The following is a 144,179-nucleotide window of genomic DNA, read 5'->3' as shown; positions in this document are numbered from 1 at the left end:
ATTCTCCGGCTGTGATCGAGGGGTCTAGGGCATCATAGGAACCCCCCACGGCTACTGCTAGTTGTGTTGATAGGTTCAGGGGTCTGCAATCTGATAGCTGCCAACTTCTCTGGTTTTCTGGACTTAGCTAGCATTTCTGTTTTTGCCTCCTACGGTGACTCAATCATAACAGTTGTCCTTACAAAGGCATTTCTGTTGCTTGCGACTTCGTCTGATTCTGTGTCCAGCTCGCTTTTGGCTGAGGACAAAAAAAAATCACTAGAAACGTTGTCCTCCACTCATGATTGGTTATGTGTCTCTATTTATTGGTACCGCAGGCGAGTCCCTTATCGTTGTTTTCCATGGAGTCTCCATTTGAACACCTGTTTGTTGTCAAAATCCCTTTGATCCATTAAGTATTTGGCGCTTTTCCTCTGAGTAGTGTCATATTTGTCCAGAATATCCTTCAGTTTCTGGATCTGCCTGTGGACAGCTGGCTTATTTTGGTCCTTTTTACACCTGCATGCTTTCTTAATGAACCATCTGCATGGTTTACTCTATGCATGTTATACCCTTTACTCTGGCGTACATGGGCTTATATTTACAGCCTCCATGCATGCGTTTTTTTGCTATTGACCGTTTTTTCTTTTCCTTACGGTCCCCATTGGCATGTACAGAAAAAATTATTTGGTTTCGGCACTACTCTGTTCTTATACAGTGAAGTTACACCACAACCGGTTAACAGCATGTTCGAAGTTCAATGGTCTGGCTTAGTATATGCCTCATCTACCTGTAGGAAGTATCTAATCATGCCTCATTTCACCTTATATGGGTTATATTTATTCTTGGCCTTTCTCCATCTCCTGCACTTTATCAACTATCTTTTATGGACACTAATAGCGGTTGACATTTATTGGTTTTACTGCCCCCACTATATACCGTATATACTCGAGTATAAGACGACCCGAGTGTAAGCAGAGGCACCTAATTTTGCCACGAAAAACTGGGTAAGCTTATTAACTTGAGTGTAAGCCGGGTATGCATTGTCCCCTCATCCCTGTCCTGGTATGCATGGCTCTCCTGTCCCTGTAGTTGTATGCATGGCTCTCCTGTCCCTGTAGTTGTATGCATGGCTCCCCGTCCCTGTTGTTGTATGCATGGCTCCCCCGTCCATGTTGTTGTATGCATGGCTCCCCCGTCCATGTTGTTATATGCATGTTTCATATTAAAAAAACAAACATCCTAGTCACCTTACTGCGTGCCCTGATGCATCTTGTTCTGGCGCCGGCAGCTCTTCCTGTCAAGCGATCACGTGGCCCCGCTCATTAAGGTAATATTCACTCCACGCCTATGGAAGTGGAGATTACGGTACCTTAATGAGCGGTGCCACGTGATCGCTCAGCACAGGAAGAGCTGCCGGCGCCAGGACCAACCAGATGCTGCGAGGGCACGTGGAGGAGGATGAGTAGGATGTCTTCTGGAACATTCATTTCTCTTTAGCAGTGGGCACAGTGACACCCTCCAGCTCCTGTCTCTCTGACACACCGCTCCACCAACCCTGCCAGCCCTCTGGGACAATTGACTCGTGTATAAGCCAATGGGGGGCATTTTCAACATAAAAAAATGTGCTAAAAACTTAGGCTTATGCATGAGTATATACGGTATACAAAATAATTTTTGTTTGCCTTATTTTGGCATCATATCCAGACTGTGCTGCTGGATATTTTGTATGTGCGCTTTTCTCTTTCCTGTGCATCGTATACCTGCATCCTGGCCATTAGCAGCTGTCTGTATAGTTTGCATTTGTTTCTATTTTTCATCATTTACACATCAGTAGCACGTCTACCCATCCTGCGATTTCCATAATTCACAACTTTTCCTTCTTGGTGTTGTAATTTCAATATTGAGGAGTGTATTTAAAGTCTTTACTAATTTCTACATGGCGACAGTGAATAGATAAAATTCCAATTCCATCCAGAATCTGATAACCTACTTTGATGTTACCCAAGAGATATGGGAGCAATCGATCTATGAATCTATATGAGCCAATCCTGGGAATCATAACCACAAATGTGAAAGCGTTGTATAATGATATCTTCAAACTTGATATTTTGCCACTGATTTATTCCAACATCCTATTCAAAAACAACTTCAAAACCGATTTAAAATTCTTTTTATTAATTCTTGTTCAGAGATATGGAAAAATTCCTGACAGTAAAAAATAAAAAGATCCTGGGTGTACCGGTAATCTGCTCAAACTAGGCACTATACAAATAAAAGGCTGCAAGAAAAAAATTCAGGAAAAAAACTCTTCAAAACCTCTCTAGGAAAAAGAAAAAGGTTGTTTTTTCTCGGGTTTTATGCTTGAATGATCATAGTTTTTGAACACTTTAAAAAAACTCAGTGTGAACAAAGCCTGAGGCCATGTACACACGATGCAGATATCTAGAGGATCCGCAGCGGATTTTACCACGCAGAAACGTTACATATCCACATTGTGATGTACAGTAGCATGTTAGTCAATTGAAAAAAAAACGCTGTGCAGACGCTGCGGATTTTTCCGCGCGGTTTTCTTGCGGTTCAAAATATGCAGCATGTTACTTCTTTTGTGCGGTTTTCCACCTGCTCCATTATCCAAATCCGCAGGGGAAGACCGCACAAAAACCGCAAGAAAAAAGGAAGAAATCCGCAGGAAAAATGCAGGTCATTTGACCTGCGGATTTCTTCAATTCTGCGCGGAAAAATCCGCAGGGCTAAAAAGTACGTCTGCACTTAGCCTGACACATTAAATACTTTGGAAACTTTCATTAGGTACAGTCATATCGAACCCAAGGAGTCTTGTACGGGTCTAATTTTAAAGGGAACCTGTCAGCAGGGTTGCTACATTTGGAAGTATTGGCTGCATAAGTATTTGGGGAGTGTCAAAGTCACCTAGAAGAAGAAACCCAAGTGCACTGACATGACCCTAATGCACTTACATCCTGATTTGCATATAGATTTTTCATGACTGGTATATTGGATTTCTATAAAAAAAAATAGTATCCTTTTTATTGATGGACAACCATTTATACAGCCATACCACTACTTCTATATGGAAAATGTATTTAGTAAGTCCCATGCAAGAGATTCTTGGACCATCATACTGTTGCCTGGGCAACTGTCCTGTCCAATTCCTACCTGCATCTCTTCACATTTGCATTTACAACTGGAAATCAGCATAACAGGCCGAGCTTAGTTTTCCCAAAAGCCGTCTGTTTTTTTGACCTCCTAACCTGCACATTTATCAGCTCCATCAGAAACATTCACCTGGGTCCTTCCATAGACTCCTGATTAAATGCATCTGTGCTCCATTAGCTAAAACCCAAGAAAAAACAAAATGAGTATATACCCTATAGTAAGTAAATAGTAATAGTACATGTAAATAACATATGGTAATTGGTTAACACTATTTTGACCAAAAAAGTGTAAAAGTCATCCCACCGTGACAAGGTGTACCTTCTGTTTTCTCTGTGAAATGGCTACAGTGTGAACATGGTCTTACACATTGCACATTACTAACTTAAGCTTCGGCTCATTTCTTTGGTTTTGCTGTAGTTTTTTTGTACTTTCTGAGCTAGATATTTCATCTATTCAGGTGTAGGGCCTGTATCCCGCTCTGCTCTTAAATACACTGAGGTCGGCTGACACATGGTAAGGTTTTACTACTAGAGACAAGATAGGACAGTCCCGATGGGTAAACCTTGTCGCGGTGGGATGGCTTTTAATCAAAATAGTGTTAGTCAAGTACCCTACGTTATTTACATGTACTATTATTATTTACTTTCTATAGGGTATATGCTCATTTTGTTTTTTTCTTGGGCTTTGTCTGTGAAATGACCACAGTGTGAACGTGCTCTTACACACTGCACATATCCCAACTGTGCTCCATTAGGCACAATTCATTATGTTTGTGGTTATTATTTAGCTGCTGTGCATCACGATGGCATCATTCCTTTTAGCACTTTATAGAGGCATAATGCGAGCATCGTATGGGTGTATTTTCGCACAATGTTGCAGGAATGGCCCCCTGTATAGTAGTATTTTGGCACTTTGTGGCACAGGCGCGGTATTTGGCCACATTTTGTAGGACCTGTAAATCTGCCATAGAGAGATGAAGCTTTTGCTACCATAAAGGGTGAGGTCGGAGTTGTACAGAGTTAAACGCTTTGCAGGTTCTGGAATCGCTTATGATTTAAGATTTCCTTTGCCTGAATACATTATTTAATGGCATCCGTTGTAAAACCTGGAGAAGTCAATTTCTCGGTCATTTTCATTCTCTTGGCAAATGATCTAAAAACGACTTTGTGTGCTAGTAAATTGTTTGCTAGATCATGATGTCCTGGGAGAAAAAGATATCCATAATAGAGTGATCCATTTATTTCTACTATTGCTGGGAGTATACCTGGGAGATGTTCAGTTTTCTGGACCGACTCATTTTATAGACAGCAATAACAGTAGTGCCATCTATAGGTGAGGGGAAGGTATAACACATAGCATAAACTTACCTGCCCTGCTGCCCTCCTAATCTGAAGAATTAGGGCACAGTCAGACGGAGGTATAACACGGCCGACGATGGCATCGCAATGCACGGACTGGCCGGCAGCTCTCCTGACCTGAACCTGATAGTGTCATGTATTCCTATGCAGCTGTCAGGCTCAGGTGAGGACAGCAGTCGGCCAGTCCGTGCTCTGCGATCAATCGTCGTCGTTGACCTTTTTCTGCCGAGGCCAATTTTCATTTTTTTCTTCCTATTACTTTTTTTCCTTCCATTGACATAGCCGTATGACGGCTTATTTTTTTCCGGAAGAATTGTAGTCTTTAATGACAGCATTCATTTTAGCATTCAGTGTGTTGAAAAATAGAAAAAATTCCAAATGTGGACAAGTGATGAAAAAATGAAGTTGCGATATTGATGTTTGAGTTTTGTCATAACAGCGTTCACTGTGCGGTAAAAATGACCAGACATCATGATTTACCAGGTCAGTACGATTACAGTGAACCCAAATATGCTTATGTTTTAGATTTAAAGAAGTTGATTAAAAATTTTATAACTTTTTTAATCCCTCTTGTGACTGGGCCTGTGCCCACTCCATACATGCAGACCCGATGTATAATGTTCTAAGTCAGGAAGGCTTGAAAATCAGGATCATGCCATATATTCAATGCAGTATTCCTCTTTAACATTGCATCCTATGGCAGGCACATCCTACTGTAAGGCCGGGGTCACACAACCAATTTCATCCAATAAAAATCTGTCCGATTCTGCTCATCACACTCTGATCATAGTGGGACCATAGTGTGATCTGATTTCCTCACATGTAGAGAAAAAAATTTCTCCATCTTTAACATGCAGTGTGTCCGTGGATATCGGACTGCACTTGGATGTCATCCGAGTGCGGTCCGATGTGTTCCACAGACCCACAGACATGAATGGCCGTATGCCATCCAATTATGGCATGCATGCTGCAACTGTTTCCTCGGACCAAATCACTCCAAGGAAAAAAATCGGACATGTGCCTGGCCCCATAAAACAACATGGGGACAAGAGCTATCCATCAAAAAGATGATTATTACGATTGTATGCACGAGCCCTGCCTGGCTCATACAGAGGTATATATCAGTCTTCTGTTGGAAAAGGCTCAAATGTGATATAAGCAGAGCGTAATGTAGTTCTACAGCATTCAGTCTCTGCCCAGTAACCCAAAGGAACATATGGTTAGCCATACAAGCGGGCAAGGTGCAGATGAAAGTGGAAGCTGAAACACCACACACGACCTGTGGGTACGACTAATGCAGTTTTCGGAAGCAAAGAAGCATGGTCTTTCTTATGCAACCCCTTTAATTTCTTTTTACCTTCATATACAAATTGCAGTCATCAACTTGGCCACTAGATGTCAGTAGGACCAGTTGTGATGCAGACTGGTAAAACTTGCTTTACAGCTTGATGCCAAAATTAATGTGATCTGTTTGTAATAATTTATTTGGGGACAGGTGACATCATCACGCTTGATTTATACAATCAGATTTTACACTGACAATTACTGATGGACAAGTGTACTAGGGAAATAGTGCACATAAAGCTGGCCTCATACACAGAGATTTCACCTAAGACGCTCATTACTGGGGAATCTACTGCCAAAGACGTCACACACACACATATATATATATATATATATATATATACCCAGTGTTCAGCCCAAAAGTCATCATATGGATGAAAATTATTGCAATTCATATTTAGAAAACAAAAGGCTAAGCAGGAAAGCAATCCCATATAACATCACCCCACTAATGACAGGAACTGTCTACCGCCACCGCAAGCTCCAATGAGAAGCCAGTGCACGAGGGTCACCCTCCCGCTGAGGTCCCGTCTTGCATTCGTGACTTTTACTTGGCCCTGTGCTTCTTAATTATGATGAATGTTTCTTGAAATGAGCTTAATTCCAAATGCTGACAAATACAATTTGCGCCATTTAACTGTTTGGTACAGATGCCGGGGGCGGCACGGGAAGGCTCACGATTAATTCATCAGTCTCAATTGAGACATTTTGCTGTCCGGGAGAGTTAATTACTTAGAAATATAGAAAAGGAAAGGGGTTAACCCTGCGTGTGCTGTAAGATTGAAGACCCATCTGCAATAAGAGGAGTACGTTATGCACTTTTTGGGGGAGATCATTGCTTATTAACACCGCATGTAGTCTGACATGGAGCCCACTGAGCAACTATACCATACACTGGTGCGGTCCACTCCGGGTGAGGTCCTGAGTGGGGTCCTCCTCTATAAAGTGCACTTGACCCTTTTCCTAAAAGGTGTTTTCCATTTTCAAAAAGGCTTGACCTCCCTGAAAAAAAAGGAAAATTATTAATTACTCCCTGCCACTCTGGAACTGCGCATAGCCAGCCTTTGCTGACATGGCTGCAGCAGTGACACAACTAAAGCACGTGACCGCTGCAGTCAATCAGTGGGTTCAGAGCTCATGCTGATCTGCTGCAGTGGTCACGTGCAGTAGAACATGATATACACACGCTGCACACATGTCTACAAAGACTGGTGGGGAGCAGCGGAGAAGCAGCGCTGGGGTATCAGAAAGTCATGATGATTTTATTTTATTATCATATCAGTCAATTTTTTGGGTATTCAATATGGGAAACAACAAGCAAACCCCTGTAACAGGGCCTTCAGTGAAGAGCAGCACATTTGTACCGCCAACACTTCTGCTTTTTGTCCTATTTTCGGTCTCGGATATCCATATTGGGCAGCATAATATGGGGTTTGCATTCTGTCAATAAGTAAAACCCTTTTAAAGGGCAAATATCATCAGAAAATTAATTATTGTTTATACCAGGTTTTGTTTATTCAGTTTTTAGTAATGTTTTTTTCCAAACTATTTTTATTGGTTTATGTTTTATATTATTAAGCATAAACTGCTGAGTAAAACAGCATTTTATAATGATTGGGAAGAGAAAGGGAGGGTAAGAAAAAGGCAGCGGGGGGGTTAATAACAAGGTAAGGTGGGAGGATATATTTTTCAATAAAGCAATCTGAATAGAAAAAAATATATCAATCTTGTAATTTTCACACTTGGTAATTTGGTGCTTTTCTAGACACATACTTACTGTTGTTTCAGGAAACAATACATGTACATTGACTACAATGGTCAGACCCTGAGCCTATGTTTTGTGATCAAGCATCTAATGTGCAGGTGCAAAACTCATGGTGAAATGAGGGGGACCAAGAGAGCCAAGACATCAGCTATTGTGATTGGTGGCTCATGTGTTATCAGCTGTATATAGAGGTGTTATCAATCATTGTAATCCTGCCTCTGATGATATGGAGCCTGGTAAAAACTCTTCCTGAAAGGACAGGAAGTATCTGTCTAAAAAAGCCCCGGTGGCCAGTGTGAAAATTGCAAGATTACTAATTTAGTTTTTCATAAAAGATCATAACATGAAAAAAAAAACCATTGCCAAAAAATGTTAAAATATACAAAAACCTTATATAATAAGTCATTTTCTGATGATCGCTTCTGTTTAAATAGTACTACTACTTTCTCACTAGTGAGCTACATGTTCTTAGCCACAGGAAAAAAATATATAATTTTACGGACTCTTAGATGGAATGAAGAAACACCAGACATTTTTGATAACTAACTACAACTTTGCTCAGCTAAATCAGACCATACTCTACAGGCGCAGGCTCGGACAGGAGCCTCGCTGTGATTGTCTGCCAGGGAGGACTAAGTGAGGAAAGGGAAGAGCTGCTCCACGACACCGAGAAGCAGCGGAGCACAGTAATAGGAGCCATAACTGGCTTAGTAATCGGACCCAAAGAGTGGTCGTAAATGGCTGCACATCCAGTTGGAAAAATGTCTCAAGTGGGGTACCACATTGCTCTGTCCTGGGCCCTGTATTTTTCAACATCTTTATCAACGATTTAGATGAAGGAATTGAGGGTAAACTGATTAAATTTGCTGATGACACAAAGCTAGGAGGGATAGCTAACACTAGAGAAGAGAGAGAGAGGATTCAAAAAGATATAAATAAACTGGAGAAGTGGGCAGCAACTAACAGAATGGTTTTTAACAGGGAAAAATGCAAAGTACTACATCTGGGCAATAAAAATGAAAAAAGCATATACAGAATGGGAGGAATAGGGCTAAGTGACAGCACATGTGAAAAAGACTTGGGTATACTAATAGATCACAGACTGAATATGAGTCAACAGTGTGATGCAGCAGCAAAAAAGGCAAATGCAATTCTAGGATGTATTAACAGAAGCATGCAGTCTAGATCACGTGAAGTCATTATTTCCCTCTACTCTTCTTTGGTCAGACCTCATCTGGAATATTGTGTCCTGTTTTGGGCACCACATTTTAAAAAAGACATCAACAAACTGGAGCAAGTTCAGAAAAGAGTGACCAGAATGGTGACCGGTCTGCAAACCCTGTCTTATGAGGAAAGGTTGCAGGATTTGGGAATGTTTAGTTTGCAAAAGAGAAGACTGAGAGGAGACTTAGTAGCTGTCTACAAATATCTAAAAGGGCTGTCACATTGTAGAAGGATCAACTTTATTCTCATTTGCACAAGGAAAGACTAGAAGCAATGGGATGAAACTGAATGGGAGGAGACACAGATTAGATATTAGAAAAAACTTTTTGACAGAGTGATCAATGAGTGGAACAAGCTGCCACGAGAAGTGGTGAGTTCTCCTTCAATGGAAGTCTTCAAACAGAGGCTAGACAGACATCTGACTGGGATGATTTAGCAAATCCTGCTTTGAGCAGGGGGTTGGACCAGATGGCCCAGGAGGTCCCTTCCAACTCTATGATTCTATGATCTATGCATTTCCTCACATTTCTTATTATGGGATTGCCAGGCGTACAGACATTTCCTTTTAAGGGGATTTAAAAATCCACTGAACAGGGAGCGTGGCCTGACCGCGGATGGCGATGGGCGTGTGGACTTACTAGCGCCGGTATATCTCCTCCTCTGTAAGTGGCTCACATCGGCTACTAAAGCTAAAATTGTCCCAATTTGTACCTGAGCATCCGGTGAGGAGAATGCCGAGGGGTCGGTCGCAGAAACGGTGGTCTCCCAACAAACTGACAGACTTTTTTGCCTGGGAAGCAGACCCAGCTCAGTCAGGCAAAATGGCGCTGTCCCCTTCAGATTCCTCCTCACACTCCCCTTGCAGAATGCTGGGCGCTGCAGCATTGAGAGACGTTTCAGAAGCTGCAGATGTTCCTCTAAAACTATGCAAAAGCTCCTCAGTTCTCTTAGAGCTTCACTGCGGGAGGATCTTATAGGTATACTGGCTGTACTAAAAAAAAGATGGCTGCACTAGGTGAGCGCACAGCGCATATTGAATATAAAACGGCAGAATATGCCAGCTCACATTACAATTTAATTGATGGCAACTCTGCTCTGGAAGATGAAATTTCCTTCCTGAAAGCTAAAGTCTATGACCTGGAAGACAGGTCGAGGCACAATAATGTGAGATTGAGAGGCATTCCCGAGTCAATGAAAGATGGGGACTTACAAAACTATTTTCATGATCTGTTCGAGGCGATTCCTGGCGCTGACCCTGGAGACCTCTTGGAGGACAGAATCCTTAGAGTCCCTAAGCCTAAGAATCTTAACCCTTTGATATCTTGGGATACTCTGGCCCGTATCCACTTCTGTAAGACGAACGAGATTTTTCTTCACAACTGGAGGGGGAAACCTGCTCTTTCAACCCATTTTCAAAATCTTGCAGTGTTTCCAGACTTATCTGCTGTGACTTTGGCTAAATGAAGAGAATTTGCAGGAGTAGCCAAGATTCTAAGAGACAATAACATCCCTTTATGGATGGGGATTCCCTGTGAAAACGATTATTCATCATCCATGATCCGCTCATGTTTGCCTGTCTCTCAAGTGGAAAAGCTGCTGCACTTATGGGGCCTGCAGTCTACCCCACGGGATCGGGATGCTGCAGGAAGTACATGGAGTGGTCTGTGACTTGACTTGTCTCCTTTGTATGGTCTTTCTCTCCTCCTTGCCGTTTGCCCTGGTTAATCACAGCAAGTTTCTCATGGTCGGCTTAGTACTTTAAGATTTGAGCAGGGGATTTCCGTGTTCTCTGCCTACGAACTCTGATACCCCCAGCTCACGTTTAGTGAGCCTTGTTTCTTCTCTTGTCACAAATGCCTTTTTAGGCAGGTTTTCTGCTTATTGTTGTTAATTTTTATTTATTTTTTTTGTAATTGGTCTGTACCCTTCCCCTTCCTAGTTCCGACTGGTACATTTCCAGATCTTCCATTTATCTACTATAAGAATTCAAATACTGTCATTGAATGTTAGAGGATTGAACTCCCCTTTTAAGAGGTCATTACTGTGGAAAGAATTGATTAAAAGTCACTGTGATATAGCTTGTATTCAAGAAACCCATCTCCACAGGGAGGATAAATTCCGGCTCCACCACAAAAAGTTCCCCATTTCCTACTTTACCAATGGGGAGGGGAAGAAAGTTGGGGTTTGCATTTTCGTAAAGGGTTCGGTGTTCTTTGAGCTAATGAACACTGTTATTGACCCGGGTGGGAGATATATAATTCTCACGTGCAGTCTTAATGGAGTGGTCTATACTATTGGCTCGATCTATGCTTCAAACTCGGCTCATATCACATCTGCTAGGACGTTTTTTCAGAAAGTGATGGCTGCCTTTCGGAGTTTTCTTTTTAAATATTTTTATTATTAATTTTTAGATTAATGCGGGAAGAGGGGGGAAACAAGGGAAAAAAGGGAAACATAAAATATAGAGAACTCCGCTCTAATACACAGTCCTTTACAAGTGATAACATTTCAATCCAGACTTAGCACCTAAGAATAACATTAAACATAGCCCCTGGGTAGTAACAAGATTTACATAAATTTGGAGTTCCATACTCCCCACTTAAGATGGTATTTGGGTAATGAATTATTGTTAAAAGCTATTCTTTCCTCCATCAGGCTGTGTGAACACGGAATCTCAAGGATATCTATGAACACAGGCAAATTTGGTGGTTTCCACCGGAAAGAGATGAAATTCTTAACAACTAGAAAAATGTGGATTATTATATGCTTTATAGAGAGACTAATGATTTCAAGGTCCAGAGACAAGATTGCCATCCTGGGAGTAACATCTATTTTAATTGAAGATAAAAAATTTATGTGGTTTTTCACCTCAGTCCATAGAGTTCTCAGACTCGGACAACCCCAGAACATATGATAGAGGTTTCCCCGTGAATTACAGTTCCTCCAGCATAAAGGAGACATGTCTTTGTCAATATGAGAACGTCTAGATGGTGTATAATACCACCGTGTCATAACTTTGAAGAAAGCCTCATGGAAAGCCATAGATGTAGTGGAGCCATGAGTTTTTTAGCGCCATTTCCCATTCATCATCTTGAAATGTCGTTTTTAGGTCTGCTTCCCATCTAGCCATGTAACAACTTTTAGTAAATATAGTATCGCCGTTAATTTGTAAGTAAATACTTTTAAGGCTCCATTTATTCTTATGTGTAGGATTGCTCACTAAAGAAGAAATATTCTCCAAATTTAAAGATCTACTATTTAGAAATAGTTGAAGATGGTCTTTCAAGATCATGTATGACATAAACTCCGTTGATGGCATATAAACTTCTCTCTGATCCCGGAAAAGTAATACAAGTACTGTCCCATATATCCCCAACCCTTTTAATATTAGACTCGAACCATACATTAGGTAGAAAAAACATATATTACTGTAAGTAATTTCAGAGGAAAGTTTTGCATAATAGAGAGTTTATCTTTCTTTTTCTTTAGCTTGGCAAATTTTTTCCAAGCCTCAAGAATAGCATGAAATATTGGGTTTGTATGGTTTTTTAATGATGGTTTTAAGATATGAAAAAAAAAAAAATCTTGCAACGAATCATAAGTGTTGGAAGCCAATTCTAGGTCGATCCACGCTGGGAGGTCCCCCTCCTTAAACCACCACTGGCTGTGTTAATACGCCCAGATGTTTGGTAAAGCTAAGCCCCCATTTCTTTTCCTTTTACACAAGATATTAGTTGCAACCCTCGGTTTCTTATTACCCCATACGAATACGTTTATCAGATTTTGAATTTTGGTTATTAATTTTGCATTAATTTGCAGGGGAATGGTTCGGAAAATATATAGGATCTTGGGTAGTATAAAAGACCTTACCGCTAGGACTTTACCAATTAAAGTAAGATCCAGTAGATTAAAGTGCACAAAGTCTTTGGTGATAGTGTCAACAAGAGAAGCAATGTTAGTAGACACAATTGATTGGAAGTTACCAGAGATTTGAATGCCCAGATCTACCAGGTTTTCCGTTGCTAGTTGAAATTTAGTCCTGTCCAAAATTTCCCCAATATCCCTATGTGCTATATTAAAGGGCAGAATTTTAGATTTGTGTATTGATTTTAAAAAAGGAGATTTTAAAAAATTGCTCCAAGATCGTCATCAGGGCCTCAATTGATTTAGTTGGGTCTGTGATAGAAATGAAAAGGTCATCCTCAAATAATGTGAGTTTATGGGAACGTAATTTGGTGTTTATACCTGTAATAATCGTATTCGTCCTGATTGCTTCTGCAAGGGGTTCGATTGCCAATGCAAACAGCAGGGGAGAAAGGGGACACCCCTGCCTGGTGCCATTGGAAATGGCAAAGGGTTTAGAAAAATTATTATTTATGTAAATTTTAGCCTTTGGTTCAGCGTATAGGGAAAAAATGGTAGATACAAATTTATTATCAAATCCGAATTTAGTCAAAACGTTTTTAAGGTACAACCAATTTAATCTGCCGAATGCCTTCTCCGCATCCAGTGACATGAACAGAGAAGGCACATTTGAAGTCTTGACCAAGTGGAGTAGGTCTAGTATTCGCCTGGTTCCGTCAGGTGCTTGTCGGCCAGCAATAAACCCGACTTGATCATTTGTTATCATTTGCGGCAATATATCTTTGAGGCGATCTGCCATAATTTTAGAGTAAATTTTTACGTCCCCATTAATAAGGGAAATGGGCCTTTAATTATGAACGTTTTCTGACTCATTCTGTTTTTTGGGTAGCATTTCTATGGTGGCCTCCAACATGTCTTCAGGGAAGGAACCAGAAGTGGACACATGATCGAATAATTTTTTTTTAATTGCGGGGAAATGAGTTTAGAGAACGTTTTGAAATATTCATTAGTGAAAGGTCCCGGGGATTTTAGCAGTTTCAGCTTATTGATTGCATGATTTCCTCAGTACTAATAGGATTGTTTAATAGTTCTAAATCTGACTGATCTATTTGTGGAAGATTTAAACCAGCCAAAAAGGAATCAATCACTGATTGGTCTGGAATTGGAGTTGAGGAGTCTTTTTTTAAGTTATACAACTCGCTAAAATATGCCGCAAAAACATCCGCGATATCTTGCGGGTGAGACTTGATAATCCCTGAAGGGGATTTTATCTTATTTGTCTGATTGCGCGTTCACGTTTTAACTTGTCCATCATGTGTCTCGTTGGTTTATTTGACGACGAATACGGAACAAATTTAGAAGCTCTAATGGCTGAGTCATATTCTGTCAGAATCTGTGAGCTAAGCTCCTGACGTAATTTTAATATTTCTAGACGTAGGGCGTGGGAAGGGGTAGTTGATTTGCTCTGCTGCTCCTCTTTTGATTTTATTTGTAGTTGTAGCGTGGTTATCTTCTCTCTCCTTTCCTTTTTATATCTGGAGGAGAGCTGCATAAAACATCCCCTAACAGCCTTGTGAGCCTGCCATAACGTAAATGGATTTGTGCCTTCTAAAGAGTTTTCAGTAAAATAGTTACTGATAGTTTTTTTAATAATTTGCTTATATTTGGGAATCTTGAGCAAAGTCTGATTTACTTTCCAGAGGAAAGTGCTCTGAGTTGAGGGACCTACATTGAATTTTGCCATAAGTGGGGTATGATCTGAAAAGGACTTGTTCAGGATCTCAACTTTCCTGAATCTGGGTAGAGAAAAAATATTTGTAAGAAAAAGGTCGATTCTTGATGCCGAACTATGGACGTCAGAAAAATGTGTATACTCTCGAGATGACGAATTGAGGCATCTGAAGACGTCGAACAGTTCATGTTTAATTAGCCAATCACTCAAAAAGGAGGAAGAGAGTCGCGCCGGGGAGGATGAGTCCATACATCTATCAGGCACAATATTAAAAGTCACCAACCAGCACCAGTTCCCCTTTCTTAACTTTATCAATTTTTTTAATTAATTTATTAAAGAATGGGAATTGTTTTTTGTTAGGGGCGTAAATGTTAACGATTGTAAACAGCTTGCCATTAATTGTACAAATAAGAATGTGGTATCGACCACTGATATCAGCTTCCTCACTAATCAATTGAAATGATACTTTGTTGCTGATAATGGTTATGACACCAGCTCTTTTTTTGTCACTTAGTGCTTTGAAAATATGAGATTGTTTATGCCTGAAAACGGGGTGGTTGTCTCTCGCCAATCTCGCTTCTTGTAGACAAGCGACGTCGGCTTGATACAACTTGATTTCTTTCCATCTTGTGTATCTTTTATAGGGGCTATTAAGGCCTCTGACGTTATAAGAGAGGATATTGATATCCATCTTTCCCTACCCTAGGGCTCGAACAAAAGGTACGTAGTCTGGAGGAAATATATGAAAAAGAAAACAATAAAGAAAGACAAAAAGTAACAAAGGAATGCCAATAAATGTAGATCTCCTGAAGGAAACCAAACTATGGTTTCTCTTCTGAGTTCGGGGGTAAAACAAATGTGGCAAAGGTCCCACATGACCAGCCAATGTCTATATAAAATATGCTGTAAAATTACAATAAATTAGAACTATTAATTCCAAGGAAGGAACCTCAAAAGGTAACACTAGTTTGTAAGTTTCAACCTTTGTCTCCAAGGTCTTTGTGAAGGAAGGCAATGAAATCCCGACCTTCATCGACATTAAGTAGGGGGATGTTTTTACCCTTATACCATACAATTTATTTGGTCGGAAAACCCCACCTATATGATACCTCCATGTCTCTCAACTTAGTAGTCACTTCTCTGAAAGACTTCCTTGCCTCCATTGTGTTTTTGGGGAAGTCGGAAAACACTTTAATGTGCTCATAAGGAGCCGGAAAGGCACCACGTTCTGTTAGCCTCTCGGAATTTTCTACTTTTATGTGGAGGTTTTAATGCTCCCTGCTCCACACTGCATGACTGCTCCTCTCACAAGGTAGGCAGGAGGGAGATGGGCCCTTTGGCTGATGAACTCCATTCTCCATGATATATGGCATTACCTACATGCGAATGAAAGGGACTATACCTTTTCTAATAGACATCGTACTTATAGCAGAATCGACTATTTTTTAGTAGATAGTAAAGCAATACCCAAATGTATACATGCCGGTATAGGGCTGATTTCTTGGTCTGACCATGCCCCTGTCTATTTGAGCTTGCAGTCCCTGACTGTCAATAGTAATCCCCCCTCTTGGCGGTTAAATACGCATCTGCTAGTTAAAGATAGTGTCACTCATGCTCTCTCTGAGGAAATGGAGAACTACTTTAAGTTTAACAATGGCGAAACTTCTGATTAAACTTTGTGGTTAGTGCATAAGGCATTCATAAGGGGTATCCTTATTACAATTGCTTCCTTTGAAAAAAAAAACAAAAAGCAAAGACCCTCGCTGACTTATTGGGGAAGATCAGGGATTTGGAGGAACTGAATAAGGCCTGTTTCACACATCAGTTTTTTTTGTCAGTTAAAATGGCGGACAACGGATCCGTTCCTGTACTGACCACAACGTTTGGCACCGGACCGTTGAAACGTATCCGGCGAAGGAGGAATTTTAAAGGACCCGCTGCCCGGGGGGGGGGGAGAGAGAATTTTTTTCAGACGCCAGAACTGAGTTTAGGGTTAAATTTCTGACACAGGCATTTCTCCCGGGCATGCGCAATAGAAAATGCGGATCCGGCCGGGGAAAAAAGTTTCATTGTCCATCCTGTCCGCTCAGCGGACGGCAAGATCTTGGCGGATCCGTAAAAAAACAGATCGAACGGATGACCATCCGTCAACATCCGCCGTTAATACAAGTCGATAGGAAAAAAAACGGATCCGCCAAGAAAAATGGCGGATCCTTTTTTTCTGCAAAACGGCGGATTTTGACTGATGGGGAAAAACGGATGTGTGAAACAGGCCTAAGACTTCTCCTTTGGCTGCCACATATCAGTAGATCTTGACCTGCAGACTGCAGCTTTACTCTCTTCTTTTATGAGAAAACTCTAAGGAAACCAGATTCTAGTTTTATGAGATAGAGCAGGGAAAATTCTCGCAACAAGAGTTAAAAAATAAGAATTAAAAAACAAAACTGAATATCTTGAAGGTCCCCATGACCCTGGCCCCATACTTGCTTACATCTTTTAATTTCTGGCAGAGATCTGAGGCCACTGAACCTGCAGGCCTGGAGGCCTTAATTACTACTATCCTGAAACCAGGGAAACCCCTTTCTTGTCCGGTCAACTTTAGGCCCATCTCTTTACTTAATTGTGCTGTTAAAATATTTTCCAAACCCATTGCTTCCAGAACATATAAAATCTTGCCTTCTCTGGTCGCCCCTGATCAAGTGGGTTTCATTGTGGGGCGACAATCTAAAGCTGGAACAAAGAGATTCATAGATTTGACTAGAATTGCTGAGCTGTCTGGAAACCCTAGTGCTCGCTTGACGTTAGATGCTAAAAAGGTCTTTGACAGGATGCACTGAGGTTATTTAGGTGACATTTTATCTAAATTCAGGATTATTGGTCCTATTAAGTCTGCTATTCTGTCTTTATATTCTAACCCTAATGCATCAGTGGTGGCTTCGGGTTTCAGATCGCAAATTTTCTCTATTACTAACGGCACCTGTCAAGTCAGTCCAGTCCACTCTCCCCAATTATTAGTTATGGAGCCCATTTCGGAGCACATTCGTATAAATAGTAACATTTCGGGTTTTCAAGTTGGAGAGATTAACCATGTTATCGATAGGACTATATGCTGATGACGTCATTATGTGCATAAATATTGAGAGATCCCTTTCTGCAGTTATGAGTGAACTTGGAGATTTTGCTAAAGTTTCCTATTATAAATTGAATGCCTCCAAATCCATGATTCTTTCAATTTTAGTTCCCTTTTCTCTAAAAAATGTCTTGGAAAAACTATTTCCCTTTAAGTGGCAAGAAGAGAGCATCCCCTATCTAGGAATTTTGTTAACTTCTTCTGATCTAATTTTAAAGAAAAATTTTGACAAGTTATATACTTCTTTAAACGCTGAATTGGATCGGTATAAGGGGCTTCATATGTCCTGGATGGCCAGAGTACAATCTTTCAAGATGACCTTTCTACCAAATATTTTACATTTCTTTTGTTGTATTCCTTTAAGATTGTCTAAGTCACCGATTTCAAAGTTCCAGTCTCTCATAGGGAAATTCATATGGGCAAAAAGGAAAGCCAGAGTTGCTTACAACTCTATGTTTCATAGTTATAAGCAGGGAGGGCTGGGAACTCCTAACGTCCTAGCCTATCATAAGGCAGCAATTTTGGAGGGTACTAAAGACTGGTGGTCTCAAACATCTCCTCAGATGGTTTCAAATTGAAAACTGCTAGCTGGGATCTACTAGGAGTCTCTTGGAAGTTGAGCTACTCTCCTCCACTCAGTTTGCCCCATTTCTCACAATTATGATGTCGTCCTTGACTCTTTGGAGGAATTGGGTGAAGACGAGAGATGTTCCCTCCCTCTTTAGTATCGCTATTAGAGCTTTGGAGGCACATGTTCCTTTTCTCAATCTTCGCAGTTGGGTGGATCTGGGGGTTACCTCCCTAGCAGATTTATTCCAAAACAAAAGCCTAAAGCCCTTCGAGTTCCTAGTCAATTTATATAAGTTAAAATGGATCTTTTTTATCAATACTTTTAGATCAGGCATTTCCTCGGTCCTCTGCATTTACCGTATTTTTCAGATTATAAGACACTCCGGATTATAAAACACACCCCAAATTTTGAGGAGAAAAACAAGAAACAATTTTTTTTAATAAAATGGTGGTGCTTCTTATAATCCATGCGTCTTATTGTTTACTGGGGTGGTGGCTGCGGTGAAGCGGGGTCCCAGGGTCGCTGCTGGAGGAAGCAGGAGTGGGGTGATGCTGCAGGCCGCAGCCTGGGATGAGGGGGTGTTCCGCTGTGCGGCACGCTGCAGTGGGTGTCTCCGGTGCTTGTGTTCGGTGCTGCGGGGGCTCTACCAACATTTTGTAAAAGGCCAGAGCCCCCGCAGTTCCATGGTTTCCTTTGCAGTGGACTCCGGGAAAATGGCTGCCGGGGGGGGGGGGGGGGGGGCAGATGTAGATCTCAGCACAAAGATCTCAGGTGATGAGATCTCAGCGCTGAGACATCCACAGCACCGCCGGACACCCCCTCATCCCAGCCTTTTATGGAGAGATGGGAACAGGATTTTGACCTCTCTTTCTCGGCTTTATAATGGCAGGAGGCTTCTAGCTAGTTACTTAAATCGACGCGATACATAAACCACTTAGAGCAATTGAATAAAAACCATATGAGATGGTACTTGACACCTGATAGATTGGCACATGGGGTTCCAAATATGTCTCCCTTATGTTGGAAGAGTTGCGGTTCTGTAGGTTCAATAGCTCATAACTGGTGGTTTTGTTCTCGCTAAAGTTAAAGTTCGGCCTACTCCTGCCTTAGTGGTCCTGAACATTGTTGTTGAGTCCATACCCATGGATCACAGAGGAGTAATTGTTCACATTCTCATTGCTGCTAGGCAGTGTATTGCAGCTGTGTGGAAGTCGCCCTCTCCCTGTCCTTTAGTCAATTATGCAAGAAAATAAATAAGCATTTCCACCATTATTATCTCGCATCAGACTGCTACTCCAGATCACGAATTAGTAAATCAAGGAAGTTGTGGGCTTCCTCTAGTTTTCACCCCTCTCCCTGCTGGCTAATGATCTTTCTTCCTTTCTTGGTGGTGACCATGGGATTTTGTGCTCTTTTTGCTTTGGAGAGTTTTTATTGGTATTTCTTTATTTGCTTTTCTTTATTTGGGCCTTTTAATTGTACTTATGATTATATGACTGTAATTTTCTGATATCGGTCAGGAGCTTCCCCCCTCCCTTTTTTCTTCCGTATTTGTTATTGTTTTGATTTTTAGCTCTCGTTTTACACATTATGTAACTGTCTTGTTGGTTCTTGAAAAATCTGGAAAATTTAAATAAAGATTGGATAAAAAAAAAAAAGGAAAAAAATCCACTGTACAAATGTACATCAACCTTGTCTTGGCGCATAAAAAATGCTTATAATAATTATAATCTCATAATTAAATCCCTCCTCGTCCAAAGTTTTTATCCTCTTAATATACTGTAATATTATATAGCACTGTGTGTTTACAATTGCTCATTTTTCCCTTCTACCCAGCTAATGCTTCTCTTTTCTCTGCTGTATGTAGAAACAGGAAGTCTATTGTCCCTGCATTTATCATTCCCCTCTTCAACTCCTGACCCAGCTGCTCCCTCCTCCCGCTGCCCGGGACTTTTGCAGTGACTTATTACTATTACGGGAAAGTTGACCTCCTGTTTCTACATAGAGCTTAGGATTCAGCTTCTCAGTTTTTGATCACGTGATGTCATAGATACATGGATTTTTGTGAGTACTCACCGTAAAATCCTTTTCTCCGAGACGCTCATTGGGGGACACAGAGACTGTGGGGTGTATGCTACTGCCGTCTGGAGGCTGACACTAGGTATACAAAAAAACAAGTTAGCTCCTCCTCCGCCACATACACCCTCGCCCCAGTACCGGGCGGAAACCAGTTTAGAGCAAAAAGCAGTAGGAGGACATAAACATAATTTTAACCTTATGCCAAACATATGTCTGAAAAAGGACCACCCTACCTTAAACAAGGAATTATATTAATTAAAGGAAAGCCACCTGGCTATTAGGGTGGGTGCTGTGTCCCCCAATGAGCGTCTCGGAGAAAAGGATTTTACGGTGAGTACTCACAAAAATCCATGTTTCTCCTTCGTCTCATTGGGGGACACAGAGACTGTGGGACGTCCTAAAGCAGTCCCTGGGTGGGAAGACAACTCACCGCTCCAAGCCGCATGCCCTCCTGTCTAGAGGTGTGCCACTGCTGCCTGCAGAATTTTCCTACCCAGGCTCGCATCAGACGAAGCCTGAGTATGCACATTGTAGTGCTTACAAAAAGTGTGCAGGCTGGACCAGGTTGCTGCCTTGCATACCTGCTCTGCCGAAGCCTGGTGCCGAAGCGCCCAAGAGGCGCCCACTGCCCGAGTAGAGTGCGCCCCTATTCCTGTAGGAACCGGCGTGCCTCTAAGACGGTAAGCCTCCTGAATAGTTAGGCGAATCCATCTGGCTATGGTTGACCGTGAGGCTGCGAGCCCCTTCCTGCGCCCTTCAGGGATCACAAACAGCGAGTCTGTCTGGCGGAAAGGTGCTGTCCTTGACACATACCTCCTGAGAGCTCTTACCAGGTCCAACGTGTGGAGCACTCTCTCCACTCTGTGAACTGGTGCCGGACAAAACGAAGGCAGAACAATGTCCTCATTAATATGGAAAGAGGACACGACCTTCGGCAAAAAAGGAGGCGGCGGTCTAAGGACTACCTTATCCTTAAAAAAAGTCAAAAATGGAGCCCTACAAGACAATGCCCCCAACTCCGAGACCCGCCTAATGGAAGTTATGGCTACAGGAATACCACCTTCCTGGAGAGATATGCCAACGAAACCTCCTCTAACGGCCAAACGGGGCCTCCTGCAGGACACTCAGTACCAGATTCAGGTCTCAGGCCTCCAAAGGTGCCCTAAAGGGGGGTACCAAATGAGAAACCCCTTGAATGAACGTCCTGACCTGCATGATGGTAGCGATCTTCCGCTGAAAAAGGACCGACAAGGCCGATATCTGCCTCTTAAGGGAACTCGGAGCCAGCCCTGCGTCTAGGCCGGACTGGAGAAAGGCCAGGATGTTGGGGACCGAGAAGGATAATGGCGCCACTCCGCGTTCTCAACACCACTGAAAGAAAACCTTCCAAGTGTTATGATAGATTCTCGCCGAGGCCGGTTTCCGGGCGCTAACCATTGTAGCCACCACATCACGCCCGAACCCCGCCTGGGTCAGAACCCAAGATTCAACGGCCACGCCGTCAAACACAGGGCCCCTAAGTTCGGGTGGCAGATCGGCCCCTGAGACAGCAAGTCTGGACGTTCTGGTAGCCGCCAGGGTACGTCTGCGAGGAGCTGCACCAGATCCGCATACCATGCCCGACGGGGCCAGTCTGGGGCCAGCAGAATAGCCGGAACCCCCTCGGTCTTGATCTTTCTGATGACCCTCGGGAGAAGCTGCAGCGGGGGAAACAGTACGGGAGCCGGAACTGGTTCCATGGCAGGACCAGCGCATCTACTGCGATCGCTCGCGGGTCCCGAGACCGGGCGACAAACAGGCCCACCTTGGCGTTTTCCCTGGAGGCCATCAGGTCCACGTCCGGAGTCCCCCACCGCTGGCAAATTTGCTGAAAGACATCGGGGTGCAGAGACCATTCCCCGGCCGCGATCCCCTGCCGGCTTAGGAAATCTGCTGCCCAATTTTCCACTCCTGGTATGTGAACTGCTGAGATCATCGAGTGGTTCCTCTCGGCCCAGCGGAGTACATGCTCTATTTCGCGCATGGTTGCCCTGCTGCGCGTGCCTCCCTGGTGATTCACGTATGCTACTGCCGTTGTCTGACTGAATCCGGACCGGGCTCCCTGCCAGCAAGTGCTGAAACTGCTGCAGTGCCAACCGCACTGCTCGAATCTCCAACAAGTTGATAGGGAGACGCGCCTCTTGAGGCGACCATTGCCCCTGGGCCGTGTGATGGCGGAAGATTGCCCCCCAACCGAAAAGACTCGCATCGGTCGTGATCACTAACCATTGATCCGGGGGAAAGGGCCTCCCCTGACGGAGAGAGGAGTCGCGCGTCCACCACTGAAGCGCCCTTCGGACCTGAGAGGACAACCTGCACTGATGATCGAGCGAGAACGGACTTTTGTCCCATGACGCTAAGAGAGCATGCTGCAGGGGACGGAGATAAAATTGCGCAAACGGAATTGCTTCCATCGCCACCACCATTTTTCCTAGAACCCTCATCCCAAACCGGATAGTGTGGGGCCCCGGCTGTTGAAGGGTTCGAACTCCCTGCCGAAGTGCCCGAGCCTTGTCCTGAGGGAGAATCACCAACCCTCAGGAAGTATCGAAAATCATCCCTAGAAACAGAATCCTCTGGGCCGGAGTAAGGGATGATTTCTTCCCGTTGACCAACCATCCTAGACGAGCTAGGGTATCCAGAGTGATGCCGACATTCTCCTCGCAAGCTCGAAAAGACGGACCCTTTACCAGGAGGTCGTCCAGGTACGGCAAAACCACTATGCCCCGAGAATGCAGAGTGGCCATAACGACCGCCATCACTTTCGTGAATATCCTGGGGGCCGTGGCCAACCCGAAAGGTAGGGCCACAAACTGGAAATGTCGCCCATTGATTGCGAACCGCAGGAACTTTTGATGCGGGGGAAAAATAGGGATGTGCAGGTAGGCATCCTGGATATCGATGGAGGCCAAATATTCTCCCTGCTCCATGGACGATATGACCGACCGGAGAGATTCCATGCGGAAATGCCTGACCCTGATGAACCTGTTCAGGAGCTTTAAGTCCAGAACCGGCCTTACTGTTCAATCCTTCTTGGGTACCGCGAACAGGTTGGAATAAAAACCCCGGGTTTTTTCGCCCTCTGGTACGGGGACAATGACCTCGTTGAGCTGCAGCACCTCGATGGCCTCTAGCAAAGCCTGTGCCCGAACTTCTGTCTTGGGAAGCCGCGAAAGAAAAAATCGTTTTGGGGGATCCCTGATGAATTCTATTTTGTACCCGGAGGACACCAATTCTGCCACCCATGCGTTGCGCGCCACTGCGACCCAGACGTGGCAGAACCTGAGCAGGCGTCCGCCTACCCTGCTGTCCACGGGTACTGGATGTTTCGAGTCATTTTGTTGAGGTCCTCTGAGACCTGGCCCCCCTTGATCTGGGCGGCCGGCCCCGCATCCTGCCCAAGGGATTGGCCTTGTACGTAACCTGACGCTCTTTGTCTTGGCCATAGCGAGCTGGGACGGAGGTACCGGCCGCTGCCATCCACCCTGGGGCACGAAATGCTCGAAAACGCGCCTGCGGTTGACGAAACGGCACTTTACTCCTCTGTTGTGGAAGAAAGCTGCTCTTTCCCCCCCGTGGCGTCTGAAATAAGCTTATCCAGTTTCTCCCCAAATAACCGATCCCCCTGAAAGGGCAGAGAAGTCAACGATTTTTTAGAGATTGAATCAGCCCGCCAGAGCCTTAACCTTAAGGCTCTCCTAATGGCGATTGCGTTTGCCGCCGCTAGTGCTGCGCCATTAGCCGCATCTAAAGATGCACTAATTAAATAGTCCCCTGCCATTGCGATCTGACTTGCTATCTCGCCTACTTCTGTTGGCAATTCTCTATCCTGTAGGATCTTGTTTAAAGAATCCGACCATGACATCATGGCCTTGGCTACCCATGTCGCTGCAAAAGAAGGAAAGAGTGCTGATCCTGATGCCTCATACACCGAGCGGGCTAACCCCTCTATGAGCCGATCCGTGGGGTCCTTAATGGCGGAACCACTGGGAACTGACAACAGGGATCTTGAGGCTAGGCGAGACACTGGGGGATCCACTACCGGGGATTCCGCCCATTTTTTACAGAGTTCTGATGCGAACGGATACCTTGCTTCTAGCGTTTTTTGTCCCGAAAAACGCTTATCTGGACGTTCCCTGTGCCGCTGCACAATGTCCTCGAACTCAGGATGAGTGCTAAACACTCTATGTGGTCTCCTGGCCTTTTTAAAAGACACCTTATGACCTGCAGCTGGGGAGACATCATCCTCAATCCCCAGAGTCTGATTGACAGCTTCAATAAGACTGTCTACCGTCTCCCGACACCCCGGTATATCCAGGTTCAAGGATTCTTCTACGTCGTCACCTGAACTCTGCTCGCTCCCGGGAAAAGGTGACGGTGAGCGTGATGCCACACTCGCGGATGCTGACGCACCGGAGGGGCCTGGAGACGCAGTATGGGTTCTTTTCCTGTGCGCCTGCCTAGGGAGTGTGCGACCCCTGCAGGCCGGAGGCTCCTGTGAGGTGGACGACCCCTCCCACACAAGCGAGCCGTCGTCTCTACCCCTATCCGGGGCCTGAAGGGTCTCAATCGCCTTCGTAAGTGAAACCATGGACTGAGACAGTGATAACGCCCATTCCGGGGGATCCAGACCCCTGGGCTCTGTCGCAGGGGAGGGCTCCTGGGCGCGTTCGGAGTCGCAGGCTTCACACAATTTGATAGTCTGTGCTCGTGGGAACATCACCCCACAGGAAACGCATGCGGCATAAAGGAACGTGTGCGTTTTCCCTTTTCCAGACATAATGCCGCTTACTCCTATCACCAGTTAAAGGGGAAAGGAGGAGGGTAACCCTTAAATGTACCCGCGCAGCTCCAGGACGGGGTCGCACTTACCCTGCTTCTGTGTGCCCCCCTTCCAGCGTGACTCCTCGCCTCTGGGTAGGTCGCCCGCGTCTGTTTTCAGATGCGGCCTACCCTGCTTTGAAGCCGGGGCCTTGATTTAAACCAGCGCCCGCCCTAGGCTGGGGGGCGGCGCCGGATACGATGTCACGCCGGGGGCGTCGCCGGCCGTGACGCTGCGCCGGGGGCGGCGCCGGCCGTGATGTCGCGCCGGGGGCGGCGCCAGATAGGACGCCGCGTCCGAGGCCGGGACCCACCGGCGCCCAGGCCGAAAACCGCGGCCTACCAAGTCGCCCCTATCCTGCTCAACACTCACCCCCCCGACGGTGACACCTACTACCCCGGCTGCAGGTACTCTGAGGCGAGGAGCGAAGGCGGGAGGCGGGAGCGATGGTTGAGGGGATCCCTGGCTCCTACTCGCTGCCCAGAGCCCTCCCCAGCTGCATACTTACCGGTATTTGCTCTCTGGACGGTGCAGGCACCCTATCTCCGTCTGCCCTGCAAGGGCGAGGAGAGGGACCGTCCGCCGCCTTGCAGCACCGCCGTCTAGCGTTGGTGGAGCAGTGGGGGCGCACAGACTAGTCTTGTGCCACTGTGCAAGCCCATGGTTTCCATACCTAGGGGTGGACAGGGCTAAGTCTGGCATAATGTCCCACGTCGCGGGAGAGGGAACGTGGAGGAACACTCGCACGTGGTCGCCCGTTGCTGGTTTGGGGAAATCGGATCCTTTCAATAGGATGCGTTGCCCCTGTCTTATCTTCATAAAATAACAAACACGGAAAAAATAGATGTCTGGGGAAAGGATACACGGAGCGATGCTCAACGCGTGCTCGCCCGTTGTTGGTTTGGGGAGATCGGACCCTTTCTATAGGATCCGTCGCCCCTGTCTCCTCTTCATAGCGAGAGAACCGAAAAGAAATTAAAAAAAAAAAAAAATAGTCTGGAGAACTCCAGACTGCGTGTGCCTCCAAAGACACTAAGCAAAAAACTGGTTTCCGCCCGGTACTGGGGCGAGGGTGTATGTGGCGGAGGAGGAGCTAACTTGTTTTTTTGTATACCTAGTGTCAGCCTCCAGATGGCAGTAGCATACACCCCACAGTCTCTGTGTGTCCCCCAATGAGACGAAGGAGAAATAATGGAAAAGGAAAGAATTAGCTGGGTAGAATGGAAAAATGAGCAATTGTAAGTACATAGCACTATATAATATCATGACTGATCTATATTAAGAGGATACAAATTTTGATAGGAGGAATGCTTCTTTAACAGCAAGGAAAGCAAAAATGTCTAAAACATTGTAATTTTACATGTCCTAAATGGTTTTTGCAAAAATGCTACTATTTTGAAAATTGCAGCAAATACGACGTCTCACCTTGCTCACATCTGCACACAGTGGTTTATTTATGTATTGCAGTAAAGATGTAGATGAAATCGGGCATGGAATACAATTCTCCTATATTTCAGGAAGAAAAGGACTAAGCCATTATAACATAACTCAGTAAATTAGACTGGATGAAGACACAACAGACATGGCCAATCCATCCCGGAGGCAAGTAAAAGCCCAGGTCCACCTGTAGCCAAGGCCCACATCAGGCACATTTGTTACACAGGTCTTCACCAGCCCCTGTAAGACTCATCTCTCTTTCCTTCTGGCTTGTGCCCATCATACAACTCTCGTAGATGAAGTATAAGCTCTTCAGCATTTTCCCCAGTCAAGGCGGACACTGCAACGATCCTGCCTTTTACCTTCCCCCGCAGAACCTCCAGGGTCTTTCTGGCACTAGGAAGGTCCAATTTGTTGGCTACAATGACATGGGGACGGAGTAGAAGACTCTCGTCAAATTGGCCCAGTTCATACTGTAATGAGATCAGCTGAGTCCATGGCTCCGGGTGTGTGAGGTCCAGCACGTACAGTAGAATCCGACACCTCTCAATGTGCCTGAGAAAAGCTAGTCCCAGACCCCGATTCTGATGGGCTCCTTCTATGATGCCTGGAACGTCAGCTACTAAGATGCCAAAAAGAAAGAATAGTTACATATTTAGTAGTGAGGGCAATTTTTTCTTTTAACACCTCAAATCTTGTTAGGTTTTATGGCCTAAAACATTATAGACAATGATAATCTCTCTACCTGTAATAATCTAAGCAAAAAAAAAAAAGGGAGAAATTAGCACCAGAGTCCATATACAAAGAAAACACAGACAGCATTATAGCGCCACCAAGTGGCTGATTTTGGAGTTACAAAAGGATAATATTTTATATGTGGCAGGAATCTTGATACATTTTGTACAGATATACTACTTGTTTTATTAAATGGGCAGGTTTGATAGCAAAAATTGTACACAGTAAGTGGAGCATCTGGTACCCTTATCTCAGCAAAGGAGGGATGATCAAAGATCAGCAGACATTACCAGCTCCTTATTTTATCACAATTCAAACCCAAAAGCTGCTCTATTAAGGTCACTCACCCGCTAGCTGCTCATAATCTTGGTAATTGATCACCCCGACATGAGGATTGAGGGTGGTGAATGGATAGGCTGCCACTGCGGGACGGGCATTTGTAAGGAGGCGTAACAAAGACGACTTGCCGGCATTAGGAAATCCCACCTAAAAGCAGGAAAATGTGTAACATGTAACTTTACTTCTGACTGACGGAACAAAAATGTCATTGGCTCATAGGAAGGAATGCTGAGAAATTAAAGGGACCAGGTCACATCCAAATTTGGTACAAAATAGTCCTTTCTCCATATAGCAGTGACACGGAAAGTTAAAGCGTATCTATCATTTTAATTTTAATATTATAAATCACTAGTACGAAAAGCTAAAGCGTATCTATCATTTTAATATTATAAATCACTAGTACGAAAAGCTAAAGCGTATCTATCATTTTAATTTTAATATTATAAATCACTAGTACACATGAAAATAAACTGTGTAATATATCTGTCATGGGGTTACCGCAACAGAGAGGAGCCGGAAGATCACAGCATCTGATTGCTCCTACTCCTGTGCTGAGAAGAAGCACTTCTCCTTCGTTTTAATGGTGTTTATTTCTTTTGGCAGAACAGGGGTTAATCGGCTATGTTGGAAACTCTGAGCTCTCAGCTGAGCTCAGTTAGCCCTTTTTTATTCTGGGTCCTAATTCAAACCCATGTCAGAGCTAGCCTTTGCAGCATGGCTTATGAGGAAGGGTGTTCATATGAGAAGGAGATTTGGAGGAGTTACCTGTGGGTTTGTAAGTGTGGTAATTCCCTTCCCTCCTCTACTCTGTTTTTTTCCCCATCCTCCACGATTCATTCCTCTGTTACATGTGAGTGTATATATGTATGCCTGGTGTTTTTAGTTAACCCTTCTTTTATAGCCTTGTTTGTCAACTTGGTGTACTGCAGTGCACAGTAGCGCCCTTCTTCCCTGGGTGGGGGAAGAGAACAGACTGTGGGCTAGCTCAGGAGATAAGGCACGGTTGGCGGCCCCGGCATCTTCACCTTCAGAAGTATCCCAGGGAGTAGGGTAAACTAGGGCGCACCCTAGTGTTAGGGACAGGGAAGGAGCGATGGGGCACTGTGAATTCCAATGTAATAGGGATAGGGCACTGTGAATTCCGCTGTAATAGCGATGGTGGCACTGTGAATGCCCCTGTAATAGCAATGGGGCACTGTGAATTCCGCTGTAATAGCGCTGGGGCACTGTGAATGTCCCTGTAACAACAATGGGGCACTGTGAATGCCACTGTAGTAGCGCTGGGGCACTGTGAATGCCACTGTAGTAGCGCTGGGGCACTGTGAATGCCACTGTAGTAGCGCTGGGGCACTGTGAATGTCCCTGTAACAGCAATGGGGCACTGTGAATTCTGCTGTAATAGCGATGGTGGCACTGTGAATGTCCCTGTAACAACAATGGGGCACTGTGAATGCCACTGTAGTAGCGCTGGGGCACTGTGAATGCCACTGTAGTAGCGCTGGGGCACTGTGAATGCCGCTGTAGTAGCGCTGGGGCACTGTGAATGCCACTGTAGTAGCGATGGTGGCACTGTGAATGCCCCTGTAATAGCAATGGGGCACTGTGAATTCCGCTGTAATAGCGCTGGGGCACTGTGAATGTCCCTGTAACAACAATGGGGCACTGTGAATGCCACTGTAGTAGCGCTGGGGCACTGTGAATGCCACTGTAGTAGCGCTGGGGCACTGTGAATGCCACTGTAGTAGCGCTGGGGCACTGTGAATGCCACTGTAGTAGCGCTGGGGCACTGTGAATGTCCCTGTAACAGCAATGGGGCACTGTGAATTCTGCTGTAATAGCGATGGTGGCACTGTGAATGTCCCTGTAACAACAATGGGGCACTGTGAATGCCACTGTAGTAGCGCTGGGGCACTGTGAATGCCACTGTAGTAGCGCTGGGGCACTGTGAATGCCGCTGTAGTAGCGCTGGGGCACTGTGAATGTCCCTGTAACAGCAATGGGGCACTGTGAATTCTGCTGTAATAGCGCTGGGGCACTGTGAATGTCCCTGTAACAACAATGGGGCACTGTGAATGCCACTGTAGTAGCGCTGGGGCACTGTGAATGCCACTGTAGTAGCGTTGGGGCACTGTGAATGCCACTGTAGTAGCGCTGGGGCACTGTGAATGTCCCTGTAACAGCAATGGGGCACTGTGAATTCTGCTGTAATAGCGATGGTGGCACTGTGAATGTCCCTGTAACAACAATGGGGCACTGTGAATGCCACTGTAGTAGCGCTGGGGCACTGTGAATGCCACTGTAGTAGCGCTGGGGCACTGTGAATGCCGCTGTAGTAGCGCTGGGGCACTGTGAATGTCCCTGTAACAGCAATGGGGCACTGTGAATTCTGCTGTAATAGCGCTGGGGCACTGTGAATGCCACTGTAGTAGGGCTGGGGCACTGTGAATGCCACTGTAGTAATGCTGGGGTACTGTGAATGCCGCTGCAATAGCGATGGGGGTACTGTGAAATCCAATGTAATAGCGATGGGGCCCTGTGAATTCTGCTGTAATAGCGATGGGGGCACTGGGAATGTCGCTGTAGTAGCAATGGGGAACTGTGAATTCCGCTGTAATAGCGCTGGGGCACTGTGAATGTCCCTGTAACAACAATGGGGCACTGTGAATGCCACTGTAGTAGCGCTGGGGCACTGTGAATGCCACTGTAGTAGCGCTGGGGCACTGTGAATGCCACTGTAGTAGCGCTGGGGCACTGTGAATGCCACTGTAGTAGCGCTGGGGCACTGTGAATGCCGCTGTAACAGCAATGGGGCACTGTGAATTCTGCTGTAATAGCGCTGGGGCACTGTGAATGCCACTGTAGTAGGGCTGGGGCACTGTGAATGCCACTGTAGTAATGCTGGGGTACTGTGAATGCCGCTGCAATAGCGATGGGGGTACTGTGAAATCCAATGTAATAGCGATGGGGCCCTGTGAATTCTGCTGTAATAGCGATGGGGGCACTGGGAATGTCGCTGTAGTAGCAATGGGGAACTGTAAATTCCAATGTAATAGCGATGGAGCACCATGAATTCCGATGTAATAGTGATGGGACACTGTGCCGCTGTTACATCTGCACAGGTCTTTGTCGAAGTGACAAATATCTGTTACAGTTATGTGGGGCACTGTAGTGGTCTCTCTTATCTACTATGGAGGAACAATGGCTTGCGCTGTTTATGGGGACACTGAAACTGCCTCTAGAATGGATAAATTATGTTGCTCACACCGGTCTTGGCAAGGACATTTGCTGGAGTCAGCCTCTCCTGACTCATGAATCCGGAATTCCAGACAAGCGTCATGCACCTCTGTATTCAGATAGTCACAAATACTACTCCAGTCCCTGCTGCCGTAACATGTGGTGTAGCGAAAGAAGCCCATTATCATAAATTTGAAGAGTGGCCGTCACCACGCCCCTCTCCCACCCACTTGATCAGAGGTGTGCACAAACGGAGTGAGACCGTTAAAAGTCTCATAATTTTAGTACAGTGGACAGTTGCGCCAGTAATTATGAGACTTATCAATGCTTTTTATGCCAGAATACGGTCGGAAAAGCTTTGATGAATCAGGTCCTTGAAGTCACATTTCAATTCATGTTTTGTATTTGCAGACTTTTTTTTTTGTGCCAAATTCATCAAAATAACACACCAAGTTCACGAATTTTGCGCAAAATCAAAATGCTCTTCCTTTTTGTTTCTAACCTGTTTTAGCGCAAAATGTCACTCATTCCACTAAAATGTTGAAAAACTTGTGCCAAAATTTTGAAAGTACATAAACGACAAAAGCCATATTTTAGACCATGTATAGGTATGCACAATAGAATCCTGTACTGTTATATACATGATCTCAGTAGAGGTCCTTTTGGATATAAATACCATAAGTGTAACTATGGTGGGTGCAGCACTTGCAGTCAAACTAGGGCCATGGAGCTTTAGGTGGCCCAACAGATCCCTTTGGCCTAAATGAGAAGACCAATACTACTAGAGACCAGAGACAGTCGGGATCCTGTTGGAAGCTGCATTGGGTCTCTGAAAACTTTAAAGTTACGTCACTGAGCAAAGAAAAACACCCTGGAGACTGCTCCGGAAAAAAAGAAAGCTGGACAGACTGTATTAAACCTCACCATGCCAGCATGAGCCATGGTTTTCAGTTCCAGATGCAGGCACCGTTCTTCTCCTGGTTCACCTGGTGTGGCCATCACTGGAGCTCGGTTCTCATTGCTGAGGAAGAATCTATTACCTTTTCCTCCGGCTCCTCCATAAGCAGCAACAAACTCCTCTCCATGTGTGGAGAGATCAGCGAGGGTCACCCCATCCTCTTTCACCAGGGTTCCAACAGGGACCTGACAATGTACAGAGATACCAACTAGGTGACTATGCAAGAAGATATAACATGTCCCAATGATTGGCGTCCTTACTTCTATCCAGTATAGAAAGAACACCGTGAGCACAACTCAAGATGGTGCTAAGGTTAGGTTCCCAAACCGTTAAAGCAACAAATATGAACCGAGCACTCAACTTAAAGGTATTTGTAAGGCGGTTTATTGTAGTACACGAAAAAAGACGTTTCGGTCAATGTGACCTTCAGTTACGTGTGGTATATAGATTGTGTAGAGCTTATAGGCATCTATCAGAAAGGACGGTGGACACCGCATCTGGAGGCACGTTTGCCCCTCTCCTATATACTGACAAGCTCATTACCTTAGAGAGATCATTCTCCTCAATGCATAAAGCACCATCGTCCTTTCTGATAGATGCCTATAAGCGCTACACAATCTATATACCACACGTAACTGAAGAAGGTCACATTGACCGAAACGTCTTTTTTCGTGTACTACAATAAACCGCCTTATAAATACCTTTAAGTTGAGTGCTAAGTTCATATTTGTTGCCTACTTCTATCCAGTCACAAGATATATTATGTAAGTTTCGAAGGGATCTGATGAAGATATGTTGTTTGTAAGGGAAGGAACCTGGGGATCAGTTAATGGTTAGCATGTAAGGGAATCGACAGGGTATTGTCTTCCCATCGCTACCTTCCTGTTGGCATACAGAGTATCCCTGGTGACTCCTGACCGTCTGCATAAATCGGTGAGATTGTTCCTTTTTTTGAAATCTCGTTTATGGAAGGCTATGAACCTGTGGTCTGGCCTTTGAAATATACATATGTATACATGTGCAATTGACTATAGCATTGTGCTAATTTTTGATTCATGCTGTATCCATTATATAGGTTGTCATCTGTTTTATCAGTTACATTCTATATCCCTTATGTGATGCCTTTGGGTGCTTGCATGTATCCTCTGAGGATCACCCATTTATCTTGCATCTTTTTTTAAACTCACTTGAGGGTAACATTATTTTTGGTACTTTTTAATTGGTATATTAAAAGTTATATTTTATCTCATTTGCTGCTTTATATTGTTTGTAAGAGTAATAAATAATAATAATTTTATTCTATAGCACCAACATATTCCGCAGCACTTTACATTTTAGAGAGGACTTGTACAGACAATAAAATACATTACAGCATAACAATAATCACATAAATCAACAGATACAAAGAGGAGTGAGGGCAAGCTTACAATCTAGGAGGAAATAAGGAAGACACGAGAGGTGGATGGTAACAACTGCTTTCGTTGTTCAGACCAGTCATAATGTAAGAAATCGGGTGTTCATGTAATGCTGCATGAACCGGTTATCAGCCTAAGTATGTAACAGTACAGACACAGAGGGCTATTAAATGCATAAGGCATATGAGAACATGATGCGAGGAACCTGGTTATGGTAAAACTTTTGAATGGGCTACACAGGGATAGTTAGGTTAATGCGTTGAGGCGATAGGCATGTCTGAACAAATGCGTTTTTAGGGCACGCTTAAAACCATGGGGATTGGGGATTATTCGTATTATCCTGGGTAGTGCATTCCAAAGAATTGGCGCAGCACGTGAAAAGTCTTGGAGACAGGAGTGGGAGGTTCTGATAATTGAGGATGTTAAACTCAGGTCAATAGTAGAACAGAGGGCAGGGGTAGGGTGGTAGGCTGAGACAAGGGAGGAGATGTAGGGTGGTGCTGAGCCATGGAGTGTTGTGTTGGTGAGAGTGATAAGTTTATATTGAATTCTGGATTGGATGGGTAGCCAGTGCAATGACTGGCACAAGGTAGAGGCATCGGTGTAACGGTTGGTGACAAATATGATCCTGGTTGCTGCATTCAAGACAGATTGGAAAGGGGAGAGTTTGGTAAGAGGGAGACCGATTAGTAGAGAGCTACAATAGTCCAGACGAGAATGAATAAGAGAAACAGGAAGAGTTTTCGCAGAGCAGAAAGTAAGAAAAGGTCGAATTCTAGAAATGTTTTTGAGGTGTGGATAACAAGAGCGTGCCAGTGATCGGATGTGGGGAGTAAATGAAAGCTCTGGATCAAGTATGACCCCAAGACAGAGGGTATGTTGCTGGGGAGTAATGGTGGAACCACACACAGAAATGGCAATGTCGGGTATAGGTAAGTTAATAAAAGGGGGAAACACAGGTTCAGTTTTTGACAGGTTCAGTTTCAGATAGAGGGAAGACATGATGTTGGAGACAGCGGTAAGACAATCACTGGTGTTTTATAATAATGCAGGCGTGATGTCAGGAGAGGAGGCGTATATTTGGGTGTCATCAGCATAGAGATGGTACTGGAAACCAAATCTACTGATTATCCAATAGGGGCAGTATACAAAGTGAAGAGGAGGGGGCCTAGGACTGATCCTTGAGGAACCCCAACAGTAAGGGGAAGATGAGAGGAGGAGGAGCCAGCAGATGATCCCACATTATCCAGCTCATATGTATGTATCCTCCCTGCTCACCTTAATATACAGGGTGTCACCACTCTTTCCATAACAATTTTTGCTACGCCCACGTTCCCCTTGATATCCTTGGTACACCGAAGCAATGGAGGACAGTGACTTTACACAATGGTCCACTAGGGAAAAAACAGGAGACAAGGTGACAATCTAGAAAATGAAACTGACAATTATTCTGCAGGTGCCCAGAATACATAGGAATTGATGAATTCATGTATGGGGGGGGTAACACACATGACTGAGACATCAGACCGCAAAATGCTTGTTTGTAGTCTGTTACCATGCAGACACATAGGTATGCAATGAAGCTGTATATAGAAAACAATAGATTTTTTATCGAGAATATTAGATTTATTTCTTGAATTTATCGTAAACCAAAAAGTTCACATATTGGTCAAATATGATCTACTGGTGATGGTACAATTAGTCCACAACATTGACGGTCAGTTACCTTTAAATATCACGTGTCCTCCGTTTCCACCATCTCCCCCATCTGGTCCTCCAAACTCCTTCCTTGGTTCACTGTGGAAGCAAGAAGCTCCGTCTCCACCAGTGCCTCCCAGCACACGGACTTTACGATGATCAACAAAATAACGGGTCTGGGATAAAAAACAGAAATCAAAAATAGTTCTATAGCAGAAAATCCACCAAATATGAACTTGTCAGGATATCTTGGCTTCAAAGTTGGATGGAGGACTCACCAGCTTCTTCTCAGACACATCTTTCTTGCGACTAATTAAGATCCGGGACTTAGAACAAACAGAGGATCCAGTAGATAGAAGACGGAGATGTGATGCTGAGGGGGCCAACAACAAATTGCGAAAATATATAGTATAGGAAGCAACAGCTCTGCACAATGGTAACGGATAATTCAGCCCAAAGAACCGGGCCAACTGCTGCATGTTCTGCATGGCTACCTGCAACATAAAATGACACAAAGAGCACCAGTCAGGATCAGAGAAGGGGGCTGGCTGAGCTAATGAACTGAGCCGGCCATCTTCACACTCTGATAAGTGGTGGCACAGAAAGAAGGATGGAAGCTCTCTCATGTCAAACCCAATGTGGAAGTGGAGCTGCCGGACCAGTCCTGATATTAGTAAAGTTGGGATAATGACATTGTATAAGTATATTTTTTATTTTTATTTTATTTTTTTAAACATATCTTGTCATCAGGATTATCCTAACGCTATGGCCATAATGGCGCTGTTATACTGATTTAATAGATCCTTTCAATGAAGAAATCCACAACCTGGTTGTTGTTTGATCATCATTACAAGTTTCGGTTTCCTAAGTTCTCCATACACTGGGGCGGTGCTGTGGGTGGGGTCTTCGGATCTGCCCCGGCCCCTCCGCTGCCTTTAGTGCCTGAATCTTCTGTTTTTAATTTTGCACCAGTATCGTCCTAGTCAAGCGTCATAATGAGCCGAGATATAAATCGGTACATGCGCTGCCATTTTACGAAAGGAAGCTGTGAGATCAATCCGAGCATGTGCCACTCATGCTTAGGATGGCACCAGCACAAATTTAAAACAGCAAGATGATACAGACACTAGAGGCCGCGGAGGGTCCAGGGCTGAGCCGAAGACCCTACCCACAGTACTGCCACAATGCACCAAAAGCTTAGGAAAGCGAAACTTCTAATGACGATTAAACAAAAATCAGGCTGTTTATTTCTTCACAAAAGGGATCTATTGAATCAGTGTCACTGTGACATTATGGCCATACCTTTATTTTTACATGAAAAATCCTGATGACAAATTCTCCTTAAACAAATATCAGGCCCGATTCATTATTTGCATTTTTTTAATCACTTTTTTCTGTCTTGTCGTATTCAATGAAGTCTCTTCTTTAAAAAAAAAAAAGTGCATAACATCTATACATTTTGTTCAAAAGGAAAAACACTTTAATTTTGTATTTAACCCTTTTACGATGGACCAATTTCTTCCCCTTCTTTCCATAACTTTTTTCTTTCCACGTAACCATTTGAGGGCTTGTTTTTTGTGGGACGAGTTGTACTTTTGAATGACACTATTCATTTTACCACATAGTGTACTGGAATATGGGGGAAAAAAAACGCAATTCTGACATTGTTCTTTTGGGAATTGTTTTTAAGGTGTACATTTTGTGGTAAAAAGGATTCTACGCATCAATACCATTTTGACGATAATAAACATAACCTTTTTTTTTATTATTTTAGTGGTGAAAAAAATCAGAAGCTTAAAAAAAAAAAATTGGGGGGGGGGGGGGGTTTGCGTGGCAATTTTCAGAGACCCATTTTTAATTTTCCCCGGATGGAGCTGTGTGAACACTAATTTTTTGTGAGGCGAGATAATGTTTTATGTTAATTTCATTTTAGGATAGATGTAACTTTTTGATCGTTTGTTACAGCCTTTTTTGTGGCATTTTAGCGGGAAAAAAAATAATAATTTTGGTGGTGTGACAGGCATGGAGGTCATCAGCTGACCCTCGGCTGTCACTGTCATGAAAAGAGATGAGCAAATTTGATTGGGTCTGGGCTTTTTTAGCAAGCTATAGCACTTACCGAATAAGCTGCATTGGGAACCCGGCTTCCTGGATCGCTCCGGCTGATCAGTTGTTTGGCTCCGCAGCTGCATGTGTCGCGGCTGTAGGACAGTCACAGCACATGCATGGAGATCCTGTTTGTTGAGCTCTCCATACATGTGCTGTGACTGTCACACAGCCGCGACACATGCAACTGCGGAGCTGAACAGCTGATTATCGGGAGCGCTCCAGGAAGCCGGGTTCCCTCTGCGGCTTATTCGCTAAGTGCTATAGGTTGCCAAATAAGCCCTGACCTGATCAAACTCGCTCATCTCTAGTCATGACAACCCATCGGTGAACCGCGATCACATCACATGTGTGCCGATGGGCTGAGAGAATAAAATCAGGGCGTTAAATGCCGCTGTCAGAGATTGACAGCAGCATTTAACAGGTTAAAAATTGCAGGCGAAGGACAGCTCCACCTGTGATTGTTAGAAGCAAGTCCTGGCTATAATACACCTGCTTCCAACTCTCGCCATACATGTACAGGGGATGTTGGGAAAGAGATAAAGAGTAAATAAACTTAATTTTTTTTTTTTATATATATAATTTTGTCCTGCATGGAAAGTTATGAAACTTTGCAAATAACTTTATTAGGGATTTGTCTTCAATCCTGTAAAAAACAAACATGTTAGTGACTTCCAAACACCTGCATTTCCCCAGTCTGTGTACCTGCCTTCAGCTGCAATGATGGATAGTACCATTAGAAAAAAAAAAAGTGACAGTTTAGTTACTCTTTAACCCTATTGGGGCCTTTGGTGCTTCTCGGTGGCTCAGTGGTTAGCACTGTTGGTTTCCAGCGCTGGGGTCCTGGTTTCACATCCCACCAAGCAGTTTGTATGTTCTCCCTGTGTTTGTGTGGGCTTCCTCCAGGGTCTCCGGGTTCCTCCCACATTCCAAAGACTAAAGGGGGTTTTACACATTGCGATATCGCTAAAGCGTCACCGATTTGGTGACGCAGCAGCGATATCGCTATGTGTGATACTTACCTCCGACCGGCTCCCCCGCTGTCTGTCGTTGATCGCGCAGCTCCATTTCTCGTCGGGCGCTTCCTGCTGGCACCGCGTGGACGCAGGCGGGAGGACGTCAGGATCGCCGTGTCTGAAAAGTAAGTAACGACCGCTGTATCGCTGGTGAGATCTGCCTGTTTGGCAGCTCACTAGCGATCATTTAGCGATGCACCAGAGATCCTGACCGGGTCGTATCGTGGTCGGGATCGCTGGTGCATCGCTAAATGTAAAAGGGCCTTAAGTGTGAGCCCCAATGGGGACGATGATGTCAGCAAAGCTCTGCAGCATATGATGGTGCCATTTATTATTACACTAACTTATATAACCTCAACAAGTCACGTGCTTCACTTCAACAAGGAGGTGGGAGCTACAGACTGGAGTACGTGCTGCGACTTTAAGAGTCACAATTTATGAATCGTCCACAAACAAATCCTTCGCCCACAATGAAATCGACTTATATAGAGGCACAGACCGGCAGAAGAATAAGGCCCAGATGAAAAAAGGCCAAACATGACTTGTTTTCCACATGGACACCCCCTTTAACACCAGATTTTCTCATGTTGGATCATAGAGAGTCAGCCATACTGTGCAATACAGCAAAGTGGGAATGTTTAGGGTAAACAAGAATGCTTCCACTCACTCCCAGCAAGCACAGGTCTTTCCTGTTATAATTACAGGACATACACTTATTTAGCGACATCCTCCTTTAAATAAATGTAGATAACACATGCACCACATAATATTGCAAGGAACTACAAGTACCAGCATGGCAGGATACGCTGGGACCACTGCAGGCGGACAGGCACTGGCTTTATAGGCATAACTATCACAGCCATGTTGGACTTGTTCCTCTTATTACGACTGCTATGCAGACATATTGCATCGACAGCGACCATTACAAGGACGCACTGAGTTTGTCGCACAGCTGCGCCGTTGCTGCTCACCTTCCTGCCCGTCCCATCCTCCACACACTTCCCTAATTTGCAACCTTGCTCGTCGCCGCCATTTTCGTGGAGCAAATTTGCACTTCGCAAACATGGCCGCGTCACCGAGTAGTGGAAGCAAATCTACCTCTAGCGGCTGTGGTGTAAACAGGAACAATTTCCCAGAATACCCTGTTCTGTAGTTTTTTTGTTTTGGTTTTGTATGCGCATGCACCGATAGTCGTGTAGCGGCTATAAAGATAAAATGGGCACAAATATTAAGCAACTTTGAGGGGTAATTTATTTTTTTTAAAGAAACAATGCCATTAAAATTGTTTATGGCCTAAACCTGTGTGAATGTCTATATAGTGTAGTGTATTTACAGAATCACCATTTGCCATCATCTTTGGAGTCCAGCGCCGCGCAGATACTCTTTTGGTCATGTGATGACTATTTTGACTTGTCAGCTCACCCTGGGGTGTTAGGCGTGAGCCGGTAGTCACTTGTACAATGTAAGCCTGTGCACCCTCCTTCTGACGCCCCATAGACTTACATTGTAAGGCCGGGGTCACACTAACCTGCGCAAAATACGGTCCGTAGATTACAGGCGTAATACGGATGAATGACCCCTAAATAGTGCTCCGTATGTCATCCGTAATCAAGGTGTGGTCGCGTATTTTGCGCATGTCAGCATCCGTATGTGATCCGTATGGCATCCGTATGGCGAGATTTTCTCGCAGGCTTGCAAAATGTACATATAATGGAGCCCTATGACAGGGTTTCTAACAGAAACCAAAGAATAGATATAGACACATAGAATGCATATATATATACATATATATATATATATATACACACACACACACACAAGTCATTGAGATAAACATATATATATATATATATATATATATATATATATATACTGTATATATGTGCATTCTATGTGTCTATATCTATTCTTTCGTTTCTTTATTAAACCTGTCAGTGTGAGTTTACTGTATAGCGCACTGAATTGCCGGCTTTGCTAAAAGACACCGGGTGCGTATTTCTCGCAAGTCACATGTGTGGTCCGTGTGTAATCCGTATTTTTTGCGCACCCATAGACTTGCATTGGCGTACTACGGGCGTAGTACGCTGACAATCGCAACATGCTGCGATTGGCATGGACCGTAGAATACGGATGAGAAATATACGGCTGGTGCGAGGGACCCCATAGAGAATCATTGGTCCGTGTCTAATGCGTGCTTTTAGCGCCTCTCACTCGGCCGTATTCCTCGCCAGTGTGACCCCGGCCTCAAAGCCACTTAAGTCTCACACATAAACTCCAGGGTGATCCAGAAAGTTGTAATAGCCGCGACATGGCCCAGAAGAAGACTGGAGCAGCGCTGGACCCAGGAGAAGACAGCGGTAGGTGAGTATAATAGTACACACACATTACACTACATATACACTCACAAAGGTGTAGACTCTAAGGCTAAGTGCACACGTTGCAGAAAATTTCTGCTCAAAAACCTGAATCCCTTCCCAGAAACCGCACCTATTTTTCTGCGGGGGTTTTTGCGCGTTTTTTGCGCAGTTTTGATGCGTTTTTGATGCGTTTTTTTCCGCAGCGGTTTCAAACCGCATGGAAGAAGCCAAAACCGCGGAAAAATCCGCAAAATTAATGAGCATGCTGCGTTTTTTACCGCGATGCGGTTTTTTCGCGGTAAAAAACGCATCAATGTGCACAAAAAGTGCAAAATGCATAGAAATGACTGGGAAGCTTATTTTTAGCGGTTTTATAGTGAAAACTGCGGTAAAAAACGTTAAAAAAACGCTGTGTGTGAACACAGCCTATTTCCTGCGTATTTAGTGCTTTCTTTGTGTGCGGTTTTTATGCAGTTTTCCACTGCGGTTTTCTAGAATGGAGCAGGTGGAAAACTGCACCAAAACCGCACAAAAGAAGTGATGTGCAGCATGTGCACAGTGGATTTTGTTTCACATAGGGTACAATGGTGCTGTACATCACATGCAGTTCTGCTGCATATACGCAGGGCCAAATCTGCTACGTATAGGCAGCAGAAACGCACCGTGTGCACATAGCCATATGCAGGTCATTTGATCTGCAGATTTAGTGAAATCTGCGCAGAAAATTCCAAAGCAGAATACACACCGTGTGCACATACCCTTCTAATGGGAGTGTTTCTTTAGCCGCATATAATTGTGAGAGCAGGAGTTACTTATCTATCCTGACTCCATCTTGGTTATTCTATGTGCATCTTCTTTACTGTGAAATGGAGTCTTAGGGTATGTGCACACGTAGTTTTTAGTCTCTGCGGATTTTGTAGAGAAAACCGCAGGAAATCCGCAGGACAAAGTGCTGCGGTTTTTCTGCGGTTTATCTGCGTTTTTTCCGCGGTTTTGCCCTGCGGTTTTACACCTCATAATGGATGAGGTGTAAAACCGCAGCGTTTCTGCACCAAACAATTGACATGCTGCGGATTGTAAACCGCAGCAAAACCACGCGGAAAAATCCGCAGCATGTACACAGCTTTTTTTTATTTCCATAGGAAATAAAGGTACTGTACAACGCAGCAGAATCTGCAGCGTTTCTGCAGAGCCAAAAACGCTGCGGAAAAGCAGCAGAATCCGCAGCGTGTGCACATACCCTTAGGGTATGTGCACACGTTGCAGAAAATTTCTGCACAAAAACCTGAATCCCTTCCCAGAAACAGCACCTATTTTTCCGCGGCAGTTTTTGTGCGTTTTTTGCGCGGTTTTGATGCGTTTTTTACCGCAGCGGTTTCTAAAAGCATGGGAGAAGCCTAAACCGCGGAAAAAAACGCAAAATTAATGTGCATGCTGCGGTTTTTACCGCGATGCGTTTTTTTCGCGGTAAAAAACGCATCAATGTGCACAAAAAGTGAAAAAATGCATAGAAATGACTGTGCACCTTATTTTTAGCGGTTTTATAGTGAAAACCGCGGTAAAAAACGCTAAAAAAACGCTGTGTGTGAACACAGCCTTAACTAGAATGTATGTTCTGAGATAAGGCCAGCACATATGTAGAGATAAGCTGAGCCCATAATATTGCTACAGTGTAAAGGGGGTTTTACACATAGCGATATCGCTAGCAATATCGCTAAAGCGCCACCGATTTTGTGACGCAGCAGCGATAATGCTAGCGATATCGCTATGTGTGATACTTACCTCCGACCGGCTCCCCCGCTGTCTGTCGCTGATCGCGCAGCTCCATTTGTCGTCGGGCGCTTCCTGCTGGCACCGACGAGCGACGCGTGGATGCGGGCGGGAGGACGTCAGGATCGCCGCCTCTGAAAGGTAAGTAACAACCGCTACTGCGTCGCTACGTCGCCGTGAGATCTGCCTGTGTGGCAGCTCACTAGCAACCATTTAGCGATGCACCAGCGATCCTGACCGGGTCGTATCGTAGTCGGGATCGCTGGTGCATCGCTAAATGTAAAGGGGCCTTTAGTCTAGAAAATGCCTATATAAACAATGACCTATGATGCAATAAAGAGAGAGCTGCCTTAATGCCAGGGGCGTAACTACCACGGTCACAGGAGTCGCCACTGCGACCGGACCCGGGGGGAGTCAGGGGCCCGGCAGGCATATCTCCCAATCGTCCCGATTCTCGCGGGACAGTCTCATTTTTTACACCCGCGTCCTGCACTGCCCTGCCACGCCCTCACACAGAGACCCACCGCACTGACAGCAGCCCGTCACTACTAGGCTGTTTTCTCCAATGTGCACACAGGACCTGTGATGAGGTCACAGGAGGGGTGGAGTCAGGGATCACATGATCAGAGGCTTCAATGTCTGCAGGACTCTGCTGTGCTCGCTGGTTGTCATGGTGCTGGATGAGGTAAAGTTTATGTGTGGGGTTAGGAGGGGTTTACATTATAGATGTAGCAGAGCCGCGTGTGTACAAGGTGTATGGAGCAGAGCCGCGTGTGTACGAGGTGTACAGAGCGGAGCCGCGTGTGTACGAGGTGTACGGAGCGGAGCCGCATGTGTATGAGGTGTATGGAGCAGAGCCGCGTGTATGTGGCGCCACAGAGGTACTGCACCTTCTCCTAAGGTGTAGTGCCCCACCGCCTAGGTAAGGTGGGAACTCCTTTCCACACTCCAACACCTGCATCCCACACACAGGATAGTTCAGTAGGTCCGCCTAGCAGCTTCAGGATGGGGGGAGGAAAGCACCCTTCGTGGAACCCTGCTTCGTAACATGAGATGTGCTGGGAGGTGGGTGGAGTTAGTATAAAAGAAGGGGAAAGTAGAGAATAGTATGTCAGTCTGACAGAAGGTCAGTCTGGGGTGAGTCCCAGAGAAGTTCAGTTCTGAAGTTAGTTTGAGTTCAGTTTAGAAAGAGTGCTGCAGCTGCCTCAGTGATCTGAGCCAGCTGGCACGGGAAAGAGAAGAGAAAGAGAAGGACGTAGACCTGCAACCTCAGCTTCCATAAGAGAGAGAAGGAACAGCGCGGAACGAAGGAGTAGGAGAACAGAGAGGAGTTGTGGGTTGAGAGAGTACCCTGCCTATAGGTTCTCTGCGCAAGGCCGGGGCCCGGTCCCCGAGGTTGTATGGACACTTATGGTTCTGCAGCAGACACCGGTGGAGTAGTTGGCTGTAAATGCACTACTCCCTTCAAAGACTTGGGACACAACAGCAACTGGATAGAGAGCCAGGACTTCTGAGAGGGAGTCCCCGATAGAGGCTACAACTGTCTGTCATACAAGTAAGGTTCTAGGAACATCTGACAGGAGGAATTCCAGAGAACGACGGTACTGGAGTTCTTCACACTAAAAGGCGCAATAGAGGAGTCGTTCAGGAAAGGCACATGTTGGCGGAGTGTTGGAGAAGAGAACCCTGACTTGCCCGGGAGGTTGATTGAGTCTCTACCCTGGAGGACACGGCCCGGAGGCAGGCACCAGTGGGTACCACGAACTGTGAGTAAAGCTTTGAAACTGCAAGCCCTGGTGTCCTCCATTCATTCGCCGTTAACACCTTCAGCACTGCTACATCTGGGTACCAGCATCTATACCATTCTGCGTCTCTCCTCATCCATTGCACCTACACTGCCCTGGGACTACAGCTCCACCTGTGGGGAGCTATACCATCTTTGCTGCACCACACCATCAGTCCCAGCGGATCTGTACGCAGCGTTGGCTTACCATCTCCCTTGCCAAACACCACGGGTGGCGTCACGAACTATTCAAATAAACTTTAACACCATTAACATCACCGCCATTGATATTGGGCGCCCAGGGCCACGGACCGGGTCACTGCTGCTGTGACACCTTCCCCCTGACACCAGCCCTGTACCGAGTACCCCGCTGCCCTTGGTGTGAGGGCGACCCATGTACAAGGTGTACGGAGCGGAGCCGCGTGTGTACGAGGTATACGGAGCGGAGCCGTGTGTACGGAGCAGAGATGTGCGTGTATTTTGGCATGGGGGGGCCCCATTTGAAAGTTCCCACTGGGGCCCATAACTTTGTTACGCCACTGCTTAATGCTCAATGTGTGGCTCTTCCGTGCACGTACTTGGGTTTTATAATGTAATTTGACGCAGGCACAATGTCTCAGAATGTCCCACATTACATGGTGACGACAAAACTAAGGATAGAAATTACGTTTGTAATTGGGTTTCAATGACAAAATGCCTAGTTGGCACCTGTTCACATTAGCTTGGAAGTGCTAGTCAGTCTTTTTGTCACTGTATATTAGCTTTCTGACTGAGCGCTCCGCCCTTCAGCATGTGGTGGATTTTAATTGCAGCAGGGTCCTACCTACCCAGAAAATCAGACTTGGAAGAGAGGTATTAACATCTATTCAAGACTTCAATCTTAGGGCTCTTACTCACTTGTGAGAGACTCGCACGATTCTCTTGCGAGTCTCTTGCATGAAAACCCGGCATTCAGACCGTAGCGTGCGGCTACATAGAAATACATGTAGCCGCACGCTCTGGTCCAAGTGCCGACGGCAGTGCCAGGTTTTCATGCAAGAGACTTGCACGAGAATCATTCGAGTCTCTCGCAAGTGAGTAAGAGCCCTAAGAGAGGTATTCACAGTAGACACGATGGGACCCAACAGTTTTGAAACCACCTTGTCGTTGGTTGCTGGGCATGCTTGAATTGGCCAAATTATGTGCTAAGCGTCTCATTTTTTCCTATTATCCAGAAGCAATATTGCTATTCATATATTTCATATTGACGTGCTTTAGCGCTCCAGAGTGCAATTTTTTTTTATTGTAATTGGGTTTCATTCAAAACGTTGCGCTATTTGCCTTGCATAAACTCTGTTAGTGCACACGGACCGCAGGACGTGTGAAGGGGGCCTATCAGTGTGACACGCACTGGAATAAAATGCAGAATAGAAAAGACAGATGTTTAGGTGTTAGATGTGCAAAGATAGAGAATAGAATAGATAGCGGGTCCTGACTCCTATATCACATATGGGAGTAGATGAAGTGAAGAAATGGCCGTACATGAGTGCTGCTATGTATGGAGAAGGGAAACCCTCAGCATCTGACATATACTACAGTATAGAGAGCTGACTGCCTTCTGGACTGCGCACCCATGAGATGGGCATGTTTACCTTCCCAAAAGGTATAAGCCCTAAAAAAAAAAAAATGGAACTAGCACCGATAAGAAATTGATGACGCATACTTTCAATATGCAATAAATGTCTCAGAAGCCAATACTGTGGTAACACTATGGCCCTTGGGGTTGGCATGGTGGCATCACGTGGGCTCTCAAAACTTGTGGCAAGGCAAGTATTGTATCCCCTAACCTGAGTGCCCCCTTAAAACAAGTAATGCCCCCTATGTCACCCCTTTAGAAAAAAGTTACATTTCAGATGGAATAATGCCACCCCCTTGCAAAAGAAGACATTTATACTCAATCCAAGTAAAGAACCTTGCTTCTTCTCCCACACAAAGACACCATGTCACGTTTGGAAAGCCCTTGATGTACCTAAACAGTGGAATCCCCCCACAAGTGACCCCATTTTGGAAACTAGACCCCCTAAGGAACTTATCTAGATGTGTGGTGAGCACTTTGAACTCCCCCAGTGCTTCACAGAAGTTTAAAAGACCCGGGCGTGAAAATAAAAAAATCGTATTTTTTCCACAAACATGATCATTTAGTCCCCAATTTTTTTATTTTCCCAAGGGTACCAGGAGAAAATGGACCCCAAAAGTTGTTGTCCAATTTGTCCTGAGTACCCTGATACCCCATATGTGGGAGAAAACTACTGTATGGGCACACATCGGGGCTCGGAAGGGAAGTAGTGACGTTTTGGAATGCAGACTTTGATGGAATGGTCTGCGGGTGTCATGTTGCCTTTGGAGAGCCCCTAATGTACCTAAACAGTGGAAACTCCCCACAAATGACACCATTTTGGAAACTAAACCCCCTAAGGAACTTATCTAGGTGTGTGGTGAGCACTTTGAACTCCCCCAGTGCTTCACAGAAGTTTATAACGCCCGGGCATGAAAATAAAAAAAAAATCGTATTTTTTCCCCACAAACTGTCACGTCGGCGGTGGTAGCCACTGCCGTCCCAGCAGCGGCAGGGCCAGGCACCGCCTGTCCTCACCGGCGCTCGCCACGCCGCACGGTGCCCGCCTCCTCCACGTTCTCATCATTCCGGCGCGTGCCTGTCTCATGCGGGCGCCTTAGGCCGCGAGCGCGCGCTCTACAGGTTTCTTAACCCTACAGCGCCCGCCAAGAAGCCTAAACGCCCTATCAGCCAGCAGCATGGGGTATATCAGGCGTCTCCAGCATGGTGGAGACGCCTGATTATCGTGTGCCTTTCCGTGCGGTATCCTGGCCTAGTGTTTAGAGGTTTCCCCTTCACACTCTCTCTTATTCCCGTAGTCCGCTCTCAGTACCCAGTTCTGTACTCCGTGTCTCTATTCTGTACTCCGCTTCTCTGTGCCCAGTCCTGTACTCCGTGTCTCCGTCCCGTATTCCGCTCTCAGTGCCCAGTCCTGTACTCCGTGTCTCCGTCCTGTACTCCGCACTCAGTGCCCAGTCCTGTACTCCGTGTCTCCGTCCTGTACTCCGCTCTCAGTGCCCAGTCCTGTACTCCGTGTCCCCATCCTGTACTCCGTTCTATACTTCCTACTCCATTCTGTATTCCATTCTCAGTCCTGTACCCCTCTCTCAGTCCTTTGAGCCGCCCCTCTTGGTTCTAGCAGTCGCGGCATCTGTCTTCCGAGGGCCTGCCCCTAACGGCCCCTGTATAGGGGTCGGCACCACCTGGTGCGCTCGCCCCTGGGAGCACCAGTGCCGCGATCCTGAGGGTCCACTCTCGGACGTAACCTTCCTGGCCGTCACAGTATAATCAGGCCATGGACCCTGCTAGCGCCTCGGCGGCCACCCAGAAAGAATTGCTCTTTTTGCGTGAGAATCAAACCAGAATAATGTCCTTTATGAAGTCCATGGACACCCGCCTTACAAACTGCTGATCCGGGGAACGCCCTGTTGCTAGTGGGACTCCAGCAGGAGCTCGTGCAGCAGCGTGACGCCCAGTCCCATATCCTGAGCTACATGGCGTCTGTGGACGACCGACTCCAGTCCCTACAGGTCTCTGCTGCCGCTTCAGCTCTTCCTCGGGACCCCCTTTCCCATCCACCACCACGCCTGGGGAAACCTCCCAGGTTTGTTGGCGACCCCAAGTTGTGTCGGGAGTTTTTAAACCAGTGACGGTTGCACTTTGAGCTCCTGCCTCAGCAATACCCCTCTGATCGAGCCAAGGTAGCTTTCATTGTGTCCCATCTTGAGGGGGAGGCCTTAGCTTGGGTAAATCCCCTGTGGGAGAGAGATGACCCGGTGGTATCAAGCATCCAAAACTTCCTAGATACTTTTCGCAGGGTATTTGATGAGCCTGGCCATGTGGCCTCCACCACTGAGGCTCTTTTCAATTTTCGCCAAGGTTCTCTCACCGTAGGACAGTATGCCATCCGCTTCCAGACACTGTCATCTGAACTGGGGTGGAATAATGAGGCTTTGGTTGGGGCCTTCTGGAGGGGACTCTCCGGAAAAAATAAAAGATGAGCTTGAGCTTGCCGGCCGAGACACTCCTACCACCCTGGAAGATCTTATATCTCTAGCTACCCGTATAGATTTACGGTTTCAGGAGCGCACCCGGGAGTCAGTTAGGGAGAAGAGATCTTTTAGGTTATACCAAGCCCCCATTCCCCGCTCCCCGGCCTCTTCTAGTAATTCCACTCCCGAGCCCATGCAAGTGGACCGAGTAAAGTTGTCCGAGCAAGAACGCAGGGAGAGAAGGACGCAGGGCCTATGCCTTTATTGTGGTGGGGCCAACCATTTTGTGCGTACTTGCCCAGTGCAGCCGGGAAACGACTCCGCCTAGGCCAGGTAAGAGAGGCCTTCCTAGGTGACACCGATTCCTCTCTGCCCCTTACCATTTCGGCTTTAATTGTTTTAGGTTGGGAGAGCAGATCTGTGGAGGCGTATGTGGACTCGGGTGCGGCTGGTAACTTCATCCGGCTCAAAGAAGTTGACCAGTTCCGAATTCCGGTTGTTACGCTAGAGAATCCACGCACCATCGCCTCCGTGGATGGCAAACCACTACCTGAACCCATCACCATCGTCACTGTCGAGGTGGAGATACAAGTTGGAGCTCTTCACCGAGAAAAAAAAAATAAAAATCGCCTTTTATGTTTTGCCCAGTTTGTCCCACGCCGTGCTCCTCGGCTTACCTTGGCTTCGTTTACATGAGCCTGTTCTAGACTGGCGTTCCGGAGAGAACCTCCGCTGGGGACACTTCTGTCATTAACATTGTCTGTTGTTGGTATCTCGCCCAAGTCCGCAGCAAGCTCCTACCGATCTTCCTGGGCTTCCTACGGCTTACCACTTGTACGCCAACGTCTTCAGCAAGGAGGCTGAAACACTGACGCCGCATCGTTCCTACGATTGCCCAATTGAGCTGATTCCTGGAGCGACTCCCCCCAGGGGAAGAACTTATCCTCTGTCTCCAGCAGAAACCGCGGCCATGTCCGAATATATCCCGGAAAACTTGGCTCGGGGTTTTATTCGGAAGTCATCCTCCCCTGCGGAGCAGGGTTCTTTTTCGTCCGATAGAAAGATGGATCCCTGCGGCCATGTATTGATTACCGAGGTCTGAACAGCATCACAGTCAAAAATAGGTATCCCCTTCCGCTGATCCCAGAACTCTTTGACCGCTTGATAGGGGCCCGGATCTTTACCAAATTGGATCTGCGAGGAGCCTATAATTTGATCCGAATCTGTGCCGGGGATGAATGGAAGACGGCCTTCAATACTCGAGACGGCCATTACGAGTATTTGGTTATGCCTTTCGGTCTCTGTAATGCCCCAGCGGTTTTCCAGGAGTTCGTTAATGAAATCTTTCGAGACCTACCCTACACACGTGTCGTCGTATATCTAGATGACATACTCATCTTTTCACCTGACATATCCACTCACAGAAGGAGTGTCCAGCTGGTTCTGCAACGTCTATGGGAGAACAGACTCTACGCTAAACTAGAAAAGTGTCTGTTCGAGCAAACCTCATTGCCCTTCCTAGGGTATATCATCACGGACTCCGGAGTGAAGATAGACCCCGAAAAATTGTCTGCTGTGCTCAAATGGCCACGTCCGGTTGGAGTAAAAGCCACCCAACGGTTCCTGGGTTTCGTGAACTATTACAGACAGTTCATTCCCTTCTTCTCCTGAGTGACCAAGCCCATCTCTGCTTTGACCCGGAAAGGGACCAAACCAAATGTCTGGACTCCAGAGGCTGAAGAGGCCTTTCTTGTCTTGAAATGGTCCTTTGCTACCGCTCCGATTTTACACCGGCCGTTAGTCAATAGGCCCTTCATCCTAGAGGTGGATGCCTCCTCTACTGGTGCGGGAGCGGTCCATTCTCAGCGGACAACTTCTGGTCAAGTGGTGCCTTGTGGGTACTTCTCTAAATCATTCTCTTCCGCAGAATGCAACTATTCAATTGGAGACCGGGAATTACTAGCCATGAAGATGGCTTTGGAGAAGTGGTGATATCTTTTAGAGGGGGCAGTCCATCCATTCATAATCTTCATGGACCACAAGAATTTGGCGTATCTTCAGTCTGCGCAAAGGCTCAACTCCAGGCAAGCCAGGTGGTCGCTATATTTCTCCCGGTTTGACTTCAAACTTAATTTTCGACCTGGCAACAGAAACATCAAGGCAGATGCTCTATCCAGATCCCTACAGTCACCTGAGGCTGAGGAGGTTTCTTCTCACATCATTGAGCCTGCCAAAGTTATCACCGTGGCACCCGTGACGCTCTCCCCCATTCCACCAGGCAAGACCTTCGTCCCACAGAATAAGAGCTCGGAAGTCCTAGACTGGGGGCATTCCTCCAAGATTGCGGGTCACGTCGGGGTCAAGAAGACCCTCAGCCTTCTTTCGCGCTACTATTGGTGGCCTTCCCTTCGCCAAGATGTGACAGATTTCATAGCGTCCTGCACGACTTGTGCTCTGAACAAGGTACCAAGAAGTCTGCCGTCCAGTCTGCTCCACCCTCTGCCTCTCCCTGAGGCCCCTTGGTGACACATTTGTCTGGATTTCATTACCGATCTACCACGCCCTTCCGGGTGTACTACCGTCTTAGTAGTGGTCGAACACTTCTCCAAAATGGCCCATTTCATCCCGCTGCCCGGACTACCTACGGCATCTGAGCTGGCCAAGGTCTTCATACACCAGATCTTTAGGCTTCATGGGCTCCCTCAACGAATTGTCTCCGATTGAGGGGTCCAGTTCACCTCCCGATTTTGGAGGGCACTCAGCAAGCTCATGGGTATATCTCTTGACTTCCCCTCTGCTTATCATCCTCAGTCCAATGGGCAAGTGGAACGGATCAATCAGGTATTAGCAGCCTACCTGCGCCACTTCTCTAACGCCCACCAAGACAACTGGGTGTCCCTTCTGCCATGGGCAGAGTTCGCCCACAACAACCATCCTAATGAGTCCACCACTAAAACGCCGCTCTTCGTGGTTTCCGGCCAGAACCCTGGTGTTCCACTACCTCTCTCTACGCCCTCTGGTGTTCCTGCAGCAGATGCCCTCGCTACCGAATTTTCTCAAGTCTGGAAGGAGACCAGAGAGGCACTTGAAAGATCCAGTATCCGGATTAAGAGACATGCAGACAAGAGACGCAGGGATCTTCCGCCATACCAACCTGGCGACAAAGTCTGGCTGTCAACTAAGCATATCCGCTTGAAGATACCGTCTTACAAACTGGGTCCTCGGTACATCGGCCCATTCGAGGTTCTGGGACGCATTAACAATGTGGCTTATAAATTGAGGTTGCCGGCTTCGCTCCGGGTCCCTAACGCCTTCCATGTCTCGCTCCTTAAACCTGTTGTTCTGAATCGGTATCGCTTAGTCCCACCTCCTTCCCCTCAGCCAGTAGGGGCCGATAACATCTTTGAGGTAAAAGAAATTCTTGCCTTGAAAAAAGTTCGGGGGCGTACCCTCTTCCTCATTGATTGGAAGGGTTTTGGTCCCGAAGAGAGGTCCTGGGAACCTAAGGAGAATGTTAATGCTCCTCTTCTTTTAAGGAGGTTTTTGTCCAACCTCAGGAGAGGGAGACGTAAAGGGGGGGGTAGTCACGTCGGCGGTGGTAGCCGCTGCCGTCCCAGCAGCGGTGGGGCCTGTCGCCTGTACTCACCGGCGCTCACCACGCCGCACGGTGCCCGCCTCCTCCACGTTCTCATCATTCCGGCGTGTGCCTGTCTCATGCAGGCGCCTTAAGTCGCGGGCGCGCGCTCTGCAGGTTTCTTAACCCTGCAGCGCCCGCCCAGAAGCCTAAACGCCCAATCAGCCAGCAGCATGGGGTATATCAGGCATCTCCAGCATGGTGGAGACGCCTGATTATCATGTGCCTTTCCGTGCGGTATCCTGGCCTAGTGTTTAGGGGTTTCCCCTTCACACTCTCTTATTCCCGTACTCCGCTCTCAGTACCCAGTCCTGTACTCCGTGTCTCTATTCTGTACTCCGCTCTCAGTGCCCAGTCCTGTACTCCGTGTCTCCGTCCTGTACTCCGCTCTCAGTGCCCAGTCCTGTACTCCGTGTCCCCGTCCTGTACTCCGTTCTATACTTCCTATTCCGTTCTGTATTCCATTCTCAGTCCTGTACCCCTCTCTCAGTCCTTTGAGCCGCCCCTCTAGGTTCTAGCAGTCGCGGCATCTGTCTTCCGAGGGCCTGCCCCTAACGGCCCCTGTATAGGGGTCGGCGCCACCTGGTGCGCTCGCCCCCGGGAGCTCCAGTGCCGCGATCCTGAGGGTCCACATAACCTTTCTGGCCGTCACACAAACGTGATCATTTAGTCCCCAATTTTTTTATTTTCCCAAGAGTACCAGGAGAAAATGGACCCCAAAAGTTGTTGTCCAATTTGTCCTGAGTACCCTGATACCCCATATGTGGGAGAAAACTACTGTATGGGCCCACATCGGGGCTCGGAAGGGAAGTAGTGACGTTTTGGAATGCAGACATTGATGGAATGGTCTGCGGGTGTCATCTTGCCTTTGGAGAGCCCCTGATGTACCTAAACAGTGGAAACCCCCCACAAATGACACCATTTTGGAAACTAGACCCCTAAGGAACTTATCTAGATGTGTGGTGAGCACTTTGAACCCCCAAGGGCTTCACAGAAGTTTATAACGCCCGGGCGTGAAAATAAAAAAATAATTTTTTCCCCACAAATATGATATTTTTGCCCCCAATTTTTTATTTTCCTAAGGGCAACAGGAGAAATAGGACCCCAAAAGTTGTTTTGCAATTTGTCCTGAGTAGGCGGATACCCTATATGTGGGGGTAAAACACTGTTTGGGCGCATGGCAGAGCTTGGAAGGGAAGGAGCACCATTTGACTTTTTCAACGCAGAATTGGCTGGAATTGAGATCAGACGCCATGTTGCGTTTGGAGAGCACCTGATGTGCCCAAACAGTGGAAACCCCCCAATTCTAACTCCAACCCTAACCCCAACACACCCCTAACCCTAGTCTCAGCCCTAGCCCTAACGGGAAAATGGAAATAAATACATTTTTTTTAATTTTATTATTTTTCCCTAACTAAGGGGGTGATAACGGGGGGGTTTGATTTACTATTTATGGCGGTATTTATGTTTGGCAGCTGTCACACGCTAAAAGACGCTTTTTATTGTAAAAATAGTTTTTGCATCACCATATATTGAGAGCTATAATTTTTCCGTATTTTGACCCACTGAGTCATGTGAGGTCTTATTTTTTGCGGGTTGAGTTGACGTTTTTATTGTTATCATGTTCGGGCACGTGACATTTTTTGATCGCTTTTTATTCCGATTTTTGGGACGCAGAATGAACAAAAACCAGCGTTTCATGAATTTCTTTTGGGGTTGCGTTTACACCGTTCCGCGTGCGGTAAAATTGATAAAGCGGTTTTATTCTTCAGGTCAGTATGGTTACAGCGATACCTCATTTATGTCATTTTTTTGTGTTTTGGTGCTTTTATGCAATGAAAACAATTTTATATAAAAAAATAATTATTTTTGCATCGCTTTATTCTGCGAGCTATAACTTTTTTTTTCTTTGATGATGCTGTGTGGCGGCTTTTTTTTGCGGGACAAGATGACGTTTTCAGCGGTACCATGGATATTTATATGCGTTTTTTTGATCGCGCGTTATTGAACTTTTTGTTCGGCAGTATGATAATAAATCATTATTTTTTGCTTTTTTTATTTTTTAAGGAGTTCGCTAAAGGGGTTAACTAATGGGACAGTTTTATAGGGCAGGTCGTTACGGACGCGGCGATACCAAATATGTGTACTTTTATTGTTTTTTTTTTATTTCCAAAAAATGAATTAGGGAATATTTTTTTTTTTTAATTTAGCGATTTTTTAAAAATTATTTTTACACTTTTTTTTTTAACTTTATTAGGTTGTCCCAGGGGGGACATCACTGTTCTGTGACAGATCGCTGATCTGTCACATCACAGATCACTGTGACAGATCAGCAATCTGTCACAGGCAGTGTGCAGGTTTCCTCCTTGCCTGAGCTTTGCAGGCACTGAGGAAGCCAGCTCCCTGCAGGCCCCCAAAGGTCCCCGTTGCCATCTTGGATCCGGGGACCTGCAGGGAAAGAGCCCCCCGCAGCAGCGCTGCACATTGCGCTGCTGTGGGGGGCTCAGGGAAGCACGGAGGGAGCCCCCTCCCTGCCGATGCTTCCCTTTAATCCACGGTACACCGCGATCATGTTTGATCGCGATGTGCCAGGGGTTAACGTGTCGGGGGCACAATTGTGTACAAGGACAATTGTGTACAGGGCAATTGTCTTGTACACAATTGCCTTGTACACAATTGTCATTGTACACAATTGGCCTGTACACAATTGTCTGTACACAATAGTCCGTACACAATTATCTTGTACACAATTGTCCTGTCACCCATAGGGTTGTCCTGTCACCCATAGTGCCGGGTGTCAGCTGTGATAATCAGCTGACACCCGGCCGCGATCAGCGGCGCTCACCACGTGGGCGCCACTGATCGCGCTAGACGTACTATCCCGTCCATGGGCATAGAGGCCCGGGTCCCATGGACGGGATAGTACGCCTGATGTCAGAAAGGGGTTAATAAGCGGTACCACGTGACCGCTGAAGGAAGCAGCCTGAGAGCAGGAAAAGCAGGGGGCCTGCAGAGACCGCACCAGGAGGGGGTAAGTGTATGCTATATTCACCTGTCCCCGCTCCATTGCTGCGCGCGGCTCTATCCTCTCCTCTGCATCCTCTGTCTGTGATGTTCAGGTCAGAGGGCGCGGTGACGTAGTTAGTGCGCACTGCACCATCTGCCTGAACGTCACTGACAAAGGGACCCGGCAGACAGAGCGACGCACAGCCATGGAGCTGGGATCGGTAAATATCGCCAGTACCGGGGTCCTGAGCCAGCGGTGATGAGCATCTTATGGAGCAGCATATGTGGCATAATCCTTGGAGCAGCGTATGGGTGCATAAACTATGGAGCATCTTATGGGGGCATAACCTATGGAGCATCTTATGGGGCAGCATATGGGGCATAATCTATGGAGCAGTATATGGGGCCATAATCTATGGAGCTACTTATGGGACATAATCTATGGAGAACTCATGGGGCATAATTATGGAGCAGCATATGGGGGCATAAACTATGGAGCTTTTTATGGGGCTGCATACAGGGGCATAATCTATGGAGCATCTTATGGGGGCATAATCTATGGAGCAGCATATGGGGAATAATCTATGGAGCATTTTATGGGGCAGCATATGGGGCATAATCTATGGAGCATCTTATGGAGCAGCATATGGGGCAAAATATATGGAATATCTTATGGGGCCATAACCTTTATGGGGCAGCATATGGGGCATATTATTCTATGGAGCATCTTACGTGGGCATTATTAACCTTTGTGCAGCATTATATGGGGCGTATTTTGTATGGAGCATCTTATGGGGCCATCATGAATTGTATGGAACATTATATGGGGCTCCTGATTTAATATGGATATTCAAAAAAAATTAACCTACTGATGTCTCAATTAATTTTACTTTTATTTGTATCTATTTTTATGTTTGAAATTTACCAGTAGCTGCTCCATTTTCCTCCCTAGGCTTATACGTGAGTCATTAAGTTTTCCCAATTTTTTGTGGCAAATTTAGGGGGGGGTCGGCTTATACACGGGTCGGCTTATGCACGAGTATATACAGTAATTTCCTTCTATGTCAGAATCACTGACTGGGTGGATCAAGGAAATGCTTTAGATGAGTATCTCACACCATCCTGTATGGAATGGACAAGGTAACTGTTAAGGGGGTTTTACACTAAGCAATATCGCTAGCAATATCGCTAAAACGTCACTGGTTTTGTGACGTTATAGCGATATTGCTAGCGATATCGCTATGTGTGATTCTTACCAGCGACCGGCTCCCCCGCTGTCCATCGCTGATCGCGCGAGAATGTCCGGCTCCATTTCTCGTCGGGCGCTTCCTGCTGGGGCTTCCTGCTGTGACGACGAGCGACGCATGGAGGCGGGTGGGAGGACGTCAGGATCGCTGTGTGTGAAAGGTAAGTATCGTGCGCTGCGTCGCTGCTGCATCGCTGTGAGATCTTTCTGTATGAAAGCTCACTAGCGATCATTTAGCGATGCACCAGCGATCCTGACCGGGTCGGATCGCTGGTTGGATCGCTGGTGCATCGCTAAATGTAACAGGGCCTTAAGGCGGATTCATAACTGGATTAGGGATCGGACCCAAACAGTGGTCGTAAGTGGCTGCACCTTCAGTTGGAAGAATGCCTCACATGGGGTACCACAGGGTTCTGTCCTGGGCCCTGTCTTGTTCAACATCTTTATCAGCGATTTAGATCAGTGTTCCCCAACTCTGGTCCTCAAGAGCCACCAGTTCATGTTTTCAGGATTTCCTTAGTAAACACGGATTTAGATCAAGGAATTGAGGGTACACGGTTTACATTTTCTGATTACACAAAGCTAAGAGGGATAGCTAATACTAGAGAAGAGAGAGAGAGGATTCAAAAAGATATAAATAAACTGGAGCAGTGGGTAGCAACTAACAGAATGGTTTTTAACAGGGAAAAATGCAAAGTACTACATCTGGGCAATAAAAATGAAAAGAACATATACAGAATGGGAGGAATATGGCTAAGCAACAGCACATGTGAAAAAGACTTGGGTATACGAATAGATCATAAACGGAACTTGAGTCAACAGTGTGATTCAGCAGCAAAAAATGCAATTCTAGGATGTATTAACAGAAGTATACAGTCTAGATCATGTGAAGTCATTACTGCCCTCTGGTCAGACCTCATCTGGAATACTGTGTCCAGTTTTGGGCTCCACATTTTAAAAAAGACATCAACAAACTGGAGTAAGTTCAGAGAAGAGCGACCAGAATGGTGACCGGTCTGCAAACCATGTCCTTTGAAGAACAGTTACAGAATTGGGGAATGTTTAGCTTGTAAAAAAGATGACTGAGAGACTTAAATAGCTGTCTACAAATATCTCAAGGGCTGTCACAGTGTAGTGAAGGATCATCTTTATTCTCTTTTGCACACGGAAAGACTAGAAGCAATGGGATGAAACTGAATGGGAGGAGACACAGATTAGATATTATAGTTGTGGCCAAAGGTATTGACACCCCTGCAATTTTGTCAGATAATACTCAGTTTCTTCCTGAAAATGATTGCAAGCACAAATTCTTTGTTATTATTATCTTCATTTAATTTGTCTTAAATGAAAAAACACAAAAAGAATTGTCCTAAAGCCAGATTGGATATAATTCCACACCAAACATAAAAAAGAGGGTGGACAAAAGTATTGGCACTGTTCGAAAAATCATGTGATGCTTCTCTAATTTGTGCAATTAACAGCACCTGTAACTTACCTGTGGCACCTAACAGGTGTTGGCAATAACTAAATCACACTTGCAGCCAGTTGACATGGATTAAAGTTGACTCAACCTCTGTCCTGTGTCCTTATGTGTACCACATTGAGCATGGAGAAAAGAAAGAAGACCAAAGAACTGTCTGAGGACTTGAGAAACCAAATTGTGAGGAAGCATGAGCAATCTCAAGGCTAAAAGTCCATCTTCAAAGACCTGAATGTTCCTGTGTCTACCGTGCGCAGTGTCATCAAGAAGTTTAAAGCCCATGACACTGTGGCTAACCTCCCTAGATGTGGACGGAAAAGAAAAATTGACAAGAGATTTCAACGCAAGATTGTGTGGATGTTGGATAAAGAACCACATCCAAACAAGTTCAAGCTGCCCTGCAGTCCGAGGGTACAACAGTGTCAACCCGTACTATCCGTCGGCGTCTGAATGAAAAGGGACTGTATGGTAGGAGACCCAGGAAGACCCCACTTCTTACCCCGAGACATAAAAAAGCCAGGCTGGAGTTTGCCAAAACTTACCTGAAAAGGCCTAAAACGTTTTGGAAGAATGTTCTCTGGTCAGATGAGACAAAAGTAGAGCTTTTTGGGCAAAGGCATCAACATAGAGTTTACAGAAGAAAAAAGAGGCATTCAAAGAAAAGAACACGGTCCTTACAGTCAAACATGGCGGAGGTTCCCTGATGCTTTGTGGTTGTTTTGCTGCCTCTGGCACTGGACTGCTTGACCGTGTGCATGGCATTATGAAGTCTGAAGACTACCAACAAATTTTGCAGCATAATGTAGGGCCCAGTGTGAGAAAGCTGGGTCTCCCTCAGAGGTCATGGGTCTTCCAGCAGGACAGTGACCCAAAGCATACTTCAAAAAGCACTAGACAATGGTTTGAGAGAAAGCACTGGAGACTTCTAAAGGTGGCCAGCAATGAGTCCAGACCTGAATCCCATAGAACAGAATGGCAGTTTGGAGAAGGCACCCTTCAAATATCAGGGACCTGGAGCAGTTTGCCAAAGAAGAATGGTCTAAAATTCCAGCAGAGCATTGTAAGAAACTCATTGATGGTTACCGGAAGCGGTTGGTCGCAGTTATTTTGGCTAAAGGTTGTGCAACCAAGTATTAAGGGCCTTTTACACTAAACAACGCACCAGCGATAACGATAGCGATCCGACCAGGCATAGATCGCTGTTGTGTCGTTACGTGATCGCTAGATAGCTTTCAAACAGTCCACTCTCGTCAACGACTCTAGAGAGATCAGCGATCTGCATAGCGACCTCGTTGCTCGTTGAGTACCTTTCACATTACTAAACAAAAAACGATTCAGACCTCGGTGGGCGTGCTTCAGCGTTTAATTTACAACGCCCCCCAAAGCGCCGATTGGTGGTCACCGCTACGCTGTCATTGGCCGGCGGCGTCATTAAAGAGGACGTAATAGCGTTACAGTTTAAATCTCTGGAGCGCCGTGGTTAGCTTAAACCAGCATTTTTCTCCCTAGAGACAACAGTGCATTTTTGGTTCGATTTCGCTATTCGACCTTCAGCAACCCTCTTGAAGGATCATCATCATCATTGGTTATTTTCAAATACCTCCATTTTGAATATCATCTCAACAGTGCAAATTTTTTTATATTTTTTCTCCCTAACTTTCGGAATTTTCGCAACGTCAAAGGTAAGTTTATCTTGGTTCCAAAGTTTTATTTATTTTTTTATGCCCTTTTTTTTTTTTTATTTTATCGTTTTATTTTAGTGTACTGTAGAAACCGCGCCCGCCCCCATTTTTGTAATTGTTGAACGGGATACCTTTCTAGGACAGCGACATAGCTTATGCGATTCAAACTCTTTTTTATTGTGTCTATGTTCATTTTGTCCATATGCACATGTCCGAGCTGCCATTTTAGTTTTGAAACCGCGCCCGCCCCCATTTTTGTAATTGTTGAACGGGATACCTTTCTAGGACAGCGACATAGCTTAGGCGATTCAAACTCTTTTTTATTGTGTCTATGTTCATTTTGTCCATATGCACATGTCCGAGCAGCCATTTTAGTTTTGAAACCGCGCCCGCCCCCATTTTTGTAATTGTTGAACGGGATACCTTTCTAGGACAGCGACATAGCTTATGCGATTCAAACTCTTTTTTATTGTGTCTATGTTCATTTTGTCCATATGCACATGTCCGAGCAGCCATTTTAGTTTTGAAACCGCGCCCGCCCCCATTTTTGTAATTGTTGAACGGGATACCTTTCTAGGACAGCGACATAGCTTATGCGATTCAAACTCTTTTTTATTGTGTCTATGTTCATTTTGTCCATATGCACATGTCCGAGCAGCCATTTTAGTTTTGAAACCGCGCCCGCCCCCATTTTTGTAATTGTTGAACGGGATACCTTTCTAGGACAGCGACATAGCTTATGCGATTCAAACTCTTTTTTATTGTGTCTATGTTCATTTTGTCCATATGCACATGTCCGAGCTGCCATTTTAGTTTTGAAACCGCGCCCGCCCCCATTTTTGTAATTGTTGAACGGGATACCTTTCTAGGACAGCGACATAGCTTATGCGATTCAAACTCTTTTTTATTGTGTCTATGTTCATTTTGTCCATATGCACATGTCCGAGCAGCCATTTTAGTTTTGAAACCGCGCCCGCCCCCATTTTTGTAATTGTTGAACGGGATACCTTTCTAGGACAGCAACGTAGCTTAGGCGATTCAAACTCTTTTTTATTGTGTCTATGTTCATTTTGTCCATATGCACATGTCCGAGCAGCCATTTTAGTTTTGAAACCGCGCCCGCCCCCATTTTTGTAATTGTTGAACGGGATACCTTTCTAGGACCGCGACATAGCTTATGCGATTCAAACTCTTTTTTATTGTGTCTATGTTCATTTTGTCCATATGCACATGTCCGAGCTGCCATTTTAGTTTTGAAACCGCGCCCGCCCCCATTTTTGTAATTGTTGAACGGGATACCTTTCTAGGACAGCGACATAGCTTATGCGATTCAAACTCTTTTTTATTGTGTCTATGTTCATTTTGTCCATATGCACATGTCCGAGCAGCCATTTTAGTTTTGAAACCGCGCCCGCCCCCATTTTTGTAATTGTTGAACGGGATACCTTTCTAGGACAGCAACGTAGCTTAGGCGATTCAAACTCTTTTTTATTGTGTCTATGTTCATTTTGTCCATATGCACATGTCCGAGCAGCCATTTTAGTTTTGAAACCGCGCCCGCCCCCATTTTTGTAATTGTTGAACGGGATACCTTTCTAGGACAGCGACCAAGCTTATGCGATTTAAACTCTTTTTTATTGTGTCTATGTTCATTTTGTCCATATGCACATGTCCGAGCAGCCATTTTAGTTTTGAAACCGCGCCCGCCCCCATTTTTGTAATTGTTGAACGGGATACCTTTCTAGGACAGCGACCAAGCTTATGCGATTCAAACTCTTTTTTATTGTGTCTATGTTCATTTTGTCCATATGCACATGTCCGAGCTGCCATTTTAGTTTTGAAACCGCGCCCGCCCCCATTTTTGTAATTGTTGAACGGGATACCTTTCTAGGACAGCGACCAAGCTTATGCGATTCAAACTCTTTTTTATTGTGTCTATGTTCATTTTGTCCATATGCACATGTCCGAGCAGCCATTTTAGTTTTGAAACCGCGCCCGCCACCATTTTTGTAATTGTTGAACGGGATACCTTTCTAGGACAGCGACCAAGCTTATGCGATTCAAACTCTTTTTTATTGTGTCTATGTTCATTTTGTCCATATGCACATGTCCGAGCAGCCATTTTAGTTTTGAAACCGCGCCCGCCCCCATTTTTGTAATTGTTGAACGGGATACCTTTCTAGGACAGCGACCAAGCTTATGCGATTCAAACTCTTTTTTATTGTGTCTATGTTCATTTTGTCCATATGCACATGTCCGAGCAGCCATTTTAGTTTTGAAACCGCGCCCGCCCCCATTTTTGTAATTGTTGAACGGGATACCTTTCTAGGACAGCGACCAAGCTTATGCGATTCAAACTCTTTTTTATTGTGTCTATGTTCATTTTGTCCATATGCACATGTCCGAGCAGCCATTTTAGTTTTGAAACCGCGCCCGCCCCCATTTTTGTAATTGTTGAACGGGATACCTTTCTAGGACAGCGACCAAGCTTATGCGATTCAAACTCTTTTTTATTGTGTCTATGTTCATTTTGTCCATATGCACATGTCCGAGCAGCCATTTTAGTTTTGAAACCGCGCCCGCCCCCATTTTTGTAATTGTTGAACGGGATACCTTTCTAGGGCAGCGACCAAGCTTATGCGATACAAACTATTTGTTATAAAATGTATGTCCGTACCTAAATGAAAGAGTTCTCACCATTTCCTTTCTTTTTTATTACAGATGGCATCAAGTAGCCAAGTTGCTAACAGCCAAGAGTTCATACGCCTATTTATTGAGATGTATCGCTCACTGCCCTGCCTATGGAAGGTGAAGTCTCCTGATTACAGTAACAAATACAAGAAGAAGGTTGCATATGAAAAACTTGTCAATCTATATCAAGAAAATCACCCAAGCGAAACAGTTGACGAGGCTGTTATTAAAAAAAAAATTCAAGCTCTACGCACAGTGTTCAAAAAGGAATTGAACAAGGTGGAAAAGTCTACAAGGTCTGGGGCAGGTACCGATGAAGTGTATGTTCCGAAGTTGTGGTACTACAACTTGCTGGAGTTTACGCGAGACCAGGAAATCCCCAGGGTTATGCACTGTTCTATGTCACTGCCACAAGAGGAAGAAACAGTGACACGGCCTGATTCCCCTCTAGTCGATGTAAGTATGTTTTGGGTTTCCCTCCAATAACCTATGATACATATATATGTACATGGTACAGTTGAGTTTTAGTCATTAAGTTGATGATTTGTAACTTTGTTCACAGCTGATACCTCTTCATTTTAAATTGGTTTATCATTACATAATTTCTACACATTTTGTCGATGACAGTACATAGCCAGTACCAATGTTCACACCCCCTCTTAATAAATTATTGTTATGTGTTTAAAAAACACTCGTTTTACTTTTTCTGTGTTTTAACCTTGTTTTTCTGTTCTTGCAGCATGTAACAGAAGAGGTGTCACCTACACCATGTGTAATTCCTGAAACCCCTGCAACATCAAACCCAACCGACGAGGAGGCAGAGGAGGCAAGTGTGTCCGTGGGAGCGTACACTGTGCAAAGGCGTAACCCTGTGAGTAGAAAAAGAAAGGCCACCGCTCCACCTTTTCCTGAGTTTGTCGATATAGCAAAGAACATATTGTCGCTGCAGGAAAAGCAAGCCATTGGGGGCTTTGCGCACATGGTGGACGAAAGACTTCGGTCTCTGGATGTTACACAAAGGCTTCAGGCTGAGAGAATTATATTCGAAGCGCTAAATAAAGCTGCTGTTGGACAACTAAAAGACAGTTATATTCTGGTGGATTCCCAAGCAATGTCAATAACCCCATGGCCGCAGACACAAGAACAGGTAACAAGCACGCCAAGAAGGGCGATTCAGCCGCTACACAGCATGAACTTTGGAACCCCACATTGGCAGTGTGGCCCATTCATAAATCCTGGAAGGCAGCAACTGAATGACTCAGACTTTAGTTACACTCAATTATAGTTGTTATGTTAACTTTTTGTATTAACAAAATTGTTTGGTTTTTCTTTTTTGTTTGTTTATAAAAAATAAAAAGTGAAATTTAAATGTTTGCATTACACATGACTACAATTCCAAGTCCTTTCTAGACTGAGACAAAAATTGTTTTGCCAGTTAGGCTTTTTAATTTCTTTCTTTAAGACTGATTTTTAAACAAACCATGAAAGTTTAACATATGTCAACATGACATAGACAATTTTTTTAAACAAAACAAAAAAAAATTAAATGTTATCACCCTGCGGTTGGGCTGCCACAAATTGGTCCAGCATCACTCCGAGTTGGTGTAACGCAGACATCGCCCTCCTGTGTGCTGCCAAGAGTTCAGGTAAGGTTGGTATTTCTGTTGAGGAAATTTACATTGTTGATGGCGGTTTTGTAAATGTCCATGCATACGGTGCCATAGTATGTGGAGCAGCATATGGTGGCATAATGTGGGTTTGGTAGCAAATGGGCCATATCCTATGGATCGCAATATGGGGCCATAGTGTTAAGTGGCAGCAGATGGGTGCATACGGTTCATGCTTGTGGTCAAACACTTACGTTTTTGTTGCGCCTCTGACTCTTCAGAAGAGGAGATAACAGTCCTTCCACGTCGAGTGGCAACACGTACTAGAAAATAAAATGTCTAAATAAAGAGTATGCCAGCAACTGTTACACAAATTATAATTTCTCACATGCTTAAAAAAAAAAAAAAAAAAAAATTATTACCGGAGGTCGAGTCAGCTCCAGCTTCCCGGAGTGATACTGGAGAAAACACACCAATTGGGGATGAAGTGGAGGAAGCAATTTGTGGTTGAGGCGTTGAGGGGGGCGAGGGGGTCCTTACGGGCTCAGGTATCTAAAAATATGAAATTGAGCATTGAACATTTCCAAAGCGGTGAAAACATAAAAAAAAAGAAACGGTATTGTAATACTCCATTATTGTTTCCTCCCTGGAATAAACTTTGGTTTTTATTTACCGTTCGGCTTATGTGAACCATGACTTCTTTCCCCCCCCCCTATTCTTGTAATTTTCAACCCAATAACAATACTAATAACATGAACAAACGCATTTTATACACTTACGGACTCTGCTTCAGGAGATGCTTGCACCGCCTGGCTTGCGTGTGCTGCGGGGGATGTTGGTGCTGCAGGTGCTGATGGGGCTGGGGCCGCCGCATGCGCCGCTGTTTGGAAAAAACAAAACTGAGGGCAAAACGACTTATATTTGCGTTGTGCAATTTCACTTGTGCGAATCATATTTTTTTTTTTTTTTTTTTACACTGTAAACCCTGTTGGAAAAAAAAAAAAAAAAAAAAACATATGTTTAAAACATACTATCTGGAACACTCACCTCGGTCCCTCCGCACTTGTTGTTGGAGGCTGGTGAGGAGGTCTCTTGAGCGAAAGCGCAGATCTGCCAGTTTTTTTCTGATTTGCGTTGTGGTGCGTTCAACTCCGAACCGGCGTAACAGTCCTCGCCTGATCCTACGCAACACAGCCCGCTTGTGTCTCATGGGGTGTGCATGCGCCTGTCCACACGCATAATCGCGCCTCTCCATCTCCTGTACCAGGAAACGCATTTCGGCCTCCCCCCAAGGTGTAGCTCTCTGTCTACCAGCCATTGCTTCCTGTTTTGCTTTCACAACGCAGCAGGGACGGCCACAAGAACGTCGTGACGTCACGACGTTTTCCCGCCTCATTTGGTGACGCTACTGCGTACTTTTTGTTATGTTACTACTGCGCGCTTATCGGTGACGCTATAGAGTCCACTTAAGGGCGGTTGTAAAATGGCGTGTTAACGGATCGCTACAGTGCTGATACTGTGTCTCAGGGCTATGTTATTTTTTTTTTCTTTTAAAAACCAGTAACACTTTGAAAAGTAGCAACTATGTGAATTTATTGTTGTTTTTATCACACAAGAATGAAATAAACATGTTAAATAAACACTTTTGCTGTCTAGATTTCATGCTGCCAAGTAACAGCACCAGGCCCATTAAAATATTGGCAGTATTGGTCCCTGCAGGCCTTAGCATCATCACGGTTTCTTCCCCTTGCCAGTGCTTGAAGTCCAGGTACTGCGGGATCATTGTCGCGCCACCTACCAAGAACAAGCTGACCATTTGTTGTGTCAACAGAGTCCACAAAGGCAGGCGGAGTGTAATCATTTGCATCGCGGCGCCGCAGAAAATTGTGCAGCACGCAACAAGCCATAACGACCGAGTCAATGGATTGCAACTTTAGGTTTATGGGTGTGTGGAAAATCCGAAAGCGGCTGGCCATGATGCCAAACGCATTCTCAACAACCCTTCGTGCCCTTGACAAACGGTAGTTAAATATACGTGTTTGCTCCGTCACACTTTTTTGTTGGTACGGTTTCAGTAGATTCGCATGCAGCGCGAAGGCTTCATCACCGACAAAAACAAAGTTGAGGTTGGCGGTTGTCTCTGTGTTGGGAGGCAGGTTCAGGTCACAATTGGTCAATCGCTCTCCAAAAAGTGTATGTTCTAACACTCCACCATCTGAAATCCTGCCGTTCATGCCAACATCAACATTTATGAACTCGTAGTTTGCATTAACAAGGGCCATAAGGATTACACTAAAATAGCCCTTATAATTGTAAAAATAGGATCCACTGTTCGGCGGTTGGGTGATCCTCACATGTTTACCATCCAAAGCCCCCCCACAGTTTGGGAACTGCCAAAGCCGCTCAAAATCAGAGGCAATATTTTTCCACTCCGCCACTGTTGTAGGAAACTGGATGTAGCTCCTGAGGCTTTGAACTATGGCATTGCATGTTTCAGGAATCAAACTGCTGAGCAGTGACAAAGAAACGGCAGAAGAAAATTGCAGATCTTTCAGTGATCGTCCGGTGGCCAGGAATCTCAGCGTCACGGTCAATCGTTCGTCTACCGGCACAGCAGCTCGCATTTTGGTATTTCTCCTTTCAATCAATGGCGTCACCCTGGCTAGTAAAAATTTGAAAGAGTCCTCTGACATCCGCAGATAGTTCTTGAAATCCTGAGGATTGTTCTCCTGCAGTTCTCTTACGAGCTGCATGTGTGAGAATTCGGACCTCTTCGCCAACCACTCTCTGGTCCACATGCGCCGCTTTCTTTTGGAACGCCTCTCTTGCATCTGTGCCTCTTCATGTAGCCGACCAGCCTCCAACACCAAAGCAGCAGCCACAATAGCACGCTCTGCGCCGTTCATGATATACAAACTGCAACATAAAATAAAATCAATAGACGATTTGGTAACAAGAGCTTCATTTGTATAAAGCCAACACAATAATCATTAACAGTATTACTCTAAAAAAAAAAAAAATGGTACTATTGAAATACATACCTGGCAAACAGAGTTGTTCTTTTGATGAATAAAATGAATCCACTAATAAAAGCGCAATAGCGATTACAATAGGGACGCCGAAGCAACCGCGTTGTGAAAGCCGTTAAAATATATACGCTGTAGCGACTCACACTGGAACCAAACCGGTTAACATCCAATATGCTTGGGAACAAAGTGTTGAATGAGGCGTTCAAGCGTTGTCTTTTATACCTTTTTTGTCAGATACATTTCGCACATTGTCAGCGCTTTGAAGACCAATAGGGAAGAGGAGGCGTGGCAGGTAAGTCACGCCTGTGTCGCTGAGCCATGCGTCGTTATTGACGTCGCTCATCGTTTTAAAAGCTTCAAACACAACGATAATTACTGGACAGCGGGACGTCAGCGATGGAAAAATGTACCTGCACATTCGAGCACGATCAGCGATAGCCGACGGGGGGTCCGGTCGCTGCTACCTTTCACACTTAACGAGATCGCTAGCGTGATCGCTGTCGCGTCACAATATCGGTGTCGCTTGAGCGATATCATTAGCGATCTCGCTTAGTGTAAAACCCCCTTTAGGCTGAGGGTGCCAATACTTTTGTCTGGCTCATTTTTGGAGTTTTGTGTGAAATGGTCAATGTTTTGCTTCATTCTCTTTTGTGTTTTTTCATTTAAGACAAATTAAATGAAGATAATAATATCAAAGAATTTGTGTTTGCAATCATTTTCAGGAAGAAACTGAGTATTATCTGAAAGAATTACAGAGGTGTCAATAATTTTGGCCACAACTGTATATAAAATCACCAAAAGTGGTATAAGGTGTTCATCACTATTGCCCAAAATATTGATGTGCAGATATAAATATATATAATCCCCCTTACATGCCTTATAATGGGTATTAATGGTTTCTAAATAATAATAAAACAACCCTTGGCAGCAATAATTTATACCACTGGCTGTTACAATACAGTACAAAGGTTAATGGGTAACTATAGCAATTACTCCTTATTGCACACTCCAATAGACATTCATCAAGGTATCTCCAAGTAAACAGTTGACACCTTACAAGCGGCTTAGGATACAATAGCTATACAATCTTTGCAGCAATACTATTATACACCCAGCTGTTACAATACAGTACAGGGGTTAATGGGTAACTGTAACAATTACTCCTATTGCACACTCAAACACAAAAAGAAAGCACAGAATAACAAATGTGCAAAAATACCCTGCAGTAAAAAATATGACAATAATCAGCAAGTGCTGGTAAAAAGATGACAACAAATATAGGGTATTTAGTCGATACGCTTTTTTGCAAAAAAGTGTATACCAAGCCACTCCACCTCGTCAAGGTAACCCTTAATGGAGCAGTCCCTATCTAATGTATTTAAAACCTGAACATGTGAACAGTGTCTAAATGAACAGGATTAAGGCAGGCGCTTCCTAGTATGGGAACGTGGTGTAAGACGGCTCTTTATGTGCATGTCACACAAGAGAGGGGTGGGGTCTCTCAAACCATGCAAAAGCAAGGAAAAAAAATGGATTAAAAACACATGTGACATGCACAAATGTGAACAAGTCGGTTGGACAGTGTTCACACCACCCACTGACTGAAACACAAAAAGAAAGCACAAAATAACAAATGTGCAAAAATACCCTGCAGTAAAAAATATGACAATAATCAGCAAGCGCTGGTAAAAAGATGACAACAAATACAGGGTATTTTGTATAATGGTACATTTACCTCCTGGGTGGCGGTGATACTGGGTGCTGTCACCTGCTGGATCAGCGCGTCCGCCCCGACGCGCATTTCGGACTCCTTCTTCAAAGGGGCCCTAACACTCAGTGCATGTGCCGCCATTTAAATATCTCCCGGCCGCCGCATGTATCAGCATGTGACCGGAAGCACGTTGTCCACCTGAAAGTGACGCGCTATGTTGTCCTGACAGCGGCGATGCCAGTGGTCTTCGGCGTCACACCGTGGGCGGGGCCGGGCCCGACCCACAGTCATAGACGCCGAAGGCCAGCAGACACCGCAGCGACAGGACAACATGCGCGTGCAGGGTAGACATGTGAAAACCCTTCACAGCACACTGGCCACATTCAACACAGCGCATACATACACACAGTCAACACAAGATGTAAACCTGACCCAGAGCAACGATATTACCACGCACACAACACAAGCCACCTCAGCAGGAATTATGTTATTAATTCACTATAAGATAGATGCAGAGAACAACCAGCACTATCACACAAAGTACATTACAGAAATAGTACATATACGCAATGTGCTCACTTCACAGATGCAATAATACAATTCTACATATAATCACATATGCAGATAGCATATATAGTAATACATAATCCTAAATATGACACAAAGCAAATTTAATACATAGTCATAGTGCTTCTGAACATGCCAATCTTCTTCTTTGTGGTCCATATAACTGCCGAGCGTCGCTCCATCATAGGGTCTCAAAATACACCAACACACAGATGGCAGAAAACTACAAATAGAGAATTAAAAATATAAAAATTTTAAAAATGAAAATCCAAAGTGACAAGCATCCCTCCAACAAATGTGGGCAATTAATACCGAGATTGATAAGCCACATGGTGCATAAATGAAAAAATATTTAAAGAAACTATTGTAAGTGACAGCCATTGTTTTCCAAAAGCCGCTTGGGAGGTGTTAACTGTCCTCTTGGAGATACTTGGATGAATGTCTATTTGAGTGTGCAATAAGGAGTAATTGCTATAGTTACCCATTAACCTCTGTACTGTATTGTAACAGCCAGTGGTATAAATTATTGCTGCCAAGGGTTGTTTTATTATTATTTAGAAACCATTAATACCCATTATAAGGCATGTAAGGGGGATTAGATATATTTATATCTGCACATCAATATTTTGGGCAATAGTGATGAACACCTTATACCGCTTTTGGTGATTATATATATATATATATATATATATATGTGGCTGTTCCTGTTGGATTAGGTGCGTTTTATGTGAATCATGAGTCACAAGTGTCAGGTATTATTTCGTCGTCTTCAGTAGATAATTGGCAGTATGGATTTTATGTATTCTAATAAAAATTGTATTTTTTACGAGAATATTGGCCTTCTGATCATCCTTCTTTCTTGATGTGAGAATAATGGAGCACCGCGAAGGAGATCCCGCACTGTCCAGCCTCAGCGGATTCCACCCCTCGCTTCCAATAAGAACACAGGACACACAGCGGCATTTCTTTGAAATATTTTTTTATATCCTTCATAAAAAGCAAACTTTAGGACAATTCTTTAAACCCTACAGCAGTACAGAAAAGAATGACATTTACAATCTGTCCTCCTGCCCCAGAGCCACTGCTATACTACAAATTCAAAAAGTGATAACGAATGAGGACAACGACAGATCGATGCATGAGCGGTCATGGGAAAAAAAAAAAAAAGAGCCACATGGTCAGCGCCCCTTTAACAGTGAAAGAAGCTATTTTATTGGCCACTCCAACACTCAGCACCCCCCTGCTGCCATAACTAGGCAGATGTGCCATACAGGAGAACATGTAAACTCTACAGTGGTTGTCACCCAATTTTTACAAAAATAAACATACCGTAGCTGCTTCTTCTCAAAAACAGCGCCACACCAGTCCACAGTCCTTATGTGTGGTATTGCAGCTCAGCCCTATTTATTTTATTGGCGTCTGGCTTGAACAATTACCTTTTTCCTTTGAGGCACCGCCAATAATGACTATGCCGGTCATATTTAGAGTCGTGCTGTTATGCGATGGTTATGGTTTATGAGTGTATACAACCTTGGATAAACCCACTGTTTGTCCAGTTTCACCCATATAACAGGCGGCTTTAAGTTGGGTACATATTAGATAAAATAGGATTTGAAAGGGATATTCCACCTATATTGGTCCCTTCCGACATGTCAGTAAGACTACTCAAGCAATGATAATGATAGGAATCAGTGTCCTTAGACTTCTACTGAAAGAAGAGGCCCAAGGGCTTTTTAAAAGGGACTAAAACCCATGATATCTGGTCTGCGATGTCCATAACTCAGACGTTATTAGCCACACACTACATAGGGATGGAATATGCCTTTAAGAGAGTCTTCAAATGGGTTATCCCACCAACAACATTTATCGCCTGTCCACTAAATGTATGGGGTCCAATCATGAGAACAGGGGTCCATGTCCCTATGTGACCATAAGGCTATGTGCACATTACGGAATTGCTGCGGAAATTTCCACGGGAATTCCATTCCGTGGGAAATATGCAAGAAAACTGCATTTTAATTCCCGCGGAAAAACTAGCGATTTGCAAGCGTAATTAGCTTGCAGAACACTAGCGTTTTCCAAGTGATCTGTAGCATCACTTGGAGAACTGATTGAGAGGTTGGTCACACTCGTCAAACAGTGTTTGACGAGGGTGACCAACTTTTTACTATTGAGGCTGCCTATGCAGCATCAGTAGTAAAAAGATCTAATGTTAAAAAGAAAAAATGGTGTTTTTCTCACCTTCCGATGTCCCGCGCAGCATTCTCAATTATCGCGATGCTCCCGACAGGTCCTGTTCCCAGTGATGCATTGCGACAATGACCTTTGATGACATCGCGGTCTCGCGAGACCGCAACGTCAAAGGTCATTTCCGCAATGCATCACTGGAAACGGGACCTGCCGGAGCATCGCGGAGGCCTGGTGACGCTGCGCGGGACATCGGAAGGCGAGAATATGATGATTTTTTATTTTATTTCTATTTTTTACAGGGATATGGTACCCAGAGCCCTGAGGACAGTCTCCTCTCCTCCGGACCATGGGTACCATCCGCAAATGTTCTGCTTACCTTTCGCATGGTGTGCACAGCCACATGTGGAAAGTAAGCAGAACAATGCATTCCTGTGTGCGGAATTGCTGCGATTCCGCAAAATGAATGAGCATGCTGCATATTTTTCTGCGATGCGATTCCGCCGCGGAAAAATCCGCATTAGCACAGCATTGGGGAATCCAATAGGATTGCATGGGATGCTTATTTTTTGCGTTTTCGCGGCAAAAATCATACGTTTAAAAACGCCACGAAAATGCAAAATAAAATGCTACGTGTGAACACAGCCTTACTCCAATAATTTCTGTGGGTCTATGAAGCGAAAGTGTGCACAAATGACCACCATAGACACTGAATGGAGAAGTGGTCGGACACGCACACTAATGTTCTATTCATCTTCAGCACACGGGACCCCATTTTTGTAATCGGTGGGGGGTACCATAGGTTAAGCACCAATGAATAGACGATAAATGATTTTCATGGGTTAACCCCTTTAGCATTTGACATGTTATAGATACAATGCATATAAAACGTTGAGTCCCTCTGCACACACATGACATTACTTGTACTGCTTTAGCGTTACATCCTGTATTTAACTCAGGAGCAGCACTCCACATTCTGCTGGTAAAGTCACCATATAAATACATCACATTAAGGGTACATACCCATTTGCGAGAAAAACGGGCGAGTGGAATCCAATAAAAAAAAAAAAAAAAAAAAAAAAAAAAAAAAAAAATCGCAGCATATACTGCAATTTGCTACGTATCTCGGATGAGACTCGCCAATGTAAGTCAATGGGTGTGAGAAAAAAAAAAAAAATAGAAATGCACATCACTCACACCATGCGAGTGCTGTCCGATTTTGTACGCACCGGTGTTCTTTGAAAAGCTGGCAATTCAGGTGTGCGGTGTACAGTAAAATCACACTGACAGGTTAGAGGAGATATATATATATATATATATATATATATATATATATATTGCATAGAGAGATAGAAGAAAAGCCGGCAATGGCTATGCAGAGAAGTGAGGGCTGATATTAATAGCCTAGGAAGGGGCCATGGATACTGGCCCCCACCTGGCTAAAAAACATCAGCTCTCAGCCTCCCCAGAAAAGGGGCATCTCTAAGATGCGCCAATTCTGGCACCATAGCCTTCCTCTATTTTCCCACAGTCCAGAGGTCATCGCAGTTCAGGATGTGAGGGAGCGCAGCTTCAGTGACGTCACTGCTCCCAGCATCTCCTCATTCACCAGTGGGTTTTCAGCTGGGGCGGTCGCATCTTGGCACCGTCCTGGTTGAAATCTGTATATCCCCCAGATATGGATTACAGCGTGGGGCACAACGACGGACAGGGATGGTATATTGTTAGTTTATTATTTTACTATTCTTACTGGAGATCGAGGGCTTTGGGGAATTAGGTGAGGTCGTAAGTATGGTTTAATTTAGAATATTAAAGAGTCTTCTGTGTCTTTATTTCAAATAAAAGACTTTTTTCAGGGTGTTTGTTTTATTTACAATTTGACTATGGGATTAGTAAGAGGGGTGTCTTATTGACGCCTCTCCATTACTAACCTCGGGCTTGATGTCACCTGAAAGGTAACATCACCTGAAAGGTGATATCAACCCCCTAACTATTACCCCATATGCCACTGCTACAGGGCAGTGGGAAGTACATGACTATGTGCTAGAATTGGCGCATTTTATAGATGCACCTATTCTGGGGCAGCCGAGAGGTGATGTTTTTAGCTGGTGGGGGCAGTATCCATGGCCCCTTTCTAGGATCAGCCCGCAGCTGTCTGCATAACCATTGCTGGTTATTAATTATAGGGGGACCCCACGTCATTTTTTTCCCCCAAAATAATCTTATATTAAATACATGTCCATAATTTTGCACACACACTATACCAATTGTATTTGTCACTGAAATCTATCTACCTACCTATTCTATATGGATTTAATCCATCTGTCCTATCCTGTCAGCTTCTGCAGTGATTTTACAGAAGCCGGCAAATGTATTACCAGCTTTTCTTCTATCTCTCTATGCAATATACATATATAAGTATTCTATGTGTATATATCTATTCTAACCTGTCAGTGTGATTTTACTGTATGCGCTCACGAATTGCCGGCTTTTTGTCTAATCAATTATATTATAATATATATATATATATATATATATATATGTGTGTTTTGAAGAATATTTCCTTTGAAAACGATGTGTAAATCACAGTGAACTGCTGCATGTAAAAGCTCATTTTAAAAAAATCACATTGCATACGGATTGCAATCGCACCGCATTCAGACGTAAATCGGATGCTAGGTGTGAAAATCGCGATGTACTCACACGACACTCGTCTGTTTTTTCGGTCCAGATTACGAACCTTTTTTTTCTCACATATGAGTATGTACCCTAATTCTTTTATACTGATTCAGAGTTACAGCTTGTTTCACGCTCTAGAGCTGCACTCAGAGTTCTGCCTTTGAAGTCACAGTGTAAATACTTATCCTGCATGGATTTATAATTACATTTTGCTCCTGAGCTGCACTCACTACTGTGCTTCAGAAGTCAATGTGCAAATACATTAAATTACTTTAAAATATATTTTTCTGATATGGATTTATATCCTGTATTATACTTCAGAGCTACACTCAGTCAACAAGCTTATCATCAGACACCCTCATAACAAGTTAGCAGAACCCCTATATTTCAGGAGGAACAGCTGTATTTTCCCACAAAAGATAAGTTTTAATTTAAAACAATACTTCCCAGACTGTCCACATCAAGCTCTTTTGCAGACATTGAACAAGCAGAGGATACTTGCAAGATTTCAGCTACGTAGCCAGCAGAATTGTGAATGCAGCTTTGGAATATAAAACATGCTTTAACTAACAATCAGTGCAGGATTACTACACAGTGACTCCACTAGCAGAAGAGTGAGCGCAGCTCTGGAGTATAATACAGGATGTAACTCAGGATCAGTACAGGATAAGTAATGTAATGTATGTACACAGTGACTGCACCAACAGAATAGTGAGTGCAGCTCTGGAGTATAATACAGGATGTAACTCAGGATCTGTACAGGATAATTAATGTAATGTATGTACACAGTGACCCCACCAGCAGAATAGTGAGTGCAGCTCTGGAGTATAATACAGGATGTAACTCAGGATCTGTACAGGATAAGTAATGTATGTACACTGTGACTCCACCAGCAGAATAGTGAGTGCAGCTCTGGAGTATAATACAGGCCGTAACTCAGGATCAGTACAGGATAAGTAATGTAATGTATGCACACAGTGACTGCACAAGCAGAATAGTGAGTGCAGCTCTGGAGTATAATACAGGATGTAACTCAGGATCTGTACAGGATAAGTAATGTAATGTATGTACACTGTGACTCCACCAGCAGAATAGTGAGGGTAGCTCTGGAGTACAATACAGGCTCTCAATCAGAATCAGCACTATATAACTAAAAAATTGGGTTGATGGAGTGCGGTTCTTTCACCCACCCATTATTTATTATTTCAATATCCCATGACTGATGAGCGATCAGTATAAGAAGCACATTGAATGTATTAAATAATAATAATAATAATAATAATAATAATAATAATAAAAAAAAATCAATTAATAAAATAAAGTCTAATTTACATATATTGCTGCCTCTTCCTTTGCCGGCCTGTCCTGCTTGTCTTCTACAACCATTTAGAAAGCAAAACATACAACGTACGGACTGTACAGTTCTTAAAGCAACGCTAAATAATATACATTTAAGAGAAAAAGGATCCTGCGTCTCCAAAAGTGCTCTGTCAAAATATTCACAATTGTACCCCAGGAGTCGTCATTCAGATCAATACAGCCATTATTTGAAGATCAACGAGGAGACATGGAGTGGCCCCCTACTCTTCTGCCAATAAGCACACAAAGCGTTCTCCCATCTTATCACTCAGCAAGAGACCCCTTGTGAATAAATTTATCACCCCCATCTTCAGTCCAGTGTCAGAGCCTAGCAGCGGAGCACCATCAACTTCGTAAATGATTTTCGTTTTTCAGGTTTTTACTCAAAAATGTGTCCAGATCCTGTAGGGGGCGCCATGCCACGTTATGTGCCGGCACCACTTGCTGTATGGTGCTAGAGAGAGGGCATTAAAGGGGTTGTACTGAAAAAATAAACAAACTGATCACTTCCCCTCCCCTTGTCTATAGCTGGCTGTCCGCTGCTGCCCTGGTCCCTGTTGTTCGGCTGCAACTGTGATGTCATGTTAACAGCGCTGCAGCCAATCACTGGTAGACGGCACTAGCCACCGAGCTCAATGATCGGCTGTAGATGTAACATCACCGCTGCAGCCAATAAACTGATTAATTATTGTCACCAGGTTTACAGCTGGTTCTGTGCCACTGCTCTCCGCTGTTTGGCTGCAGCAGTGATGTCATGTTAACAGCGCTGCAGCCAATCACTGGTAGATGGCACTAGCCACCAAGCTCAATGATCGGCTGCAGAGCTGTAGATATAACATCACCGCTGCAGCCAATATACTGATTACTTATTGTCACCAGGTTTACAGCTGGCTCTGTGCCACTGCTCTCTGCTGTTTGGCTGCAGCAGTGATGTCACGTCGACATCGCTGCAGCCAATCGATGAGCTTAGCGGCTCCACTCGTGTAAGCGGCACGAGCTCAATGATTGGATGCAGATGTGACATCACCGCTGCAGCTCAATAAACGAGAGCGCAGCTCTGTTCCTGGGGAGGGCAAGTAACGCTCGGTTTGTATTTTTTTATAACTATATCACTGTATGCAAGAAAGTTTTCTTTAAAGAGGACAACCCCTTTAATTGTTAATTCTTCTAAGACTGAAGATTTTATACTATATATACACATGGAAATATATATTCCGTGATTAGGCATTGCTCCTCCACATGACATGGGTAGCCAACTGTGAGGACCCCAGTACCAGCACCCTATATTTCCGCATACTAGACCATTATTAGGTTTTGTCAGACCCAAACCTTGATGGCTCCTGTTGATCATCAGGATGCCCACCATTCAGCATAATGAAGACATGCAACACTGAATCAACTGAAGCAGTTGTAGCACCTCTGTATGGCTGTGGCTGGTACTGCCGCTTAGTCCCCTGCCCTTGAAAGGGGCACAGCCACTGTGCCAACTTCTCTTCATTGGGATCCAGATTATCAGACCCTCACTGATTATGACAAGCCATTATTTTTATTGTTGGAAAACCATGAAGGTTTAGGTCTGAGAAAACAGAATATTAATCGAGGATGCTAAGATACATGGAGGTCAGACGAATACCTGTACATTTTTAAAGGGAGTGTGTCATTAGAAAGTGACCTATTGTTTAAATCAGGTCTTGTTTTTTTAATTCTTGGCAATATTTTTTTCACATCCCAGTCTTTTTACGACTGACTTCTTGTTGTTCCAGGGAATTCACATGTACATTAGCAGCAATGAACAGACTCTAATCCTATCTTTTGTGTTAAATCATCTAATGAGCGTGTGCAAAGCTTATTATGACGGGAGGGGGAGAAGGGTCAGCTATGACATCATCTATTGTGATTGATGGATCGTGTGTATCATCTGGGTATAGCGGTGTTATATGTCATTGTAATTCTGTCTCTGATGATAATGAGCCTACTGAAAACTCCCCTGAAAAGGACAGGAAGAATGAGCCTAAAATATCCCAAGTGGCCAATAGGGAAATCACTTTTTTCTTTATATAAAGATTGTGATGTGTACTGTCTATACAAAACCTGATATAAAAAGTAGGTCCTTTTCTGGTGACACATTCCCTTTGGTTCTTCTTAAAGCATGCTGATGCAGAGGGTGGTCACAAAACTTGGGTTCTTGCTTGGCGTCTTATCCTCTTCTTGGAGAAAGCCATGGTAGATCCATCTTCCATCTTGGAATCAGTAATGGTGGCAAGGAGCCGAGTCAGGTATTATACAAAGTTCTCCCAACCACAGAGCAGGGGACAATTGTCACAACATTTACTTATTGCTGGTAGTTTCCATATTGACCCTGTTGGGAAAGAAATATAGGCACAAGGGTTAGTATCTTGTGGCTAGAAAGAAAGCTGGCCAATCAAGGTTTCGGTAAGGCCGGACTTCAAGGCTGAGCAGGAATTAGCTGTAATAAGTGGGGCTCGTGCTAATAAAAAGTACCATGAAAATCAGTGAGTGAGTGGAAAACATTGGACTGCTCTTGGATGACATCCGAGTGCAGTCCGATTTTCACGAACTGGCAGACTGGAGAAGATGGAGAATTTTTTTTTTTTTTAAATTTATTTTTTACCCATCATCCAAGAAAAATCAGGTCACACCATGACCAAAGTCTGATCTGAGTGTGACTAGCATAATTGGCCTAATTCTCTTGAATGAGAGAAAGTACGGTGGTGTGATCCTTGCCTATGTCTCAGCAAAAGTACCAAGATGGCAGTGACGAGGCCTTCGCCAAGAAATAAACCATTGGTGCCCTGTGATTGCGTCACAGGAAGCCGATGGAATTTGGTATGCCTGGGGAGGGTACAATCTAATTGACGTAACCAATAGGGCTAAGCCCTTCTAAACGACCCCTCTCTAACAGGTCATTAAAACATATCTTTTAATTAATTAAAAATCCAAAATATTAAAATTTAATTATATTTGCCCTAATCCCTGAATTTTATATTTCACTGAATAGAAGTCACTTATCTCTTTACATTAGGATAGCACCCTGCAGTACCTTCAATGTATAATGCACAATTCACGCTTATGTCCCATCCCCTGATGATGCTGTTCTATCGGCGAAACATGTTTGCGGGACATGTGTTGCATTTTTGAGTTGGTATTCCGGGGTGGTATTAATTTATCAATAAAAGTTTTGGTGACTTGTTAGTGAGGCTGGGCCCTATTGGTTTTGTAAAGTGGTATGCGAGAACATCAGTAAACGATGCAATCGGTGCTCAGCTCTGACTGCTAGGCTATGTGCACACGTGCAGAAATGCTGCGGAAATTTCCACAACCTTTTTGCACTCCAGCCGCGGGTAAAACGCATGCGAATTCGCATGCGTTTTTCCCGTGGAAAACAAGCGTTTTGCAAGCGTTTTTCACTTGCGCAATGCTTGCGCATTCCAAGCGATGCTAATGTTATATGTTAATAAAAATAAATAAATTAATTAAAAAAAAAAAGTTATTCTCACCTTCCGACGGCCCCCCCGATCTTCTCTGCGGTGCTCCCGGCATCTTCCGGTTCCAGTAATGCTTTGCGTGAAGGACCTGAGATGACATCATGCTCACGAGAGCGCGACGTCATCGCGGTCACTCGCGCAAAGCATTACTGGGACCGGAAGTTGCCAGCAGCGTGGTGAGAGGCGGGAAGGACTTCAGGGACCGTCGAGGGTGATTATATCTCTATTTTTTATTCTATTTTTTACAGGATTATGGTACCCAGGGCCTGGAGGACAGTCTCCTCTCCTCCAGACCCTGGGTACCATCCGCACATGATCCGCTTCTTTGCACATGGTGGGCATAGCCACATGCGGAAAGGAAGCGGATCAATGCATTCTGCAAAAAGAATGGGCATGCTGCAGATTTTTCCGCTATGCGATTCCGCAGCGGAAAACTGCGCAGCATTAGCACAGCATTGCAGAATCCCATAGGATTGCATGGGATGAGTTTTCTTTGCGCTTTCGCGGCGATTCCGCAGCGGAAATACGCTGGAAAAACACACAAAAAAACGCAACGTGTGCACACAGCCTAAGAAGCTGGCTATGCAATATACCGGGTGTGGAGAGAGCCCAAATGTCACTCTGAAGAGAAAAGTCACTTCCCCCCCCCCAATTTTCAAGTAAAATGTTGATGCGAACAGTAATTTGTAGGTTTCATGTATTCGGCTTTTTAGGCCGTTGTATTGGGCAGTTGTGCCCTGAGGTAATTTTTTTTCTAATCAGGGATTGAGAAACACTGATGTGGGGGATTAAAACAACTTCAACATTCATCATTTTGACAGATTTCTAGAAAACACTTTTTTTTTTTACATTAAAGTCCCTACAAAAGTCCTCGAATATGGAGGGAAAAAGATGTTAGCTGGGATACAAAATGGAGATTCGGCAAGTAGGGAATGTGTGGAGTGGTTGATCGGCATGTGTATACTACCTGCTCGTAGCCATAGGGCCTCTGTTGCTGGGCGGACGCCGCGGTCTGTGGTGCCCGGTAGCTGGAGTACGGTTGGCTCTGGCCTTGCTGGAAAGTGGAATACTGGGAGGACGAGCCCTGTGCTGGGACTAAAATCAGGAACAAGACTTATTCTCACCATTTTGCGGTGCTGGGAGTTATAGTTTGGCAATAAACTGGTTTCAGAAGGAATTGCCATAGTCTGCCTCACTTACCATATCCCTGCTGTTGCTGGCCGGGATAGTTCTGCTGATTGGAGTACTGCTGTTGCTGGGAGTACGCCTGTTGCTGGCCGGTTCCCTGCTGATATCCGCTCTGCTGCTGGGTGTACTGGGCATTTCCTGCTAAATAATGATTAAACTAATGGGCGGCTGGTAATCACAACGGTGCTGGGTTTAGTGGCCTTAGGGCTCATACTCACATGCGAGAAACTCGGACGAGTCTCGCACGTCAATACCCGGCACTCGGATCGGAGTGGGCGGCTCCATGTATTTCTATGCAGCTGAACGCTCCAATCTGAGTGCCGGCGGCAGTGCCGGGTATTGACGTGCGAGACTCGTCCGAGTTGCAATTCCACATTTTTTTTTTCTTTTATACCATGTTCACTAAATGCTAAAACTGAGCTGCCATTATGATTCTCCAGGTCATTAGGAGTTCATAGACACCAAACATGTCTAGGTTCTTTTTTATTTAAATGGTGAAAAAAAAATTTTTTGTTTAAAAAAAAAAAAAAAAAAAAAAAGTGTCATTTTCCGATACCTGTAGCGTCTCCATTTTTCGTGATCTCAGGTTGGGTGAGGGCTTATGTTTTGAGTGCCGAGCTGACGTTTTTAAGATACGATCTTTAGATCGCCCTTTATTGCATTTTAACGCAATGTTGTGGAGACAAAAAAAAAAAAAAAAAAAAAAGTAATTCTGGTGGTTTGACTTTTTTTTCTCGCTACGCTGTTTAAGGCTAGTTTCACATTAGCGTTTTTTTTTGCGCAGCGCATCGTGAGCATAAAAAACGCAAACAAAAACGCAAAACAAACACGCTTTTTTTAGCGTCATGCGTACGCTGATGCGTCAAAACGCAGCGTTGCTTGCGTTTTACATGCGTTTGCGTTTATGCGCATGCGTTTTTAGGTGTGACATTTTTCCATTGTCTAGACCACATTCCAGACTTGTTTACCTCAATAACGCATGCGCAAAAAAAACGCAAGCGTGCGCAAGACCATGCGTTCCCATAGAAATCAATGTGTTGTTTTTGCGCATTACGTGCGCAAGCGTGTGCATGCGTTTTTCTGACGAGACAATGCAGACCAAAAAATGCAACATGTTGCGTCTGGCGCGCAAGACAAAAAAAAACATGCGCACGAAAACGCAAGTGTGCGCAAGACCATGCGCACTTCATGTTAAACATAGGTGCGCAGTGCGTATGCGCACGATGCGCTGCGCACAAAAGCGCTAATGTGAAACCAGCCTAAGCGATCAGGTTAATCTTTTTTTTTATTGATTGATCAGGCGATTATGAATACAGTGATACCAAATATGTGTATGTTAGTTATCTTTTTTTTTATGTTTGGATCAAAACAGCTGACATGTGTCGGAAAAGATGTGGGCTCAGCACCGAAGCCCACATCAAAGGGAGGGTGTCCGACATGGGTGTATTATTACGCCCAAGGTCAGAAAGGAGTTAAGCAAAGCAGTTTTTTTTTTTAATACTTTCTGATAGTTGGCAGTTTGCACAGAATAAAAAAAGCACAGTGGGCTTGAGACTTCTATAAATCCATCCACTTTGCTGACGATGCAAAAATACACGGCATCAAAAACTCATTGTGGGAACGTAGCCTTAAATGGGAATGTGTCCTCAGAAAATGACTTATTGTTGAAATTAGATTTTTGTGTAACGTGTATTTTTGTAAAAGGTGTTGGCAATGCTTTGCTTCCTATCAGATCATTATCAAAAGAAAAAAATATATAATAATCTTGCACATTTTTTCACTGGCCACTGGGGCTTTTAGATTGCAATAACTGGCAACACCTTTATACACAGCTTATAACATAATAGGTGTAGTCATAGCTCCCCTCCTGCTCCCTCACAATAACCTTTGCACACGCCCATTAGATGCTACAATGCAATAAATAGGGTCAAAGTTTGTTCATTGTGGCTAATGTGCATGTGCATTTTACTGAAACAGGAAAACGCTAAAATTCCTCCTAGTAACCAGTATGAAAATTTAATGTTTTCTACTTTTTATTTCTAATCTAGACTAGTTTTAAAAAGATTAAAAAAACAACAAATCTTGATTTAAGCAAAAGGCCATTTTCTAACATCACTTTTTTCCTGACCTCCTTCATAGTAGTGCTGCGACGAGTCATCGAACGTCCTGTCGTAGCTCTGTTCCCCATACGAGGCCTGTTGGTACGAATAGTCGCTATGTCCTAGATTAGAGAACAGCAGTGAAAAAGTGAATGGCGCCATTATGGCATTAAAAAGAAGCCAACATGTAAACCTGGAGACCATGTTATTAAAGGATAAGATTTCTATAAGATGTTGTAGCAGGATTGAGTTTGTAATAAAGGTTGTCCAGAACTACAAAAGAAGCCGTGCCCACCTGGTCATGGGTCATGTCTGGTACCACAGCTTTGCGACATAGAAATGAATGCAGGTGTAATACTATACGCCGCCTACAAACAGGTGGGGCACTCTTTTGGGAATCGAGATGCTTTGTCGTAATAATGTACAACCCCTTTAAGTGTTAATCAACCAATCAGATCCATTTACACTACATCATCATGAAAATACTGCGTGTGAGCCCTGCTAGCTACATTAGAATAAACGCCTGGTACCATAAAGTAATAGCGCCTGACAGCTGCACGGTAAATGGAACAGAAAGGCAAAACCATGGACCTCCCCAAATGTAATCATCATGTACTGCCAGACCTGGCACCTACCGTCTGTGTAATACTGCTGGCTCATAGACTCCGAGGAGCTCTGACTGTGCGCGTACTGCTCGCTGTAGTACTCCTCCTGACCCAGATACTGCTGCGCAGAACCTACATGACGAAACGAAAGCCACTTACATGCATTTTTTTTTTTTTTTTTTTTTTTTTTTTTACAGGAAATAAGAGAAATCCCCTAATAAAGTAAAGTGCAAAATTTCATAACTTTCCAAACTGGACAAAATGATAAAAAAAAAAAAAAAAAAAAAAAAAAAAAAAAAGGTTTAGTCACATTATAGCCTAGATTAAAGACAATGATTTGCCTATGCCCCCTAGTGGAAATATTTGGAATGACGTGGACAATGTACCATGTGCCTTATTTCAGCTCACCTTGCTGAGTTGATCTGTATGGTCCCAGGGGTCTTTGACCCATCATACTGCTTCCTTGGTTACTTTGGCTCATAATGGAGATTGACGATTGTCCCTGGTAATGCTGACCCCCTCCCTGTGCCGTGGTGTAATGAGAGCTGGCAGCTTGCTGATGCATCATGGAAACTGGAATACACAATAGCAAATCAAGAACAGACAAGAACGCTTAGGGTCAGTAGCATCTCTCCAACGAAAGGACGCCATACACACTACATGGCTTTCGAACAAAAGATGGCTTGGCCAACTGTTCAGGTGGCAGCCATATTGGCCAGCTCTTCCATACACAGGAGCCGGTGTCCACCTATCTATCAATCTTAATTGGAGAGGACAATCAGTAAGGGTCCCGTTACACTAAATGACGCACCAGTGATCCCGACAACAATACGACCTGGTCAGGATGGCTGGTGCGTCGCTACATGATCGCTGGTGAGCTGCCAAACAGGCAGATCTCACCAGCGATCAGGACCAGCGAGGACGCTGGTATCCAAGGTAAATATCAGGTAACTAAGGGTGCGTGTCGCTTAGTTACCCGCTGTTTATCCTGGATATCAGCATGCTCACGCTGGAAGCTGGTATCCAGTGTAAACAGTGGGTAACTAATCGCGCACGGCACTTAGTTACCCGCTGTTTACCTTGGATACCAGCTCCCAGCATCTGCTTACAGCGCTGGGAGCTCGCTGATCATTGGTCTCCCGCTGCCACACACAGCGATGCGTGCTGGCCAGCGGGAGACCAACGATCATAAATCGGCCCAGGACATTCCTGCATGATCAGCGATACCCGGCAGGGGGGCCGGTCACTAATGCGTGCCACACACAGCAAGATCGCTGATGCGTCACAAAATCGGTGACGCATCAGCGATCTCGCTTAGTGTGAAGTACCCCTAAGCTGGTAGGTGGAAATATGGATGAGTTATAATAAGTACAGCGTCTCTTATGATTTATTGAGTAAGGGACCACCTTCATACCACCCATACCTCGTGTAAGGGTATATACCACATGGGTTGTCCAGATGGGACGATGTGTCTTGACTATGAATCCATTATGCCACTCACCTGGGTTGGTGGGCATGTTTATATTGGCCCGTGACACATAGTTGCCAATGCTGCTTTGATTCTGCAATGGCATATTCTGGGAGCTGGGCACAGTATGACTATAGCCAGGGGCTGTGCCATGGGAGCTGACTGCCATGCTCATACTAGTCGTAGGCATGGTGGTTTGACCAGACTGCTGCATGGCTACATGGTTGGGGCCTATTCCAAAAAAAAAAAACAAAAAAAAAAAACGAACAGTATAAGTTTTAAAAAAGTCACTAAGTAGAAAAGAGTAAAGGATATAAAGTAAACAGAAAATGAAATACTTTAATATACATAATACAAGAATTACAGCGCTCAGCCAAAACATTAAAACCTAATCTTGTGTAGGATCAGGTTCCCTTTGTGTTGCTAAAATAGCAGGACCCCTTGAGGACTGAAGTCTAGAGTGACCCCCGCAGGTGTCCTGTGGCATTTTGCACAGATCATTCCTGGAAGTTGTGAGGTGCAACCTTCTTGGATCGGACTTGTTTCCCAGCACAAGATGCTCAACTGGACCGAGATCCAGGGAATTTAGAGCCAAGTCATCAACCTGACCTTTTTGTCATGTTCCTCAGAAAAGTCCTGCAGAGAAGCCCAGCCATTGGGGGAAAAAAAAAAATGGAACATCTACATGAATGCCAGGAGCCAATGTTGACTAGTAGACGCTTGCCCTGAGCATCACATCGCTCGCTGGTCTCCTTGTAGATAAGTGAGGAGGACCCACTGGCCATCCAGAGGGTGCAAAAGAAAATGTAATTCATCCGACCAGGCCGCCTTCTTCCATTACTCACGTGCCCACTGTAGGTGATTTTGGCTGTATGGCCATTGACCGCTCTATATCTCCATGTTTTGTGTGACCAGACACCTTCCTATCACCCCAGCAGGACCTTCTTCAGTGAAGTGGTTAAAGGGAATCTGTCACCCCTTTTTTGAGATATCATATAATGATATCATTCAATTGTGTGTCACATAAGGATACTCTTAGTACTTTTGCTTCCCCCTGACCCCGCACCTTTCATGTATAAATACCATTTTTTATATCGGTTCAGATGTATGTAAACCGCCACGGTCCGGTCAGCTGGGCGGGGCTTATTCAACTGCCCCCCCCCTCCCTGTCTTGCTCTACACAAGAAGAAATGCGTAGAGCAAGACAGGGAGGAGCAGGTGAATAAGCCCCGCCCAGCGGACCGGACCGTGACAGTTTACATACATCTGAAAAAGGTATTTATGCATGAAAGGTGCGGGGTCAGGGGGAAGCAAAAGTACTAAGAGAATCCTTATGTGACACACAATTGAATGATCTCATTATATGATATCTCAAAAAAGGGGTGACAGATTCCCTTTAAGAGTAGCTCTCCTGTAGGATCGGACCAACTAGTCTTCACTCCTCACATGCATCAGTAATCACTGGATGCCAATTACCCTGCTGGCAGTTTACGGGTTGTTGGTACCATTTTGGTAGGTACTAACCCCAGCATTCCGGGTACAGAACACAATTTCTGCCGTTTTGGAGAAGTTTGGACCCAGTGAGCAGCGTGAATTTATATATAATAAAACACACATCCTTTATATGTGAAAAATACATGATGGCAGTCATTCAATGCAAGGTACAGGAATGTCCTCAGGACCTTCACCAACCATCGGTCAGACATGGTCTCACACACACACAATTGTAAAGCATCAGAGACAGGTCTCACCGTTACTGATCTGACTCTGTATGAGGGAGGAGGGCGGCAGGCTGGCACCCAGGGCATCACTCAGATTGCCCTGGGAATGAAGGCTCTGGCTGGGGACATTTTGGCTCATCCCTCCTGGGACTAGATTCATGCTCTGTGTTGGTGGCTGCAAAAGAAAAAGAAAAAAACCCAAAAAAAAACAACTGAAGTCATTTCATAGTCAAATGCTACAGGCAGAAAAGAGGGGGCACAAACACAAATTGTTTGGATCAGGTTGATATAGGATACTTGCTAACTAACCACTAGGACCTACAACTTAGCTACTAACATTTGCATCCCTATTTGCAGAACCCTTTCAAGCCTCACCCTCGATCTGACCAGGAACACTCTAAAAATATCGCAAAAACAACAATTTTAAAAGTGAATTTGTCAGCAGACTTTCACCAAAGAAAAGTCCAATGATACCTTTTACATGGCCAGTCCATTCCTCAGTTGCTGAGAAATCAGTGTTTGAATTGATATGCAAATGAGGCTGAAGGGCTTTGGTAGATCTGAAGCCTCTACCACTGCAGGTCTATTTTCCTGCCCAGCGCCACCGCCTCCTGCTTGTCTGACAGCCTCGAAGCTATGGGACTTCTTGCAAAAGAGCCGTCAGTCAAGCAGCAGGAGGAAAAGGAGGAGGTGCCGGCGCTGGCTAGGGAATAGAGCTGGAGTGACAGAGGTTCCAAATCTACCATAACTCTTCAGTTTGATTTTCATATCAATCCAAATGCTGATTTCTCAGTAAGAGGGGATGTTTTGTCTGTTAGGCTTAATTAAAAAAGGTGCGCCAAATTCATTATGACGTGCAGGCCTCTTAATTTGGCACATCTTCTAACTGGAATGCGGCCTCGTCATAAATGTTACTCCATCCAGGAGCTAGCGTAATGTACGCCACTTTTATGGAGCAGATTAGAATTCATTTGATAGGTGAGCTTTGTGAAGCCAGCTCTGCTTTTGTAGAACTGGCATGAAAATGGCAAAAGTCCCAAATCTTGTATCACTTCTTGGAGTATTAGGACTCATTGATGAGTTGGGAGCAAAGCATATTAGCAAGAGGCAAAACTTTTCATGAAACAATTTCATTTTAATTTGTACAGTGCTAGAAAAGCCGTCTTAGGATCAGACACCTGCACATCATACCGCAGACCATTCGCAACAGTGAAATGCAAAAAGCTACATTCAAGGATTAGGCAAGAAGAGTTCTAAAATTTATTAAGAAAACGGAACTCGAGATACTGAACACTTATGGCCAATCCCATCAATAAACTGGCCTCTAGGGGGGACAATGCACTGATCACAAAAGGGAAGGCTCAACACTCCAGTAACAAGGATAGCCGTACTCACCGCAGGGAGCAGAGATTGCATATTCTGGTTGGAGTCGGCTATAGTTGCCAGATACACAAGATTTCTGTGAAGGATCTGCTGATATCTACAAGAAATAGCCAACAAGATTACATGCAGCACTATACATAACACTAGAGGGATGCAATCCAACATGGAACCCTGCAGAAAACATTTTATCAAAGGAAAGCAGCAACTTTACTGTAGGAAAAGCTTGCTGTAAACTATGCAAGAAATCTGCACCACTCCAGACCTGGTGCAGATTTGTCTTTCTGGTGCACATATAGCCAGAGATGCATTATTCAGAGGTGGCCTAGGGTCATCGTGTCCAACCCCCTGCTCAATGCAGGATTCACTAAACCATCCCGGACAGATGTCTGTCCAGCCTCTGTTTGAAGAGCTACATTGGAGGAGAACTCACCAACCCCCCCCCCCAACCCCCCCTGTAGCAGCCTGTTCCACACATTGATCATCCTCTCTGCCAAAAAGTGTTTTCTACTATCTAATCTGTATCTTCACCTAATCATTCTACACTGTGACATCCCTTCAGATATTTGTAGACAGCTTTTAACCCCTTATCCACCCAGAGGTATTTTCGGTTTTCGTTCCCCTTCTTCCCAGAGCAATTACTTTTTTATTTTTTGGTCAGTATATGTCCATATAAGGGCTTGTTTTTTGCGGGACGAGTTGTACTTTTGAACGACATCATTGGTTTTACCATGTCGTGTACAGGAAAATGAGAAAAAAAAATTCCCACATTTGTTTTTTGTTTGGCTTTTTTGCTAGGTTCACTAAATACTAAAACTGACCTGCCATTATGATTCTCCAGGTCATTACGAGTTCATAGACACCAAACATGTCTAGGTTCTTTTTTTATCTAAGAGGGGAAAAAAAATTCCAAACTTTTTTTTTTTTTTTTAACAAAGTGTGCGCAATTTTCCACTACCCGTAGTGTCTCCATTTTTCGTGATCTTGGGTTGGGTGAGGGCTTATTCATTGCGTGCCGAGCTGACATTTTTAATGATACTAATTTGGTGCAGATACGATCTTTGATCGCCCGTTATTGCATTTTAATGCAATGCTGTGGCGACCAAAAAAAAACGTAATTCTGGCGTTTTGACTTTTTTTCTCGTTACGCCATTTAGCGATTAGGTTAATTTTTTTTTATATTGATAGATCGGACGATCCTGAACGCGGCGATACCAAATATGTACCAGAGATTGAAAGCGGCATTTAACTAGTTAACAGCCTCTGATGGATCGCGATTCCACCTGCGGCTGTTAGAGGCACATGTCAGCTTTTCAAAACAACTGATATGTGCAGGAAAAGATGTGGGATCAGCGCCGGAGCCCACATCAAATGGAGGGATTCCCACATTGGCATACTATTAGGCTGTGTACCCACGTAAGTGTTTTTTTAAGCATTTTTCCCGGTAAAAACGCTTCAAAATCGTATACAAGAAGCATCCCATTCTTTTTAATGAATTCCACAATTTTTGTGCACATGATGCGTTTTTTACTGCGAAAAAAAAACGCATCACGGAAAAAAACGCAGCATGTTCATTAATTTTGCAGAACAATCCGCATTTTTAACTATATTCTATAAGCAGGAGGATACTCCTGTAAAAAATGCAAAAAAAAAAAAAAACGCACAAAAATCGTGCAAAAAAAAAAAAAAAAATGCGCATTTTTCCTGGGAAGAAGTCCATGTGGGTACATAGCCTTACACCCGATGGCAGAAAGGGGTTAAGTCTCCTCTTAGCCTTCTTTTTTGCAAGCTAAATATTCCCAGATCCTTTAACCATTCCTCGTAGGACATACTTTGCAGGCTGCTCACCATCCTGGTAGCTCTTCTCTGAACTTTCTCCAGTTTTTTAATGTCTTTTCTAGAATGTGGTGCCCAGAACCAGACACAGCATACCAGATGAGGACTGACCAAGGAGGAGTAGAGTAAATCATTAATCTTCTATTTCAACATACTCTTACATCACAAGATAAGGAATATCTACATTATGCAATCAGTTGCATAATAGTGACAACCTTGTGCCTCCAGGACTGTGACAGTATCAGTGCTTCATAGTGCTGAGAGCTAGAGTGCCCCTATAATGATAGCCACACCACTCCAGTATCAGTGACAGATCCTCATGACAATGAGAGGCATAAGAGGCTCAAGGCAGTGACAGCGGGAGTGCCCCTGTAACAGTGACAGCCACACTGCCCCTCCAAGTTAGAGCCTCTCGACTCACTTTATAATGTTTAGTGTTTTTTTTTTTTTTTTATAAATCAGTAATACACGTGAAAATAAGAAACTCTAATACATCTTATCAGAGAAATCCACTTCTTTCTCATTCTGGACGGATCTTTCATTTTCACAATGCTGTCCTCAGCGAATACAAAACAATTTCTAATACTGAAATAGGAGATGACAGTTGGTACTCATAAAGTTCTATGGAGAACTGTAACTGTTGATTCAGGAGAACTTGCAGCAGGATGTCTGTGTCGGCCTCTAGCTCATCTCCCTCCATAGAATTTTAAGACCACCAACTGTCATCTCCCATCTTCACTGATGACAGATTTAACCCATGCACTTCTCTGAATATACATTACAAAATTGATAAATTTTCACGTGTACTATCGATTTATGAAAATAATAATTAAAAAGGAAAATTTTCTCTTTAAGTTTCAGTGACAACGCCATACAAATAATATCACAAAACCCCTGTGCCATCTGTCTTCTCTGCTAGATTTTCAGGAGACGTCAGGAACTACAGAAAATCCAAACTTGGAAGTAGTTTTCATCCGTTTTATTACGGATTTGGTTCCTTTACGAGCACCGTCTGTACTCACTGTGTGCACTCGGCCGTCTTCCCCTTGCTCTGATAGTCCATTATACATTGGATCAGGTGGTGGTTCTCATCCAGCATCTAAGAAAAAGTCACAAAACCGTGGTTTGTAATTGTTCTGCATCAACTAGACAAATAGATTTGTGCAATTCTTATCCTCGTATTGCAGGAAGCAATCTGGTCCATGGACGGACATAGCACTGGTGAAACCAGTGAAGCCACACAGGGGCCCAAGAGGTAAGGGGGCCCATATCCGCCTGTAAAACTGGTACCAGTGTGCATAATGAGGAGTTGACGGATTGCAAATGGCCCACATACTGCTCTTGCACAGGGGCAATTTTCTGCCTGTGTCCACCAGTGATCTCTGTCCCCCGGTCAAAAATGACCAGCTTTTGCACTTATTTTATTCCCGCTGCTCCCCTGAGTACTCAGGTTTTTTTTGTGTCCAAAATACGCCATATGGGTACAGAGAGCAGCAAACAGATGCGTCCCATAGAATCCTGTGAGATACACCCCTATGGTAAAATACAAAAAAAAAAATAAAAAATTGAGCACTAAATAAAAAGCCCCATATCTCTGGAGTGATCCTGAGGGTTCCCCATCAAGGACAGGAAACCAACTGATGCGGAGGAGCCGCCCTTTTTATCTTGAAGGTTTTCTGTCCTTGAAGGGCGGATCCCCTCTCTCGTGGTGCTGTCATGAGTGACTGAAAAAAAAAATAAATATCTATCTATCTATATATATACACACACACACGCACGAAAAGAGCGGCAGGAAACAAAATAAGGGTAAAAAGTGCCCCCTTTTGATCTGATGACAGGCATTCACGGCCTAATTCTACTGTATGTGACCGCGCTGGCTGAGGCGGTGACTGATTGCTCCACGCTCTAATGTCAGTACATCTTTAGAGTGAACAGATGATTCATGGCTGACAGCCTGGTTACTAAGGTACACTGCCTAACAACCACAGTATTTCACGTGGGGGTAGTTGGGCAGTCAGTCCCCAGTGACTATTATACAGGGCTTCCACTGAAGGCCACCAGGCACATTAACTGGTCACATACATTACCAAAATGTCACTGGGGTCTGCAGACAATCTAATAGGTATCGGAGAAGGTTAACCCCTGACCTCTGGGCTGTCCCCTGCACAATACATTTGTATAATGTTTGAGCAGCCACAGAGGAGAGCAGTACCAAAAGCCCCAATCTATGTCTCCTACCACCATATTAACATACACATGTGTGACCTAGAGGTACTCTGGATTAAAAGATGTCATTTTCTTAGGTACTGGATTTTTTGGCTTTGTGTGGTCTGAGTATGCCATACAGCATGTGCACTGTATGACAATGTACACGAGTATGGCACACAGTGTGTGCGCTGTATGACAATGTACACGAGTATGGCACACAGTGTGTGCGCTGTATGACAATGTACACGAGTATGGCACACAGTGTGTGCGCTGTATGACAATGTACACGTGTATGGCACACAGCATGTGCGCTGTATGACAATGTACACGTGTATGGCACACAGCATGTGCACTGTATGACAATGTACACGAGTATGGCACACAGCATGTGCGCCGTATGACAATGTACACGTGTATGGCACACAGCATGTGCGCAGTATGACAATGTACACGTGTATGGCACACAGCATGTGCGCAGTATGACAATGTACACGTGTATGGCACACAGCATGTGTACTGTATGACAATGTACACGTGTATGGCACACAGTGTGGGCGCCGTATGACAATGTACACGTGTATGGCACACAGCATGTGCGCAGTATGACAATGTACACGTGTATGGCACACAGCATGTGCAGTGTATGACAATGTACACGTGTATGGCACACTGTATGGGCGCAGTATGACAATGTACACGTGTATGGCACACAGGATGTGCGCAGTATGACAATGTACCCGTGTATGGCACACAGGATGTGCGCAGTATGACAGTGTACACGTGTATGGCACACAGTGTGGGCGCCGTATGACAATGTACACGTGTATGGCACACAGCGTGAGCGCTGTATGACAATGTACACGTGTATGGCACACAGCGTGAGCGCCGTATGACAATGTACACGTGTATGGCACACAGTGTGGGCGCCGTATGACAATGTACACGTGTATGGCACACAGCATGTGCACTGTATGACAATGTACACGTGTATGGCACACAGCATGTGCACTGTATGACAATGTACACGTGTATGGCACACAGCGTGAGCGCCGTATGACAATGTACACGTGTATGGCACACAGCGTGGGCGCCGTATGACAATGTACACGTGTGTGGCACACAGTGTGGGCGCCGTATGACAATGTACACGTGTATGGCACACAGTGTGGGCGCCGTATGACAATGTATACATGTATGGCACTCAGGTGTAGGTAAAGTATGGCAATGAACAGAATTCTGCCTATAAGTAGACACAGTATGTATAAAGTCGCAAATGAAGAAAATCCAGTTCCACGACTCGCGAGTGCTTTCCTCAATAAAACATTCACGGTTTGCGGAGCTGGATTTTCTTCACTGGCATTGTCTTACGCCTTGAGGCGGTGTTCCTGCGCTCTGAACACCTTCATGATGCGGATACGGTGGACTTCCCTCATGTATAAAGTACGGCACTTTTTGGTGTTACCTGTGTCACTATTGCCGTTAAGTAAAAATCGGGCACATGCGCATATTGCAGAACAGTGATATAAGTTGTCCCATCTGACATCAGCTCAGTGGAGACTGGAAGCGACAACTCAGTAGGGACGATATGAGACACATCGTGCAGATCAATCAGAGGTAAAGGGGCCGGACGGTAAGGGTCTCAGGAAGCGCCAAGGGTAGTCCAGGCATGTTCCTTGGACCGCTAAGTGCTAATGTGCAGGAGAACTAGAAAATTACTTTAATAAGACGTGTCAGGCTGGCGAGGTAACACAATCACATATCCTCTTCATCCTGGTGGCAGCAGTGTAGAATGGAAAACCTGATGACAAGTTCTCTTTAAGGGTGAGTGCACACAGTGCAAATTCACCTGCGGATATTTCTGCGCAGATTTGCAGGTAAAATCGCAGGTAAAGTGACCTGCAGTTTTCCTGTGGATCTGCCTGCGGTTTTCCCCTGCGGATTGACACCTGGACAAAGGAACAGGTGTCAAACCGCTGCGGAATCCGCAGAAAGAATTGACTTGCTGCGGATTTAAAACCGCGGAAAAATCCGCAGCATGTGCACTGTGGTTTTGAAAACCCATTGAATAACATTATACTGTACACTGCTTGCGGATCCGCAGCAAAATCCGCAGCATGTGCACATACCCCAAGACCGGATATGGATCTTTTCATTCAGTTTTCTGCACATTGGGGAAATCACCTTGCCCGAGCTCAGGCATTTACAGTTATACTTTAAAGTGACATGGACCACGGGAACCTGTATTTATGATTTTTTTCTTCTTTTTTTTAAACTATAGATAACGACATAAAAAAAAAATCACTGAAAAACATGAATTAAATAAGAGGTAATTTTCAGGCAATAACCTATTTAACCATTACTGTGGTATGTATGACAACCATTACTCTGGGTGACATGAATTTACCTGTCATCACTCACATCATTACTGGAGAGACTGAAGGGAACCTTGATCGTTCCATAATGTACCCATATAGTGCCCAGTCAGTATCTATGTAGAGATGTAAAGTCTCAAAATACTGTCCACCAGGCCTCAGAAAGCGCTACTCTTTGACCACATAAATAAGACACAAAGTGACACACTAGCCACATAATACCTTATTTATTTTTTAAGGGACTGTTTTTTTTTTTTTAGGAACTAACCAATATAGTGTATGAAAAGAATTTGGGCATGTCTTTCCCCTGAGGAGTGTCGAGCTTGCAGTTATTATTTTGGTATTGTGAAATTGTCACTATTCTTACTGGCACCCCACTGTCGTACATGATATATATTCAGCAATAGCCAACTGATCAATACTAACGGAGCAAACAATTACCACTGAACGGTGGTTACAGATATTGCAAAGGGCAGGTCAGCTTCACACGAATGAATGAATGAAAAAAAATCTAAATTTTTTTTTATTTTTTATTTTTTCAAAGTTTCATCCAGAACAGTAGAAGAATGCTTTTTCTCACTCGTCACCCCCATACAATCCGGTTTTGTTTTTGCAGCTATTATTTACAGGACCATTTACAGAATTACAAAGTATCCATATAAATCAGACACCGATCCAATGTTTTTTCTTGCGCCCATACACTTGAATGGGCAAGCCTCATACAGTTTTTGGATGAAAATTGTGCGGGTTTTGAATTTTCTTATCAGTCAGTGAAAAAAAAAAAAAAAAATTGTTCATCTACACTGGTCCAATGAACAGCATCGGTCCGAGTGCTACCCAATTTCTTTTACGTATAGCACTAGGATTGAAGGTACGGTCCTCAGCTGGTCTGGGATCAGCGGCAGGCGATCTCTCTTATCAATGTGCTATTCTATACCAAGCCGCCCTGGAACTACATCTCCCAGCGTATCCCTGCATGCTTGGAAGTGGAGTTCTAAGCAGGAGAGGCACATGTTGCACATTACCGGTCTGCCCAAAAATCACATAGGAAAGGCACTGTGGAATTAATGGCACTATATAAGAAATCATAATACATAATAGATTTTTGTGCAGCAGTAAATACAATATACTGGTAAAAAAATAATAAAATCCCCAAATTATTCCCAGATCTGATCTCTATATCTAATCAGGCCATTTGTGCAGAACTGATGCAGACACTTTCTCCTCTCCAATCTATACAGCACATGGATCAGATGGATGCACAGCAGCTAGAGGGGACTGTGAGGAGGTGAGAGACAATGGTGATTTATGGGCTCTCCTTCACACCCCTCCTCCCTAATCCACAGATCAGGCACTCAGGGATGCATCATGGAGGCAAATGACAGAGGACAGCAGATTAGCACCTCCTGCACAGCTCCAAATTCCCCTGCAGTATGGATGCATTACCTACAGAATATATATAGATACTGATTGCACCTGTCAGCCAGATTTTGGCATCCATGCATCCTCACACTCTGCATGACACATGAGGAATTCACCTCCCTCCTCCCCTTAGAATAAACCTGGTGCCATCAGACACCCTGGCAGATCCTTTACCTTCTGGATAGTTTGCTGGGTGACCTCTCCTTTCCCTCTGGGTCTGGCAGAAGCAAAGGCCACAGACATGGTCCCCCCTGCGCCCCTGGCTCTGCCTGATCCTTGCTGACAGCAGTGTAATTTATTACAGATATTCTTAATATCTGCACCCTATTACTAGCCAGAGGATTCTTATTCTATGCAGCAGACAGGGGGAAACTATCCCCAATAGAATCAGCTGAGTTCCATTTTATAAAATATTTATATTCATTTCTTGCTCTATTATATAGATTTATATATAGGAAGAATAAAAAAAAATATTTGCAGTATTAGTCTACATAGGAACTAGGTATGGGGAAAATTCAATTAAGACACCCCCTGGGAAAAAATGGTACATTCCACAAGCCGTGTTTCCTGTCTAAAGCACCGGGTAGCGTAGGTTCCCGGAGGTGGAGTTTAGTTACGCCGTTTGCGTAGCGTAGAGCAGCGGAGTGACGCCGTTCTTACGTTAGATTGGCAGCGCAAGTTCGCTTCTGGAATCGGAGCTGGATGAGTGCGCTGTTTTCAGGAGGTTTCAGTTTGTGAGCACTAGTCAGACCCCGTTGTGAACATGAGCTACGACCGCGCCATCACCGTCTTCTCCCCGGACGGGCACCTCTTCCAGGTGGAATATGCCCAGGAGGCCGTGAAGAAAGGATCCACCGCGGTGAGGATCGCTGATCACCTCTGGCAGGCAGACATGTATTGTGGTGGGCGACCCCCGGGTATTTATGGGCTGCGCAGCACTACAGGAACATGGGGCAATTGTGAGGACCCCCTTGTTGTGGGCAGAACAAGGAACCATCTTTGGGGTTTGCACTTAATACGGGGGGGGCCTCATTCTGAGATATGTAACTGCTGGGAAAAAGGGCCCCATGGGCACCCAGTGGTCTCATTTATGGGTGGGGGGCACCCAGTGGTCTCATTTATGGGTGGGGGGCACCCAGTGGTCTCATTTATGGGTGGGGGGCACCCAGTGGTCTCATTTATGGGTGGGGGGCACCCAGTGGTCTCATTTATGGGTGGGGGGCACCCAGTGGTCTCATTTATGGGTGGGGGGCACCCAGTGGTCTCATAGGTGGGGGCACCTGGGATAGCCTTTATGAATGCGGGAGGTATCAGACTGTTAAGATTGTTTTTTTTTTTTTGGGGGGGGCAGCATGCACTTATTATGGCTAAGTTTGTAGGGGCACTCATTTTTTATGGCTTGGTTTTCAGAGGGACACACACTTTTTCATGGCTAGGTTTGTAGGGGGGCGCACTCTTATTATCGTCAGGTTTGTAGGGGGTGCACTCTTATTATCATCAGGTTTGTAGGGGGCGCGCTCTTATTATCGTCAGGTTTGTAGGGGGGCGCGCTCTTATTATCGTCAGGTTTGTAGGGGGGCGCGCTCTTAGGCTGTGCCCACGTTAGCATTTTTTAAGCGTTTTTGATGCGTTTGTTCTGGATCAGAAGCTTCAGAAACGCTTAAAATAAGCTTCCCAATCATGCATTTTGGCCTTTTTGTGCCAATGGATGCGTTTTTTTTTCCGCTAAGGAAACGCTTAGTGGCTAAAAACACAGCATGTTCATTAATTTTGCGGAGTAGTCCGCGGTTTTAGCTATTTCCTATGGGCTCAGAAGACACGCGTCAAAAACGCACGTTTTTTTTGCCAAAAATGCGTTTAAAGCGCGCGTTTTCTGGGAAGGAGTCTGGTTTTGTCAGGTTTAAAACGCTAACGTGGGCACGTGTCGTCAGGTTTGTAGAGGGGCGCGCTCTTATTGTCGGCAGGTTTGTAGGGGGGCGCACTCTTATTGTCGTCAGGTTTGTAGGGGGGCGCGCTCTTATTGTGGTCAGGTTTGTAGGGGGGCGCGCTCTTATTGTGGTCAGGTTTGTAGGGGGGCGCGCTCTTATTGTGGTCAGGTTTGTAGGGGGGCGCGCTCTTATTGTGGTCAGGTTTGTAGGGGGGCGCGCTCTTATTGTGGTCAGGTTTGTAGGGGGGCGCGCTCTTATTGTGGTCAGGTTTGTAGGGGGGCGCGCTCTTATTGTGGTCAGGTTTGTAGGGGGGCGCGCGCTTAGGGCTTGATTTGTAGTGGGCATTTATTTTTTTATAGCTATTTTTTTGGGGGGAATGGCACGCATTTTTTATGGCTAAGTTTGCAGTGTACACGTTTTATGGTTAGGTTTGTGAAATCAAAGGGCACCCATTGGTTACATTGTTTCGGACGGCAAACACTGATTAGATTTGTAGAGGGGTCATGTTTAGATAGAGCAGGGGGCTAACATGGTAACTTTGGTAAAGTCGCCAAAAATATTTGAAACAAAACGTATATTGCAGAGTTCTAGAAGACTTAATTATCTAATGATTCTATTTTTTTCCTAAGCATTTTTAACAACAAAATGTGTACGCGTTGGCTGTAGCCCCAGTGCTGGATGATGTCCCACTTTTCAGTCCTCTTACTGCTGAGGCCTATGATTGGCTGCAGCGGTTAGGTGTCCTAAGAGCTGAACATCATCGCTTCCTGTTTTGGCGAAGGCCACTGGAGCGGCCAACATTGGGCCATGGGGGGTTACAGTAGTGGACATTCATTTTAAATTGCAAGGATGGTTTTAAAACACTTTTAGTGATCGGAAAACTGGGAAAAATTCTGCCGTGGGTTCTCCTGTGTTTAATGTGACTTTCTGTTCTTTCGACATTAGGTTGGAGTACGAGGGAAGGAAATTGTGGTCCTGGGGGTGGAGAAGAAATCTGTTGCTAAGCTTCAGGATGAGAGGACGGTGCGGAAGATCTGTGCGCTGGATGAAAACGTCTTCATGGCGTTTGCTGGTAAATTGTGTTACCGGGGTCCCGTCAGATCACAAATGGCTTCTTTAGAGATTTCTATCTGCTCCTGTTGAACTGTAGGGGGTGCACAATTTTCAGTTGTAATACGGTCCCAAAGGCTAGCACTCCATATCGATACTTTGTCCCCTTCTGGGCTGTTGCAAAATTTCTGCAGAATTTGTCCTTTATTTCAGCGGCATCAGAATCGTATGTAACCAGACAGAACCTGTGGACAGGGGTGGTTCTGTCTTGGTGCCCAGGAGGTTGTACAAAATTACAATTTGTTATATGAATGTGTTCAAAATCCAGATCCTTTGAAATTCAGCTGGATAACAACCCTCTTGTCTCCCGCAGGGCTCACGGCTGACGCTCGGATTGTAATAAATCGCGCCCGTGTGGAGTGTCAGAGTCACAGACTGACGGTAGAAGATCCAGTGACGGTCGAGTACATCACACGATACATTGCCAGCCTGAAACAGGTAAGAGATGGGGGTGGGGACTTATCATAGTAATCCTGATGTCTGTCTTCTATAAGCCAGGCCTACTGTTCGGAGACCCATATATAGGGTGTAATACATATGTTTTCTCCAGCGGTACACTCAGAGCAATGGCCGCCGGCCTTTTGGAATATCTGCACTGATTGTGGGATTCGACTTTGATGGGACTCCTCGTCTCTACCAGACCGATCCTTCCGGGACTTACCACGCTTGGAAAGTAAGTGCATCGGCCATTATCTGGGGAGGAGGGCTATAAAGGTGAATGGTAAAGACTTCATTATCTTCTGCTCCATCACCTGACAGGCCAACGCCATCGGCAGAGGAGCCAAGTCTGTCCGCGAGTTCCTGGAGAAGCACTACACTGATGAAGCCATTGAGACAGACGACCTGACCATTAAACTGGTTATTAAAGCTCTGCTGGAGGTGAGCACCGGGCCTGTCTATTACAGATCTTCAGCCTGCCAGTCTAGAAAAAAAACACCATCACATTGACACTTCTATTAGAAAACTGTCACCAATCGCCCCATTATCAAATAATAATCCTGCTCTTCTATTGCTCTCCAGGTTGTTCAATCCGGAGGTAAAAATATAGAATTGGCCGTCATGAGACGAGACCAACCTCTCAAGGTAAGTGTGAAGATGCACACGCAGGCTGGCCGTATGTAGGGCATTTATGGAGACTAGGACTAATGCCTCCATAATATAGCATTGGTTAGAATATGCCACCATAGGAAATGAGACTGCCAGTGGCAGAGAATGATGCCGTAGACTGGAATGGATGCCAGCGATTGTATTATGTCATGAGCCCTCATTTAACCATGATCTCATCTGATGGAGGAGATATAATTAGGTAATGTGATAAATCAAGAAAGTCACTGTGTCACTATAGGTCCATGGTACATTGTAGTGTAACTTAGCAGAACCATTGTCATTTTAATAAGAATAATCATTTAAAGGGATTTTCCCACAAAAAAAAGATATTTTAATCAACAAATCTTGGCATAATAACTTCCACAATTGGATGTGTTTAACCCCTTCACCCCCAAGGGTGGTTTGCACGTTCATGACCGGGCCAATTTTTACAATTCTGACCACTGTACCTTTATGAGGTCATAACTCTCGAACGCTTCCATGGATCCCGGTGATTCTGACATTGTTTTCTCGTGACATATTGTACTTCATGTTAGTGGTAAAATTTCATTCAAATAACTTGCGTTTATTTGTGAGAAAAACGGAAATTTGGCAAAAATTTTGAAAATTTCGCAATTTTCCAACTTTGAATTTTTATGCCCTTAAATCACAGAGATAAGGCACACAAAAAACTTGATAACTAACATTTCCCACATGTTTACTTTACATCAGCACAATTTTGGAACCAAAATTTTTTTTTGTTAGGAAGTTATAAGGGTTAAAAGTTGACCAGCGATTTCTCATTTTTACAACACCATTTTATTTTTAGGACCACATCACATTTGAAGCCACTTTGAGGGGTCTATATGATAGAAAATACACAAAAGTGACACCATTCTAAAAACTGCACCCCTTAAGGTGCTCAAAACCACATTCAAGAAGTTTATTAACCCTTTAGGTGCGTCACAGGAATTTTTTTGAATATTTAAAAAAAAATGAACATCTAACTTTTTTTCATAAAAAAAATACTTCAGGTTCAATTTTTTTTATTTTACCAAGGGTAACAGGAGAAATTGAACTGCAAAAGTTATTGTGCAATTTGTCCTGAGTACGCAGATACCTGATATGTGGGGGGGAACGACTGTTTCGGCGCATGGCAGAGCTCAGAATGGAAGGAGCGCCGTTTGACTTTTTCAATGCAAAATTGGCTGGAATTCAGATTGGACGCCATGTCACGTTTGGAGAGTCCCTGATGTACCTAAACAGTGGAAACCCCCTACAAGTGACCCCATTTTGGAAACTAGACCCCCCAAGGAACTTATCTAGATATGTGGTGAGAACTTTGAACCCACAAGGGCTTTACAGAAGTTTATAACGTACAGCGGTACAATTAAAAAATCATATTTTTTCCACAAAAATGATCTTTTCACCCCAATTTTTATTTTCCCAAGGGTAACAGGACCCTAAAAGTTATTGTGCAATTTGTCCTGAGTACGCTGATACCCCACATGTGGGGGTAAACCACTATTTGGGCGCATGGCAGAGCTCGGAAGGGAAGCAGCGCCATTTGACGTTTTTGGCTGGAATTGAGATCGGACACCATGTCGCGTTTGGAAAACCCCTGATGTACCAAAACAGTGGAAACCCCCCACAAATGACACCATTTTGGAAACTAGACCCCCTAAGGAACTTATCTAGATGTGTGGTGAGAACTTTGAACCCCCATGGGCTTCACAGAAGTTTATAACATAAAGCCATACTATTAAAAAATCATATTTTTTAAACAAAAATGATCTTTTCACCCTCAATTCTTATTTTTCCAAGGGTAACAGGACCCTAAAAGTTATTGTGCAATTTGTCCTGAGTACGCTGATACCCCACATGTGGGGGTAAACCACTATTTGGGCGCATGGCAGAGCTCGGAAGGGAAGCAGCGCCATTTGACGTTTTTGGCTGGAATTGAGATCGGACACCATGTCTCGTTTGGAAAACCCCTGATGTACCAAAACAGTGGAAACCCCCCACAAATGACACCATTTTGGAAACTAGACACCCTAAGGAACTTATCTAGATGTGTGGTGAGAACTTTGAACCCCCATGGGCTTCACAGAAGTTTATAACATAAAGCCATACAATTAAAAAATAATATTTTTTCCACAAAAATGATCTTTTCACCCTCAATTCTTATTTTTCCAAGGGTAACAGGACCCTAAAAGTTATTGTGCAATTTGTCCTGAGTACGCTGATACCCCACATGTGGGGGTAAACCACTATTTGGGGGCATGGCAGAGCTCGGAAGGGAAGCAGCGCCATTTGACGTTTTTGGCTGGAATTGAGATCGGACACCATGTCGCGTTTGGAAAACTCCTGATGTACCAAAACAGTGGAACCCCCCACAAATGACACCATTTTGGAAACTAGACCCCCTAAGGAACTTATCTAGATGTGTGGTGAGCACTTTGACCCCCCCAGTGCTTCACAGAAGTTTACAACGCCCGGGCGTGAAAATAAAAAATTCGTATTTTTTCCACAAACATGATCTTTTAGTCACCATTTTTTTATTTTCCCAAGGGTACCAGGAGAAATTGGACCCCAAAAGTTGTTGTCCAATTTGTCCTGAGTATGCTGATACCCCATATGTGGGAGAAAACTACTGTATGGGCACACGTCGGGGCTCGGAAGGGAAGTAGTGACGTTTTGGAATGCAGACTTTGATGGAATGGTCTGCGGGTGTGATATTGCCTTTGGAGAGCCCCTAATGTACCTAAACAGTGGAAACCCCCCACAAATGACACCATTTTGTAAACTAGACCCCCCAAGGAACTTATCTAGATGTGTGGTGAGCACTTTGACCCCCCCAGTGCTTCACAGAAGTTTACAACGCCCGGGCGTGAAAATAAAAAATTCGTATTTTTTCCACAAACATGATCTTTTAGTCACCATTTTTTTATTTTCCCAAGGGTACCAGGAGAAATTGGACCCCAAAAGTTGTTTTCCAATTTGTCCTGAGTACGCTGCTACCCCATATGTGGGAGAAAACTACTGTATGGGCACACGTCAGGGCTCGGAAGGGAAGTAGTGACGTTTTGGAATGCAGACTTTGATGGAATGGTCTGCGGGTGTCATGTTGCCTTTGGAGAGCCCCTAATGTACCTAAACAGTGGAAACCCCCCACAAATGACACCATTTTGTAAACTAGACCCCCCAAGGAACTTATCTAGATGTGTGGTGAGCACTTTGACCCCCCCAGTGCTTCACAGAAGTTTACAACGCCCGGGCGTGAAAATAAAAAATTCGTATTTTTTCCACAAACATGATCTTTTAGTCACCATTTTTTTTATTTTCCCAAGGGTACCAGGAGAAATTGGACCCCAAAAGTTGTTGTCCAATTTGTCCTGAGTACGCTGACACCCCATATGTGGGAGAAAACTACTGTATGGACACACGTCGGGGCTCGGAAGGGAAGCAGTGACGTTTTGGAACGCAGACTTTGATGGAATGGTCTGCGGTTGTCATGTGCGTTTGGAGAGCCCCTGATGTACCTAAACTATTGAAACTCCCCACAAGTGACCCCATTTTGGACAGTAGACCCCCCACGGAACTTATCTAGATGTGTGGTGAGCACTTTGAACCCCCAAGTGCTTCACAGAAGTTTATAACACTCGGACGTGAAAATAAAAAAATCATTTTTTTTCCACAAAAATGATATTTTTGCCCCCAATTTTTTATTTTCCTAAGGGTAACAGGAGAAATTGGACCCCAAAAATTGTTTTGCAATTTGTCCTGAGTAGGCTGATACCCTACATGAGGGGGTAAAACACTGTTTGGGCGCATAGCAGAGCTTGGAAGGGAAGGAGCACCATTTGACTTTTTCAACTCAGAATTGGCTGGAATTGAGATCAGACGCCATGTTGCATTTGGAGAGCCCCTGATGTGCCCAAACAGTGGAAACCCCCAATTCTAACTCCAACCCGAACCCCAACACGCCCCTAGCCCTAGCCCTAGCCCTAGCCCTAACCCTAGCCCTAGCCCTAACCCTAACCCTAGCCCTAGCCCTAGCCCTAACCCTAACCCTAGCCCTAACCCTAACCCTACCCCAACACACCCCTAGCCCTAACCCTAGCCCTAACCCTAATGGAAAAATGGAAATAAATACATTTTTTTTATTTTATTATTTTTCCCTAACTAAAGGGGTGATAACGGGGGGTTTGATTTACTATTTATGGCGGTTTTTGTGTTTGGCGGCTGTCGCACGCTAAAAGACGCTTTTTATTGTAAAAATAGTTTTTGCATCACCACATATTGAGAGCTATAATTTTTCCGTATTTTGACCCACCGAGTCATGTGAGGTCTTATTTTTTGCGGGACGAGTTGACGTTTTTATTGGTACCATTTTCGGGCACGTGAAATTTTTTGATCGCTTTTTATTCCGATTTTTGGGACGCAGAATGAACAAAAACCAGCGTTTCATGAATTTCTTTTGGGGGGGGTGCGTTTACACCGTTCCGCGTGCGGTAAAATTGATAAAGCGCTTTTATTCTTCGGGTCAGTACGGTTACAGCGATACCTCATTTAGGTCTTTTTTTATGTTTTTGTCGGTTTTATGCAATGAAAACTATTTTATATAAAAAATAATTATTTTTGCATCGCTTTATTCTGCGAGTTATAACTTTTTTATTTTTTTGCTGATGATGCTGTGTGGCGGCTTGTTTTTTGCGGGACAAGATGACGTTTTCAGCGGTACCATGGATATTTATATGCGTCTTTTTGATCTCGCGTTATTGCACTTTTTGTTTGGCGGTATGATAATAAATCATTATTTTTTGCTTCGTTTTTTATTTTTATTTTTTAAGGGGTTCGCTAAAGGGGTTAACTAATGGGACAGTTTTATAGGGCAGGTCGTTACGGACGCGGCGATACCTAATATGTGTACATTTATTGTTTTTTTTTTTTTATTATTTTAAAAAAATGAATTTATTGGGGAATATTTTTTTTTTTTTTTACTAATTTATTTGGCGATTTTTTTTTAATTTATTTTTACACTTTTTTTTTAATTTTTTTTTACTTTATTACATAGTCCCAGGTGGGACATCACTGTCCTGTGACAGATCGCTGATCTGTCACATCACAGATCACTGTGACAGATCAGCAATCTGTCACAGGCAGTGCACAAGGCTTCCTCATGCCTGCGCTTTGCAGGCACTGAGGAAGCCAGCTTCCCCAGGCCCCCGAAGGCCCCCGTCGCCATCTTGGATTCGGGGGCCTGGGGGATAGGAGTCCCCCGCAGCAGCGCTGCACATTGCGCTGCCGTGGGGGGCTCAGGGAAGCACGGAGGGAGCCCCCTCCCTGCCGATGCTTCCCTTTAACTCCCGGTACACCGCGATCGCGTTTGATCGCGGTGTGCAAGGGGTTAATGTGTCGGGGGCGGTCCGTGACCGCCCCTGACACATTGTGCCGGGTGTCAGCTGTGATAATCAGCTGACACCCGGCCGCGATCAGCGGCGCTCACCACGTGGGCGCCGCTGATCGCGGTAGACGTACTATCCCGTCCCCGGTCATACGGGCCCGGGTACCGTGGACGGGATAGTACGTCTCATGTCAGGAAGGGGTTAAATAAAATGTTCCTGTGCTGAGATAATCTTATAAATGTGCCCCTGCTGTGTACTGTGTAATGGCCGTGTCTGACCGTACAGGAACATGGTCTGATCATACCGCAGCTCCTGGGCAGGGGAGGAAGGAAAAGAGGATACAGACAAGCTGATTCTTTTTATGAGGTAAAGCGTTTCACTGCCTGTTTTTAAACAATATTTTACCTCAAAGAAAGAATCATTTGTTATACCGAGTTGTAATATTTGTGTACTCTTTTCCATCCTTCCCCACCCAGGAGCTGTGGTATGATCAGACCATGTTCCTGTATTGTCAGACATGGCCATTACACAGTACACGGCAGGGGCACATTTATAAGATTATCTCAGCACAGGAACATTTTTTAACCCATTAACGACCCGTGAAAAGCATTAATACGGTACCCACTAAGGGGCCTTATTCCTTCATTGCCGTTTTAAAATGATGATTTGGGAGTTAGGGTATAGCGCAGCCCAAAGTTAAAAAATGTCTGGATTTTCAGCTACCGGGGGTAGCCGAGACCTTGGAAAACACAATCAGGGCTGGATTTTCCCGGTACTGATCACGTGATCGCTATTATTCAATGAATAACGGTGATCCCATAAAAGAAAAGTATGCCAGCTACTAAAATCATTTCTCTCTCTCCTGACGTGTCAGAGGAGAGTGAAATGATATCCTCAACCCCGTACCTTAGCCGGTCGTCATGCTCCATCTCTCAGCCCTCTGTGTCCTCTTCCTGGAAGAAAAAAAAGGTGGGTGCTTGCTCAGTGCCTCCGTCGAAACCTGTTTGATCTGCAACAGCAGGGAGTCTTCTTATTGTTTCCTTACTAGAGTTCAGTGAATATGTTAGGAAACGATCTCCAAAACTGAATTTGCCATATTGGTACCCTATTCGTGCCGAATTCGGCTACGTTTGGCGAATATTGCAAAAACCATATTCGCCGCCGAACATAATACGAACCAAATATAGAAAAATTTGCTCAACTCTCTTTTTCTCTTGATTCTTCTGATATACCTTATCATATTGATCAAAAGCCAATAAATTAGTAATCATCCCCTTAGATTATTTTTTTTTTCCATTCTTTGTCATTAGGGTTGGAGTTAGTGTTTTTTCCAAAGTGAAAAAAAAATGATGCCAACTAGTGATGAGCGCCAGTGCTGGCTACTCGAGTTTGCATTGGGTGCTCGGGTAAGCACCAAGTTTCGCGGGTGCTAGAGTGGCATGCTCAGTCTCCGCCACCATGTTTCGTGACTGTTAGACACCCCCAAAAAAAATGCGTTGATTACCTGCCACACATGGGCAATTCTCGCATGGTTGTTTGGCTGTTCCAACAGCCACAAAACATGCAGGGTGGAGACTTGAGCATGTCACTCTAGCACCCACGATACTTGGTGCATACCCGATGCAAACACGAGTAGCGAGCACTTGCGCTCATCACTAGTCGTCATCATATTATCTTTTGTGTTCAAAATCCTCACACTATACCCCTGGATAAAATCCTTGAGGGGGGGTGTAGTTTCCAACATGGTGGTCAGTTTTTTTTTTTTTGTTTTTTGTTTTTTTTTCCGTGTTTAGGCGACATGTCGCCTGCAATCTATCTCTGCCAATTTGTGATCCAAAATTCAAATATTGCTCCTTTTGCTCCAAGCACTGCTGTTTGTCAAAACAGAACTATTAGACTACATGTGGTGTATCACCGCACTCATAAGAGGGTAACAAACTGTGGGGTCCACTTTTTGGTGTTACCTCTTGCAAAAGTAAAAAATTTGGGGCTAAAGCAACATTGTAGAGGTAAAATTTGTTTTTCATTTCACTTTGCAATAATTCATGTGTAACATGTGAACGGTTTAAAAAAAAAAATTCCTGACTGCAGTTTTGAAGTATTTGAGGGGAGGAGTTTTTAAAATGGTATCCCTTTTGGAGGAGTTTCCAATATATAGGTCCCTCCATTAAAATCAGAATAGGTCCGTAAAGAGAGTTTGTAAATTTCTTGAAAAAAATTATTTTTCTACAGTATGCCCTACCGATTGATGGTTTGAAATATGTGATATTTATTTCCCAAAAAATTGCGTTTACCACTATCATGAAGTACAATATGTCGCGAAAAAACAACCCCAGTCATTGGGATCTGTTAAATGTACTTTTGCTTGTGGCACAACCCCTTTAAAGGGATTTACCCGTATAAGATATTAGTCGCTTTATTAGCCTCCTCGGGCAGAGCAAAGGACATCGGTGCGCATGCCCGCAGTAGAGCAGATCCCGGGGAACGCCTAAAAAGCAGGAGCTTACCATGAGTAAGACCCTCTAGGTCGAAACGCGTTGGTTGGAGACCACCAGAGACCCCATCTGCCTGTATGTCCTTATTCATACTTTTTTCTGTCCGATTTTAAGAATTTATAATAAATGATGAATTTTTAACTGAAGTCCAGCGCTGGAGATTCCATTCTTTAAAAAGCAGGAGCAGCACTAGGAAATAAAGTAGCTCTGTAGTGAAGCCTTAATCGGACATCTGTTTTTAATGTACTTGTTGGATCAATGTCCTATATTATTATTATTATTATACATTTATATAGCGCCATTTATTCCATGGCGCTTTACATGTGAAAAGGGGAAATATAGACAAGTATAATAAACATGTGTAAGACAAGGGACACACAAGTACATAAGGAGAGCGGACCCTGCCCGCGAGGGCTCACAGTCTACAGGGATGGGTGAGGATACAGTAGGAGAGGGTAGAGCAGGTCGTGCGGTGGTTCAGTAGACCGAGGATCATTGTAGGCTGTCGGAACAGGTAGGTCTTCAGGTTCTTCTGTAGAACATGTACCCAAAATAGTATGAATTGCTGTTCACATGTCAATATTTTATTTAAATTTTTTTTGCAAACTGTTAGTCCACTAAAAAAAAAAAATCGAAGACATGTCCATTTTTTGATCTGAGCCACAAATGCATGTCTATCAATCTGTGATGATCATATACACCACTCGTGTGCCATCTGGTAGAACCTTCAAATTTTTATAAAAATTATTATTTTTTTTTTTTTTTTTTTTAGCATATGAGAAAATTACTGATGGTAAAAACTGAAACACTGACCACCACTGAAGAAAATGTGATCCAAAATACTGATAAATGTTGTCTGTTCTCTTAACGTCTGTGAAAAAACTAATGAATTAATTGAATTAACATAATGGAAGTCTAGATCACCGCAATATGTGATGTGACTGTTCTTTGACTTTAAAACCCTATCAATTCTTCTAGATAGACTTTGTTAAAGTTTTTCAAGGATCTCAGCTGGGAAGTGGTTCCAAACATCTTGGAGAACCAACCACAGATCTTGTGCAAATCCTTTTCTTTCCATACCATTACAGTATGCACACACATTGTTTGCTGCAGTTGCTTCTGCATCCATAACGTGTGTCTTGGTAGGAAAAACGCTGCATGAAAAAGTGCATGATTTTATGTCATTTATTTTCCCCCCCATTCATTAGAATGGGTGAAAAATGCTGAAAAATTGACATGCTGCAGAAATTCAACTGCTTCAAATCTGCAAGGAAAAAATAAACCTGTGTATGAGGTTTCAGAATTGCACTCACAGTAAAATGTGTTTTTTGTGGTGTGAACACACCCTACAACTTTGCAGCATTTCCCCCCTGCACCAGCCTTTTGCACAGTACTGTATGTGAGGCAGAGTTCACTTATTTATTGACAAAGGAAAAACCGGGATTAGTATGTGGCATAAGTGTGTGTAGTCCAATAAATTATGTATAAAGAAAAAAAATATACAATTCCATTATTCCTTTCATAAAACGTAAGGGAAGAAAATCCCAGTTCTGTGGTGATACAAGATTAATGACCCATCCATGGCTGTAACAAAAGAAAAAAAAAATAGGCTAAACTAAGAAATATCAAATATTCCCCTTTAGACTATGTGGTGTTAAAAGGACACTTCCCAAAAAGCTGATACTGCTTGATACCTACTACAATGTTTCCACGACTATGCTATGACCCGGGGATCGGAAAAACTTCTGTTTCTCAGGACGGCAGCTCGTCTTTTTTGTTTCTGGTTTCTAAATCCTGGCTCATGGTGTAAGCAGGGGTGGGGAATCTTTTTTCTGCCAAGGGCCATTTGGATATTTATACCATCCTTCGGGGGCCGTACAAACTCCGCCCACTAAGTACATCCTGACTCTGGCACTGGTTTCATGACTTAATCTTTCATTGCATGCCCTTCAATGTTCAGTAGTGAACACTGCGTGTGTGTGCTAACAGAGCAAGAAGAAATTAATGAGCTGGGGCAATCAAAATACAGCTCCCTGCCTGAGAATCTGCTCGGGGGCCTGATAAAAAGGTCTTCGAGGGCCGTAAATGGTTCTGGGGCCTGAGGTTCCCCACCCCTGGCGTAAAGTATTGAGACTAAAATATTGAGTTTGTTTTCCTGACAGATCCTGAGCCCCGAGGAGATTGAGAGGTACGTCGCAGAGATCGAAAAGGAAAAGGAAGAGAACGAGAAGAAGAAACAAAAGAAGACATAACTTATTCTCCTGGCCAATACTGTGTAAATCAGTCCGACAATAAATGTTTTTCTTTATTAAATTTCTCTACGGGCTCAGAGTCTGGTATTTGGCTTGAAGCAGATTGCAGGATCAGCAGTGTCCTCAAGCCTGATTTATGAGTAATCGCTTGGATGTAATTATGGTGCTTGAACCTCTAGGTTCAAGCAACATATCGTAATCCGATTTCTTATATTTTATTATTATTATTCTACTTCTCCGTGTTTTCTGCAATTAATGCGGCCCGAACCGCTTGGCGCAGAGAACCCCGTTCAGGCGGCGTTTCAAAGCCCTCGGTGGGGACAGGTGTGCTATGTATTTTTGGAGTCGATCCGATTTGTAGGTTTGTTTTTTTTTTTTTTTTTTTTAAAAATCGCATTTTTTTTTTTTTTGTTTGTTTTTTTTTTTAAAAAAAAATCGCATTTTAAGCAAAAATTTTCCCTTAGGGATTAATGGCGACCTTTCCATGACTCCCAACTGACATGGATTGAAGCCATAGTGACCTTACAAAGATGGCAGCTATGCAAATGCAGCTTCCACACATGACCTGTATTAGCTAATAGAAGATGACAGATCGCTGAATCAAGGTCTTAAAGGCGCAGCGTGCCAATGGCTTCTGAAAAGCCCCACCCAGTGATGGCTAACCTTGGCACTCCAGCTGTTGTAAAACTACAACTCCCAGCATGCCCTTGCAACCTGCAGCAGTTGAGGCATGCTGGGAGTTGTAGTTCTGCAACAGCTGGAGTGCCAAGGTTCGCCATCACTGCAGTCAGACGCCAAAGTGGCCCCCGAGGCAAAGTGGCAGCATGTGTCAACATGGCTACCCAGGTACCAAATGTGCTAAAGTGGCTACCCAGGTGCCAAAGTGGCTACCAAGTGGCCAAAGTGACTACAGAGGTGCCGAATGCCAAAGTGGCTATACACAACATTCATATTCTAACTTTACTTTCTTACAGTCGACACCTGATACACTGCTGTAAAGCTGGCAGCGCTGTTCAAGCACCATGTATTTCCTTCAGGAAATGCCAATCTAGTTTATATTGATAATTCAATATATTAAATATATTGAATTATTGTAGATAATTTAAGTATAACAAGACATTATGCTTGATTGCTCAGTGTACCGTTATTTGTGGACCACTTGGGTAAAAATCACACACAGCGCCCAAATATCACACAGATCTCATGGTTTTCGCATTGGTTGGCTGTGGCTTCACAGTTTTGCCAACAAACTACAGTTTCACTTGTAAAAGCATGGAGCAGTTGTGCAACTCAATGTTTTGTTTCTTTCCCCCACCTGGCAGATGCTATGTGTCTCTTTATTCCAAGGCTAGAGGAAAATTGTGTTTTGTTTTTTTTTTACCTTTGCGCATTTGCTTGTAGAAAATCCACTGCATTTTACAGTGCTGGCATCAAGCATTAGATTTTTGAAATCTCGTGCACATATTGTGATTAAAAGTCCTTCTTGTAAATTGATGATAGCTGTGGCTTTGAGACACACAGCACGTCACTTTATGCTGCAGACGTTGTCACCCTATGTAATGCAAACGCTGAAATCTGCAACTTCCCTGCACCTTCTTCACGATGATATCTAAGGCTGTGGGTAAGGCCTCATTCACACATCCGTTTTTCACGTACAAATGCTATTTCATGCATAATGCATAGTGCTCATTCCTGTGATAATATAGGGGGGCCATTCACTACCCATGATTTATTGTAAATTGAGCAGTCCATCGACAATTGGGACGACTAATGATTTTGATCGAAGGGTCAGATCCCATCAGAGTGTGTTCAGATTTTCACAAACTGTCAGAAAAGAGAAGGTGGAGAAACCTTGTCCAGACATGAAATGTTGACACTCAGACCACAAATAATTATTTATAGTATAATTGGTCCATTTTTCTTGCAGGTGCGCAGGCTTCGGGAGAGGTCCGGCGCCTGCGCACTGCAGTATTCTGCTCTGCCCTCAAAAGGGCAGAGCAGTACGCCTGCGCCGGAGCCACAACAGGAAGGGAAGAGGACGCCATCGTATAAAGAGGGGAGGCATCGGACCGCCCCGCCCCCCCCCCCCCCCCCGGCTGAGTATAATCTTACCCTTTTTTTTATCTTTCAGGTTACATCGGGGGCTTATCTACAGCATCACAGAATGCTGTAGATATGCCCCTGATGTCGATGCCGGCAGCTCATAGGCCAAAAAAGGGGTGGCAGATTCCCTTTAAAGGGAACTTGTTACCTCGTTTTTCAGGTATAATCTGCGGCCACTGCCTTTCCGCTGACCTTTCCCTGCGCACTGCAGTACTTAACTCTGCCCTCAACAAGGCAGATCAGTACTCCTGCGTAGGAGCTGTAGGTAACAGCAGGTTCGCAGGATGCAGTGACGAGACGCGAGACTGGTTGAACTTTGAAAAGCAAACTTTTATAATTTGAAACCACTAGGGCTATACTAAGCAACCAAAAATGGGTAACAACAGTTGTCCTCGCAGGGACTCAGTACAACCAAACACTACTTGAAAATATCACGACTAACCCGGCCGAGGCCGGTTACTATGGGGCCACGGTATGACCGTCTGCAGGTCCTTATGCTCTATAATGTCACTTATCCGTCCTGATGTCCCACGGTGGAAGCTGCGTTGCTGATGAAGCTGCTTTGGTGTCTTTGATAAGGCTGCTGTGGCGTCTTTGATGAGGCTGCCTTGGCGTCGCAGCCGCTGGGCCCAGCTGCTGAAGGTTTGGAATAGTCTTCGGACGTTCCAGCGCCCAGGAGGAGTTGGGGCACAACAGGCCCTGAGAGTCCTGAGATAAAGTAACCCACTGTTGTAACAGCGGGGTTGCGCTTGTTAGCGAGTTCAATGGGACTCCTGTCCCCAAGCGGGGTTGTCGCAGTGCTCAAGAGTGGCAGTTTACTGGCCACGCGCACAGCCTGAGGCTTTGTGCAGAGTGTCTCTGTTGACGAGGAACAGGCCCCAACTGCCGACTGCAGCGGGGTGAAGGTGGCTGTGAGTGGTGATAAGACAGGTCGCAACCACGGGCTGAAGTGAAACGGCAGCGTCCGCGGTTGGCAGCGGGCAGTTCGCAACCGCGGGCTGAAGTGGGATGGCAGCAGCTGGGAGCGGACAGGCCACCGAGGGCTCGAGCTCAGCGGTGACGGCCGAGGATGACCGGGAGCAGATCGTAACCCTGGATTGGGGTGATGAGGCAGTCCCCTGTCGGTAAGCTCGGCGTCTCTTTCCTGAGGGCCACTGCGTATCTACCCTCTGCTGCTGGTCTCTTCTCTCGACTGTCAGTGTCCTTCCCGTTCTCTCATGCCCCCTCCCGCTCCGTGTCTGACGTATCACCAACTGACTCCTCTGCGCTCTCCCTGTCCCTTTTTTTACTCGCCCCTCCCCTTGCTGTCCTGTCACTCTCAACAGTTCACTCTCCTCCCCTGTTCCCCGGATACTGTTTCCTTAGGAACTCAGATGACGGTCCCCTTGGTTTCGGCCCAGACACTCTGTGGGGGTCCCCTTCCCTACACTCCCCCATCCTGTAAGCTTGCCAGTCCTCGGGCGAGGGCCTCAGTCTGCTTGGGCTGGTCTGCGGAGGTGTCAGTTTTCGATGCCATATGAACTGGTCCTCTTCGTATCATTCGGGGGGTTTGCCGACTGTTGACCGCTCTGAGCGTCTTAGTTCGACGAGGGTGGAGTCTTCTGGGGTGGTGGAGGGGGGTGGGCTAGCTGGTTCGGGCGGGCTAATTGTGTCACTTGGTTTGTCATTGAGTAGAGAGCCCCTGGTTATTGTGGGGAAGTCTTCGTCGTCCGAGTCCCAGAACACAGGCAATGGTTCAGGTTGTTTCGGGTCGGTGGAAATACAGGGGCGTAGCATATTCCGATGCACTATGCGGGTAGGCAGCGTTTCATCTTTCTCGGGTCGTATTTCGTACACAGGTCCTTCAGGGTTTATATGGCGTAGGACTCAATAGGGACCCTCTTCCCAGCGTGGCTCTAATTTGTTCTGGGGACGTTGGTCTAGTACGAGTACTCTGTCTCCACTTTGGCGGTCAGGAGGTAGAAATGAACTCTTTCCTGGGTGTCTTGAAGTTTGGTATGTACGATTCGATGAAGAGTTTGCAGCCTGGGCCGGTGATTTCGGACCCATGATGATACCCTAGTCCAGGGCTGAGGTTCCTCTGGGTCCAACTCTACCTCCGTGATCCCCTTGCCCTTGCGTCGGAACAACAGGGAGTAAGGGGTATAGCCAGTAACTCGATGTACTCGGTTGTTATAGACCCATACTAGTTCAGGGACATATTCGGGCCAAAGGGGCTTCTTGCCACTCTCCAGAGTACGCAGCATTTGGATTAATGTCCGATTAAATCGTTCGCAGGCCCGGTTTCCTTGCGGGTGGTATGGCGTGGTCCGGGATTTGTCAATACCGTAGAGACGGTGTAGTTCCTCCATTATTTTTCCCAAAAAACATGCTCCTTGATCAGAATGTATCCGTTGAGGGCAGCTGTAAACTTGTATAAAGTTTCTACAAATTGCGGATGCGGCCGACTCCGCGGTCTGGTCTCGAGTAGGGGTGACCACAGCGAACTTAGTGAAATGGTCTGCCATGACAAGGCAGTGTTCATACCCCTGGAATGCGGGACCAATGGTCAGGTAATCCACCGTCAGAAGCTCGAGGGGTGCTGAGGTCATGATTGTTTGTACTGGGGCTCGCTGTGCAGGCGGTTTAGCTAATTCGCATAGGTGACAGGTCTGGCATGTCTCGTCCACAACAGCATGCAAGCGTGGATGGTAAATTTTCTGTTGTAACCATTGCAAGGTCCTTTGAGCTCCAAAATGAGCCCCTTTTTCGTGGGCTTCGAGAGCCAGTTCATTAAGTTGGGCTCCGGGCGCAACTACCTGCCAACTCGTCATAAATTTTGTTTGTGATGTCATTTTACGATACAATAGTCCCTTTCGGATAACCAGTCTCTCCCATTGTCTTAACATCAGTTAAGGCCTGTCTTTGTGAGTCAGTGGGCAGTTTGCCAGCATTTACCCATTTCCGGAGAAGCCTAATTTCTTCGTCTTCTTGCTGCTGTTGGATCCACTTATCCCGGGAGTGTTCCAGCATGCCCCTTAGGGTCTCCATGGGAGGTACTTACTGGGTGGCAGCTGTAAGCACGGCAGCGGTGAGGGCGAACAGTTTCTCTTCCCCTTCTGATTCGTCGAGTCGAATCTTCCCTGGGGTTGTATGTCGAATCCTGGAGAGAGCATCAGCGTGTACATTCTCGGCCCCTCTTTTATAGATAATTTTATAGTTGAATTTCGCCATCCGGGCCACCCATCTTTGTTCCAGAGCTCACAGTTTGGCGTTTTCCAAATGGGCCAGTGGGTTATTGTCGGTCCGCACCACTACTTCGGAGCCCGCCAGGTACTCTGCGAACCACTCCGTCATGGCCCACACTACTGCGAGGAGCTCGAGCTTAAAGGAGCTGTAATTGTCAGGGTTGCGCTCGGAATCATGGAGTGAGCGGCTTCCATACGCAATCACTCTCTCCCGGCCGTCTTGGACTTGTGACAACACAGCCCGTGAAGACTCCCGTCAGTGTGCAGGATGAACGGTTTCGAGAAATCCGCATAAGGTAACACCGGAGCATCTGAGAGCGCAGCCTTAAGGTCTTGGAAGGCCTCTTCTTGAGGTTGTCACCACTGGATTTTTCGTCCATTTGCCCCAGCGGGAGCCCCCTTCAGCAGGTCGTGCAGGGCTCAAGCCCAGCATGCAAAATTCTTTACGAAACGACGGTAGTATCTGGCCAACCCCAGGAAGGCCCGCACGTCTTTTATCGTCTCGGGGGTAGGCCATCCCTGAATGACAGCGACCTTTTCCCGGGACGGCCTTATGCCCTCCGCTGAGATGACATGACCCAGATATTCGATCTGGGTACGAAATAAATGTCATTTTTGGGGTTTTACCTTCAACCCATACTTTTGCAGCCGTCCGAGTACCTGCCCCAACTGCTTCAGGTGGTCCTCAAAAGTGGCAGCATAGATGATATCATCCAGGTAAATCAACGTGGCTTTAAAATTGAGCTCTCCCAGACACCGCTCCATCAACCGCTGAAAGGTCCCCGGGGCGTTGGCCAGTCCGAACGGCATTCGATTAAACTCAAATAGCCCCAAAGGAAGTATGAACGCTGTCTTTGCCCTGTCTTCTTCTGACATGGGTACCTGCCAGTACCCACTGGTCAGGTCCAAAGTAGAAAAGTACATCGCCTTCCCCAAGGCGGACAAGGATTCTTCTATTCGGGGTAGTGGGTACGACTCTTTGATAGTGCAAGCACTCCGCTTTCGATAGTCCACGCAGAATTGTAAGGTGCCATCCTTTTTGCGGACCAACACAATAGGAGCCGCCCAGGGGCTTTGGCTTTCTCGAATCACTCCCTTTTGTAGCATTTGGGCCAGCAAAGTTTTCACGTCTTGGTAGAGTTGTGGAGGAATCTGTCGATATCGTTCACGGATGGGGGCTGCTCCTGCTGTGGGAAATCCATGGGTGATGGCGGTGGTACATCCAAAATCCTCGTCATGACTAGCAAATACCTCGTGGTATTGTCCGAGCAGTGTTTTTATCTGAGAGAGCTGGGCTGTAGTTAGTCCAGAGAGTTCGGCCCGCATTTGTTCCAGGATGATTCGACCCTTTTCCTGAGTTGAAATTTCGGTAGCCTGTAGAGTACGGATAGTTACTGCCCAGGAGTCCTCGGATTGCACTCTCAATTGAACTGCAGGGGCCGCTAGTACTTCTTCAAAAGGCCTTACTAGCTTGGCCAATTCTGTCCGGGGCTTCAGGGTGGTCTTGGTCTTCAAGGTTAACGCAGCGCACCAGGACAGTCCCCTTCTGCACTATGGTCAGGGAGCGAGCCACCAGTATGCCAGGGGGTAAGCGCTCCGAGTAACATGGCTCCACCTGCATCTCCACGCCTTCCAATGGTATCGGGGCTCGGATGGGCATGGCCACCACTGTCTCTCCAGGGGGCAGTACAAGCAGGGGAGCCGCTGGCGCGATGACTTTGACCAGGGCCTCACCCTCCTGGCAGTCCTGGAGGACTTGTGCTTCCCGCACCAACTGCTGGAATACCTGTCCTTGGGCCGTGCGGGAACCCCACTATTTCAAGGTCTCATGCGTGGGATCATTGAGAAGTAGGTTCCCGAACTTCTGCAGTATGTTCATGCCCAGAATGACTGGGTGCTGTTTATCAGTTTCCCCGTGGGTCAGAACCATTCCTCTGCAGCCGAGGAATTTACCGCACTGCGTCACCTGTACCCACACCACCCCGGCAACAGGGTCCGGTAGTTGATTGGCGGCTACCAGTCTGATCATGGGCCCCCACTGGGGTCTTGCTGCCTCGGGGAAATTCTGCCGGAAATAAGTTGCAGGCATTGTTACTTGTGACCTCGTATCCACCAGGCAACGGATGTCACGGCCCTCGACTTCTGCCCAAACCACTGGACACTTTGTGACCAAATCTTCGGGACTTCCACCACACCTAATCTCAGGCAAAGTGGCCCGGCTCCCCGCACTCATAGCATCGGATCTCTGAGGTCTGTCCGCCCCGGGTGGGGTCCCTAGGGACCAGGGTTGAAACTAGGCCGTCCAGTCCCAGACTCAGTCCTTTTCACTTCAGCCAACTCGCCCTGGATGTTCTTCAACTCCTGCTTCATTTCCTCTACCCATTGAGGTTCCGCAACTGCGCTCAGGGAAGCCTCCACACTCCGGACCTTCCCCACGGGGACTGCCATTCCCTGCTCCTGTTCTCGAGTGCGTGCTTGACTTCCCACCTCGGAAAGTCTATACGTGGATTCATTCTAATCTGCTCCCGTAATGCCTGCTTTAACGGGTCCCGCAGTCCAGTCACCAACAGGTCCTACCCCGTCTTTTCTTTCGATGGCCGTGTGTAACTCTTGGAGGACATTCATATACTGGGTGATGGTCTTGCTCTCCCCCTGCATCTGACTGAACAACTGGGTTCTTAACTCTCCCACGTTGGTTGGGTCCCCATGGGTCTGTTCTAAAATCTGCAAAACCTTATCAAAGGTGTTGCGGTGTTCCGAGGGTTTTAACATCACTGAATTCCGAGCCTCCCCGTCTAATGCCATGAGAGCTACTTCTGCTTCCAGGTCAGGAGTCATCGGGTGCATTCGAAAGAGCCCCCGCATTTGCTCTGTCCATCTCCATAGCATGGTGTTGGAGCTGGAAAATCTAGGCAGGTTGCTCAGCATAGCCCCCAACGAAATGCTGGAACGAGGGCCCTCGTCAACTGTTGAGTTCACGGCCCTGGTCTGGGGCGTCATTGTCCGCATTCGGAGACTGCATCCTGCTGACTACGCCAAGTGTAGGTAACAGCAGGTTCCCAAGATGCAGTGACGAGACGTGAGACTGGTTGAACTTTGAAAAGCAAACTTTTATAATTTGAAGCTGCTAGGGCTATACTAAGCAACCAAAAAGGGGTAACAACAGTTGTCCTCGCAGGCACTCAGTACAACCAAACACTACTTGAAAAGAACACGACTAACCCGGCCGAGGCCGGTTACTATGGGGCCACGGTATGGCCGTTTACGGGTCCTTATACTCTATAATGTCACTTATCCGTCCTGACATCCCTCGGCGGCTCTGTGGAAGCTGCGTTGCTGATGAAGCTGCTCTGGCGTCTTTGATAAGGCTGCTGTGGCGTCCTTGATGAGGCTGCCGTGGCGTCGCAGCCGCTGGGCCCAGCGGCTGAAGGTTTGGAATAGTCTTCGGGCGTTCCAGCGCCCAGGAGGAGTTGGGGTACAACAGGCCCTGATGGAGTCCTGAGATAAAGTAACCCACTGTTGTAACAGCAGGGTTGCGCTTGTTAGCGAGTTCAATAGGACTCCTGTCCCCAAGCAGGGTTGTGTCGCAGTGCTCAAGAGTGGCGGTTTACTGGCCACGCGCACAGCCTGAGGCTGTTTGCAGTGTCTCTGTTGACGAGGAACAGGCCCCAACTGCAGCGGGGTGAAGGTGGCTGTGAGCGGTGATAGACAGGCCGCAACCATGGGCTGAAGTGAGACGGCAGCGTCCACGGGTGGCAGCGGGCAGGCCGCAATCGCGGGATGAAGGGGGATGGCAGCAGCCGGGAGAGGGAGCGGACAGGCCGCAGAGGGCTTGAACTCAGCGGTAACGGCCAAGGATGACCGGGGGCAGATCGTAACTCGGGATTGGGGTGAAGAGGCAGTCCTGTCGGTAAGCTCGGTGCCTCTTTCCTGAGGGCCACTGCATATCTACCCACTGCTGCTGGTCTCTTCTCTCAACTGTCAGTGTCCTTCCCGTTCTCTCACGCCCCCTCCGTCTCCTGCTCCGTGTCTGATGTATCACCAACTGACTCCTCTGCACGCTCCCTGTCACTTTTATACTCGCCCCTCCCTTTGCTGTCCTGTCACTCTCAACAGTCCACGCTCCTCCTCTGTTCCCCGGGTACTGTTTCCTTAGGAACTCAGATGGCGGCCCTCCTCCTTACAGAGCCAGGACACGAAGCAAGGAAGATGACATTGCAAGTACAGGGGAGGTGCCGGACCACCCCTGGGTGAGTATAAAACTTGTTTTACTTATCTTTCAGGTTACATCGGGGGCTTATCTACAGCATTATAGAATGCTGCAGATAAACCCCTAATGGCGGTGGCTGCAGCTTATAGCTGAAAAACGAGGTGACAGTTTCCCTATAAAGCACCATTCTAGTGTTTTTTTTATTTTTAGTGCTGGAGTGGTGCTTCTACTCTAAGGTCCTTGCCTGTAGTGTTATATTAACCTACAGGTGTCTTCACCTTCCATCGCTCCAGTCCTGTGGCACCATCTTGTGAACAGAAGTCAGAGGTAACAGTCACGAGCTCTCAGTGCAAATCTAAGTCAGAACGAGGTTGTCCTAGACCTGCATTGATAAGTGACCTCTGGCTCACCCAGGAAACACTTGAGCAATCCAACAGGTCACAACCTGCTGCAGACCATCAGGAATGGTGCTGATTAGAAGGTAAAGCCTACAGCTGGTGCATATGAGACATGGGGCAGGGACTTTAGACTAGAAGCACCATTCCAGGGCTACAATAAAAAAAAACAAACAAGCTGGATTGGTGCTTTAAAGGTGTTTCCAGTTTTATTAAATAAAACTTAACTGCTTGTGGTACATGGATTTTCATCATTGGAGGACTTCTGCTTGCTTCTATTGACAGTGCTTCAAGCTTCATCATATCCAACTGTCACTGAGTAGGGCCAGACCATGCAGCCAAAGCCCCATGCTGTCATCTTCTGCCTTTTTTTTTTTTTAGACGGTTAAATAGATCCCAAAATGTCACATTTCTACCATAAACCAACTACAGGCACTCTGTTTCACAGTGGGGCCAAGCATTTAAAATTAAGCTTACTGGGAGCACTTCTCTATGGTGTGTTACCTCACCGGATCAATTCTGTAAGGATTTACCATCAGAAGGTGTAGGCCATAAAATGGATGAAACTTTACAAATTCTGTTATTGTCTGCAGCTGCTGTTGATCTGCAGTGTGTATTTTTAACATTGGCAGAATAATAGCTCTATCTTAATCCTTAGTAACTTGACAGGGTCAAATCCAAGGCAACTGTGTGTAACAAATGACAACTGGATAAATGTTGAGGTTTCACAAGTAAATGGATTGTGGAAGACTTGGAAATGCAGAAGTACCCCAATTCTACGATGAGCTTTAAGGGTACGTGCACACACTGCGGAATGCTCTGCGGATTTGGCCGCACAGGTTTTGTGAAGCCTGCAGGTCAAAAGACCTACGGTTTATCATCTCTACAATGGAGAATCCGCAGAAAGAATGGACATGTCAATTCTTTCTGCGGTTTAGAAACCGTGGAAAAATCCACACTGCCGGCACTGCAGTTTTTGATATCCATAGGATATTATGGTACTGTACACCACAGCAAAAACTGCAGCGTGTGCACACACCCTTAATGTTAGAGAATTTCTGCACCTATTTGAATTAGGTTACGGGCAGATTTCTGTCTCCTGTTGGTGTGTCACCCTTTTTATGGCTGTGTGCCCACGTTGCATTTTTCAGGGTCAAACCACATTAACCCCTTCACCCCCAAGGGTGGTTTGCACGTTCATGACCGGACCAATTTTTACAATTCTGACCACTGTACCTTTATCAGGTCATAACTCTGGAACGCTTCCATGGATCCCAGTGATTCTGACATTGTTTTCTCGTGACATATTGTACTTCATGTTAGTGGTAAAATTTCATTCAAATAACTTGTGTTTATTTGTGAAAAAAAACGGAAATTTGGCAAAAATAGAAAATTTCGCAATTTTCCAACTTTGAATTTTTATGCCCTTAAATCAGAGATACGGCACACAAAAAACTTGATAACTAACATTTCCCACATGTTTACTTTACATCAGCACAATTTTGGAACCAAAATTTTTTTTTTTGTTAGGAAGTTATAAGGGTTAAAAGTTGACCAGCGATTTCTCATTTTTACAGCACCATTTTATTTTTAGGACCACATCACATTTGAAGCCACTTTGAGGGGTCTATATGATAGAAAATACCCAAAAGTGACACCATTCTAAAAACTGCACCCCTTAAGGTGCTCAAAACCACATTCAGGAAGTTTATTAACCCTTTAGGTGCATCACAAGAATTTTTTTAATATTTAAAAACAATGAACATCTTTTTTTCACAAAAAAAATACTTCAGGTTAAATTTTTTTATTTTACCAAGGGTAGCAGAAATTGGACTGCAAAAGTTATTGTGCAATTTGTCCTGAGTACGCTGATACCTGATTTGTGGGGGGAAACTACTGTTTCGGCGCATGGCAGAGCTCAGAATGGAAGGAGCGCCGTTTGACTTTTTCAATGCAAAATTGGCTGGAATTCAGATCAGACGCCATGTCACGTTTGGAGAGTCCCTGATGTACCTAAACAGTGGAAACCCCCTACAAGTGACCCCATTTTGGAAACTAGACCCCCCAAGGAACTTATCTAGATATGTGGTGAGAACTTTGAACCCACAAGGGCTTTACAGAAGTTTATAACATATAGCGGTTCAATTAAAAAATCATTTTTCCACCCCAATTTATTTTCCCAAGGGTAACAGGACCCTAAAAGTTATTGTGCAATTTGTCCTGAGTATGCTGATACCCCACATGTGGGGGTAAACCACTATATGGGCGCATGGCAGAGCTTGGAAGGGAAGCAGCGCCATTTGAAGTTTTTGGCTGGAATTGAGATCAGACACCATGTCGCGATTGGAAAACCCCTGATGTACCAAAACAGTGGAAACCCCCCCACAAATGACACCATTTTGTAAACTAGACCCCCCAAGGAACTTATCTAGATGTGTGGTGAGCACTTAGAACCCCCCAGTGCTTCACAGAAGTTTATAACGCCCGGGCGTGAAAATAAAAAATTTGTATTTTTTCCACAAACATGATCAATTAGTCCCCAATTTTTTTTATTTTCCCAAGGGTAACAGGAGAAATTGAACCCCAAAAGTTGTCCAATTTGTCCTGCGTACGCTGACACCCCATATGTGGGAGAAAACTACTGTATGGACACACGTCAGGGCTCGGAAGGGAAGTAGTGACGTTTTGGAATGCAGACATTGATGGAATGGTCTGCGGGTGTCATGTTGCCTTTGGAGAGCCCCTAATGTACCTAAACAGTGGAAACCCCCCCAAAAAATGCCACTTTGTAAACTAGACCCCCTAAGGAACTTATCTAGATGTGAGGTGAGCACTTTGAACCCCCAAGTGCTTCACAGAAGTTTATAACGCTCGGACGTGAAAATAAAAAAATCATTTTTTTTCCACAAAAATGATATTTTTGCCCCCAATTTTTTATTTTCCTAAGGGTAACAGGAGAAATTGGACCCCAAAAATTGTTTTGCAATTTGTCCTGAGTAGGCTGATACCCTACATGTGGGGGTAAAACACTGTTTGGGTTCATGGCAGAGCTTGGAAGGGAAGGAGCACCATTTGACTTTTTCAACTCAGAATTGGCTGGAATTGAGATCAGATGCAATGTTGCATTTGGAGAGCCCCTGATGTGCCCAAACAGTGGAAACCCCCAATTCTAACTCCAACCCGAACCCCAACACACCCCTAACCCTAATCTCAGCCCTATCCCTACCCCTAATGGAAAAATGGAAATAAATACATTTAATTTTTATTATTTTTCCCTAACTAAGGGGGTGATAACGGGGGGTTTGATTTACTATTTATGGCGGTTTTTATGTTTGGTGGCTGTCGCACGCTAAAAGACGCTTTTTATTGTAAAAATAGTTTTTGCATCACCACATATTGAGAGCTATAATTTTTCCGTATTTTGACCCACCGAGTCATGTGAGGTCTTACTTTTTGCGGGACGAGTTGACGTTTTTATTGGTACCATTTTCGGGCACATTTTTTGATCGCTTTTTATTCAGATTTTTGGGATGCAGAATGAAAAAAACCAGCGTTTCATGAATTTCTTTTGGGGGGGTGCGTTTACACCGTTCCGCGTGCGGTAAAATTGATAAAGCGGTTTTATTCTTCGGGTCAGTACGGTTACAGCGATACCTCATTTAGGTTTTTTTATGTTTTGTCGGTTTTATGCAATGAAAACTATTTTATATAAAAAATTATTATTTTTGCATCGCTTTATTCTGCGAGCTATAACTTTATTTTTTCGCTGATGATGCTGTGTGGCAGCTCGTTTTTTGCGGGACAAGATGACGTTTTCAGCGGTACTATGGATATTTATATGTGTCTTTTGATCACGCGTTATTACACTTTTTGTTTGGTATGATAAATCATTTTTTGCTTTGTTTTTTATTTTTTAAGGGGTTCGCTAAAGGGGTTAACTAATGGGACAGTTTTATAGGGCGGGTCGTTACGGACGCGGCGATACCTAATGTGTACTTTTATTGTTTTTTTTTTATTTCCAAAAAATGGATTTATTTGGGGGAATATTTTTTTTTCTAATTTATTTAGCGATTTTTTTAAATTATTTTAACACTTTTTTTTTTAACTTTATTAAACAGTCCCAGGTGGGACATCACTGTCCTGTGACAGATCGCTGATCTGACACATCACTGTGACAGATCAGCAATCTGTCACAGGCATAGAAGACTTACTCTTGCCTGCGCTTTGCAGGCACTGAGGAAGCCAGCTTCCCGCAGGCCCCGTCGCCATCTTGGATTCGGGGGCCTGCAGGAAAGGAGCCCCCCCGCAGCAGCGCTGCACATTGCGCTGCCGTGGGGGGCTCCCTGCCGATGCTTCCCTTTAACCCCCGGTACACCGCGATCGTGTTTGATCACGGTGTGCAAGGGGTTAACATGTCGGGGGCGGTCCGTGACTGCCCCTGACACATTGTGCCGGGTGTCAGCTGTGATAATCAGCTGACACCCGGCCGCGATCAGCGGCGCTCACCACGTGGGCGCCGCTGATCGCGGTAGACGTACTATCCAGTCCATGGGCATAGGGGCCCGGGTCCCATGGACGGGATAGTACGTCTGATGTCAGAAAGGGGTTAAAGACACTTAAAAGCATCCCATTCATTTTAATGCGTTTTGGCCTTTGTGCCAATGGATGCATTTTTTACCGCTAAGGAAACGCTTAGCGGTAAAAAACACAGCATGTTCATTAATTTCCGCTTAGGGCCACGTTTTTGGCTATTTCCTATAGTCCAAAGGACACGAGGGAAAAAACGCATCAAAAACACATGGTTTTTGCACAAAAATCGCAGCAAAAAACATGTTTTCTGGGAAGGAGACCAGTTTCCTGGGTGTTTAATAACGCCAACGTGGGCACATAGCCTAAAGCTGCTTTGCTTTTGATACTTCCTATTTGGCTTTGAATGCACTGATACTTAGGTGTGGATTATATGCAATTTTTTATTTAGTTCCACAGCAGAAACCCACTAAAAACACATGCATTTTTTACCTGTGACTTTTTTGCCTCTAATGCGAGTCTATGGGGAAAATCTATACCGAAAACTCAGCGTACCCACAAAAGTTGACCTGCTGCAGATTTGAAACATGCACCGCCCGTCAGTTCATGCAGAGTTAAAGTGACAGGGGGCAGGAAGTCTCTATACATCCACTTTACAGGAACTGTCAGCTGGGTTCACATTACGTTTAGCAGTCCGTTGACACATGCCGTAAAGCAGCACGCGTTCGCGATGTGCCGTCATTCAGTGACAGCCTCGGACACAGGCTGCAGCATCTGAGGCTCTGTCACCGCTAGCACAGATGGAGCATCTGCGCTAGTAGAACATGTTATGCTATAGTGTTAACGCAGCTATGCGTTTAATGGGCTGTGTAAACGCAATGTGAACCCAGCCTAAGACTTTTTTCCACAGCATCAAAAACTCACCAATAACTCATTGTGGGCAGGAAGCCTAAGGGTATGTGAGGACTATCAAGAAGTGGCAGCGCTTTGGGCACAGTGCATGTATTGCACGCAGGTGAATCTGTATGTGTTCACTGAACCGTGCCAATTCACTGCATCCAATACATTCTGTGAACTCTTGCAGAGACTAGCATCTCCTTGTGAAATTGACACACTGTGGTCTGGAGAGAGACACTGCATTTCAGTCTCCACCGATGGCTGTGGACACATAGTGGACATGGGATTTCTTAATCACATCCACTGTTCTGTAACATCTGGACGCTGCACAAGTACAACCTGCAGCAATTCCTGATCGTGTGCACATACCCCAAGTCTTCGTTCCCACTGCTACATCCTGCAGAGGGATTTACCATTTTTGAAGGGAAGATGCCATAGCCATTAAGTTGCACATGTCACTGTCCTACAGTGTTACCATCCACAAGTACTCGTTTCCAGCACACATGCATAGACACAGAATGTAGCTGTAGAAGGCTCATTACTCAGGATGGCCTCACACAGGACAAGAGGAGAACCTTGTACGGAAAATCAGAGGTCAGTAAGGCTATGTGCACACGCTGCAGATTGGTCTGTAGATTTTTTTTATCTGCAGGACCGCAGGTAAAATGACCTGCGGTTTATCACCTCTACAATGGAGGAGATGGTAAACCGCAGCAGAATCCGCAGAAAAGTAGTGACATGTCAATTCTTTCTGCGGATTCAAAACCGCAGCTTTTCTGCAGCTAAAAATGCACAGCAGAATGTAAATCCCATAGGATAACATGCTACTGTACACTCTGCAGAACTGCTGCGGCTGGAATCGCAGCGTGTGCACATAGTCTAAGACTACAGTGACTTGTGATTCTAGTGCTAGCTCCAATGTACCAGATTTGTATCCAATAATGGTGGCTTCTCACCTCATTTAGAAGTGTAGGAAAATGGAGAGGAAAGTTCTGGTCAAACCAGCTGAGAGCTCAGAAATTATAAAAAAAAGTTCACTGATTCCCAGATAACTCAGTCTGCAGCCATCAACAGAAATATAGGCTCTACCCCCCCAAAAGTTTTTTTCAAAGTCATATATACAGTATGTATGCAGAAATAGTGTACAACAATTAATGCAGAATTAAAAAGCTTAATCAGGTGTAGTATGTTGGGAAATATCCCTACACTGCTTTCTTCTGTTCCATCAGACAGTGTAGATACAGATATATAATAGCATGCTAGGACCCTGATAAACTCAGATTGACACCTCTACATGCTTAAAAAAAAAAAAAACTTTCCAGAAACTTAATAGACAAAGGCCCAGATTCATTGCTGTTGCATTTTTCTTTATAGATTACTATATCTGCACCTTATTTTACACCACCTTAATATTTTTAAGTTTGCTCATCCAGATGTGTTGGACACATCAGATTCACAACACATGACTTGCCAAACATTGCATTTTTTTCACATCTCACTCCAGTTCCATCCCAGAGGAGTTTTCTATGTGGGGTATCTTTAGACAAGGATTTGACACTTTTGGTGCTGAGAAGTCACAAAAGACTCAAGACATACATTTTGTGCCAAATTCATTAACCATGTGCACCATTTTGCAGAATTTGGTGGAAGATAATATGAAGCATGGCCTAAAGTGTTTAATCATCAAGTAAACAGCATCTGTACATGGATTTATTGACCCCCATGAACCAGAAGGCAGCTGTTCTTTATATGGATCCATTTCTGCTATTCTCTACCCAATGGTAAGTTCAGACACTAACCAGAAGGCATATGGCAGAAGGACACTAATGAATATAAAGGAAGCATTTGCTCTACACATTCTTTAATCCACAGTTCAGTCTGCTAATCACAGTCTTGATACAATGGTATTTACAGACTTTCCTGCACTTACCTTGGTGGAAACAGATGGTTTTTCCTAGACCAGTCACAGACTTTTGCCTATTGTATTTAAACATGAATGAAGTCAGACAATCCCATATGTTTGGTGATCACCAGGTGTAACCTCTGATGTCAGACCTGACCATGAAATAGATTAAGGTGAAAACTCAGGATCCACCACTGGATCTAAAAATGCAAGTTATGGTACATGTGCTGGCATATTCTAGTATGGCAATATACTCCCTGCAATATTGCTGACGGCTAAGAGCAATTGGGGCACATTGGCACAGCTGTGCCAATGTCCTGCTACAACAGCATTAAAAATAGCAGTAACTAAAGACCAAGTTTACCCTGTTCAGATGTTTGCCTTAAATTCCCTAACCCAGGGTTCCCCAACTCCAGTCCTCAAGACCCACCAACAGATCATGTTTTCAGGATTTCCTTAGTATTGCTCAGGTGATAATTGCGTCACCTGTGCAATACTAAGGAAATCCTGAAAACATGATCTGTTGGTGGGTCTTGAGGACAGGAGTTGGGGAACCTTGCCCTAACCTACATAAAGGGTGCAATAGTTTAAATGGAGTCGGCGTACAGCTACCAACTTCATGAGATTGTCACTTATTGCAACCACCTACCCATCTCTGCTATTCCAAGAGATCACAAGATAACTTGTTCTCCTCTGCCTGAAAACCTAAATGAAGCATCAGTGTTCACGCACAGATAGTTGACCGAAGACTTTGAAATCGAGTATAGTCATCTGTAGCCTCCCACTACAACTCCTATCCTAGTGACCAGTTTTCTGCCTGTAGATAACAGACTTGTGTCCCCAATTCTGGCAGTTGGGAAGCAAGGAGTTTTAGAGGTGGAATTAACACCAAGCTAACCAGTTCTCACCTATACAGATCCGGTCTAAGCAGGTCTGAGTGTCAAGTGACTGTTCAATCCAAGCATGCACACTGCACCACTGGCATGGCTGAGCAGTTCAGTGTACCTTTCCATCCACTTGTTTTTATCCCTGTTCTGGCTCTTGTAAAGCTAGAGCTATAAATTATGGGTCAAGAAGGTGTAGAAAGATGCAAAACAAGCAGGCCGAACAGTGCACTGCACAGTGCAGCCACACAAAGGGTGCACAGAGAATCTGAGCTTGGTTTGAGCAGTCATTTTGTACTAAGTGCAGCAGGAGGTGGAATAAATATATGGCACAAGTCAAATGGTTGTAGATTTATTGGTAGCTTACAATTTAAATCACATCCCCCATGGGCTACTGGTTATCAGCACCAGGATTCTACAAAAATAAAGACACTTTCTTAAATTAAATGTTATAACTTAAAAATGGTCGTTTGCAGAAAATTTTACAATACTGGGTTAAGTGCATCAATGTAAAGAAAAAACAAAAAACAGATCCATCTCATGCAGACTCATCTTGTGGCATTTATGCTAGAGGATAGCTTCAGAGTCATGCTGCGTTGTGGAAGAACTTGGCTTAAGAGTTGAGGTTGCAACCTTGCACCAGGTGTCCATGCACAGCAGGACAATTGTCCTTGAGGGCGGCAGGGCGACTAGTCCTTGTTGCATGGCCCTTGTGGCTAGCAGTCTGGGCCAGTGTTACAAGGATGGCGCTGGCGACAACAAAACAAAAGGCTTTAATGAAAGAAAAAAACTAAAATAATCAGTGAAGGGGTGACGCTGTACCCACCACCTACCGATGCACCCACTTTGGTGCACAGATAATACTCAGGTGATATCTTAACATAAATTTTAAGGGGGGGGGGGGGGGGGACGGTGAGCAGATCACTCATCTGAGCACAATACAAAGCCATTAAAACCCCCTCCTAGAAAAAGAAACTGGCATTCAAATTATACATTAAAAAGTACAAGAAAAAAAATCTCCTTCCTTCTGAGGTCCAAAACATAACTGCTCACCTCACTGATGTACCACAAAGCATTCCCCTACATGATAAAGCACTGCCATGGTCTCCTATACACGTCTGTGCCAAGTCCAATCTGTAGCCTTTACAAACCAGTGTTATACAGGTGAAAGCAATGCAGGGGCTTATCCTGCCCAGTACAGTTACAGAGCTGCTACAAAGCGATTTGAGGGCTGTGGGAAGGGGGGAAAAAAAGTTATGGAAGACTAGTCCATTTAGAGACAAACCCCTTTTTTGTCCATGTTACTGACAGAAGTCTTCACACCCTCCCAGTGCCAGCCCTCTGCGTTGTCTGGTTTCTTCGTGAAACGGCACCACCCCTTCCTCCTCGGAACCCACCGCGAAAGCTGCGGCCTCGACGGAATCTGCCAGAGACCCCAAAGGTTTCAGTGTTCAGCTTTTTCTCCTCTGCCCACGTGGTGCGTCTGCAGACAAGAGAATCGTTAATCAATTTAGGTCTTCAGTTTATCACAGTATTTCAGGATCAGTACAGGATAAGTAATGTATGTACACAGTGATTCCACTAGCAGAACAGTGAGTGCAGCTCTGGAGTATAATACAGGATGTAACTCAGGATCAGTACAGGATAAGTAATGTAATGAATGTACACTGACTGCACCAGCAGAATAGTGAGTGCAGCTCTGGAGTATAATACAGGATGTAGCTCAGGATCAGCATAGGATAAGTAATGTATGTACATAGTGACTCCTGTTGTGAGTTCATTTTCCCCTCCGTCCGTCACTGAGGCCTGGTGAACTCCCTATTCTAGTGAAGGAAGGTAGTGAGCCTGATTATCAGGCACCTGGGACTAATGAAGACGATTGGCTGAGTGGAGTCACTGACTGGATTTAAGGCAGCCTTCGCCCTTTCTGCCCTGCGGGTGATTTCTCTGTGGACTCTTGGACACCAGTCTGATTCCTGCTCTCCTAAAGCTAAGTTTTCTGTTTTGCCTTTTTGCTTCTAAGTTTTGTTTTTCTTGCTTTTTGGATTCTGCCACTCCCTGCTGGAGTGTGCAGTATTCCGTGAGCTCTGTCTTCTGAAAGTACCTGAGTGCTGATTTAGTTTTTGAAGCTTAGTTGCTTCAGGGCCATTTTTATATCAGCTTGTTGGCTTTTGTCTCTGATAGGGTTTTGGCAGATTGCAGACAGCAGCCTTCCTATCCGTTCCTATCTAGTTTTTGGGCCCCGTCTTTGCTCAGCCTGTCTTTTTGTCTGTGTAAGTGTTTTCATCTTGCTTCACCGTCATATGTGGGGGGCTGCCTATTGCTTTGGGGTCTGCTCTGGGGCAGTTAGATTTCCCCTTTCCTTCTTTAGGCCTATGTATCTCTCCGGCTGTGATCGAGGGGTCTAGGTCATCGTAGGAACCCCCCACGGCTGCTGCTAATTGTGTTGATAGGTTCAGGGGTCTGCAATCTGATAGTTGCCAACTTCTCTGGTTTTCAGGACTTGGCTAGCATTTCTGTTTTTGCCTCCTACGGTGACTCAATCATAACAGACTCCACCAGCAGAATAGTGAGTGCAGCTCTGGAGTATAATACAGGATGTAACTCAGGATCAGTACAGGATCAGTAATGTAATGAATGTACACAGTGACTCCACCAGCAGAATAGTGAGTGCAGCTCTGGAGTATAATACAGGATGTAACTCAGGATCAGTACAGGATCAGTAATGTAATGAATGTACACAGTGACTCCACCAGCAGAATAGTGAGTGCAGCTCTAGAGTATAATAGGATACAATGCGAGTTCAGTGCAGCACCCACTATTCTGCTGGTGGAGAACGTGTAAAAACACTAGTTATCCTGCAATACACTGCAAAGCTGTATTTTAAACTGCAGCCTCAACTGAAATTTTGCAGCATTCACTGTACTAGTACATCATAGGAAGGAATATGGAGCTGACCACTAAGAACTCATTTAAAAAAAACTTTAACAGAAACATGACTGTCCACCTGGATTTCATCTCTGAAGAAATATTATCGAAGAAAGACTTGGTACGGTCATAGTATATATTGGGTCCCAGGGGATCTTCCTCTGGATTCCCATCACTATTCTGGGTTTCCACTCCAGAGTCTCCCTTCTCATCGCCCTCCTTATCAGGCTTGTCATCTGCTAGGAAAAATAAACTGGTTAATCCAGCATGAAATTAAGTAAAATAGGTTTTATACAGGCCCATAATCTGCCAAACAAGAGGTCATACGAGGGCCCATTTCTGCTCACCATGTGTAGACATGCCACCGGCCAGCAGAATAAGCAGCTGGCTCATTCACATGAGCCAACGTACTACAGACACGGGCGCTCTCCAGCCACAACTGGTGATGTGCTGCCAATATTGGGTATTCCAGTTATTCACAGATTTACAGGAAATGCAAGAACATCTAAATTGGGGGAGGAAGATGGTGGGTCCAACCATGGAGACCACCCATTTCCATGAGGGGGCATCTGACTTGCTGAATGGAGCAAAGTGTGCATGCTTCTCCATGGATCAGCAATCAGACCCCACTCATCTAGAAGTTATCACTTTTCCATGGAGCAAGAATCCATGGCTATAGTTCATCAGATCTTATGGACATAAATCTACCTTTGAAGTTTAGTTTATCCTTGAATTCTTTGTCCAGTTCTTCCCGATTAAACTGAGCATTTGCACTTTCAAAATCAAAGTCCCCGTCAAATTTAATCGCGTTATCTTTGACAGTAGTTTGCCGGTTTTGCCCCCGAGAGCGATTCCTGGCCCGTCTGTTACCTGAAGAATCACATGGTGACCATAGTTAATATGGAGCTTGTACTGCCAATGACATTTGGAGGGAGAGAGCGGGGACAATGGTTACCACAAGTCAGACATGGAAAGGTTTACACTTCTGGCATCAGTTGGGGCACATAAGCGACTACCAAACCTAGGTGGTTCATTCTTATCCAGTTTTGGGCACATAAACTATACTTTGTTTTTACGATCCACTTGCTGTCAGTCAATGGAGACATTTTGCTTATCATACTGCTAATATATGCATTTTTATTTAATGAAAGCAAGTAGTTAAAATTACTACATAAAGGGAATCTGTCACCATTGACATCAGAGGCTTATCTACAGCATTCTGTAATGCTGTAGATAAGCCCCCGATGTAACCTGAAAGAAAAACACCTTAGATTATACTCACTGGAGGGGCGGTCCAGTCCGATGGTGTCACGGTCCGGTGCCTCCCATCTTCATACGATGCCGCCCTCTTCTTCCGTTCCTGTAGTGGCTCTGGCACAGGCGCACCACTCTGTCCTGTTGAGGGCAGAGCAGAATCCTGCAGTGCGCAGGCATCAGGAGAGGTCTGGCACATGCAGTATTCTGCTTTGCCCTCAACAGGGCAGAGCAGTGCGCCTGAGCTACTACAGGAAGGGAAGAAGAGGACGACATCGTATGAAGATGGGAGGCGTCGGAACGGACCGTGACACCCATCGAACTGGACCGCCCCCTCCAGTGAGTATAGTCTAACGTGTTTTTCTTATCTTTCAGGTTACATCGGGGGCTTATATACAGCATTACAGAATGTTGTAGATAAGCCCCTGATGTCAATGCCGGTAGCTGATAGTCAAAAAAAAGGGTGACAGATTCCCTTTAAAGCTGTATCCACATGGAACTGATAACCCTACAAGACTGAAAAATGGCCAATTGGAAAATTTCCAAAGAGCTTCTGGCCATTGAAAGGGTCCCCCAATAAGATCTATGCTCCAGAGCCATTAAGTGTGCCCTATTATAACAAACTTGGCCTTGCCATGTACTATATGGTAGTCCCCTGGTTGATTGGGCACCATAGACCATGTTTGCCCTATATGTGGCTCTCCTCAACTTCCCTTGGGGATAATAGCTGGGTGATTGCTTTCACTGCACCCAATGATCACCCACAGTGATGTGACCACCACACCCCATTATTTTACCTGACCTCCGTCTTTGGGGTCGTCTATTCTCATCATTGATCATATTCTGTGTCGGTGCAGTCTGAGGTGGTACTGAAAAAAAATCAGAAGGGGTTCTACATAAATGACATACCAGGTTTAGTGCAGGTGGTGCTGCCTAGTATGAACACTGGTACACTCCCTGTTGAGCAATGGTAACTGGGAATGCTACCCCATAATCATTGCAGGAACTTTATAACGCACCAACCATGACTTATGGAAGTGATCAGTAACGCTAAATGCACTCAGGACTCGAGCCCATGGATGCCAGTGAAACAGCCTATACCCAAAACCACCACCATTTACCATTTACAGGTGCAGGCTGCCCTGCTATCTGGCCTTGTCTGTTCCCCCGCTGGCTCACAAGTGGTCCCTTTGCCGGCTGCAGCTTCTTCTGCGTCACATTCTCCATTGGCCCAGTCTGGACAGCTTGTTCCACCATCGGACTTTTCTTTACTGGGATGGATGGGAAACCAGCTGCAGGCAGAAAAGTGGAGCACATTAGTCAGCATGTCCAGGTAGAACTGGCATGGGAGCCCCCAGCAATGCTCAATGTCTATAGGGAGGCCTTACACAAAGTTATAATGAAGGCACCAAAAAATAGAGCTACCAGCAATAAGCCAACTGGGTATGAAGACAGCAAAGCTGAACTGTCCTGTGAAATTCCAGTTTAGTTGTTAAAGAGGTTTTCCAGCCACAGACATGACTGCTTTCTTACAAAAATCACACCTCATCTCTCCACAGGTCAAGTGTTCTACTGCAGCTCAAATTCAATTGAAATTAAAGCTGCAATACCACACACAACCTGTGGACCAGAGTGGCACTGTTTACAGAAGAAAGCAGCCATGTTCCAATCCTGAACAAAAAACAGGTAGTACCTAATAATCCCAGTCAGTTAAAGGGGTATACTGGTTCAAGTTATCCATCCACTAGATAGCAATAACCACTATATAGGTGGTGGTACAACCAGTAGTATCGCCAAGGGTCGGCAAAATAAGGAGCACTGCTGTTTCTCCCACCATGTGCTCAGTCTAGAGGGGCAGTTGTACTGAAGCACCAATGGCCAAGAGATGTACTTAATCCTGTGGACTCAATGAAGCGGAGGAGCAAACGATTGACCATGGCCATATTAAAAAGACAGACAAGTCCCAATCTGGTGAGGGTCCCTGGATACCTTTTACAGCAGGAATACCCAGTGGAATAACAGGATTCTGAAAGGGATTGCAGCTCACATGATGGCATACAGTGCCTTCATTATAACATGACTGCTACAAACACATGCAAACACCATAAACTAAAATGGACAACAGACAGATGCGTGACTAGCAAAAACCATCAAGCGAATCAACTCTGCAGCAGGGAATGTGCTTCTTAAAATGAACTCATTGTTACACTTCATTTATAATTAGTTTGGTGCAAAACATTGCACTTATGACTTCAGGATTCAAATTCATTAGTATCAGCCCTTCATTAAGAACCTCAAATCCACTATACAGTGCAATGAGAAGAATTCTGGACACCTGTGGTGACCTCTACAGGGAGCTGTCTGCAGGCAGATTTAGAAGGCTGCCATGTAACCTGGCACATTATCCAGAGGATATGGAGCTTTAACAGCAAAGCAGAGCTTCATCCCCTCCAGAAATACAAGAACTCTGCTGATGGGTGCTCTAGAGAAATACAAGAACTCTGCTGATGGGTGCTCTAGAGAAATACAAGAACTCTGCTGATGGGTGCTCTAGAGAAATACAAGAACTCTGCTGATGGGTGCTCTAGAGAAATACAAGAACTCTGCTGATGGGTGCTCTAGAGAAATACAAGAACTCTGCTGATGGGTGCTCTAGAGAAATACAAGAACTCTGCTGATGGGTGCTCTAGAGAAATACAAGAACTCTGCTGATGGGTGCTCTAGAGAAATACAAGAACTCTGCTGATGGGTGCTCTAGAGAAATACAAGAACTCTGCTGATGGGTGCTCTAGAGAAATACAAGAACTCTGCTGATGGGTGCTCTAGAGAAATACAAGAACTCTGCTGATGGGTGCTCTAGAGAAATACAAGAACTCTGCTGATGGGTGCTCTAGAGAAATACAAGAACTCTGCTGATGGGTGCTCTAGAGACATACAAGAACTCTGCTGATGGGTGCTCTAGAGACATACAAGAACTCTGCTGATGGGTGCTCTAGAGACATACAAGAACTCTGCTGATGGGTGCTCTAGAGACATACAAGAACTCTGCTGATGGGTGCTGTAGAGACATACAAGAACTCTGCTGATGGGTGCTGTAGAGACATACAAGAACTCTGCTGATGGGTGCTGTAGTTTAGCTGAAACCAACTAAGGTGAATTAAACTTAGTGCAACTGCCCAGTTACTCTTGGATATCCACACTAAGGAAAGCTGGGGATGTATTTACCATGGTCCAAATCCTAGTGTGAATTGGGTATAACCTGGTTTTAAAGGTGAACCAGTGTACTGGACTGACTACTATAGACTGAACCAATAGGGAGGTCCCTGATGAAGACTGCCAAGACGCACGTCGGGGTGGGTGAGTGTCCATTTAGGGATTGCTCTGCTCTATATCTAGTCAGGTATTTACACTATGTCTTTACTTTGCTGTCATTATCTACATATTAGTATTCAGCAGGCGATGTGTGGGACTCTTTAGGACATATGAAATGATGAAACAGCAATGGGCATATATTAACACTACATTGTGATCCTATTTGATTAAAGCTTTACTAGTACAGCCTGTATCTATACTTTATAGTAGGGGCTACTGTGATCTCCTAGGTTGCACAGGATGTTTTCATTTTTAATTACCTGGTAGATCCTGTATTATATCCACAGTATGATGTATTCTTAGATTACAAACCATATGCCTTTTTACAACATGTATTTGTTCTGTCCCCTTGTCCCCGTACACAACATGATTGTTCAATAAAGTTTTGTATTTTATTATTGGGATATTGATATTTTTTACCATGCTTTGCTGACAATTCAGCAATCCATCCCTCTTGATTAAGTCATATTATGCATGTTATATTTTACCCTGGTTACTAGTACATCATGTAGTAAACATGCATCTCCTGTCTATGATTTATATAGTTATTCTTATTGTCCATTTACTTTAACGCCTATGAAGTAGTTGCTGGTCTTCAGTAAAAAGTTAGCACTTGCAGAATCATACACCTAGTTAGCTGCAAAATCTCATTGAACTGACAGCTCTGCCCTCCCCTCAGTGTTAGAGATAGCAGCAGGGAAGAGATAGCAGAGGGGAACAGTTCTGTCAGGAGAGAGGAGGAAAGGATATGAAGGTTTATGTGACAGCAGCTCCTTATTGTAGATCAGGAGATAATTATGTGATCACTCCAGGAACAAAGGCTGATACATGAGAGCTAGAGAATCTATGGCAGTCTGGACAGTGCTCCCATCCAGTATGTACCACAAGAGGTCACCAAAAGAAAAATCTGAAACTAGGATAAGGCTGTAGACTGCATTATCAGGGGGTCCAAGTTAATGGAAATTGCAGACTTGTGCCAACAGGAGTCTAGTTAGTACAGAAGTGGTCACTATCTTCTGACCTACTGATTTCTGGAAGATCCACACGATCAGCTCTTTGAAAGAATCAGACAAATGCAGCAGCTTCCCTGTCAGCAGTAGAGCGTGAGACTTTCAGCATCTTTATGAGCCAATATCAGAATCCAAATCTGGGAAGTGGCCTGTTACATTCATATGCCGTGCCCAACCCCTTACAGGATAAGTGTAGAGAAGCAGCATGTCTGGTCATCAGAAGCTTCTGGGACATTACTGCACCTGAGATTACTATATTTGACTCTTAGAGGGGTTGTATAGTTTAGAAAACTCAACCAGTTGGTGAATTCTGGGTTAATAGGGGGACAGTTCGATAAGCTCCCAAAAAGACCCCTCTTGTTTCACACAAGCCTGTTGTTTATATACATAGCCACGTTGTAATGCCCAATATAACCTGTGGTGGCACTGCAGGGATACTGAACACCTACCATAAGCTGATCACAGATGGACACAGTACAAAAAAGAAACCCCTTCGTGATACAAGACCTGCTCCAGCCAACACTCCGCATACTCATGGGCTAGTGTCTTATTGGCCATTTTTTTCTAGAATGCCTCCTTGATAGTAATCACATTCTCCTCTGTGGCCGCTGCAGTAGCTCTGCACACTGATCCGGTAATAAGAGCATAGGTCTGACGCGGGACAACACCACAAGCACAATGTTAGTAGACGTGGAACAAGGAAACAATGACTACTCTACCCATGAACACAACTAAGGACAAAAGCATGCGAATAAGAAACACATGCCAGCGATGTTACCCTTAGGGAGGTGCGGGGCCTCTGCCAGCAAGTCAGGATCCGATGCCACAGGCTGTGGTGATGGGGAAGAGGAGGAGCTGGATGCTGCGGCTGATGCCGAAGCCGAAGGGCTTACCAGCTTCTCTGCATGGACAGTGCAACAAGTTATTAACAGTTCATCATTACGGCAAGCAACAGATCTCAGCATACATCACTTCCCGATGCCACATGCAAGCCAACCCAAACATACAACTACAGATTAGCTTACCGTTTACCCCTGCAGACCCCTTACCCCAGTATTAGAGCAATTTGCTGTACATGCAATTCATTATTCCCCTTTATCAGCCATTTCAGGCTTTGGAAAGGATCGATAGCCTAGGCTTTTTTCCAAAAAAGGTTTGCACTCAAGTTTAAGGCTGAAGCTCTAGAGACTGAGGGCATTTACTAAATTTACACCAATTCTGGAACTTTCCTCTACATTTATTTTTTAACAAATTAGTTTGTTTTTTAAATCAAAACTGCTGAAAAATGAAGAACCCCAGAACTGGAAAGTTGCAATGACTCCACTAAGCCCCAGAAGAGTAACTACCCATTTTGTATTGATCCTGATACTAGAATCTATTGGCCTGAAACTCAATCATGTTTATTTCAGCAGGCTATATTATATACCAGTTGTGCTTAGCTTTTACAAAACAATTTAAGAACATGCTACATGGCATTCCATAAAGGTACATTCACATGTATCAGAACTGCGGCAATTTTTTTTTTTTTTTTAATTTGTTTTCACTTTTTATGCTCCTGACTTTCAACAAGATTTTTAAATCCCAGAATTTTGCTGTGATTACCTGCACACTCCCCAAAGTCCAGGGGTAGAAAAAAGAATTAACAAATTTACTAGAAGCTTAATATGAATTATAAGCTGGGCAATATGTGGCAGAAGGAAAGGGGGTGCAGAAAAGTGATGCCCTGAAAATGCCAGTAGCCCAGTAGATTTTTGTTCTGGACAGATTGTTGGGAATCTGTTGGTGACTGGCAGCAAAATTCAAATCTTCCATGAATCTGCATGATTTAGTTAGATGTGGCTGTGGAAAAAGTCTACAGCTAATATAGTATTTGTGAACCCACCTTTAAGACCCCCATGCTCATTAGATGCAGGCTTGCCAAACCAGCAGATATTGGAGGGCTTGGCTGACCATCTAATCTGTATGGGGGCCTCAACAGATGCAGGGAAGAGATGGATTGGGCAGTTGGAATTTCAACATCTAGTTCTTATTTCAAGGGTGACAAGCAATGTGTGACAGTGATTTTCTCCTCTCACCTTAAGTGAGGGGGAAGTCCAAAGAGATTGCACCCTGCTGACCAACGATTCAGCCAATAGCCCACATGTACAGTGGGTACGGAAAGTATTCAGATCCTGTTAAATTTTGACTGTTTCATTGCAGCGACTTGGCAAATTCAAAAAAGTTAATTTTTCTCATTAATGTACACTGCACCCCATCTTGGCTGAAAAAGTAGAAATTTTTGCAAATGAAAGAAAAACTGCAATATCACATGATCTTAAGTATTCAGAACCTTTGCTCACTCATTTAAGTCACATGCTGTCCATTTTCTCGTCATCCTCCTTTAGATAGTTCTACTCCTTCATTGGAGTCCAGCTGTGTTTAATTAAACTGATAGGACTTGATTTGTAAAGGCCACACCTGTCTATATAAGACCTCACAGTGCAATGTCACACCAAATGAGAATCATGAGGTCAAAGGAACTGGCCAAGGAGCTCAGAGACAATTGTGGCAAGGCACACATCTGGCCAAGGTTACAAAAGAATTTCTGCAGTACTCAAGGTTCCTAAGAGCACAGTGGCCTCCATAATGTAAGACGTTTGGGACCACCAGAAGTATTCCTAGATCTGGCCGTCCAACCAAGCTGAGCAATCGTGGGAAAAGAGCCTTGGTGAGAGGTAAAGAAGAACCCCATGACCACTGTGGCTGAGCTCCACAGATGCAGTAGGGAAATGGGAGAAAGTTCCACAAAGTCAATCACTGCAGCCCTCCATCATTCGGGCCTTTATGGCAAAGTGGCCCGACAAAAGCCTCTCCTCAGTGCCAGACATAAAAGCCCATATAGAGTTTGCTAAAAAAAACACATGAATGACTGAGAAATAAGATTCTCTGGTCTGATGAGACAAAGATGGACCTTTTTGGTGATAATTCTAAGCGGTATGTGTGGAGAAAACCAGGACACTGCTCATCACCTGCCCAATACAATCCCAACAGTGAAACATGGTGGCAGCATCATGCTATAGGGGTATTTTTCAGCTGCAGGGACAGGACGGCTGGTTGCAATTGAAGGAAACATGAATGCGGCCAAGTACAGAAATATCCTGGATGAAAACCTCTTCCAGAGTGCTCTGGACCTCAGATTTGGCTGAAGGTTCACCTTCCAACAAGACAATGACCCTAAACAGACAGCTAAAATAACAAAAGGAGTGGCTTCAGAACTCTGACCATTCTTGACTGGCCCAGCCAGAGCCCTGACCTAAACCCAATTGAGCATCTCTGGAGAGACCTGAAAATGGCTGTCCACTAACGTTCACCATCCAACCTGACAGAACTGGAGAGGATCTGCAAAGAACAATGGCAGAGGATCCCCAAACCCAGGTGTGAAAAGCTTGTTGCATCATTCCCAAGACAAGTCATGGCTGTACTAGCTCAAAAGGGTGTTTCTACTCAATACTAAGCAAAGGGTCTGAATACTTATGACCATGTGATTTGAGTTTCTTTAATAAATTTGCAAAAATTTCTACATTTCTGTATTTTTCAGTCAAGATGGGGTGTGGAGTGTGCATGAGAAAAAAATGAACTTTTTTGAATTTTACAAATGGCTGCAAGGAAACAGTGAAAAATGTAAAGGGGTCTGAATACTTTCCATACCCACTGTATATGGCCAGCTTTAGTCTAATGTGTCTGTAGTAGAGCTGCTCTATCTTACAGTGACCCAGCAGATAAAGCAGACTACGCTGGGACATCATACATGGTAGACAATGGAATAGCAATTGCACATTACATACCTAGACCCAGGGAGGCCGCGTACTGCTGGCTAAGAAGAGAGGAGGCAGCCAGCTGGCCATATGACGGCATGCCTCGAAACGGGCTGTAAGGCACAGAAGGCTGGTACGAACTGGTGGAGGCAGAACCCAGGGATGACTGCAGGCAAGATCACAGCAAAGCATGAATTTACAACAGAAGGAAAACTGTCTCGATGCACAGAAATATCTACGTGCTAACTATGCAAGACAAACGTGCAACTGTATGATTGCATAATGCAAGGATATTACAGGGACTGTCAGTGGTGGACATATCATTGGGGTATCAGGGGCTCAAGAGGTAAAGGGGCCCACTTATACTGTTCTTTAGTCCACCACTGCACAGGACTACGGTGCCTCGCAGAGCCTAGATGCTACATCTCTGCTTTTTATCCTTATTGGTTAGACACCCAGAAAAACAGTGCTGGTACATCAAAGCTGTATGTAGTCACCCTGCTGTAGGAGGTGTAATTCTTTATTTTATGCCTGGCACAGAATGGTACAGTTTCTGATGCATAACCAGACTAGAAACTCCACTCAGCTTGCCGACAATTGACACTTGCACACCATCTAGTTCCACTCTTCTGCAAGTATACATTTGTACTTAGTCTAGGCACAACACCTCTAAACACCTGAAAGGTCCCATTATTGAGACAGGTACAGCTGCTGGGACCTACATCTATCACACACTCAAGGCATATCCTGATCTGCCACGAGTGTCCCAGATGGCATACTGCAGAAGCTCAGCGTTCAGGACAAAGGACCCAGTTGTAGCTAACAGTTAGCAGGAGATATCAGCCTCTGGATGTAAAGAACATTGATCCAGTGTCAGCAAGCAGAGATCTTGAAAACTAAACTGGAGTAAGAAGGTTCCCAAGCACACAAATACTAAATCTGACTTGGTGCTGCCACTTGGCATCACATTCACATGTCTTAAACAGTCTCCAGATTTCTCCACCTGTTACACAGGTTTTCCCATCACAACTGAAACAGGGAAAGCCACCCTGAGCCCTCGCACCCCCGACAGCCACCCTGAGCCCTCCCACAAATCTGCTGTAGGTGTAATTTGGAGCTGACAATGACTCTGCTTTGTTCACAGCTTTCATCTATTTAATTGCTCTGATTGGCCACTGCCAGGATCCTGGGCAGCGTTACATAAACATGGACAGAAACTGGCAGCGACATTTTAAAGAGCTTCTCACACCCTCTGCACATTTTATAACACGATCCATGAGCGAAAAGAGAAATTAACCATTACAATGCCTGCAATCAATTTTTGGTTGTAATACAGTATTTTAACCCACAAAACTGAGCAAATATTACTGGATGCATGGATTCACATTTAAACTTATATTACTGCAAAACTGGGGAACTGGGGAAAACACACAGCAGCATTGTCAGTCCCATTCATTTCCCCTAGATTAAGCATCATCCAGATGAAGTGGTCCTATGGTGTCATACCTGGACAATGGCTGGATCCTGGGGTAAGGCATGCTGGGCTTTGGGGGGCTCACACACCGTAATGTCTTTGATGTCACTACCCCGGAATATTATATACTCATACACCTCTTCACGGGGAGGCGCAGGGCGGTCTGTTGGACGGTCTTCTGTCCCAAAGGAACGCACTGTAATCATTGGGAAAAAGAAAGCAGTTATATACAAAAGGAAGATAAAAGATCCAGCTCACCATGACTGCATCTTGAGGTTGTTCAGAGCCCAGAAGCACTTTGTCAAGGTGTGGAAAATGCAAATTTGCAAGAGGAGCTAACTATATAGCCAGAAATAAAACCCAACTTTCTCATGCATGGAGGGGTGAGACTCCAACTGGACATCAAACATCCCCCTTAAAAAGCCAAGAATCCTAGAGCCATGCTCCATTCAAGGGACTAAACCATATATGTTATTAGTTGAGAAGCTGCTTGTTGCAGGTGGTCCCATAAATCCAAAGAACAGGGATCTTGGGCATTATATTTGTGGTCCTAAACACATTACTGCTCCATGCATTTAGTGTTCTACTCTGGTATTTCAGCCCCATTGACAATGAATAGAGCATTGGTGGACCATCATTTCATAGCCATGTTCTTGGGGAAAAAGAAAAGGGGTTCCAGCTTTATCTGATAAAGAATGCAGGTTGTGCTTTCGGAACGCATTGCCATCTTCATCCTGACTATGGAATCTTCACTGTTCTAAAATCTTTTGCAGTTTGAAGACACTGAAACCCTTTTACAAAGGGTCCCTTGAGTTCTGTGCTTCAGGACCCCAGGATCCTGGGTGAGCTGGTTGCTTTTTTGCACTCTTGGGAATATAGCCACAAGTGCATTAGCTAACCTATATAGAAGAGAACATGCATTTACAATACAACCCCTTTATACAGACTAAAAAAAAACATTGTCCATATGCTCCAAGGGAAAATGTAAGATGGATTCAATGCTCAGGACCCCCATCGTCTATGCACCAGAGCTGCTCGTTAACCACTTGAAAGACCTGCACATTTCCTCCGACTATGGGAAAAAGTACAGCAACTTCTGCAGGCCAGCATGTGGCTTTAATCTAAGGGAATCATCTACTGAATTCACCCTGTAAAGAGTCGACCACATGCTATATGCCATTGCTTGAGATACATGTTTAAAGGGAACTTGACAGCAGATATATGTCAGATCCATGGGCAGCATGAAATGGACAGTGGCTGTATGACTGCAGCCAGGTATGTGACTGAAATGCAGCAGACTTACTGTCCTCAGCAGCTTCTTTCCCCCAGCTCCTCTCGAGTGACAGGTCTCTCCCAGCATGCGTATGTAGGGAGAGACCTGGCATTCATTGGTATCAGGCAGGAGAAGCCTCTGAAGACAGGCCTTTTTGACGAGCCAACAATGCGGCTCAGCTCCTGGAGTCAAGCATACCTGGCTGAGTTCATAGAGCAAATGCCCGATACATAGTATCTGCTGTCAGGTTCCCTTTATAGGAGATCTGTCAGCAGTGATCACCCTGCAGAAGTACACAGCACTAGATTGAGAGCTGATTATAGTGTTCTCACACCATTGGAGATCAAAGATTTTCATCTAGAGCTTGCTGCTCCTGCAAGTGTCCAGAAGGCGGTGCCTAGTGCTTAAGTGCTCTCAGCAGAAAGCACTTAACACTAACCTGCAGACAGCTGCTACATCCTATGGGACGTTTCTGCCATTGTACATCCAGTACAGACACTGGAGAGCCTTTTATTACCGTGACCCCCATCGTCACATCTAAACACGAGACTATCCTTAAAGGAGCAACCCTTAAATTCAGGCAAGCCTACAAGTGTTTAATAACAGACCACCTTTAATTTGAGAGCCATTGAAGAGAAGCCAATTGTCATGGGTGCAGTGCCAAGGACCCCCAGAAAGCAAAGTCATAGTATCACAAACTGGGGTCTCCATGTCTATGCCTTAATAAAGTACATGCCAGAGATCTGCTTATGTGACAAACCCCAATATAGCTACATGACAGGAGACAAGGGTGGTCCCCATGGATAACGTTAGAAAAATGTTCTTGATAGAACACTAAAGTCACAAGTGTGCGCAGCCCTGTACAGCGGGTCCCCATACGGAGCTTTACTCCCCTCGTAAAATAGGCATACTATAGGACATCACTTATCAGTCAATAAAGGGTCTGTCAAGTGAAAAAAGCCATCAACCATCGGCAGGGTAGGTGATAACTTACTGGTCAGTGGGGTCCGATGCAGCGACCGGCACTGATCGCCAGAATGGGGAGCTTGTATGATGGAGCAGGTGCACTGTCACTATTCTAAGCGGGAGAAGAGTTCCCCATTGTGCTGATCAGTTGGGGTCCCAGCAGCAGACCCCCACCAATAAATAAAGTATCATTACACCTGTGGATAACTTGTTTTCACAGGCGTATCCCTTTAAACGGGCCTTCCACAATCACGTCATATGCAGAGCCCTACCAAGGACACTGGTGGTCAGCTCTACTGTGACCAGACTTCGTGCAACACAAGGGGGCTCCAGGGAGACCCCCATTACCAGCACTGCCCCCATCTTTCCTCCTCTAACCCCGACACTGCAACCATCACCCTCAGCCACGTGCAGCAGGGTCACTAGCTTCAGAAAAGCCCCCAGGAGCCCACCATGGCCCCACCCACTGCTCTCGCCCCCCAGGGGTGGTCTCAGCTCCTCACCGCCCCCTGGCGAGCGCCGTTTCTGCCCCGCATTACGTCAGCCGTAGTGCGGGAGTTACACAGGGCTGTGATCCGCACAGAGAGCGCTGCCCCCGCACTCCTCACGACCACCAGGCCCTTACTCACCTTTGGCTAGAGCCACAGTGGAGTTCTCGGTGTCGATGGTGTACAGGATGCCCTCATAGCGGATCTGAGCCTTGGAAATCAGGCTGATTTTGCTGCCGATGTACGGGGTGCCTGAACTCATAGTGCCTGCTTTTCTGCAACTCGCTGCTGGTCCGCACCTTTCCACCTGAGAAACCCCCCCTGGACTGCCAGGCGCCGCCCACTGTCTCCGTTTATATTGCAGGCGCTCTGCTCCGCCCTTTCACACGCCGGGGGGCGGGGCCACCTCATGTTTCTTACTGCGCACTCTGTGCGGGCATCTCCCGGCTGGTGACGTAGAGCGCTCTGATTGGCTGGCGCAGGCAGAATTAACG

The 144,179-nt window shown here is 44.9% G+C and overlaps 5 protein-coding genes across 13 annotated transcripts; 2 read left to right on the top strand and 3 right to left on the bottom strand.

Annotated features, from left to right (window-relative positions):
* Positions 1-26,514: 26,514 nt before the first annotated feature.
* Positions 26,515-39,109, bottom strand: MTG2 (mitochondrial ribosome associated GTPase 2). 3 transcript variants are annotated; one of them, XM_073582509.1, is made up of 7 exons: positions 38,994-39,109; positions 35,179-35,394; positions 34,929-35,076; positions 34,481-34,596; positions 31,754-31,972; positions 27,604-27,742; positions 26,515-27,143 (listed from the first exon to the last, which is right to left on the bottom strand). In XM_073582509.1, the coding sequence occupies exons 2-7, from the start codon at positions 35,386-35,388 to the stop codon at positions 26,752-26,754; spliced, it is 1,224 nt and encodes a 407-aa protein (XP_073438610.1). In that variant the 5' UTR covers positions 35,389-35,394; positions 38,994-39,109; the 3' UTR covers positions 26,515-26,751. The 3 variants fall into 3 exon arrangements, with proteins under 3 accessions (XP_073438610.1, XP_073438608.1, XP_073438609.1); XM_073582507.1 differs by having other exon boundaries at positions 38,959-39,087; XM_073582508.1 differs by lacking the exon at positions 38,994-39,109 and adding an exon at positions 38,812-38,952.
* A 21,799-nt stretch (positions 39,110-60,908) lies between these two features.
* On the top strand, positions 60,909-63,105 carry LOC141096098 (uncharacterized). Its single transcript, XM_073582514.1, has 2 exons — positions 60,909-62,213; positions 62,497-63,105. The coding sequence occupies exons 1-2, from the start codon at positions 61,788-61,790 to the stop codon at positions 63,040-63,042; spliced, it is 972 nt and encodes a 323-aa protein (XP_073438615.1). The 5' UTR covers positions 60,909-61,787; the 3' UTR covers positions 63,043-63,105.
* Positions 63,106-68,759: 5,654 nt separating this feature from the next.
* Positions 68,760-95,029, bottom strand: SS18L1 (SS18L1 subunit of BAF chromatin remodeling complex). 3 transcript variants are annotated; one of them, XR_012233582.1, is made up of 12 exons: positions 94,876-95,029; positions 89,722-89,798; positions 86,879-86,963; positions 85,514-85,658; positions 83,796-83,993; positions 82,703-82,867; positions 82,325-82,426; positions 81,719-81,811; positions 79,603-79,731; positions 79,370-79,497; positions 76,988-77,255; positions 68,760-68,894 (listed from the first exon to the last, which is right to left on the bottom strand). XR_012233582.1 is itself a non-coding variant. In XM_073582512.1 (11 exons), the coding sequence occupies exons 1-11, from the start codon at positions 94,942-94,944 to the stop codon at positions 77,229-77,231; spliced, it is 1,218 nt and encodes a 405-aa protein (XP_073438613.1). In that variant the 5' UTR covers positions 94,945-95,029; the 3' UTR covers positions 69,634-77,228. The 3 variants fall into 3 exon arrangements, 2 of the variants coding, with proteins under 2 accessions (XP_073438613.1, XP_073438614.1); XM_073582512.1 differs by lacking the exon at positions 68,760-68,894 and having other exon boundaries at positions 69,634-77,255; XM_073582513.1 differs by lacking the exon at positions 68,760-68,894 and having other exon boundaries at positions 69,634-77,255; positions 79,603-79,728.
* Positions 95,030-95,321: 292 nt separating this feature from the next.
* On the top strand, positions 95,322-109,045 carry PSMA7 (proteasome 20S subunit alpha 7). Its single transcript, XM_073582515.1, has 7 exons — positions 95,322-95,560; positions 97,575-97,701; positions 98,053-98,177; positions 98,290-98,412; positions 98,499-98,618; positions 98,760-98,822; positions 108,891-109,045. The coding sequence occupies exons 1-7, from the start codon at positions 95,465-95,467 to the stop codon at positions 108,978-108,980; spliced, it is 744 nt and encodes a 247-aa protein (XP_073438616.1). The 5' UTR covers positions 95,322-95,464; the 3' UTR covers positions 108,981-109,045.
* An 18,417-nt stretch (positions 109,046-127,462) lies between these two features.
* Positions 127,463-144,025, bottom strand: LSM14B (LSM family member 14B). 5 transcript variants are annotated; one of them, XM_073582502.1, is made up of 9 exons: positions 143,827-144,025; positions 140,991-141,154; positions 139,515-139,650; positions 136,469-136,591; positions 132,430-132,600; positions 132,106-132,177; positions 130,763-130,924; positions 130,134-130,293; positions 127,463-128,609 (listed from the first exon to the last, which is right to left on the bottom strand). In XM_073582502.1, exons 1-9 carry the CDS (start codon positions 143,945-143,947, stop codon positions 128,444-128,446), a joined length of 1,275 nt encoding a protein of 424 aa, XP_073438603.1. In that variant the 5' UTR covers positions 143,948-144,025; the 3' UTR covers positions 127,463-128,443. The 5 variants fall into 5 exon arrangements, with proteins under 5 accessions (XP_073438603.1, XP_073438604.1, XP_073438605.1 ...); XM_073582503.1 differs by having other exon boundaries at positions 130,134-130,290; positions 143,827-144,024; XM_073582504.1 differs by lacking the exon at positions 132,106-132,177.
* Between the last annotated feature and the right edge of the window lie 154 nt (positions 144,026-144,179).

This window comes from Dendrobates tinctorius, unplaced genomic scaffold, assembly GCF_039654945.1.
Source record: "Dendrobates tinctorius isolate UK_male_01 unplaced genomic scaffold, ASM3965494v1 ptg000071l, whole genome shotgun sequence".
Lineage (NCBI taxonomy): Eukaryota > Metazoa > Chordata > Amphibia > Anura > Dendrobatidae > Dendrobates > Dendrobates tinctorius.
The sequence above is the reverse complement of the archived record's forward strand: the minus strand, read 5'-3'. Positions and strand labels throughout refer to the sequence as shown.

Excerpts from the sequence above, each read along its gene's own strand:
- MTG2 (XM_073582507.1), bottom strand. The coding sequence starts at position 39,087 with ATGTTTGCGAAGTGCAAATTTGCTCCACGAAAATGGCGGCGACGAGCA. Across the intron at positions 31,973-34,480 it reads GTGACACCCTGTATATTAAG|GTCCCTGTTGGAACCCTGGT; the intron begins GTGAGCAGGGAG and ends GTACATTGTCAG. Across the intron at positions 27,743-31,753 it reads CCATGGCTCATGCTGGCATG|GTGGGATTTCCTAATGCCGG; the intron begins GTGAGGTTTAAT and ends TCCTGCTTTTAG.
- LOC141096098 (XM_073582514.1), top strand. The coding sequence starts at position 61,788 with ATGGCATCAAGTAGCCAAGTTGCTAACAGCCAAGAGTTCATACGCCTA. Across the intron at positions 62,214-62,496 it reads CTGATTCCCCTCTAGTCGAT|CATGTAACAGAAGAGGTGTC; the intron begins GTAAGTATGTTT and ends CTGTTCTTGCAG.
- SS18L1 (XM_073582512.1), bottom strand. The coding sequence starts at position 94,944 with ATGTCTGTGGCCTTTGCTTCTGCCAGACCCAGAGGGAAAGGAGAGGTC. Across the intron at positions 82,868-83,795 it reads AAACATGCCCACCAACCCAG|TTTCCATGATGCATCAGCAA; the intron begins GTGAGTGGCATA and ends TGTGTATTCCAG. Across the intron at positions 82,427-82,702 it reads ATACAGATCAACTCAGCAAG|GTTCTGCGCAGCAGTATCTG; the intron begins GTGAGCTGAAAT and ends TTCGTCATGTAG.
- PSMA7 (XM_073582515.1), top strand. The coding sequence starts at position 95,465 with ATGAGCTACGACCGCGCCATCACCGTCTTCTCCCCGGACGGGCACCTC. Across the intron at positions 98,413-98,498 it reads GGACTTACCACGCTTGGAAA|GCCAACGCCATCGGCAGAGG; the intron begins GTAAGTGCATCG and ends ATCACCTGACAG. Across the intron at positions 98,823-108,890 it reads GACGAGACCAACCTCTCAAG|ATCCTGAGCCCCGAGGAGAT; the intron begins GTAAGTGTGAAG and ends TTTTCCTGACAG.
- LSM14B (XM_073582502.1), bottom strand. The coding sequence starts at position 143,947 with ATGAGTTCAGGCACCCCGTACATCGGCAGCAAAATCAGCCTGATTTCC. Across the intron at positions 141,155-143,826 it reads CACTGTGGCTCTAGCCAAAG|TGCGTTCCTTTGGGACAGAA; the intron begins GTGAGTAAGGGC and ends CAATGATTACAG. Across the intron at positions 136,592-139,514 it reads CGCGGCCTCCCTGGGTCTAG|AGAAGCTGGTAAGCCCTTCG; the intron begins GTATGTAATGTG and ends CTGTCCATGCAG.